The sequence below is a fragment of the Anolis carolinensis genome, chromosome 4, assembly GCF_035594765.1.
Source record: "Anolis carolinensis isolate JA03-04 chromosome 4, rAnoCar3.1.pri, whole genome shotgun sequence".
NCBI classification, from domain to species: domain Eukaryota; kingdom Metazoa; phylum Chordata; class Lepidosauria; order Squamata; family Dactyloidae; genus Anolis; species Anolis carolinensis.
This window is the reverse complement of record NC_085844.1, coordinates 209,976,381-210,120,559: the sequence shown is the minus strand read 5'-3', so window position 1 is coordinate 210,120,559 and position 144,179 is coordinate 209,976,381. Positions and strand designations below refer to the sequence as shown.

Here is a 144,179-nt window from a genome sequence, read left to right as displayed (position 1 = left end):
TTTGATACCCTTATTTATTAATGTTAGCTGAACTTCACCCACTTTTTTGCCAGACTTCCTATGATTTTTTCCATGTCTTATTTTTTTCTGTTATCATATTATACTATACCCCTCACCTAAGGTTATGCAATATTAACGATATTGTAGATAATTTATAATATACTTCCATGGGAATGCCTGCTCCAAAATATTGTTTATATATTTAATCTTTCACTTTCAGCCAGATTAACCAAAACAAGCAGTATCTTTATCAACCAACTAAAATGTACAAAACAATCTTTCAAAGCTCTGCTAGCTTATTTGTCAGGCAAAAGAAATTTTAAAATTATATGGGAGAAGAAAAGAAAAGTGGTGGTGTTGGAGTCACATGCCTACATTCTATATTACATGTTTCTGTTGTTGGTCTGGAGGGATCCATATAGGTGAAAGTTACCCACTCCTTCAGCAATCTTCAGCAAGGTTGGCATATTCCTATGATGATCCAATCCATCAGAGAGAAAGAGAGATGAGTTCAAATAGGTGCCCTTTTCCTTGTAGCAACTCAGGTTTGTATAACAAGGTTTATGATTGGGACAAAACGCTAGTTGAGATCAACATTTGATTGCAATGGGGCTTAAATTCAATTAAGTACACCCAGTATCCTGTATACATCTGGAACAAATACTACTTCCTTTGAGCAGACATATATAGTATTCTACAGCTGTTTGCATCTAATCTGTCTTATCTTTGTAGTTGGTAATGTTTCTGCACTGACATTGTAACATTTTTCTTTTTGCTACATTCTTTGTGTGTGTGTGTGTGTGTGTGTGTGTGTGTGTGTATATATATATATATATATATATATATATATATATAGAGAGAGAGAGAGAGAGAGAGAGAGAGAGAGAGAGAGAGAGGGGGGGGAGCATTTTGTTTTTCTCCTTGTCTTAATTATTGTTCTTGACATATGTTTGATATAGATCACTGGAAATTGATGCAAACATTTCTACATAGAGTAGAGCTACTGAAATCAGTGGGGTTTCATAGAGAAATAAGTCACACATATTTCATTTTCATTCTTACAAAGTATATCAGAACTTGTGATGAAAGTATAAATGGGAGATGGCAGGTAAAACATCTGGAAGGCACTAGATTGGGGAAGGGTAGGTTAGAATAAGAGATTTGGACTACTCAAAGAGTACCCTGTGAGCTGCATGGATCAGTACAATTTCAACTCTGGTTTTCTGGCTCAAATCTAGTCCTCAGTCATACACCATATTTTTTCCATCTGTTTAAATGAATATGAGATAAAGTGGTAGCAGCTGTTTAGTATGAACATGAAGAGTATTCATCTATTCTCATTATATATATTATTTGGTTTTAGTTACAACTGTGTTGTTATTTAAGTACTTCTTTAAGTATTTAACTGTGATCTTTCACATCACCTCTCCTCCCTGTGTATTGAAAACTAGGTCATTATTGTTAGTCTGCTAGAAGAAATGCTGCCTGAACTGCCAAGAAGGCATCCATTCTCTTCCATTTGACATGTAGAAGCCAACTGGGTTGAAAGCCAACTGACTTTTTTTCAACAGTGGTGATGGAACAGTATCCTCCACTATATCTCAGATCTGCAGGTATATAACAGAGCAAGCATTGTTGTGAATGAGTCTTCTGAGGCTGTGAGTGATAATGGTGGGATCAGGAGAGAAAGGAAGAACCCTCGTAGGGAGGGCTCGCTGGAAGATTTACACAGAAAGAGAATCAGGGAGATTGATGAGGAGTCTTCTGAGGAGGATTCATGTGGGGACTTGGGAGGGAATCTTGAGGTGGAAATGGATGCTGAGGGTGGTGACGGAGGAAGTTGGCATAGATTGGGCACGGGCTCTGGAGGATCTTGGGGAGGAATCTGGGTCCATGGATGCTGTAGATGCTGGAGAGGCTTGGGTATCTTCAAAATTCCAACTAAGATTCCGAAATATTCAAGAAGAAGCAAAGGAAAATATTAGAGCAATCATAACCAAAATGGTGGCTGAGTTACTACGGACGACGGAAGACCAAGCAGACCAAAATATCGACAGGGTATACAGAGTAACTACGAACTACTCCAAGAGAAACAAAGCGGATAGAGATGTGGTAGTCCATTTTGGACGAAAAAGAATTAGAGATGAAATCCTGAAAGAAAATAGCAAAACCCCAACCATATTTAAAGGGAAAAGGGTAGCAATACTCAAAGAATTCCCAACATCGACTTTGATAAAGAGGAGAAAATACTTCTTCTTAACGGAGGAGCTGAAAATATTGGGGATACGATTTAGATGGGAAAGAAGGGAGGGCATTATGGTCTCCTACAAAGAGAATAAATATTGGCTGACAACGGAAGAGAAGGCCAGGGACTTCCACAAAAAACTTAAAAGTGACATGGGAGAGAGTAAACCTAAAGAATGTAAGGATCCAAGAGACATAAAAAAAAAAGAGAGCGAGGTTCAACTGCCCGGAAGAAGAAGATATACAATCTGGAGAAGAGGAAGAAAACTGTGACAGAGAAGAGGAGGAAGAAGGAGTAGAAGAAGAAGAGGAAAACAAAGAAGATGGAAATTAGATTCTACTCTAATAATGTCAACGGACTAAATTCTCCACAGAAAAGAAAAAAATATTCAACGCCATAAGGAAGGGTAGATATGACATATCGGCACTACAAGAAACCCATATCTCCCAAAAACATATATCACATCTGACTCAAAAATCAATTGGACAAGAATATTTTTCTTCAGCTCCTGAGAAAAAGCGTGGAGTAGTAATATATGTAAACCCAAGACTTAACACAAGGTTAGCTTTCAAAGACGATGATGGAAGGATAGTGGGAATTATATTGCAATTCGATAATCGAAAGATCTTAATCTGTAACATTTACGCACCAAATGGACCCAAAAAAACTTTTGTGAAAAAACTGTCAGAATCAATTAGGAACCAGGAATATGATGAACTGATTATTATGGGAGACTTCAATGGAATAATGGATAAGAATTGGGATAAAACAGATAATGCGAAGAAAAGTAAAAATAAAACATCGGGACAATTACCAATTAACTTTATGAAACTATAAAGATCTAGACTTGAAGGATATATGGAGAATGAAACATAAAGAAGAGAAGGACTACACCTACTTCTCCAATAGACACGGAACATGGACAAGGATAGACTTGATCTGGGCTTCTAATACATTAACTACTAGTATTAATTACATCAAAATACTACCCAGAACCCATACAGACCATTGCCCATTGGAAATGACATTAAATCAAGGAAAAAAGATATGGAAATGGAGGTTAAATGACAACTTACTAAAGGAAGAAGGGGATATTAAAAAAAATAAGGAAATTTTGAAAGAATTCTTTGACTTCAATGAAACGCCAGAAATTGCAATCCAAACTATATGGGATACCTCCAAGGCGGTAATGAGGGGGTACTTCATTCAACAAAATTCAATCAGGAAAAAGAAGAGGGACTTGGATATTAAGAAAAACTTAGAAGAAATTAGCAAAATAGAAAACGGATTTAAAAAATCCCCCAATAATAAGAAGGCTCAACAAAGACTACAAGCGTTACATAGACAAAGAGAAAATCTAGAATCAGAGGAATTAGCAAAAAATTTGAAATTTATTAAACAATACCATTATGAGAACGCCAACAAACCGGGAAGATGGTTGGCTTCCAAAATAAGGAAGAAGAGACAAAAACAATATATCTCTTCATTACGAGTAGAGGACAAAGAATACTCGTCGGATCAAGAAATAATGGACCAATTCTACAAATTTTATAAAATTTTATACACAAAAGACCACATAGAAAAGGAGGAGATTGCCAAGTATCTAAGTAACCAGAAACTAGCCAAAATTTCAGAAAAACATAGAGAATATCTTAATAAGGAAATATCAAAAGAAGAACTGCATAAAGCAATCAAGAAACTAGACTCCTCAAAGGCTCCGGGACCCAATGGATACACTGCGGGTTACTATAAAACATTTGAACAAGAACTGTCACCATTACTTCTAAGAATAATGAATCACGCAATGCAAAATCAGACAATACCAAACTCGTGGAAGGAGGCTACAATAACATTAATTCATAAAGAAAAATCAGATCCTCAGGACATCAAAAATTATAGACCAATCTCGCTTTTAAACACAGACTACAAATTATTTACAAACATACTGGCGGAGAGATTGAAAACCTTTTTAACAGAATGGATAAAAGAAGACCAAGCCGGATTCCTTCCAAGGAGACAAATAAAGGATAATGTCAGAATAATATTAAATGCAATCGAATATTACGAAAGAAATAATCAAAAAGAATGTGCCTTCCTCGCGCTAGACGCGGAGAAGGCGTTTGATAATATTAATTGGGATTTCTTTATTATGTTGTTAAAAGAATTGGATATGGGACATCAATATATTACAGGAATAAAATCAATATACACTAAACAAGAAGCAAAGATTTATATAAACGGCCAAGAAACAAAACAAGGCAAGGCTGCCCACTCTCACCTTTATTATTCATACTCTCATTGGAAATGCTCCTAAATAACATAAGAGAGGACAAAGAATTAATTGGAATAAAAATAAGAAAAGAAGACTATAAAATAAGGGCATTCGCCGACGACATGATTTGTATAATCGAAAATCCACTAGAAAACATCCAAAAGTGGATTAAAAAAATCGAAGAATTTGGTAAAGTCTCGGGATTGAGAATTAACAAGAATAAAACAATTATAATGACTAAAAATATTCCAAGGAAAAGACAAGAAGAATTGGGAAAAATAACAGGAATAAAAGTCACTAATAAAATAAAATACTTAGGAATAGTCATTACACCCAAAAATGCGCAACTATTAAAGAATAACTATGAAGAAAAATGGAGGGAAATAAAAAAAGACATGGAATTGTGGAAACATCTAAATCTATCGTTACTCGGAAGAATATCAACGGTCAAAATGACCGTGCTAGCAAAAATCCTGTTCCTCTTTCAAACAATCCCTATAATAAGAAACTATCAAATATTTAAAAAATGGAACTCAGACATAACTAAATTTATCTGGACAGGGAAAAAAGCGAGAATAAAACTCCTCAACCTGATCGACGAAAAAAAGAGAGGAGGACTGGGACTACCAGACCTGACATCATACTATGAGGCTTGTGGCCTAACCTGGATCAAAGATTGGGCAAATTTAAACAAAATCAAAAGCTTAACCTTAGAAGGATTCGACCTAAGATATGGTTGGCATGCCTATATGTGGTACGATAAGAAAAAAGTGGAAAAGAATTTTGGAAATAACTTTATTAGATCGGCCCTTATCAAAATATGGGAAAATTATAAAGCAAGATTTTACCAGAAAACACCTCTTTGGATATCCCCAATAGAAGCGTCACAAAGAACAGAATTAAGATGGGAAGAATGGCCAACATATAAAGATGTCTTGAAAAAATAGAATGGGGAATTTATATTGAGAACTCAAGAAGAAATAAGAAATAGATTCCAAAAGGTCTCGTGGTTTCAATATAGACAGATTCAAGAGTATTACAACAGAGATAAAAAAAATGGGTTTGCAGAAAAAGATACCTTATGGGATAAAATCAGACTTAATGAGAGAAAAGAAATAACTAAAAACTACAAAATATTGTTACAATGGACTACAGAAACAGAACAAGTCAAGGACTGCATGATAAAATGGGCATCCTATGTGAGACATCCAATAAACATGGAAGAATGGGAGAAAATGTGGAACCACAAATTGAAATACACCAATTCATACGATCTCAAGGAAAATTGGTACAAAATGATGTACCAATGGTATATGACTACTCAAAAACTGGCAAAGTGCTATAAAAATGTAAAGGACAACTGCTGGAAATGTGAGAAACAGACAGGCACATTCTTCCATATGTGGTGGGGATGCAAATTGGCAAAAGATTATTGGAAAAAAATACATGAAGTGATACAAGAAATCATTAAAGTCAATATTCAACTAAGACCGGAATATTTTTTATTAGGAATGATTGATACGAATCTCAACAGAAATCAAGAGATTCTATTTAATTACTTTGTAACCGCAGCCAGAATAGTTTATGCAAAAAAATGGAAATCAACAGAAATACCAACTAAAGAAGAATGGATATTAAAAATCATGGACATAAAGAACATGGACACATTGACATATTATATGAAGACCCATCATGGCAAACCAATAAAAGAAACAGATTGGTCACTACTAACAACCTATAGAACAAGAAGAACTTTTTTCAAATCATAATGTCGGAGTGGACTTACAGTGATAACAAATACGAAATTTTTCGTTACCCCAAAGAAAAGACGAGAAGTACTGTGTTCCTTTTTTCTCTCTCTCTCTCCCAATCCCATGATCCCCTCCCTTTTCACTATCTTTCCTTTATTCATTATTGTTCTCACTCTTTTTATGTTAATAAAATCTTAATAAAAATTAAAAAAAAAAGAAGCAGATCCCACATGGTCTGCCTGGAGGAATGAGGGTAGTTTCACAGGTGTGGACAGAGTTGGGTGTGGGCAGGATGATCTTAATTCTGATGAGGAGTTTGAGACGCCTGATCCTAGGGCGTTGGCTGTTTGGAGCTCAGATTCTGATGAGGAACTTGGGACACCTGATCCTAGGGCATTGGAAGTTTGGATGCCCAAGGAAACCTAAATAAATTGGGGATGTTTGGTCACTATTCTTTGCGTGTGGCAAGGTGTTGCTGGGCGCCATTTGGTTTCCTGTATGTGATTCTGAAGACTGCTTTGGGACTTTGCAACAGATGTAAGTTTGATCCGGGTTATTCTTCAACGGAGGGCTGGAATTGTGTGGGTTTTCCTGGACTGCACTGTTATTACTATTTTGCATTAGCTGCTGTTCGCCTTCGTTGTCTTGGCTTTTTGTGCCATCCTGTGACGTGGACCTTCTTGTGACGACTTCACCCTTTGGACCTTGGACTGAACCTCGACTTGGCTTATCTCTTCGCTCCCAAACTCGGCTTGGCATCGCTCTCATCTCTGTGGCTATCTACTGTTGCTGACTACTGGCTTCGTTCCTGACCCTGATGCTGTTTCCTTGTCCCAACTTCGGACCGGCTTGACTACGTTACAATGCTCTGCTCCTTTAACTCCTGGCTCGGCTTTTGTCTCTGCAGCGGCTTGCCGCTAACTCCTCAGCATCTTCCAGTTTCGTTTGTTTTTGCCGCACACAGCAAAGAGCTTTTAGCCAGGTTTGGTTTTTGCTTCAGTTTGGAATCACTGTTGTACTCCTGGGTTTTGGGGAAGTTTTTGGGGCTTCGTAACTGTTTACCTTTGTTTGTTTTGCCACTTTAAGCCCGTTTTGAGCTTTTGGGCTGAGTTCAAGTACTTTAAGTTAAATCCGGATTATATCTCTGGTTAATCCGGATTATTTGCCAGTTCATGTTTTTTGGCGTTTTTTTTCTGTTTTGACTGCTTTATAACACTGAAGATTAAGTGTTTTAAGTCTCCAATAATTTACTGAACTGTTTTTGAGTTATTACTTAAATAAATTATATTTTGCTCTCAGTTGGTGTCTGACCTTTGACAAGCATAATATACATTGGTGGTGTCCAGTGACTCACCTTCAATCCTGAGTTACTACCAGCCAGTGCCATTACTTTAACGTCCATGATTCAATGGTATGGAATTCTGGGAATTGTATTTTTACAAGGTCTTTCATTTTCTCTGTCAAAGATTGCTGGTGCCTCTCCAAACTTTAGCTCCCAGGATTCAATAGCATTGAGCCATAGCAGATTAAGTGGCGCCACCCTAAGTTTTAAAATATGAAATTTGAAAATCTTGATAGCAGAGCTTATGGCACACTAAGGACTTTATCAGACATAGCTGAGGGAAATGGGATAACGCAGGAAAAAAATCTTCTTTGCATATAGAATTGTCTTTACGTGGGCTTTTATCTTTGAAGAAGACTGAGAATTTACTTACCCCCATCACACAGGATCGCCCCCTCCCGCCTCTAGCTCAGCCATCCATAGAGGAGACAAAATACATCATTCTTACGGTGGACACCCCTTCTCTGGGCTCCTCTTCTTTCCCTCCCAATCTCCTTACTCTCAATCGTGGAAGTCCAAATCCTACTAGGCACTCGAACTTACTGTAGTAGGTAGAAAAAAGGGAAAACAAAGTTTAAAAGCTAGCAGTAGTGCAATTTCAAAAGCCAAGATTACTATGAAGGAGAAATGACAAGAAAAACCAAGTGGTGACATCTTGAAATTGTAGAATTCCTAATGATTAAATTATTTTTTTAAAAAAAATACAATACCAGGCTCATGAAAAGTTGGAGGCTTGCTTATATGTGTTTAACGGCAAAGGGTCAGAGAGAAAAAGGTGATCCATGCAGCCCCAGTGAAAAACAAAGAAGTGTGAGTCAGCAAAAGGGGATGTGAACAAACAAACAAGAAATAAACCATCAACATGCTCTTGTAAGCTCCTGTATATAACTATCAGTGAGTTCAGCATTCAAAGGATGCTCTTGCCAACACTAAGGTGAATCAACCATATGGTTTTCTTGACAAGGGAAGTTTGACTTGCCCAAGATCACTCAGTGAGTTTGCATGGCTGAGTGGGGGTTTGAACCCTGTTCTCCAGGCTTCTAGTCCAACATTCAAGCCACTACACCATACTGGCACTTGTCTTTATGTATAACAGTACATATATGTGTGTGTATATAAGAACCTCTTAGATATAAAAACTCATTTCTAAGAAACTACTGAGGCTGGAAAATTTGAAGTTTTAGCTACCTAGCATGCAGACAGCAAGGGAAATAGCTTGACAAGTTCTGCTAACCACAAATGTTCGGAGACGGGAAATTAAGATCTTCACCAGCGTGAAGACAAACAGCAGAAGTTTTTATTCAGACTGTAGAAGGGACATTCACATGGCAACAAAGGCTCAAAGTGTGCAAGCATACCTAATATGGAAAAGGCAGGCATCTTTATATACATAGAATTTCATACATTAACATGGCTACCTGCTTGAAATTCCCTCCCAGCCTTCAGATTAGTCCATGCAAAAAGCCGGCCAGTGTTCTCCTGGCCTCTGATTGGTTCAGGGGTGGGATCTTGCTGGCTTTCCCTCTGATTAGTCAGGGAAGCAGTGATGTGGCCGGGATTCCCCACCCGGCGAGGCGGGGAAGTCCTGGGGCTTGCAATGCTGAGGCGAGGGAGGTCATGTCCGCCCTGTGGGACATGGTGATGTTAATCCAAAGATAATGAGATTTCAGAAAATTGAATGAATGGATTATGCGGGTTATCGAATCCAGGATTCAGGAACAATGGTGACTTATCAGACCCAAGTACTTTCCCAAGAGAGGGACAATGACAAAGTCCATTTTGTCAATAGGAGACCTGAGTGGATCATCTGTGCCTCCTCTTGGGTCATTGTCTCACAGATGGTGGTGATCTCCCAGAGGGAAGCTTCAGGTGACATGTTGGGGCCCTCCTGCTGTTTATCTTTGTCATCTTTATGGTTATTTGAAACTGGCCCTGTGTTGGGAAGACTCCTGTAATGAGACTGTTCAGAGGTTATTGAGTTTTACCTTCAAAGTTTGTATTTCATAAAACATATAAAATAAAGAGAAATGAATAGAAACAAATGGATAATGTGGCTTATTTCATACAGGGTTAGGAAAGGCTGGCTGGCGAGGGGAAGGGCTGATTGCCTTATTTTTGTTATATTGTCCAGGATATGCATGTACACAGATCCAAAGCAGGAAAAAAAATAAAAAGCAAATAATCATTGGCAGTGGAGCAAAGTGGAGGGAGAAGCAATGGAGTCTAGCGAGAAGGGAAGGTGGATATAATGTATTTCTGGTAGCGAGGCCGGTTGATACTCTGTGGCACTGGCTATGGTTGGCTTTCTTGAGCTCCACTTGTGCGCTGCTGTGAAGGGACCCTGGTAAACTAGCTGAGCCAACCAGGCCAGTAGTGTGGATTGCAAGGTTTTAGGAAAACTTGGGTTTTAGAAGTGCTTAGGCGCAACTGAGGAGATTCAGTAGGGCAAGGGCTGTGACAACTCACTGAGGCTCTCCACCCCCGGAAACTATAACTTCCGTGGATACTGAGTCTCCATTTTATATAGGGGGGATTATTGGTGTTTGACAACACTGCCAAGATCTACTGTTTTGTATTTTTCTCTTTGTTTATATCATGATCGGCATCCAATCATTCAGTGTGAGCTACGTTGTGAACTGAAACTAGTTTGAAGTTTCAAATGGATGTTTATTTTACACTTACCCTCCACCCTTTAAACCTAGGAGAGGGTCTCTTCTTTAATCAGGAAGTGTATCGGAAATATTTAAAACAGCCCAAAGAGACCAAAACATAGCAAAACTGCCTCCCACGCCCTAAGAGGTCATGGCAGGCATCTGGGGGCAAACATTTTTATTTTTATGTTGCAGGGCTATGCATTGTGACTTCAACCTTGTTTTTCCCTCCTCCTGCCATGCTTTCGCCCTGTGAATGTTAAAACAGGTTTTGTGCATATCTGACTGGTATTGCCACAACATGGACTTTTGAATCAATCAATACTTGAGGCCATGTTCTACTGAAAATATTTTGCTACACTAGCAAAACTAGAGAGTAGCTAACTGGACTGCCAGTTGAAACTTAATACATGCAATGGCAAAGCTTCTTTTACCATGTCCAAAGACAACAGTACAGGACAAGCTGTGTAGAAAATAACCAACAGCCTAAGCAAGTACAGCTCGGTGATTGGAGCTGCTGTGTTCCAGTGTCTTGCACTTGAGGCAGACACATTAATCTCCCCTAACTGTGCCATTGTGAATGCAGTTTTAAATTGATTTGCATGTATTATTTGCCTATTAGGGATAAACATTGGAGAAAAATGCTTCTGGGCCCCCAGATTAACCTGGAGCTTGTTTGCCAGGTGGGGTAGGGTGTGAGGTGTAAAGACATCAAGACTTTATTTATTTATTTATTTATTATTCCTACCCTGCCTTTTCTGTTTAAAAGGAGGCACAGGATCCTTCACACCAAGTAACTACAACAGACACAGAAAAGGAAGACATACTGACACTCTGATCCACCTGTCATGTGACTATGCTGCCAACGTTTCTTTCAGAAACAGTTTCCCATTAAAAATTTTGATATGAGGCCCCAATTGTACCTTTTAATATTTCAGGTGAAAATGGTCTAGATCAGGGATCCTCAAAAGTAAGGCCTGCGGGCCGAATGCAGCCCTCCAAGGACATTTACCCAGCCTCTGCCCTAAACCTGAGACTTAGTGTCATCCTAAGTCTGAAACAACTTGAAGGCAAACAACAACAATCCTAATTAATTTGACTATCCCATCAACCAAAAGCAGGCCCACATTTCCCATTGAAATACTGATAAGTTTATGGCTAAATTGATCATCATTTAAAATATTGTATTGTTCTTTCATTGTTTTTGCACTACAAATAAGATATGTGCAATGTGCATAGGAATTTGTTCATTTTTTTCGAACTATAGTCTCTCTCTCCCCCCCCCCCCCCCCCCCCAACAGTCTGAGGGACTGTGAAGTGATCCTCTGTTTAAAATATTTGAGGACCCCTGGTCTAGATCTTAGCTGTTCTTGATTCGTTTTACATTCCAAATTCTGCTGTCATGCAGATTGCATTGTCCACCCTTGAGGCTCTTTCACACTATTTGGGTATAGCATTATGATTCTACTTTCAGTGCCATAGCAATTTCCTATGGTGTTTCATGAGGCACTAGACCTGTCTGGCTGAGAATTCTAAATACTCTGTCCAGAATTCTATTGATGTTGTCATGACAGTTAAAGTGGAATCATAGTGATATAATTATAATTGAAAAGTACATTGATCCTGCAGTCATCCCTTGTGTACTGTGGATAGACAAGGACACCAAGGACTACTGAGGATTCAAGTTGTTGGCACCTGTGAGCAGCAGGCTGAAACCAGAGGAACACTGAGCAGTAGGGGTGCTGCAACTTGCTGGTCATCCATTGAAATGATTCAAGTATTTGATATGAAATTTTCTGATAAGTATTCTGAGTTCAGTGATTGAGAAATGAGTCTGGGTCCAATTTGCTCATTCAATTTGTTTCTAAATAAGCATCAAGAAACTATGCAGTTAGACAGCCAATCCAGATAGGCAGTAAATCCACAGTTTTCAAAATTAATATTCTGTGGCCTAAATCTAATTTTAATTCTAAACTATAACTTGTTAAATTAACGGGCTGCAAATTTGGAGACCAGGGTTCAAATCACCACTCAACCATGAAAGCCCACCATTGACTTTGGACAATTCACACTCTTCGCCTCTTAGAAGAAAGCAAAGGCAGAAATCTCTCTGAACAAATCTTGCCATGAAAATGTGTCTTAGGGTCATTTTATGTTGGAAATTAATTGAATTCACACAACAATAACACAGATGTTGAGTTAACAACCTGTTGATTCAGTGGATCTACTTAAGCTGCCCAGGAGCCATATGGAAATCAGCACAGTGCACAACAATGTAGGACCATGCATTGTTACACATCACAAAATGAGTCTGCAACAGATTTCGGTAGCAACTAACTACATGGAATAAAATTTGGATCCTGCAGCCATTTCATATGCTGCCATTATTCCCACTCCATCTTAGGCTCTACTCTTGCTATGGTACAACTTTGAATACATTCAGTTTTGAAACTACTTTTCCATTGACTTAACTATAGCAGTGCCCATTTCTTAGATTTAAGCAGTACAACATAGCTGGTTTTCTAATGCAGGATCCTAGTTACCATACATCTGCACTGGAATGAGAATGCCAAATCAACTCTAGGTGCTGAAATTATTTTACTGAGCTTCTGCCATCAAAATGTCATCCAAGATAACCATTCAAGTGAGATTTGCACAGATGGAAAACTGTTTCTCTGTTATATAACACAAGGAGACAGCTATGAGATGAAGGTCATTGACTAGTATTAAGGAATGGCCATTCTTTTCCAGAGAATTGGCTAAGTAATAGGCAACATAAAAAGTCTTCTGTTTCATGTCAAATATATTGGGGAAATGTGATGAACAAAATTAATTGAAAAATAAACCAGTGGTAGATGTGAAATACATTCTCATTTGGCTTGCTTGTCTAAAGTAAGAAAGAATATAATCAGAATCTATGGGGAAGGTTGAAGTCTAGGTTAATTTTACTATTGTCTTTGGCACAGCGTGTTAAAGCGCTGAGCTGCTGAACTTGTGGACCAAAAGGTTGCAGGTTCGAATTCGGGGAGCAGAGTGAGTGCTTGCTGTTAGCCCCAGCTTCTGCCAACTTAGCAGTTTGAAAACACGCAAATGTGAGTAGATCAATAGGTACCGCTCCGGCGGAAAGGTAACTGTGCTCCATGCAGTCATGCCGGCCACATGACCTTGGAGGTGTCTACGAACTATGCCGACTCTTCAGCTTAGAAATGGAGATGAGTACCAACCCCCAGAGTCGGACACGACTTAATGTCAGGGGAAAACCTTTACCTTGGTCCACACACAAAACTAATATTGCTAGCTATTCACTTTCTCCCTCAGTAGGAGTAAAGGTGGTATAACAGAACATGCTAATCTCCAAATTAAGAAAGTTGTTTGTAGAGTACATTCTTTACAACTAGAATTTCATAGATTTTCTGAAATGGAAAAAAAACACCAGACTTCAGACTCTGCCAGGCAACATAAGCAGAACTGATTTGGATGTATCAGTGGCCTCATGTGTTTTATGGCAGTTTTTTATGCTTCCTTTGGGTTCTCCACGAAATTAGAATCATATAATCACAGAAACACAGAGTTGGAAAGGGCCGCAAGGACCATCCAATCCAACCTATTGTCATGTAGGAATTATACAGCTGTCTCCAAAGTAGGCCAGTCTACCACCCTTTGAGGCAGTTTGTTCCATTATTGAACAGCCTCTTTGAGGGAAAACGTGGGGTATAAATAAACATAATCATAATAATAATAATAATAATAATAATAATAATAATAATAATAATAACAACAACAACAACAACAACAACAACAACAACTGCAGCAACTCTTACTGGCAAGATGTTCTTCCTAATGTTTAAGTGGAATCTATTTTCTTGAAATATGAATCTATTGGTTTGTGTTATAGTCTCTAGAATAGCGGAAAACAAGCTTACCCATCTTCTACATGACATCCCTTCAGATATTCCTTCTCAATCTTCTCGAAGCTATACATACCCCAGCTCTCTAAGGCTTTCCTCATAGGACTTGATTTCCTGACCTCTGACCATTCTGTTTGTCCTCCCTAGATACCTTCCACCTTGACAATATCTTTCTTAAACTGTGGTGCCCAGAACTGGTTCAATCCATTATCACTTTGCTGCTATTTGAACAGATACAAGGCAAAGAGATAGGGTACCTTCTGATATGCCCCATTTCATATGCAAACTGACAATGGAAACACACTTGTGCTGTTAGTCCATAGTCTTCCAGTTCATAGGAGTACAGAACAGGCTATGATACACATAGCTTTGTTCTCCAGGAAAGGGGGAAGGAACCCAAGGAGGCTCATGAGACAAAAGGAGGGTTGCCCTTCTGAGACAGTAGGGCTACCTCTGAACATAATGCTACTTTGCTACTACTTTTTGGAACTTCATTGCTGTAGCACATTTTGTGCCAAATATAATCTAAAGTATTAACGCATCTCTTACCGTAGATATAATGGTTTGTACCAAATTCTGCATATTTAATTTGCTTCACTACTTGTGGGAAAATATCTGGATTTCTTTAAGGTACGGAGCATATAAGGACTGGGCTCATTTGCAAACAGTTGCACTGTTGCTGATTCTGGAGTTCTGGAATGATTAGCCTTTAAAATTACCAACAGTGATTCTTGCAAGTATTTGAAATATTAACCCAATCTCATTCTTGCTTTTCATTAAAACTGGGTATCTCACCATCCAGAATTAAGTGTTGCAAAATGAATGTGTGCGGTAGGGAGGGGGAGATACTTCCTTAACATATTTTTAGAAATCAAGTCAAGCTGCCAGCAGCAAACTTACTAGATTTCTAATTCTTCCATTTATCAAAGATAACACATATGTGTGTGTTTTCTTTTCTTCCAGGCTGGAATTCATCTTGCAGAAGTTTGTTTGAATAGTACAAGGAATATTAAACTCATAAACAATGTGGTGCCATTAAGGGTTCTGCTGGCTTTATCTAAAGTTGTTAATTAACATGAACAATAGGGGTCCATTCTTTGGGTCTCCGAGTGTCAGATATTTTCCCAAAACAGAACGTAACCTTCAAAATAAACATAGGTACTGTTTCCGATAAATGAGGAGTAGGCTTAGGGGCATGCATCCATCTTCCACTTCTTGAGCAACCTATAATTTTTTTAAAAGATTCTGGAACAGACTCACAAAATATCCATACACCCATAAACACTGCAGAGATGGCTTATGCTAGTAGCCACAGAACAAACCAGTATATTCTGGGTCAGCAATGAAACACCCTGTAGATGACATAAACTGAACAGTTGAATTTGAATTGCAGTTACCTATGGTATGGGTGATAAATGTCTGATTGGTAAAATGTATAAACTTTTGTTAAAAATAGAGTTGAAAGAGAATAGGTCAGAGACGAGATGATAAAATAGGTACAAAAAATTAGGTAAAATATATAATTAGAACAATGGGGGGAAATGTGGTCAAGGGGAATAAACTTTACATCATGTTATGATCTTACAAGATGATATATTGTTGGTATTTGACTTGAGAAAAATTGGCCAAATGCACAGAGAGATTTCTAATGTATGATGGAAAAGATAATATCAGGTAGAAGCATACACCGTATGTGGTGTGCCTGTGAGAAATGTTATTACACAAGAAGTAAAGAGAAGGCTTAACCAAGGTGTTGTGGTGTACCTTCAAGTCGTGTTTCCTATTTATGGTGACTCTTAGGAAGACCTACCATGTTATTTTCTTGGCAAGATTTATTCTCATTGCCTTCCTCTGAGGAAATACAAAGTGTGACTTGCCCAAAGTATGATTGGCCCAAAGGTCTCCCAGTGGGTTCCCTGAGCAGAAATTTGAACACTTTTCTCTCAGAGCCCTAGTCCAGCAGTTAAATCATTGCACCATACTGGCTCTCAAGACCAAGGCCCCTTCTACACTGCCATATAAAATCCACATTATCTAATTTGAACTAGATTATATGGCAGTGTAGACTCATATAATGCAGTTCAAAGCAGATAATTTTGTTGTCTGTTGCTATGTGTTTCCAAGTGGAACCTGATATATGGTCACCTATTTTAGGGTTTTCTTGACCAATTTATTCAGAGGAGGTTTGCTACTGCCTTCCTCTACGGCTAAGAGAATGTGATTTCTGAAGTTTGCGTTGTGTGTTTTCATGACTGAATGGAGATTCAAACCCTGCTGTTCAGAGTCCTAGCCCAACTCTTAATCCATTAGATGTTCTGAACACTCTGAAAACTTCTGAATGTAGTTACTGAAACTCAGAAATTGACTGAGGTAGTTAGTTAGGGAGATTTCTCTAACTTCTGCCATGAAGCAAATTTGCATTCTTAGCAGCTTTATGCTTTGATCAAGTAAACAACCAGTCTATATAACTGAGGTATGGAGCTACTGAGAATATTTGACAATTGTGCAATGGAATTTCCAGGAGCTAGCAGGTTATGTGTTTTTTAAACTGTAAATTGTACAGGGAAAGGACTTTGTCCTTTTGGAGATCTAGGTTTCAAACCAATTAGCCAAATTGTGCTACTTTAAAATATAGCTATCAACCACCAGAATTAATTTAGGCTCAAATTCTCTTTTAGCTATATTAACATTTCTACTTTTCTACCAATGCCAGTAAGATGCTTGGTTAAAAGTATTTGCTCTGTAATCAAGATATGTTGCTGAAGATGAGGATTTATGCAAAAGGTTGTTAGGTTTTTTCATGAAGAGTACTCAAAAGTTCATTTACCTTTCCATTTTACCATGTTGATAAATTGCACAGAAAAACCACACTGACATGCATACATATTTAATGTATTTTTTTTCTAATGTCATTTACAAATGTTGTGCATCAGATGTCCTGTGCAATTCTGTTCATTTTTACTCAGAAGTGCACCCCATTGAATTCAGGCCCCCTCCACACAGCTGAATAAAATCCCACATTTTTTGCGTTGAACTGGAATATATGGCAGCATGGACTCAGATAAACCAGTTCAAAACAGATATTGTGGGATTTTCTGCCTTGATATTCTGGGTTATATGACTGTGTGGAAGGGCCCTCACTGAGGCTTAGAAGGTATCTTAATTAACTGATATTTCCCATATTGACTTGAAAGTCAATCTCACTGAATTCAGTGGACCTTATTCCCAAGTGTAGGGATGAGACATTCATTTGAATAAGTATTCAAATAATGCAGTTGCAATTGACCGCAGAGGTTTTTTCTGCTGAGAAAAAAAAACCAACTCCTATCCAAAACCAAATTCTCTCAGGACCACAAAGCAGAAGAAAAGTAGTTCTTAATCTATTTCTTTAAGTCCTCTGGAAGGCAGGAAGTGGTAAATGTGAAGCAAGAAAAATAGCATCTTTGCTAAGGGAATGCTCCAAGATAGAAAGCAAAGCAGTGATCTGGTTTAAAATATGTCCTCACACTGCACTACCTCACTCTGCTTTATCAGCAAGGAGAAAGAGATCAATAACAAATGGGACAAGTGGAGTGAACATCAAAACAGGACATATGCACATAGGTGAATGCAGATACGTCTAAACATGATGCCACAGTGTTCCTTGAGTCTTAACCATCAATTCAGGAAAGTTGCTAAGGTGAACATAAATTATATAGCTTCCAGTTATTGTTGAACTGTAACTATCAGCATTCTTTTGTCCTTGCTTTACGGACTAGTGTAGTACCTTACATTCTCCCTGTTAAAATTCATTTTGTCCCACTCTCCAGTCTGTTAACATGATTTTGAATTAGTTACGCCTTCTAATTTGGATTCATCTGCAAATTTAATAAACATGTCTTCTATTCCATCATCAAAGTAATTTATAAAAATGTTGAATAGCACTTTGCTCAGGACAGAACTCTGTAACACCCTACTAGTTATGTCTTTCCAGGATGAAAGGGGGGCATTAGTGAACACCATTTTGGTTCAGTTGGTTAACCAATTACAAATCCACCTAATAATAGCAATATTTTGCTCATATTACTTTTTTGTTTGCAAGAATATCATAGAGAAAATTGTTGAGGGCCTTGCTGAAATGAAGATATGCTACAACCACAGCATTCCCTTCAGCTACCAAGCTTGTAGGTCTATTAATAATAATAATAATAATAATAATAATAATAATAATAATAATAATAATAATAATAATAATAATAATAATAATATTCTGGCATGACTTGTTTCTGAGAAATCCATGTTGACTTTCTTTGATTAGTGGCATTCTTTTCTAAGTGTTTACAGACTGCTTAATGACCTGTTCTAGAATTTTTCTTTGTATTGATGTTAGGCTGACTGAATTGTTTGGGTCCTTGTATTTTCCCTTTTTTAATATGAGGAGAAAATTGGCCCTTCTCTAGTCTGCTGATACTTCTCTTCTTCCCCAGGAACTCAGTAATGCCAATGGTTCTGAAATTACGTCTCTCATTTTTTAAATATTCTTGGGTATAGTTTATCTGGCCCTGGAGATTTGAATTCATTTGGAGTAGCCAGGAATTCCTGTACTATCTCTTTATCTATTTTGTGCTGCATTTCCCCTACTACTTTATTTCCCAAAGGCTAAATGCGTTTTTTCTTTGGGAGAAGATCAAGCCAATGAAGGCGTTCAACCTTTTTTTGTTCCCTGTTGGCATTTTGGCATCTTCTCCACTATTTCCCTGCCACTTCCTAGGTCTTCGTTTGCTATGGACATGACCACGCCCCTCCCCCCCCTGTTTTTATTGTTTCTAACCACAGCAAGCCTGAGTCCATTCTGCACTTCAGTTTTTCTGACTCTCTCACTACACGTGTTGGCTATTTCTTTAAATCCCTCTTTTCCAATTCTTTTACATATAATCTTACCTCAGCTGAAATATCTCTAGACACACACTGAGCTAAGATTTAAAAGGAACAAATACAAGAAATTTAAAAGAGGGGGATATCATCCAAGAGGAATATCCCTTTATTTTGCACTAGCATTGTGTTGTCAGTGGGACATATCAATAAGAAAGTGTCCTGACTTAGATTTGTCCATCTTCATCAGTAGATGAAAAATCAAACTGAATCCATTCTTACAAACATATTGTGGGTGTTACAATGGAGTAAAGTGGATCATTTCTAAATTAACTACATTGCGTAAACAAGTAAAATTGAACAGTTATTTATCCCTTAATATCTTTGAACTAACACAGTTTGGTTCCTAGTCCTTGGTGTACAATCCTCTTGGCAATATCACTGTAATCCCACTAAATCTTTGCTAAGTAAACTCAGCCCATTACTAGCCTATCCCCACCCCCACCCAAAGTAATAGTTTTGTCCTTTTGGAAGAAGCATTAATTAGTTTGTTCCTATCTGCACTTTTCCTGCTGGGACAGCTTGCTGCTTTATTTGACAAAATGCAGCCATGTGGCTAAAAGAGTTATTAAAAGCATTAAAGCATTAACCTCCCATAACCCCATTTTTCACTTTTGTACACATCCATAAGTGTTTAATCGAACCGGAGTTAAACACAGAAAACTTGGAGAAGTCAACTTTATACATTCCCTTCAGTTTACACAAAACCAGCATGATAAGAAGCCAAAAGAATTAGAAAGACGACAGCACCATGAAACAACCACTCATCATTTCCTTTGCCTTCTTTATACCTATTAAAACATTCAAAAGCACTGCTTGGTGGGTGGAATAATTCCACAATATACACACTTCTTTTTGTGCAGATTTTATGTTATTTGCTGTGACTTATTGCAACCCTATGAATGAGAGATCTCCAAGTCATCAACTGCTCTTCTCAGGTTTTGCAAACTCAGCACTGAGGCTTCATTGATTAAATTGACATCCCTGTAGTGTGATCTTCCACTTTTTCTACTGCCTTCAACTTTACCAAGTAATGTCACCTTTTCCAAAGTACTACAACTTCAATGTAGTCATTTTCACTTATTGTGAGAGTTCAGGCATGATTTGATCTAAGAGGCATTTATTTGTCTTTTGAGCCATCAATGTTGTCCAATTGTTCTCCAGCACCACATTTCAAACGAGAAGCCCTGTAAATAGACTGTTGTTATGAAAGTACCATATTGTAGGCAATTTGGGTGGCTGTTCAAATCTAAAGGTCAAAAGGCTCAGTTGTCAAAATTATTTTTAAAAAATTAAAAATATTTTATAGCTGCAAACTCAGGATAGAGCAAGTTTTGATTAAAGGATTTCATCAGTCACACCAACTTAACAGGCCAAAAGGTTTGAGTCTGCATGCATATGCTCCAGCTCCGTTGAACAAAGTCAAATTAATGACCAAGGACATCAAATATCACTAACTGTACTTTCTCTTAGCAAATAAGTAACAGAGTATCCAGTTCCTGCAACAGAATGTCTGGTTCGTTTTTGGGTAGGTTTTTTCTCTTTCTTTTTAGAGGGTGTTTACTGTGAAAAGAACAAACATGAATACTAGATAAGATGGCATATTGACAAATCTCAACCTGGAATGCACTAAACATTATTTAAGTTGGTATTTAAATAGATAACCACTGGTCTGTAAGGTCAAGGACCAGCCCAGGCTTCATGCAATTACCCAGTCCAGTCATTCACAATATAGCTAGAAAGGCAGAGCTTGAACTTTGGGAGCTAGGGAAGGAATGCATTTGATTTGAGTTTTAAGATATCATATGCATGGTGTCCCATGATAGAAGTGAACATGCAACCAACCAGATATTGAACTCCAATTCCCAACACCCCCAACCAACACAGCATCTAGTCAAAGGTGACAGGAATACTTGAAGAACATCTAACAAGACAAATTCCCTTGATGTACTATAGGATTATGATTGAGGGCATACTCATTTTCTTTCAGGTGTGAAAGCATTATTATTCCATATAATCAATTTCACATGATTGTTGCAGGGAATCATGAGAAAGAAAATAAACCGATATGCCACTCTGGGGTCCATGGAAGAATCCTCAAACAAAAAATGAAATTTCCAAGTTCTACCAACTTCCTCTGCTTCCACTTGACCAACCAATTTCCCAATTTCTAATATGCTATTTCCTCTTTTATGGAGACCCAGCTAGGACCGCTCCAATGTAACAAGAAACGAACTGCTCTATAAGGAATTGTGAAAATAACCACGAAACTATAGTCAAATGGTATGTGCTTGTTTATTTCTTTGAGGGGAAAATATAAGCAATGAATTCCTTTAAAATGAAGAAAAATAAAAAAGACCCTCCAATTCATTTCTAAGTAATATTTGATTGTTTAGAAAAATGCATTTCTGGCCCTGGAAAATCATTCACCAAACACCAGCTATTTGTACACAATCTCTAACAGGCAGAGCACTGGAAAGATTTCAGGGCTATTTTTTGCAGGATACTTGCCATATCAATCGCTCAGATGCTGCCGCACATGTCAGCAGCACTGCTGTTTAGCGGGGTTTGTTTATAGACCCTTGTTTACAGAAATGTGTAATTTGCCAAATGTTGGTTTCTTGGCATTACTTATGATAGAAAAGCAACATACTTTACATCATCAAGCTTGCTCCTTCCACAAATAGCTCACATTAATATAAATACAGGAGTAGACAAGACATAAGTCCCCTTGTTAGGGAGTAAATAGGGGAAATTTCCCAGTATTTGCTAGGAAGAATCATTTAAAACTCTGTCTATAGAGTTCTATGTCACTGCAATGGAGTTTTATGTGCATCAATTTGAGAATAAATCCAACTGTGCTCAATGGACTTCCTTCCAGGTAAATATGAATAAAACCAGGCTGTACACTTTTTGCCCACAAGCCGTTAACTCCTAGGCAGTTCTGTTGAATTTTTAGTAGTTTATAGATCACAATTGTGCTGATTCAAAAGGGATCTGGTGCCTTACGGCACTGCTTCTTAAACTTTCCCACTTGCAATTCCTTTTGACCTGAGAATTCTTTACATGACCCCAGCTATATATGAGATAGGTATAAAAATCAAACATTTATTGAAAACAAAACAGCATTTGCAAGGCTTGCTAAACAGACTGATTTTTCTTTTTATGCAATTCAGTTGAAGCATCTTTTGCGGTCAAATGTAAACTGCTGTTGCTAACTAATTTATGTACATGTCTAAAATGGGCACTAGATGACATTCAGGAACCTTTTACTGTTGCCAAAAATGTTATGACCCCAACATTGAGCTAAAGGGGCCTCATTTGGAGTCAGGATCCAGTTGAAGAAGCAATGCCATAGGATATTCAGCACTTCAGGCACAACCCATCTTCCCCCAAGGTGCCATATGTTGTCCAGAACACATGTTGGGGCATGCTTTGTGGGGAAATGTTATAATCCAGTGGTTCTCAACGTGTGGGTCCCCAGGTGTTTTGGCATACAACTCCCAGAAATCCCAGCCAGTTTGCCAGCTGTTAGGATGTCCGGGAGTTGAAAGCCAAAACACCTGGGGGCCCACAGGTTGAGAAACATTGTAATCCAATGAGACTTAAAACTTTGGATCCTTTTGTACCAAAACTAGTACTTTGGTTATTTTAGGTAACATGGCTTATTGCTTGGAACTTATAGGGGAAAATGTTTTCTATGGGCCTTTCAACTTAAGGTATCAATCATTTATCTGTGTGTAAGCTGTAAATTGAGTTGGTTTCTCATCAGAAGTTCACATTCCATGTCTTAAAACTATCATCCTCATGAATTGGTTGTATAGCAGTTTGCATGGAAGCTTTGTGGCTTGAGGTGTGGCTCTATATGTAATCTTTCAATGTGGCTCAAGAATTAGTATGCACTGATAGAAAGTTCTGGCCTATTTTCCACTAGTTTATTGCCATAAAAGAGCTACCTGAATGTGGTTTCTAGTTATTTTATGGCTTATTGCATCAGCCTAAATCTATTCTTGTGTAGCCAGTGAACTTGTTTGGTTTGCGTTGCTTTCAGTGGCTTATGGGAGTGAAGAGGGGTTTCCCATTCTTAAATATTACTCTCATGCCTAACTCATTCCACAGATTTCAGCATCTGCTTTATTTATTAAAGGGACATTCAAACCAGTTTGAGTTTTTCTACTGCCTTTCTCCCAACTTCCGTGATGATGAATAATTTTGAATCCTAGGAATAAATCCTGTTGATCTCATTGGAGTTTTCTTCTCAGTGGGTTGCGTTCTCAGATATAATTTTCTGAGATAATAAAATGTATTATTTCTTGGCATAAGACCGATTCATTGTTTTCATTATCTTCTCACCCTTTCCCTGAAACAAAGTACTGTGTCAACATTTAGAAAGGATGCATTGCTTTTTTAAAGAAGGCAAGACAAGGGTCTCAGGCTTCAATAGGTCTCCAGAAAAATACAGAATGGAAACTACTCCCTTTTAACTTGTTATTAACCAAAGCCAACTTGAGGGAAAAAGACAACAGCCTTTTTGGTTAGATTCAACCATCTATACCACAGGATCAGTGAAACCTTTACTAGGAAATAAAACAAGATAAGTTAAATAAGTTCTGAAATAAGGCTGCAAACAAATACATAACCATTTTTATTCAGACAGGCTTTTAAAGGTTTTTAAGATCATGTCAGGCAATGCTGTAGTTTTAGCTATGAATATATTTTAATTGGTTTTAAGGGTTTTAACTGTTTTTAATATTGTTCATGTTTTTCTATTTTAATGTTCACATATTTTTAGGTTTTAAATTGTACTGTATTGGTTTCATTGTTTTAATGCCTTTTTAGAGAAAAAAATTGGGTATAAATAATGATGATGATTATTATTATTACCATATAGCTGGGAAGAAGAATCACCTAAGTCAGTGCAGTTTATTTCCAGTATATGATTGCATAGTTTGGGACTGGAGCTGCCAGTTATTGAGGTTGTATAGTGGAAGCTGGAGAGGGCTCTAGCATCTTTGTTGTGTGGAAACAGAAATTTCAGCTGGCGTTGGTTGTCCTGGATGCAGGACAAGAACTAGCTACTGTTAAAGATACTGAAGTCCACTCCAATGTCCAATATGGCAACTGAATGACCATCCCATATGTGTTTACTTAATTATTATTCAGCACTGCTCATCCTCAAAAAAAGCTGATATATGTTTGCAATATATGTTAACAATGCAATAAGGGGGCTTGATGCCCTAATTCTGCACAAGGGGAAGTAGCTGGAACAGCAGCAGTAGTTTGCAAGTTGTTGTGCACCTTCAAGACATTTCTGATTTACAGCAACCCTATCAGGGATTTCTTGGCAATATTTGTTTAGGAAGGGTCTGCCACTGCCTTCCTCTGAGACTGAGACCATGACTGGCCCAAGGGCGTCCCATCTACACTGCCATATGATCCAGTTTCTGCATCCAGATTATCAACTTTGAAATGGATTATATGAGTCTGGCAGTGTAGATGGGGCCTGGGTTTCCATATTTAAGCAGGAATTTGAATCCTGGTCTTCAGCGTTGCAAGGTTTCTCTGGAATTGACAGTTTGACACCACTTTAACTGTCACAGCTGGATGGACAAAGGACTTCATCTTTGCCTCTAATATCCTTCCCTCCAGTGAGCAGTCGGGCATTATTTCCTGGTGTATGGACTGGTTGGATCTTCTTGCACTCCATGGCACTCTCAGAATTTTCCTCCAAGTGTCTGGAGAAATTGGGGGGTAAAGATGGTCATCCAAAGCTAAGTGCATTGGTAGCTAAACCATTTATGTATGGTACTGAATATTTGCCTTTGCTTGTTGTAAGCCGCCCTGAGTCCCTATGGGGAGAAGGGCCGGGATATGAATAAAGTTTGTTATTGTTGTTGTTGTGATGGAAAAATGCAGTAGAAGTCTTCAATAGACACCAAAAAACAGTACCATCAGAACAACTAGTGCTTGGCTGAAAACGTGCCAGTTCAGTGGAAAATGTCTTGATGTACCCATCATCATGATAAAGCAGGTATGGGCAAACTTGGGCTCTCCAGGTGTTTTGGACTTCAACTCCCACCATTCCTAACAGCCTCATGCCCTTTCCTTTTCCCCCTCAGCCGCTTAAGTGGCTGAGGGGGAAAAAGGAAGGCCCCTGAGACTGTTAGGAATGGTGGGAGTTGAAGTCCAAAACACCTAGAGGGCCCAAGTTTGCCCATGCCTGATAAAGAAAATAAGAAGCAAAAGAAAACAGAAATAAACTTCTACAGCTGTGGAAACTATTGTCCTTTGTGGCCAACAAGAACTTTAAGAGGGAGCCAAGATTCTGGGCCTATTACCTGTGAAGAACCTTTATATATAATGGTACAGTAGAGTCTCACTTATCCAACATAAACAGGCTGGCAGAATGTTGGATAAGCGAATATGTTGGATAATAAGAAGGGATTAAGGAAAAGCCTATTAAACATCAAATTAGGTTATGATTTTACAAATTAAGTACCAAAACATCATGTTATACAACAAATTTGACAGAAAAAGTAGTTCAATACGCAGTAATGCTATGTAGTAATTACTGTATTTACTAATTTAGTACCAAAATATCACGATGTATTGAAAACATTGACTACAAAAATGCGCTGGATAATCCAGAACGTTGGATAAGTGAGACGCTACTGTAATTTCAGGACCTTGTTGAGATCTCGTGCCAGATCAGGAGACACTGGCCTGAAAAGTCACTTCGGGGGAGAAAAGGTTTCAAGCCCTCCCGAATTTTTCTTCTGGCTCCGTGCCTGCTAGAAGACCACGAATTAGAGAAACGCAGCCGCTGAGGCCTCCTTCCAAAGCAGGAAGTTCAGAGGGAAACGCACGAAGCGCACTTCCCCTTTGACTCAGGTGGAGCAGCTTCAGAACGGAAACGACGGCGGCCGGTGAGGGTCGGAGCGCGGTGCCTGTGACCCGGGCGCCCCCTAGCGAGCCTTCTGCCGGGCGAAGACCTTCCGATCAGGTACCCGGCGAGAGAGGAAGCGGGAAGCGGGGACTGGCTGACTGGCGGAGGTGAGCAATTCTTTGGGGGCTCCTCCTTGGGAATGGCCTCCGCGGACCGCGGCGTTTCTCTTCCCTTCTCCTCGCCCTCCCCTCCAGCAGAACGAGAGACAGGCTGCATTGGCACAGTAGGCAGGCAGGCCCTCCGCCCTATATCCCAGGCATTGGCAAACTTGGGCCCTCCTGGTGTTTTGGACTTCAACTCCCACAATTCCTAACAACCGGTAGGCAGTTAGGAATTGTGGGAGTTGAAGTCCAAAACACTAGTTTGCCCATGCCTGCAAGTTTGCCCATGCCTGCTATAGCCGGCAATTTAAAATATAACAATAATGAATGAATTAAGTAAGTCTCAACCTGTTGTCCTTGAATGGCAACCCAGTCCTGGTTTTGTGGGGCTGCCTCCTCTTTTCCTCTTGATCAGACCACACCTGGAATACTGAGTCCAATTCTGTGATGTGATTTTGATATTGAGTGTAATGTTTTGAATGTTTAATATGTATTAATTTTAAATTTAATTGGTTTTAAGTCTCTGTATTTTAAGGCATCTAATGGTTGCCATGAGCCCCGGTGGCGAAGTGTGTTAAAGCACTGAGCTGCTGAACTTGCAGACCGAAAGGTCCCAGGTTCAAACCCCGGGAGCGGCGGGAGTGGCCGCTGTTAGCTCCAGCTTCTGCCAACCTAGAAGTTCGAAAACATGCCAATGTGAGTAGATCAATAGATACTGTTCCGGCGGGAAGGTAACGGTGCTCCATGCAGTTGTGCCGGCCACATGACCTTGGAGGTGTCTACAGACAACGCTTAGAAATGGAGATGAGCACCAACTCCCAGAGTCAGACATGACTGGACTTAACGTCAGGGGAAACCTTTACCTTTACCTAATGGTTGCCATATGTAAGCTGCCTTGAGACCCCTTCGGGGTAGAGAAAGGCAGAGTCGAAAGAAGGTAAATAAATAAATTCTGGGCATCGCAGTTGACGGAAGATGTTGACAAGCTGGAATGTGTCCAGAGGAGGGCGACTCAAATGATTAAGGGTCTGGAGAACATGCCCTATGAGGAGCGGCTTAAAGAGCTGGGCATGTTTAGCCTGCAGAAGAGAAGGCTGAGAGGAGACATGATGAGGATAAAGATGTGAGGGGAAGTCAGAGGGAGGAGGGAGCAGGCTTGTTTTCTGCTGCCCTGGAGACTAGGACACAGAACAGTGGCTTCAAACTACAGGAAAGGAGATTCCACCTGAACATTAGCAAGAACTTCCTCACTGTGAGAGCTATTCAGCAGTGGAACTCTTTGCCCCAGAGTGTGGTGGAGGCTCCTTCTTTGGAGGCCTTTAAGCAGAAACTGGATGGCCATCTTTTGGGGGTGCTTTGAATGCAATTTTCCTGCTTCTTGGCAGGGGATTGGACTGGATGGCCCACGAGATCTTCCATCTCGATGATTTTTTAATTCTATTTCCTGTATTTCTTGTTGTTTAACTGCCACGAAGTCAACTTTGACGCCATGAATGAGAGGCCAACCAAGTCACCCTGTTTTTCAATAGGTCTGTCATTCTCAGGTCAGCCTTCGCTCTCCCGATTGAGTCTGTCCATCTGGAAGACCATCTTTCTCTTTGCCTTCTTGCTAAACCTCCTTTGTGGAGAGAAAAAGCGAGGTATAAATAAATGTAACAACAACAATAATGATAGGTTGCTGTGAATTTTTCTGACTGTATGGCCATGTTCCAGTAGCATTCTCTTCTGATGATTCGCCTGCATCTGTGGCCAACATTCTCAGGCCCCTTCCACACAACTATATATAGTCCCACATTATCTGCTTTGAATTGGGTTATATGGCAGTGTGAACTCCGGACCCTTCCACACAGCCATATAATACAGAATATCAAAGCAGAAAATCCACAATATCTGCTTTGAACTAGGTTATCTGAGTCCACACTGCCATATATCCCATTTCAAAGCAGATATTGTGAGATTTTCTTCAGCCATGTGGAAGGGGCCTCAGATAACCCAGTTCAAAGCAGATATTGTGGATTATCTGCCTGGATATCCTGGGTTATATGGCTGTGTGGAAGTGCCCTCAGAGGTTTGTTCTGAACAAACCTCTGAGGATGCTTAAAACAGATGCAGGCAAAATGTCAGGAGAGAATGCTACTGGAACACGGTCATGCAGCCCGAAAAATTCACAGCAACCCAGTGATTCTGGCCATGAAAGTCTTCAACAACACATTGAACAACAATAATAAATAAGGTTGGACTCTGAATCTCTTTGAAGCACCAGGAGCCCATGGAGAGATATTTCAAAGTTTCATATCCTGTCTCTCCAACAAGGGCCACATCTACACTCACTGCATTAGGCAGGGTAAAACCGGCATTGGATTTCAACATGGAGCTGATGACACATGGAGTCTTGGAAGCAGGTTGAGACCTGAAGTTGGCATTGACCCAGCTCCAGATTCCACAGTATCCGTGGCTTCATGGCCATGTATTGTTGTTGTTATTGACCTATTATTATTATTGAGTAGGAATTGGGGTTTGTGTTTCCCCACTTCTCCCTACTGCAGTGTGCATGTGTGACTCTCCAGAGCACTTGTCCTTTAATTCGTTTTCCCATTTGATATGGTTTACACTTCGGTGTCTTGATGCACATTACAGGCTCTATTTTGGCATGTCCTCTGACTTTGCTTATCCCAGTTTAAAGCCTGTTGTTTGTATTGCTGCACATGTTCACACTTCTCATCATTTAAGCATCACCTTTTCAAGTTGCCTCCGATCCACATTAAGAGATCAGTGTACATATGCCTGTAGTCCTGACAGCTCTGGCATGTTGACCTAATTCCCTCTTCTGCCAACCTTTCAGCTGTTCGATAATGGCCTGCACTATAGAGAAGATCCTCACAGATGTAAAGGCCCTGCTGGAAAGGCTGAAAGAGCATGACACCGCAGCGGATTCTCTCATTGACCAGTCCACCATGTTGCACAAGCGGATGGTGACTATGAAGGAAGTTGGCACAGCTCTTTCACACAAGGTGAGTGCAATTCAGCATTTTGGCATGGATTGGTGCATTGGTTCAATTTCTGTGAGTTCATATGAAAGGTTTTTGCTTTTGTTTTCTACAAGTACCAGGAAGATACAGCTGAGCTGAAGGACATGTCTAAATACAAACCTCACATTCTGCTGTCTCAGGAAAACACTCAGATTAGAGATCTGCAACAGGAAAACAGAGGTGAGTTTCTGTTATTGACAAATCTGGAAATCTTTGTGTGATGTGCAGAAGTTTAACTGACGGCTTCATTCCTGAACCTGATCTTTGTGATTATCCTGAGGGACAATGTTTGCAGGATCTAAACTCATCTCTAGAAGAATTATTTATTTATTTATTGCTTTGAGTCCCTATGCGGGACTCAAAACATATAAAAAGCAAAGACATCACAACATATAAAAAGCAAAGACGTCACATATTATGACAATAAACAATCCCATCTTAAACATATTTCAGTCTATTAAACCCATAAAACTGACCTCAAATATAATTAAAATCTAAACAAAAAACACAATTAAACACAGTTAAAACCTTTAATAAGGGTCATCAGAACAATGGACCTCATTTCTTCACAGGAATAAAGTACCACATGATAATAGAGATGAAAACAATCTACATTAGATAAAATTCACAAGAGCTAATCCACACTGTCTTGCCTATTACCATTTCTAGATGCTATCCTTCTGTATGTTTATATAGCTATACAAGACCATGATTTGTGTGGAAGCTTTGTGGCTTAGATTGTGAGGTTCTATTTAATACACTAAGTGTAAATTGTGAATAGGATTAGTAGAGACCAAATCAATTATAGTTACAGTTTTTTTGCTTATATTTCTGTTTAATTACACACCAGTACTGTACATATTACTGTACATAAAAGGAGTATTGGTGGCTTTTGGTGAGGCAAGAAAGTTAATGATAGACAGACAGATGTTATGATATGGACATGGGAAAAGCTGTAAACATACTTTCTACATAAGAATTGAGATTATTTTTGTGGAGTTGTTTCTTTTTATGCACAAACAATAGAACTGCCTATGGCTGAAACCAACGCCAGATAATAAGATGAATAATGCGTTACAGTAATGTTTCAAAAGAACTGTGAATGCTTAATAAATAATCAGAGTAATATTTTCAGTGCTTTCAAAATGCCCTGGTTTTTATATTTAGAGTATCTGCAGAAGAAGGTAGAAAAATGCATAGTTTAGCCTATGTTTGAAAAGAAATTGTGAAATGAAAGCTTAAGCAGGTTAATGTGTGGAGAAATTGCTCAAGCTTGATGCAGCTTTTTACAAATGGTTTTCCTCGTATTTCTCTGAATCAGAAAATATATTTATATTTATGACGTAAAATTCAATTTTTTTTCAGAACTGTGGATCTCTTTGGAGGAACACCAAGATGCTTTGGAACTTATTATGAGCAAATACAGGAAACGCATGCTACAGCTCATGATCAAAAGAAAAGATGTAGATTCCCAACCAGTTCTAAAAGTGCATCAAACCCAATCTGAAGTAAGAAATACGTTAAATTGTATTTTAGTGTTCTCCCTGTAAAAACAAATTCACTAGAAATGAAAATGATACTTGAGGGAGCAACTTGGGTATCACTGGTATATTCTGTTCCAGTAATGTTTCTTTCTGCTATTTTAATATTTATGTCTTTTCTGAAGTATATTGTTCCCATTAGTGCCTTTCTTCTCTAGAAGAAGCCTTTTCAACACATGCACAGTTTTCCTTTTAAATTAATTCATGTAAAGAAGATGATTGGGTATTCCCTGTAAACTGTAGTGGTTTTTTATTACTTCAATAGTGTAAATGTTGCGAGATGACAGCTGATGAATTAATTCATCATTATAGTGCTAATAAACATCCAAAAAAGATATTCAAAAGATTTCTTTTCCTGTTTCCTCTATGTTCTAGTAGAAATTACTATACAATTACTGCTATTAGATTGTAACCTGTGGTCCTTCCTTTCTCTTTCCAACTTTTGGAGATTGCAGTGCCTCCTGCCACATTCCAGTCCTTGTCTACCCCTTTTGCCTGTTTCATATCCATTTTGTGCTATTTTTCTACTTTGCATTTCTTAGTCTTCTTTAGTTAAAAGCTTTATTGAAATTAGTTGCGTTATCCCTATGTTCCCTTTCTTTGAAAATGGCAGTAACTTGATTGAGAGTGAACGTATGGTATTGATCTGCTGTCATGTGTTTTTCTTTTCATTATATTTCCCTTTGGAAATAACTTTGTTTTGAAATCTGTCTACAGGAAATTGAGAATCAGATAGATAGAATTTGTGAGATGGGAGAGGTGATGAGAAAAGCAGTTCGTGCGGACAATGACCAGTATTATAAAATACAAGAAAAGCTAGCACAGTTGGAGGTAAGATGATGAGCAACTGTGAAATATTGGGTATCAGAGAAGAATGCTTGTGCTGTGCATTTCTCTTTTTTATACTTCAAGCTTTAAATAAGGTTGTTGTTTTCTTTAAAGCTAATGTCTTGATGAAATTTTTCTACAGCCAATTTTTCTACAGCCAATTTTCTACAGTTGATGGGAGAGGAAGGCAAGGGGCTACTTTAGCATCAAAAAAGTAAAGGCTGCAGTAACATGATGCAACCCTGCACTAAAGTAATATGGGAAGTTTCAGCGCTGAAATCTGTTGGGTTGCTTGAGGCATTTGATTAACTAATATTGTGTAGCAATATTTATTTGTTAGTAAGGACAAAGTATTTGTTTTTACATTTGGTGAAAAAGACATGCTACAATAGTTGTTTCTGCCTTTGCTAATTTGTTTCAAATTGTTTCTTACTTTTACAGCTTGAAAATAAAGAGTTGCGAAAACTTCTGTCAATCAGTAAAGTGTCTGTTGAAGTAAGGCAAGAAGAGCTATCTGATGACACATCTCAAGCTAAAAAGCCATCGCCATTTGAACAGCTGATCTGACAAATTGGAATTGTACTGTAGAAAAGTGTGTGCTTATTTTTCATATTGTTCGTTTCCCTCATGTCTCCTTATGGGTATCATTCCATCCTTTTGCTGTATTGTACTGTATGCTTTGTTCATAGCTTTCAAGTGGCACCTTCTGCTGGCTAAAGTTGGTCATGTTTAATCATGCAAAGAAGTCTCTGTGTAGTCTTTTTCCTTAACAAATGCTTTGTTTAGATTATCCTTATTTTCAGAAATCTCAGTTTGACAAATCTATTGAATTATTTTTAACTTCTGCAGAGTAAAAAAAAATCAGAAAGAGCAATAGGAAAGTCTAAACACTCCTCTTTACTTGAAAGCCTGTTTATTTCATTGCAATTCATGTCCAAGGAAATGCTCTTACAACAGGTCTTTTTGTGCAAAGTGCAGCCGCTCCCATTTTTAATTTGGCTTAATTGGTGGTACAAGTGGTATTTTAGACATATTTGTTGCATCATTTCAATATAAACTATGAAATTATATGCTTCTTAATGCCACCAAATAATAGTTGTCTGCATGAGTATAATCTGGAACTCTGTGGTAGCCTTCCCCACCTGCTGGATTTAAAAGGAATTTTGACATCTCTGATCATTGTGTTTGGCACTAATAGAAGTTGCAGTCCAAATCATTTTGAGGGCATCAGATTAAGTAAGGCTGCACTGTATACACAAATATTATTCATATTGATTCAGTGCCTGCAGGCAGAGAATGTGTGAACATAAGCATGCCAAACCACTGTGCAGAACAGATTTTTGCACATCTTATACCCATCTGCTTTTTTACACATCTCCTCCTGCCTCCCTTGTTTATGGAAACATGTGAAACAGGGATTTTCAGCTTATATTCCTTGATTCAATAAAATAAGCCAATAAAAGCTACAGATTCCGAATGGCAGCCTGCCTCATTGAGTACCAGGAGTAAGAGCGAAAACAGATCTGCATTACAGTTTGTGGATCTTGCTTTTTGTTGAGGCCGTGCACTTCTCATGGGAAGAATAATGTCCCATGCTACTCTGACTACATATTATTGAAATTGCCCAGATAATAATTAAAATATCCATCTAAAAATAGTAGTCTGTGGAAATCAGTATAGTATTTTAACATACTGTCTTCATGAGAAATTAATGGTGAAAACAGCCCACTGTTTCAAGAAGTATTTCTGAACTTGGCAACTTTATAGAGCTTCAGCTTGGTGCTGCAGATAACACATTTGTGTTCTTCACTGGAGAAAACTGCTTCCATCCTGAATAATTTCTGAAAAGCATTTTCTAGACAGACTTGAAGAGTTGGAAGGAAAAATAAGCTATAAATGGTATAGAAATCAAGACAAGCACTATTTTTTATTTACAACCTTCTAAGGTGTCATGTGTTATCTTTTGTCTTGCATTTCTAGCTTTGCCTGCAGATTCACATATCTCTGTAATTGATTCATCCCCTAATTTTTTCACCACTGTGTTTATGAGTGTACAGATAAAAACAGTTTTATTTAGTCTGTGTAGTCATATGTTTGTGTAAATGTCTTCATCTCTTAGCAGGTTTCCTTCAGGATATTCTGGCCAAGATGTTATGGCCTGTAATAATTAGATATATGTTTATCTTCTAAAAGCCCTGCTTCAGAATGATAATTTTAAGTATTCCTGCTTGTAAGCAGGCAGGGTTTCAGAGTACGCTCTGCACGCTTTACAGGCATGGTCTGTAGCACTTGTTGTTATATGAGTGTTGACGTGAGGCACTGAAAGAACACAGTCACACAAGTCCTTTCACTGCTACCTTTGTGAAGGAGAGTTAGGGAAGGCTAGTCATACTTCTCACATTCTTCTTTTTGTGTTTTAAATCCTGCCTCAACTTTGAATCTGAGGATTTAAAACACCATAAAAGAGGATTGAGCTGAAAAAGCACTGCTGCTTTTGCATTATGCAGATATAGCTCAATCAGCAAGATGGATTTAGCTGCATACCATCACTTTGCAGTGTAATGCCTTAAATGTATGCCATCAGTGCCACCTTCAGAATCAACAAGCTCTTGTAATGAGCAACAACATGTGCTCAGTCTGTACATAGATCCTGGATTGTTTTATAAATGTCCTATAGGACCTTATGATATAAATGAAAGGCACCGAGGTGTTGCGGTGTTATTCATGCCTGTCAGCTTGCTCTGATCAGTGAATTTAAAAGTGTTCTCTTTACCTCTCAGGTTACTAAATATGTGTATTCACTCATTATTTTGTTGAAATAAATGTTTTGAAGCAATACAGTACTATATGTTGTGGCACTTTTATACTGAGGATTATTAATAGGTGCATTTAAATTTTAGCCGGAAAACTTTGTTTGCTGATTTGTAACAGATTATATTGAGTGAGAACATGCAATAAGTACCACATGCTGGAATTTCTATGTTGACTGTGATGGACAATCTGGTGAAACAGTGGCAATTATTTAAACATTTAAGTATTTTTGTTTAAATGCCTGTGTTTAACTTGGCAAAAGTATGTTATATTGTAGCCAGTCATTATCATACATTAAATGATAAAGAAAATAATTTGTTTATGATTATCAACATGTCCTTTTCTAACGTGTGATCAATATAATATTTCCATTTCTTTCTCTTCTACCTTAGTATCTGGAACATAAATTTAGATTATGGTTATATCAATGGATATTTCCCTGAAGTCCTACTGGTTTGATTCAGTCATGCTTTGTCTTAGAATCATAGAATAGTAGAGTTGGAAGAGACCTCATGGGCCATCCAGTCCAACCCCCTGCCAAGAAGCAGGAAATCGCATTCAAAGCACCCCCAACAGATGGCCATCCAGCCTCTGCTTAAAAGCCTCCAAGGAAGGAGCCTCCACCACAGCCCGGGGGAGAGAGTTCCACTGTCAAACAGCCCTCACTGTGAGGAAGTTCTTCCTGATGTTCAGGTGGAATCTCCTTTCCTGTAGTTTGAAGCCATTGTTCCACGTCCTAGTCTCCAGGGCAGCAGAAAACAAGCTTGCTCCCTCCTCCCTATGACTTCCCTTCACGTATTTGTACATGGCTATCATGTCTCCTCTCAGCCTTCTCTTCTGCAGGCTAAACATGCCAAGCTCTTTAAGCCGCTCCTCATAGGGCTTGTTCTCCAGACCTTTAATCATTTTAGTCGCCCTCCTCTGGACGCTTTCCAGCTTGTCAACATCTCCCTTCAACTGCGGTGCCCAGAATTGGACGCAGTATTCCAGGTGTGGTCTGACCAAGGCAGAATAGAGGGGGAGCATGACTTCCCTGGATCTAGATGCTATTCCCCTATTGATGCAGGCCAGAATCCCGTTGGCTTTTTTAGCTGCTGCATCACATTGTTGGCTCATGTTTAACTTGTTGTCCACGAGGACTCCAAGGTCTCATTCGCACACACTGCTGTCAAGCCAGGCGTCCCCCATTCTGTATCTTTGATTTCCATTTTTTCTGCCAAAATGAAGTATCTTGCATTTGTCCCTGTTGAACTTCATTTTGTTAGTTTCGGCCCATCTCTCTAGTCTGTCAAGATCGTTTTGAATTCTGCTCCTGTCTTCTGGAGTGTTAGCTATCCCTCCCAGTTTTGTGTCGTCTGCAAACTTGATGATCGTGCCTTCTAACCCTTTGTCTAAGTCGTTAATAAAGATGTTGAACAGAACCGGGCCCAGGACGGAGCCCTGCGGCACTCCACTTGTCACTTCTTTCCATGATGAAGATGACGCATTGGTGAGCACCCTTTGGGTTCGTTCGCTTAGCCAATTGCAGATCCACCTAACTGTAGTTTTGTCTAGCCCACATTTTACTAGTTTATTTGCCAGAAGGTCGTGGGGGACTTTGTCGAAGGCCTTACTGAAATCCAGGTACGCTACATCCACAGCATTCCCTGTATCGACCCAACTCGTAACTCTATCGAAAAAAGAGATCAGATTAGTCTGGCATGACTTGTTTTTGGTAAATCCGTGTTGACTATTAGCAATGACCGCATTTGTTTCTAAGTGTTCGCAGACCACTTCCTTGATGATCTTTTCCAGAATCTTGCCTGGTATCGATGTGAGGCTGACCGGACGGTAATTGTTTGGGTCGTTCTTTTTTCCCTTCTTGAAGATAGGGACCACATTCGCCCTCCTCCAATCTGCTGGGACTTCTCCCGTTCTCCAAGAACTCTCGAAGATAATTGCTAGTGGTTCTGAAATAACTTCCGCTAATTCCTTCAATACTCTTGGATGTAGCTGATCTGGCCCTGGGGACTTGAATTCGTTTAGAGTGGCCAGGTGTTCCTGGACAACTTGTTTCCCTATTTGGGGTTGGATTTCCCCTAATCTTTCATCCATTCCATGTTGCTGAGGTTGAAGATGGCTTTCTTTTTGTGAGAAGACCGAGGCAAAGAAGGCATTGAGCAGTTCTGCCTTTTCCCTGTCCCCTGTCGCCATCACCCCATCTTCTCCTTGTAGAGGCCCTATCGCCTCCTTTTTCTTCCTTTTTCTACCAACGTAAGCAAAAAAGCCTTTTTTGTTGTTTTTTATGTCCCTGGCAAGCCTGAGCTCATTTTGTGCTTTAGCCTTGCGAACCTTTTCACTACAGGTGTTGGCTATACGTTTGAATTCTTCTTTGGTGATTTCTCCCCTTTTCCACTTCTTGTGCATGTCACTTTTGAGCTTTAGCTCAGTTAGAAGTTCTTTGGACATCCATTCTGGCTTCTTTGCACTTGTCTTATTTTTCTTCTTTGTTGGCACTGTTTGCATTTGCGCCTTGAGTATTTCACTTTTGAAAAACTCCCATCCATCCTTAACTCCCTTGTTTTTTAATATTGCCGTCCATGGAATGCCGCTCAGTAATTCCTTCATTTTTTGGAAGTCAGCTCTCTTAAAGTCGAGGATGCGTGTTTGACTTGTCTTAGTTTCAGCATTCCTTTGTATTGCAAACTCCAGGAGCACATGGTCACTTGCCCCTAAGGATCCAACCACTTCAACTATGTTGATCAGGTCTTCCACATTTGTTAAGATTAGATCAAGAGTTGCTGATCCTCTTGTTGCCTCTTCTACCTTCTGGACCATAAAATTGTCTGCAAGGCAAGTGAGGAATTTGTTGGACTTTGTACTCTTGGCTGAGTTTGTTTTCCAGCAGATATCGGGATATGTGATGACCCATGGGCCTTGTAGTCCTGCTCAGGACATTGTAATTCCTGATGAAGAAGAAAACTTGGGTTTTTTACCTTCCCAGTCAGAACTGGATTCCTCTCAGCCAGATCTTTCCCAGGCAGATCTGGGAACCTTGCACCTGCAAGAAAGTTGTCTCCCAGAAGTATGTCAAACAAGCCCAGAGCCTACTTCTCCCGTGTTCTTGCGCCGGGAGTTTTGTAAACAACAGAGAAGTTTGGAATCAGCTTCGCGCAGGAGTGCGAGAATTGCAGCTAAGAATGTAGCCAATTAAGACTGCTTCTCGTGAGAATCTTTAAGGAGTCTAACATCTGGTCTCAGAGTTTAGCTTTCGTTTCTGATTCCCAGAGAACTGCTTCGGTGGGAAAGTTAGACTCTATATAGGTGTTTTACCCGCGTAGTAACTTCGCGGAGTCAATTCGTCAGCCTACGGAGCGAGTTGTGTCTGGACAGCGCGCTCCGATTCAAGCCTCGCTCCCGCTCAAGCCTTGCCCTGCTTTCCAGCCTTCGCCTTGCTTCCCAGCCTTGTTTACCTACGGACTTTGCCTTGTTGCCCAGGACCAATCCTTGCCTTGTTCCACGGATTTTACCAAGTTATTCCACGGACCTTGTTCTTGTTCCTAGCTACCTTGTTCCACGTTTAAGCCTTGTTTCAAGTATCAAGTTATTTCAAGTTATGGACTAAAGGACCTGGTCTATTCCCCTCACTTTGCCTGGCAAAGTGAGTGTTCGGTTATTGGATTACAACTTTGGACCATAATATTTCATATTGGACATTGCTTTTTTGGACTAATTTTGACCTTTCCTGAAAGGTCCGCTTCTGAACTAACTATTACATTTGTTTTTATTAATCTTATATATTTCCTTAATAAAGATATTAGATAGAATCTGGCCTCTGCGTATGGTTATTGGTGCTCTGTAGCCTGGGTCGTGACAGTTTGACTCCGCCACCCTAAGCACCAATTAACCTCGGCCAGAATGTCTACCGGAACCGTGCCCGGTGGGCAGCCACTGAGCTACACCATCAGCAAGGACGAAGTGGATCGCATCCGCGACAGACTCAACGCCCAGGATGGAGAAATAAAGGGTTTGCGGGAGCGCGGAATCCGCCTCCCGGCCATGGCGTTGCCAACCAAGTTTACTGGAGAAGCTTCCAAGGTTCATGTTTTCCGTCGCCAATGTCAAGCTTATCTAGAGGCCCGTGCTGCCGAGTTTCCCCAAGAAGACATCAAAGTGGCGTGGGTTTACAGTCTTCTAGACGGGCCAGCGGCCAACTGGGCGACGGCACTGTTCGACCAAGCCTCTCCACACCTAAGATCAGCGCAACACTTCTTGGACCACCTCAAGGAGACTTGGGGAATCGAGGACAATTTGGAGGCAGCCGGTCACAAACTCCGTCGCCTTTTCCAAGGAGACAGACCTATGTCTCAGTATATAGCCGAGTTCCGAGTGCTGGCCCACAACACCGGCTGGAACGATGTAGCCCTCAGAGGACAATTCCGGGAGGGTCTCAACATTGAAATGCTGGAAGAAATCTCCAAGGTGGATCCTCCCCAGACCCTCGAGGCACTCATTGATCAATGTTTACGGGCTGAAGTCATGATTGCCAACAGGAAACAGTGGATTCGAGGCCAGAGCGGTAGAGCCGGGGCAAAACCCCCCGCTCCCGCCAGCGTTCAGCCACGTCCAGTGTGGAGACCCCCACCACCAACCCCGTACCCCAGAGGAAGCGAGGAGGTGCCGATGCAGTTGGGCAACGTGCGTCCCAGACTAGATGCCGCCGAGAAGGCCCGTCGTCAACGCTTAAACCTCTGTTGGTACTGCGGGAACGGGGGCCACTTCGCCAGAGAGTGCCCAGCCAAAGGGAAGCCTGCCGCCCGTCTTGCGGCGGCGTCCTCCACGGAGACGAAGGCGTCTGAGCCGACTGGCACACAGCCGGCGGGGGAAGCCAACGACCGGGCGTAGAGAGGCTCGCCAACCCGGTCAAAAAATCCATTCAAGAGCCGCCTACTGGGGTCCTGTTCCTTCTCGTGGTCACCTTATGGTCAGCAAAAAGGGGACCCGTCATGATCCACGCCATGATAGACTCTGGAGCCACCAACAATTTCATTGATAGAGAGTATGCCGACTCTCTGGGATTACAATACCATGATTTCAAGAATGCCCGTGTGGTGCAAGCCATAGACGGCCGCCCCCTCAAGACGGGCCCCGTAAGTCAGTGGTCGGAACCCACCAGGATGTGGATAAGGGAACATATGGAAGAGATTTCCTTCTTTGTTACCGAGGTTCCCCATTTCCCTGTGATTTTGGGAATTCCATGGCTGACTCTCCACGACCCTAACATCTCCTGGTCCAACAGAGAACTGCAGTTTGCTTCACAGTACTGCCAAAACCATTGCCTTGTAGCCAAGGTCTGCCATGCCACAGACACCGAGCCCATCATCACCCTGCCCAAGAAGTACTCCGAGTATTGGGATGTATTCAATGAAAAAGAAGCCGAGAAATTACCCCCACATAGACCTTATGACTGTGCCATTGACCTGGTGGAGGGGGCCCCGATCCCGCGAGGGCATCTATACTCTCTGACTGAACCAGAGCAAGAAGCTCTCAGGGAATTTATAGAGACAAACCTTCGTAAGGGATTCATTAGACCCTCTCAATCCCCAGCCGCCTCCCCAGTGATGTTTGTGAAAAAGAAGTCAGGGGAACTACGCTTGGTGGTGGACTACAGAGCATTGAACAATATCACCAAGCGGAACAGCTATCCCCTGCCCTTAATCTCGGATCTACTGGATCGGCTTCGAGGAGCCAAGGTTTACACCAAACTGGATCTTCGGGGGGCTTACAACTTAGTTCGCATCAGAGAAGGGGACGAGTGGAAGACCGCCTTCCAGACCAAATTCGGATTATTCGAGTCCCGAGTTATGAATTTCGGATTATGCGGAGCTCCCGCAACGTTCCAGCATTTTGTCAATGACATTTTTCAGGACTATCTAGACAGGTTCTTGATAATCTACCTGGACGATTTTTTGGTGTTTTCTAGATCACAATCAGAACATGAGAACCACGTCAAAATGGTGTTACAACGATTGCGGGATCATGGACTTTATGCCAAGCTGGAAAAATGCGCTTTTGATCTACAAGAGGTAGATTTCCTTGGTTACCGCATCTCGCCTCTAGGGCTTTCCATGGATCCAGCCAAGGTTTCAGCAGTATTGGAATGGCGGGCGCCAACTAACAAGAAAGAGGTGCAGCGTTTCTTGGGGTTCGCGAACTATTACCGCAAGTTCATTCCAGATTTTGCCCGCTGGTCTGACCCCATCACTAGCTGCATCCGTGGAAAACAGCCTTTCCGCTGGACTGATCAAGCAGAGAAAGGGTTCCAGCAACTAAAGAAACTATTCACGTCCCAGCCAATTCTACAGCACCCAAATCCTGGAACCCCTTTTGTTGTGCAAGCGGACGCCTCTGATGTGGCAATTGGGGCTGTACTCCTACAACCGGTGGGAGATCACCTCCATCCCTGTGCCTTTTACTCTCGTCAACTAACCACACCAGAGAGGAATTACACCATTTGGGAAAAAGAACTACTGGCCATAAAGGCAGCCTTTGAAACTTGGAGACATTGGTTAGAAGGGGCCAAATTTCCCATTGAAGTCCACACTGATCATCGTAATCTAGAACATCTAAGAACTGCCCGCAAACTGAATCAGAGGCAGCAACGTTGGGCTTTATTCTTCGAACGTTTCAACTTCCAGATTCATTACGTGACCCCAGCCCAGACCAAGCAAGCAGACGCCCTGTCACGTAAACCGGAATACGCTGCAGGACGTAAGGAGACCTTTGAATCCCAACTATTACAACCCGAGAACTTTGCCACGCTCACAGTGGGGAACACCAAATCCATTTCCATTGGTTCAACTTCCTCTACTCCAGGACCCATCTGTGCTCAAGAAATCAGGGCTAGTCAGCAAGCAGATGCCTGGGCGCAGGACCAACTTCGCCAAGGTCTGCATTTTCCCTTTTCGCTTAAAGATGGGCTGCTTTGCTATAGAAATCATGTTTATATCCCACCCGGACCGGGCAGGGAAAAAGCGCTTCGTCTGTGTCATGACTGCAAACCAGCAGGACACTTCGGACTATTTAAAACCATGCATCTGATCCTAAGGGATTTTTGGTGGCCCAAGATCCGCAAGGATGTGGAAAAATATGTCAACACCTGCCCAGTATGTCAGCGCTCCAAGATAAGAAGGGAGAAGCCCTCAGGGCTTTTACACCCCCTTCCTACCCCATCTCGCCCATGGGAAATAATTTCTGCGGATTTCATCACTGACCTACCACCTTCCTGTGGATTCACCACGATCTTAGTGGTGGTGGACCTTTTCACCAAGTTAGCCCATTTCATTCCCTGCGAAGGCCTCCCCACGGCCAAGGAGACTGCGGATCTATTCCTTCAACATGTTTTCAGACTACATGGATTGCCCAAGAGTTTAGTCACTGACCGTGGATCTCAATTCACCTCTCGTTTTTGGAAGGCACTACAAAAACTATTGGGCATAGACTCTCGCTTATCTTCAACTCATCATCCCCAAACAGATGGGCAAACGGAGCGCACCAATGCCACTTTAGAGCAGTATCTTCGCTGTTATGTAAACTACCAACAGGACAATTGGGCTTCTCTGTTACCACTGTCAGAGTTTGCCTACAACAATGGAGTTCAAGCTTCTACAAAAGAAACGCCGTTCTTTGCAAACTACGGCTTCCATCCACGTTTCTTTCCCCCTGTCATTGAAACTTCAGAAGTTCCCGCAGCAGAGGATTGGCTGCAGGAACTCACAGCGGTGCAACAACTTTTGCTCCAGCAACTGGACCAAGCCAAGGAGGACTATAAACGCCACGCTGACAAACACCGCCAGCCGGGCCCCGAAATCAAGGTAGGAGATCGGGTTTTTCTGTCCACTCGCTTCCTGCCCTCCCACCGCCCTTGCCGGAAGTTAGATGCCCGTTTCATTGGCCCCTATCCAGTGGTGGCGCAATTAAACCCCGTGACTTTCAAACTCCAACTTCCGCGTTCAATGCGCATTCACCCAGTGTTTCACCGTTCCCTGCTCCTTCCGGCGGATGGTGTGCGTCCTGATACAGACCAACCGGCCCCCCCTCCTGTTTTGATGAATGGGGAGGAGGAGTTCGAGGTTGAGGACATTTTGGATTCTCGCTTTCATCGCCGCCGCCTACAATATCTCATTGACTGGGTGGGTTTTGGCCCTGAGGAACGCTCTTGGGAAGACGCCTCCACAGTCCATGCTCCTGATCTAACCCGCCGCTTTCATCAGACCTATCCCGCCAAGCCGCGACCTCGCGCCTCGGGGAGAGGGCCCCAGTTTGGGAGGGGCCTTGAGGAGGGGGATAGTGTGATGACCCATGGGCCTTGTAGTCCTGCTCAGGACATTGTAATTCCTGATGAAGAAGAAAACTTGGGTTTTTTACCTTCCCAGTCAGAACTGGATTCCTCTCAGCCAGATCTTTCCCAGGCAGATCTGGGAACCTTGCACCTGCAAGAAAGTTGTCTCCCAGAAGTATGTCAAACAAGCCCAGAGCCTACTTCTCCCGTGTTCTTGCGCCGGGAGTTTTGTAAACAACAGAGAAGTTTGGAATCAGCTTCGCGCAGGAGTGCGAGAATTGCAGCTAAGAATGTAGCCAATTAAGACTGCTTCTCGTGAGAATCTTTAAGGAGTCTAACATCTGGTCTCAGAGTTTAGCTTTCGTTTCTGATTCCCAGAGAACTGCTTCGGTGGGAAAGTTAGACTCTATATAGGTGTTTTACCCGCGTAGTAACTTCGCGGAGTCAATTCGTCAGCCTACGGAGCGAGTTGTGTCTGGACAGCGCGCTCCGATTCAAGCCTCGCTCCCGCTCAAGCCTTGCCCTGCTTTCCAGCCTTCGCCTTGCTTCCCAGCCTTGTTTACCTACGGACTTTGCCTTGTTGCCCAGGACCAATCCTTGCCTTGTTCCACGGATTTTACCAAGTTATTCCACGGACCTTGTTCTTGTTCCTAGCTACCTTGTTCCACGTTTAAGCCTTGTTTCAAGTATCAAGTTATTTCAAGTTATGGACTAAAGGACCTGGTCTATTCCCCTCACTTTGCCTGGCAAAGTGAGTGTTCGGTTATTGGATTACAACTTTGGACCATAATATTTCATATTGGACATTGCTTTTTTGGACTAATTTTGACCTTTCCTGAAAGGTCCGCTTCTGAACTAACTATTACATTTGTTTTTATTAATCTTATTGTGATGACCCATGGGCCTTGTAGTCCTGCTCAGGACATTGTAATCCCTGATGAAGAAGAAAACTTGGGTTTTTTACCTTCCCAGTCAGAACTGGAATCTTCTCAGCCAGATCTTTCCCAGGCAGATCTGGGAACCTTGCACCTGCAAGAAAGTTGTGTCCCAGAAGTATGTCAAACAAACCCAGAGCCCACATCTCCCGTGTTCTTGCGCCGTGAGTTTTGTAAACAACAGAGGGGTTTGGAAGCAGCTTCGCGCAGGAGTGCGAGGATAGCAGCTAAGAATGTAGCCAATTAAGACTGTTTTCCGTGAGAATCTTTAGGGAGTCAAACATCTGGTCCCAGAGTTTAGCTTTCGTTTCTGGTTCCCAGAGAACTGCTTTGGCGAGAAAGTTAGACTCTATATAGGTGTTTTACCCGCGTAGTAACTTCGCGGAGTCAATTCGTCAACCTCCGGAGCGAGTTGTGTCTGGACAGCGCGCTCCGTTTCAAGCCTCGCTCCTGCTCAAGCCTTGCCCTGCTTTCCAGCCTTCGCTCCTGTTTTGCCTTCGTTTACCTACGGACCTTGCTTGTTTCCCAGGACTAAACATTGCCTTGTATCACGGATTTTACCAAGTTTTTCCACGGACCTTGTTCTTGTTCCTTGTTACCTTGTTCCACGTTTTAAGCCTTGTTTCAAGTATCAAGTTATTTCCTAGCCTTGCTCAAGTTTATGGACTAAAGGACCTTGTCATCTCCCCTCACTTTGCCTGGCAAAGTGAGTGTTTCGGTTATTGGATTACAACTTTGGACCTTAATATTTCATAATGGACATCGCTTTTTTGGACTAATTTAGACCTTTCCTGAAAGGTCTGCTTTTGGACTATTTCATATACTTGCTTTTATTAACTTTATATATTCCTTCAATAAAGATATTAGTGAGATTCTGGCCTCTGTGTTTGGTTATTGGTGCCTTTGCAGCCTGGGTCCCGACAGTTTGACTCCGCCGCCCATAAGCACCAATTAACCAAGGCCAGAATGTCGACCGGAGCCGCGCCGGCTGGGCAGCCGCTCAGCTACACCATCAGCAAAGATGAAGTGGACCGCATCCGTGACAGACTCAACGCGCAGGATGGAGAAATAAAAGGATTGAGGGAGCGCGGAGTCCGCCTCCCGGCCATGGCGTTGCCAACTAAGTTTTCTGGAGAAGCTTCCAAGGTCCAAGTCTTCCGCCGCCAGTGCCAGGCTTACCTAGAGGCCCGTGCCGCCGAGTTTCCCCAAGAAGACATCAAGGTGGCGTGGGTTTACAGCCTTCTAGACGGACCAGCGGCCAGCTGGGCGACGGCCCTATTCGATCAAGCCTCTTCCCACCTAAGAACAGCGCAACGCTTCTTGGATCACCTTAAGGAGACCTGGGGAATCGAGGATAATTTGGAGGCAGCCGGCCATAAACTCCGGCGCCTCTTTCAAGGAGACAGACCCATGTCTCAGTACATAGCTGAGTTCCGAGTGCTGGCCCACAGCACCGGCTGGAACGATGTAGCCCTCAGGGGGCAATTTCGGGAGGGTCTCAACATTGAAATGCTGGAAGAAATCTCCAAGGTGGACCCTCCCCAATCCCTCGAAGCACTCATTGACCAATGTTTACGGGCTGAAGTCTTGATTGCCAACAGGAAACAATGGGTACGTGGTCAGAGCAGTAGAACTGGGGCAAAACCCCCCGCTCCCGCCAGCGTCCAGCCGCGTCCAGTGTGGAGACCCCCACCACCAACCCCATACCCCAGAGGGAGCGAGGAGGTGCCGATGCAGTTGGGCAACGTACGACCCAGGTTAGATGCCGCCGAGAAGGCCCGTCGCCAACGCTTAAATCTCTGCTGGTATTGCGGAAATGGGGGCCACTTCGCCAGGGAGTGTCCAGCCAAAGGGAAGCCCGCCGCCCGCCTTGCGGCGGCGTCCTCCACGGAGACGAAGGCGTCTGAGCCGGCTGGCACACAGCCGGCGGGGGAAGCCAACGACCGGGCGTAGAGAGGCTCGCCAACCCGGTCAGAAAACCCATTCAAGAGCCGCCAACCGGGGTCCTGTTCCTTCTAGTGGTCACCTTATGGTCAGCAAAAAGGGGACCCGTCATGATCCACGCCATGATAGACTCCGGAGCCACCAACAACTTCATTGACAGAGAGTATGCCGACTCTCTGGGATTACAATATCATGACTTCAAGAATGCCCGTGTGGTGCAAGCCATAGACGGCCGCCCCCTCAAGACGGGGCCCGTAAGCCAGTGGTCAGAACCCACCAGGATGTGGATAAGGGAACATATGGAAGAGATTTCTTTCTTTGTTACCGAGGTTCCCCATTTCCCTGTGATTTTGGGAATCCCGTGGCTGACTCTCCACGACCCAAACATCTCCTGGTCCAACAGAGAACTGCAGTTTGCTTCAAAATACTGCCAAAACCATTGCCTCGTAGCCAAGGTCTGCCATGCCACAGAGACCGAGCCCATCATCACCCTGCCCAAGAAGTACTCCGAGTATTGGGATGTATTCAATGAAAAAGAAGCCGAGAAATTACCCCCACATAGACCTTATGACTGTGCCATTGACTTAGTGGAGGGGGCCCCGATCCCGCGAGGGCACCTATACTCCCTGACTGAACCGGAGCAAGAAGCTCTCAGGGAATTCATAGAGACAAACCTTCGCAAGGGATTCATCAGACCCTCTCAATCCCCAGCCGCCTCCCCAGTAATGTTTGTGAAGAAGAAGTCAGGGGAATTACGCTTGGTGGTGGACTACAGAGCATTGAACAATATCACCAAGCGGAACAGTTATCCCCTGCCCTTAATCTCGGATCTACTGGACCGACTTCGAGGAGCCAAGGTCTACACCAAGCTGGATCTTCGAGGGGCTTATAATCTAGTTCGCATCAGAGAAGGGGACGAGTGGAAGACTGCCTTTCAGACTAAATTCGGATTATTCGAGTCCCGAGTTATGAATTTTGGATTATGCGGAGCTCCCGCAACGTTCCAGCATTTTGTCAATGACATTTTTCAGGACTATCTAGATAGGTTCTTGATAATCTACCTGGACGATTTTTTGGTGTTTTCTAGATCACAATCAGAACATGAGAACCACGTCAAAATGGTGTTACAACGATTGCGGGATCATGGACTTTATGCCAAGTTGGAAAAATGCGCTTTTGATCTACAAGAGGTAGATTTCCTTGGTTACCGTATCTCGCCTCTAGGGCTCTCCATGGATCCAGCCAAGGTTTCAGCAGTATTGGAATGGCGGGCGCCAACTAACAAGAAAGAGGTGCAGCGTTTCTTGGGGTTCGCGAACTATTACCGCAAGTTCATTCCAGATTTTGCCCGCTGGTCTGACCCAATCACTAGCTGCATCCGTGGAAAACAGCCCTTCCGCTGGACTGATCAAGCAGAGAAAGGGTTCCAGCAACTAAAGAAATTATTCACGTCCCAGCCAATTCTACAGCACCCAGATCCTGGAACCCCTTTTGTTGTGCAAGCGGACGCCTCTGATGTGGCAATTGGGGCTGTACTCTTACAACCGGTGGGAGACCACCTTCATCCCTGTGCCTTTTACTCCCGTCAACTAACCACACCAGAGAGAAATTACACCATTTGGGAAAAGGAACTACTGGCCATAAAGGCAGCCTTTGAAACTTGGAGACATTGGCTAGAAGGGGCCAAATTTCCCATTGAAGTCCACACTGATCATCGAAATCTAGAACATCTAAGAACTGCCCGCAAACTAAATCAGAGGCAGCAACGTTGGGCTTTGTTCTTTGAACGTTTTAACTTCCAGATTCATTATGTGACCCCAGCCCAAACCAAGCAAGCAGACGCCCTGTCACGTAAACCGGAATACGCTGCAGGACGCAAGGAGACCTTTGAATCCCAATTACTACAACCTGAGAACTTTGCCACGCTCACAGTGGGGAACACTAAATCCACTCCCATTGGTTCAACTTCCTCTACTCCAGGACCCATCTGTGCTCAAGAAATCAGGGCTAGTCAGCAAGCAGATGCCTGGGCGCAGGACCAACTTCGCCAAGGTCTGCATTTTCCCTTTTCGCTTAAAGATGGACTGCTATGCTATAGAAATCATGTTTATATCCCACCCGGACCGGGCAGGGAGAAAGCGCTTCGTCTGTGTCATGACTGCAAACCAGCAGGGCATTTCGGACTATTTAAAACCATGCATCTGATCCTAAGGGATTTTTGGTGGCCCAAGATCCGCAAAGATGTGGAAAAATATGTCAACACCTGCCCAGTATGCCAGCGCTCCAAGATAAGAAGGGAGAAGCCCTCAGGGCTTCTGCATCCCCTTCCTACCCCATCTCGGCCATGGGAAATAATTTCTGCGGATTTCATCACTGACCTACCACCTTCCTGTGGATTCACCACGATCCTAGTGGTGGTGGACCTTTTCACCAAGTTAGCCCATTTCATTCCCTGTGAAGGTCTTCCCACGGCCAAAGAAACTGCAGATCTATTCCTTCAACATGTTTTCAGACTACATGGATTGCCCAAGAGTTTAGTCACAGACCGTGGATCTCAATTCACCTCTCGTTTTTGGAAGGCACTACAAAAACTATTGGGCATAGACTCTCGCTTATCTTCAGCTCATCATCCCCAAACAGATGGGCAAACGGAGCGCACCAATGCCACTTTGGAGCAGTATCTTCGCTGTTATGTAAACTACCAACAGGACAATTGGGCTTCTCTGTTACCACTGTCAGAGTTTGCCTATAACAATGGAGTTCAAGCTTCTACAAAAGAAACGCCGTTCTTTGCAAACTACGGCTTCCATCCACGTTTCTTTCCCCCTGTCATTGAAACTTCAGAAGTTCCCGCAGCAGAGGATTGGCTGCAGGAACTCACAGCGGTACAACAACTTTTGCTCCAGCAACTAGACCAAGCCAAGGAGGACTATAAACGCCACGCTGACAAACATCGCCAGCCGGGCCCCGAAATCAAGGTAGGAGATCGGGTTTTTCTGTCCACTCGCTTTCTGCCCTCCCACCGCCCTTGCCGGAAGTTAGATGCCCGTTTCATTGGCCCCTATCCAGTGGTGGCGCAATTAAACCCCGTGACTTTCAAACTCCAACTTCCGCGTTCAATGCGCATTCACCCAGTGTTTCACCGTTCCCTGCTCCTTCCGGCGGATGGTGTGCGTCCTGATACAGACCAACCGGCCCCCCCTCCTGTTTTGATGAATGGGGAGGAGGAGTTCGAGGTTGAGGACATTTTGGATTCTCGCTTTCACCGCCGCCGCCTACAATATCTCATTGACTGGGTGGGTTTTGGCCCTGAGGAACGCTCTTGGGAAGACGCCTCCACAGTCCATGCTCCTGATCTAACCCGTCGCTTTCATCAGACCTATCCCGCCAAGCCGCGACCTCGCGCCTCGGGGAGAGGGCCCCAGTTTGGGAGGGGCCTTGAGGAGGGGGATAGTGTGATGACCCATGGGCCTTGTAGTCCTGCTCAGGACATTGTAATCCCTGATGAAGAAGAAAACTTGGGTTTTTTACCTTCCCAGTCAGAACTGGAATCTTCTCAGCCAGATCTTTCCCAGGCAGATCTGGGAACCTTGCACCTGCAAGAAAGTTGTGTCCCAGAAGTATGTCAAACAAACCCAGAGCCCACATCTCCCGTGTTCTTGCGCCGTGAGTTTTGTAAACAACAGAGGGGTTTGGAAGCAGCTTCGCGCAGGAGTGCGAGGATAGCAGCTAAGAATGTAGCCAATTAAGACTGTTTTCCGTGAGAATCTTTAGGGAGTCAAACATCTGGTCCCAGAGTTTAGCTTTCGTTTCTGGTTCCCAGAGAACTGCTTCGGCGAGAAAGTTAGACTCTATATAGGTGTTTTACCCGCGTAGTAACTTCGCGGAGTCAATTCGTCAACCTCCGGAGCGAGTTGTGTCTGGACAGCGCGCTCCGTTTCAAGCCTCGCTCCTGCTCAAGCCTTGCCCTGCTTTCCAGCCTTCGCTCCTGTTTTGCCTTCGTTTACCTACGGACCTTGCTTGTTTCCCAGGACTAAACATTGCCTTGTATCACGGATTTTACCAAGTTTTTCCACGGACCTTGTTCTTGTTCCTTGTTACCTTGTTCCACGTTTTAAGCCTTGTTTCAAGTATCAAGTTATTTCCTAGCCTTGCTCAAGTTTATGGACTAAAGGACCTTGTCATCTCCCCTCACTTTGCCTGGCAAAGTGAGTGTTTCGGTTATTGGATTACAACTTTGGACCTTAATATTTCATAATGGACATCGCTTTTTTGGACTAATTTAGACCTTTCCTGAAAGGTCTGCTTTTGGACTATTTCATATACTTGCTTTTATTAACTTTATATATTCCTTCAATAAAGATATTAGTGAGATTCTGGCCTCTGTGTTTGGTTATTGGTGCCTTTGCAGCCTGGGTCCTGACACTTATATATTTCCTTAATAAAGATATTAGATAGAATCTGGCCTCTGCGTATGGTTATTGGTGCTCTGTAGCCTGGGTCGTGACAGGATAATTGAAATCGCCCATGACTACTATATCTCTTCTTTGTGCCTGTTTGGTCAGCTGTTGACAGAAGGCTTCATCAAGTCCTTCATCCTGACTCGGAGGTCTGTAGTAGACACCCACGACAAGATCTTTTTGAGTCCCGGTTCCCTTGATTCTTATCCAGATGCTTTCAAGCTGGTTTCCCGGATTACAGTCTTGCATTTCTTCTGCAATGTAACTGGTTTTGACATATAAAGCTACTCCCCCTCCTCTCCCTTTTGTTCTATTTCTGTGAAAGAGGTTATAGCCCTCAATGGCTACATTCCAGTGATGGGAGTCATCCCACCAGGTTTCAGTGATGCCTATGACATCATATGCGTCGTGCTGTGCTAAGAGTTGGAGTTCGTCTTGCTTATTTCCCATGCTCTGAGCGTTGGTGTAAAGACATGTAAGCCCCTGTGACCTCCCCTTGAGCTGTTTATTTGTTTTCACTTTTTAAAACACAGTATAATTTTCTAATTAGAAAATATTCCATTGTTGTCCACTTTAGCTTTCTCGCCACAAGTATTACAGTGTTTATATGTATAATTTCTTATTTTACGCTATCTAGCTTCCCGTGATTTATGCTGCTCAAATTCCAGTTTCCTATATGTGTTATGCAGCTTTGGAATTTCATTTTGCGTCTGAGTACATAAATACCCGATTGTCTTTTTGCCTGGAGTCCAGTTGCATCATTAGCAACTGGACTCATACTTGACTTCTGCATTTTTACGTCGGAGTCTCATCCTCTGACACTATATCTTATTTCATTTTGGATTGCCTCATCATAGGGGCCTCCTGCACAATACCATCTTAACTAGGGTGCCACTGTCGCTGTCTCTGAGAGATTCTCTGCAAGTGTCACATTACCCCCTCTATTGCTACCCAGTAGCTGTCCTGGTATACCTGGACTGAAATCTTAAGAGACATTGCCAAAGCTTAGACTTCCCTCTTTTTATGTACTCAATAATTTCTACCTTATTATGTAGCTTCTGAAACCCCCTTCTCTGATCAGTTCTTCTAAGCAATATCCTGCTTTTTTCCTTCCATGAATCAAAGGCACGATTGCCTATGGTTTTCACAAACATAGTGCCCATAAATGGGACATTACTGTTCAATTATTGTCCCATGGTTGGACCAAAATAACAATTTAGTCTTGCATAATTTTTACACTATTAGATGCTGTGGCTGAAACCATAATTGCTTGTATTTATAAAAAGGAGCTTCTTTGGTCCCCTCTGGGTGATACGTTTCTCATTTCTAAGGTTTAAGAAATCTTACAATTTAGGGAGCATGAAAGCCATGAGCAGGAATTGAAACATGGCCCTTGGATGTACAGAAATAGTTTTGATATCTGGCTGGCAGGATTTGGATTCAAACTAATGTTTTGTTTACCAAAAGCACCATCTGAGTACCAATTAAATATATTGTGCCTTAAACTGTTCCCTTCCATATTTGTCACTGAAGCAATATGGAAGCAGACGGGATAAGTCACTATATATTTATATTACAGAGCTGTGGTGTTTTACTGATATTACAGCCTATTTCAAGACATCTCACAGATATAATAAAAATGATTGGTACTACACCTTTGCTTGAAACACTACCAAGTAATGTAATGTAAATCTATCACAGAGAATGGCTTTGGTATTACTTTAGATCTAATTAAGTTAATCATATACCACATTTTAGTGATACACGATGATTATTATAATTGGGTAGCAACCCAAATGCAATGTAACAGGCTAAACTAGTCAGACTTGCCTTCTTAATTTTATTTACCTGAGGGATTTTTACCCTGTTTAGTTCCCAAGGAAGCTTTTCTGTGTGCAAACACCAATTATTCTGTGATGTGGCAGTCTGCATATCTTGGAGCACAGATTTTTCTAGGAAAAAATAGTTTGATTCCAGATATTTACATAAAATTATAGCTGAAAATACATGCAAAAACTAGAGAATAAAATGTCAGAGCATAAGTTGGGTGTTGCATTTACATCAAATGCTAGCTGGAAATACATCTTCAACAGCAAAAACCAAAGACTAACATTCCAGAGCATAAGTTGGGGTGTTGAAGTGCAAGAAGACATGGATAACTTCAAGAAGAGTCAGGTTTGAACTGTTTACACTACTGGCTGAGAACTGTCTTGAGTCAGGGTATAGCTCAAATAAATAGTTGATACATGTTCTTTCTGTGGAGTAAAGATTCTGTTCATTCTTAAAAGCTCATTTTGATCTCCTCAGGTAGGAAGTGATTATTGTCCCATCAAAAAAAGTAAAAAGCTCCATTTTTAAAAAGTGAAAAACCCAGGAGTATAGTCTACTATTATGTGACAAGCAACACTTGCTGAAATTCCTCTTCTACACAACTGTTAAAGGTACAGGAGCCCCCTCCAGTTTTCACCCCAGCAACCCTACCTGCATGTATTGTGAAAATATCCACCTATTTGATCAAGGTATTATTTAAAAACATGCTTTCTCAAGAGTCAATAAGTGAAATGTTTCAAGTCTGTCTTTACTTTTTCTTTTCTTTTTGCCATGAAGAAATATGTGAGGAAACAAAGTTAATGAAGATAAAATATTGTGGAAAGTGAAAGAGAAATACATGTTGCTGAACTGGGAAAGCTGAAAACACTTTCGAGTGGCTCTAGGCTAAGGTTGGGTAGATTTTAAACCTGTGAGATCTAATTTGCCAGTTGCTCCAGACATAAAGAAAAGTCTCAGAAAGCCCCAGGTTTGTTTCTATACAACCCAATTTAATTTATGTTTGCACGTGTTTTCTCTATCCAAAATGGCATTAACATGAACTTTTCATTCCAACTCCTGGGGTCAGCTTAAATTAACCCAGTACTGTATTTCCTAGTGAAATTTGCCCACTAATAGCAAGAAATGGGTTAATTGGGGTAAGGGGGAGGCAAACTGTCAGCGGGATGTGCTTCAAGGTTGTTTGCCTCCCTTGTGTGATAGTCCTAGGAGATGATCAGAGGGAGGGAGAGGAGGAAGAACACAAGGTAAGGTAAACCCAAGATAAGGAGGAGTTTGAATGCAAAATCATAAAGATTCATGGTAAATCTCAATACCTCCAAAGACATTCTTATTTTTGAGTTAAGCCCTGTTTTTATTAATACAACCCAGAAATCCATGTACCAGATTCAGATGCAATATAGGTAGTTTGGTGTACAATAGCCGAAAATTAAGAAACAGGGTTTGTGTGAATGCATACACTCAGACTTAAGATATGATGATTGTTGGCTGAAGCAAGTTCAAAAGTCTTCTCACATAAAAACTATTCCTATCCACCATCCCCAGATGTTGGGGCCTGCTCTCATCAACCTGATTTCAAAACAGTCCATTTTGAGCAAACTAATTTCAGTGTGTGATTTTGGGCAATTCTAGTTTGACTCCAGCTTTAAAGGAGGTAGACAGAGCCCTGCCAGTGATTTAAGCAGCAATGTTAAAAGGCACAACATGCTCTCCAGGAAATGAGTGTTTTAGCAAAGATGGAAGCAGCAAACAGATCCCTACTCTGGAATTAGCACACTCCATGGCTTTTTCTGTGATTCTAGGGTGAGGAAACCCCCTTCAATTCAGTTCTAAGATAAATGCCTAATGGGTTTCTTAAGCAATGTTACCAGGTATATGGCTTAAGAAAAAGGCAGTAATGTCTTTCCCTAAATGCCACACATAGTCACACTGCCCTAATAGAGATGTTACAACCTGCTTGACCTGACAAATCACTCATTTGAGATGATCTGTCATTATGAGTATTGCCTCGACATTAGAAGTCTGACTTTAGATTAATTTCCTCACCTAGGAGTTATTGAAACTTAATGTTTGAGTGATAGTGCTCCTTGGAGCACTCCATACTGAATAGTCACAATTATTTAGGAACTATATTTCTGACACTTTTTCTAGAGGATGCTTATGAAATTCCAGTTTCAGCCTTTTCATTATTTCACAGAATAATTTATAGCTATACTAGTCTGGGGTGGAGGGTTATATAATTTGGACATCTTGACAACTATTTTACGCTTTCAATACATCTGTGTGTTTTGTTTAATTAGAATGAAATAAATTAGGATGTATTCCTTTATGCATAGACCCATAGGTCTTTCTTACTCTGGACCAGACAGTTGAACTGTCTAATCCAGTAGTTCTACCATGATGAATGGAAGTCTTCTAAAACATAAAGCAATTAACATAACAACACAGTAGCATTTATTATTTCATATGCATAATTACAACAGATTTGCCAGGTAGCTTGGTATTAGGCCCATGCTGCAGTCTGGAAGAAGCAGGTTAAAAGACAACAGTTTACCTAAGGCTAATTCATGTCTGGAGTGAGATTTGGGCTTGTTTGTTTCTAAATGCAGACCTCACCTAAAATAACACTGTTAATTCAAGTAGGATATTGACAAGCTAGAACATGTCCAGAGGAAGGCAACCAAATGATCAAAATTTGGAAGCCAAGCCCTGTGAGGAATGGCTAAGAGAGCTGGGTATGTTTAGCTTGGAGAAAGGAAGGCTAAAGGAGACGTGATCGCCATGTTTAATTTTTTCAAAGGATGTCTTAAGGAAGAGGGATCCAGCTTGTTTTCTTCTACTCTGGAGATTAGGACATGGAGCAATGGATTCAAATCACAGGAAATGAGATTCCACCTAAATCTTAGGAAGAAATTCCTGATGGTAAGAGCCGTTCAGCAGTGGAATATCCTGCTTCCTTTGAGCATGATGGAATCTCCTTCTCTGGAGGTTTTTAAGCAGAGGCTGGATGGCCATCTGTCAGGGTTGCTTTGATTGTGCTCTTCCTGCATGGCAGATTGGGGTTGGACTTGGTGACCCTTGTGGTCTCTTCCAACTTTATGATTCAATGACCTTGCTATATAACACTGGAAGCAGCTGCTGTTCTCAAACCTACAACAGTCTGAGCATCTCTTATCTGGCATTCTGAAATACAAAATACCTCAAAAGCCAAAAATATCCCCATAGGAAGCTAAGAGAATGACATATTTGCTTTTTGATGATTCAATGGACACAAACGTTGTTTCATGCACAAACGTATTAAAATTATTGTCCAAATTACCTTCAGGTTAAATGTATAAGGATGTATATAAAACAAAATGAATTTTGTATTTAGACTTGCTTCTCATCTCCCAAGGTATCTCATTCTGTAGATATATGCAAATGTAAGTATTACAAAAAATTCAAAATTCAAAATCTGAAATGTTTCTGGTCCCAAGCATTTCAGATAAGGGGTACCAAACCTATATATCTACAACTATTTCTGATTGTAGAAATTAAAGAAGATGCAGGGCTGAGTACTATTTCAATGCCAACAAAGGAAGAGAATTTTGAAGAACAACCCAAGCTAGAGAAGTGACTGAACGGTTCAGGTCCAGACCATCCAGTGCACTGCGGTCAGCAGAAGAGGCCCTCCTCTCAGTCCTACCTCGTCACAAGCTCAGTTGGTAGGAACGAGAGAGGGGGCCTTCTCCATGATCGCTCCCCATCTCTGGAACTCGCTCCTACCCTCCTCTCCTTTAAGAAATTTCTGAAAATGCACTTATGTACTTTAGTGTATGGAGAGGAGGAGTATGACAGTTTAAGCCATTGAAATGCTGGCTAACCCACTTGTATTTTATGGCTACTATGATACATCTTAAATGAACACCGGTGTTAGCCATTTTAATGTAATTGTATCTGAATTGCTTTTAGAATATATGTTGTCATGTTTTACTCATGTTTTAGTTTACTATGTCTTATTAGATTGTTTTTTGATTATTTTCATCTCAATGCTTAAATTTTTGTTGTAAATTTATTGTTGTTACTGTGCTTTATCTTGTATTATTTTGATGTATTTCTACTCATTTGAGGCATTGAATGTTTGCCTTTTTGTTTTGTGTCTAAACCTCCCTGAGTCCCTTTGGGGAGAGAGGGTGGTCTAGAAATAAAGTTTTATTATTGTTATATATTACTGAGTATACAAAACTATTACAGAAAAATAATGCTTCAAGCCAAAGTGAGGTTGCAAGTATATTTACGATTTATTTATTTTGTATCAAAAGCATTGAATAAATTAGTATAAAACTGATAATACTAATGGGGGTGAGCCCTGCTCACCTCTATCTCAAGTATGGCTGATGAGAACAAGAGAGGCCTTCTCCGTGACTGCCCCCACCTCCAGAACTAAAGAAATAAGGTGGCCCCCTCCCTCATCTCCTTCAAAAAAACAACTAAACACCTACTTCTGCTCATTATCATATGGAGAGGATTAATTAATCAGAGACAATTTCCAGATTCTGATTGAGAACTATGCTGTATCCAGGTTTTGTTAGTCTATGTCAGCCCATTTACCACCGTAGGCCACATAATCCAACCCACACAACCCTGTTGAACTTCAGTTGGCTGTTGTGAATTACTGTGAACGTTTATTTAGATTTTAGGTCACTATATAATTCTTGTCTGATTCTGTCTGACTATATTGGTTTTGGTTATTGATGTTATACACAATTCACTGATTTTAGGTTTAATTTGATGTTAGGTTTTTAACGCTGTATTCATATGTGGGGTCTTGCTGGGATTTTATGCCAATAATTATCTGTTTTTTGAAGGCATTGAATGTATGCCGTTATTTGTTGTAATCTGCCCTGAGTCCCTTCAGGGAGATAGGGCGGAATAGAAATAAATATTTATTATTATTATTAAAAATAGAAGGAGCACAAACGGATAGATATATTTTAACCAAAAATGGGCAATAGTGACTGCATTGTCTGTAGCCTCAAACAATTCTTCCTCTGTACATGAGGCAGGATATTGCGGACAAGCATACAGATGCAGAGTGGTCTGTTCTGCTTCACAGTCACACAAGGTGGAGGATTCTTTTAGGCAGTGCCATTTTGCCTGGATCTGCCCACTCCACTTCTGAGTCTGTTCAGAGACTTCCAAGTTGCCCATTCTTGGTTTGCCCCTGGAGGAAGACCCTTTGGGGGGGGGGGGATCCATTTGGGATTTCCTGGTTTAGCTGCCCAGAAGGATACTCTCACTGTTGCTTGGGGGAACATTAAGAGGAGTGGTGATCCTCACGAAGCTTTTCCTTGATTTGAGTCTACTGGGAGGAGGCTGATAGCTATGCAGTGGGTGGCTTTCACAGTGTTCAACCTTATTTCTCTCACAGTTGGCAGCAACTTCCCATCGCAAATGGAGGGGCATGCCAAATAGCTTATAGAACAGGCATGGGCAAACATTTTTGCATTGTGGGACAAGCCAGGAGGGACAGGCCGGGAGGGAGGGAGGCCAGGCACACGCTGGGTGGGAAAAGCCCAGGAAAGGACAAAGCCAGGAGAGGGCAAGGCTGGGCCATCCTCAGGTTGTCTTCCCGGCATAAGGAGGGGGCTGCTTGTCCCATCCTTATGCTGGGAGTGATACAGAGATCAATGATTTGGGGGGCTCGTTAGAAATGGGAGACCAGCACAAGATTCCAGAAGGAGGGTTGCACAACACCTGGTGAGCTTGTGAGAAGCAAATAAAGATCTTCCTATTTCCCAATAAAAGTCTCACCAAGTTTTTAAGCAAAGGCCACCGAGTTTATTCTGGTTCAGCTGGAGCAGGATGACAGTCGCAATAATCATAGAATCATAGAATAGTAGAGTTGGAAGAGACCTCATGGGCCATCCAGTCCAACCCCCTGCTAAGAAGCAGGAAATCGCATTCAAAGCACCCCCGACAGATGGCCATCCAGCCTCTGTTTAAAAGCCTCCAAAGAAGGAGCCTCTACCACGGCCCGGGGGAGAGAGTTCCACTGTCGAACAGCTCTCACAGTGAGGAAGTTCTTCCTGATGTTCAGGTGGAATCTCCTTTCCTATAGTTTGAAGCCATTGTTCCGTGTCCTAGTCTGAAGGGCCGCAGAAAACAAGCTTGCTCCCTCCTCCCTATGACTTCCCTTCACGTATTTGTACATGGCTATCATGTCTCCTCTCAGCCTTCTCTTCTGCAGGCTAAACATGCCCAGCTCTTTAAGCCTCTCCTCATAGGGCTTGTTCTCCAGACCCTTAATCATTTTAGTCGCCCTCCTCTGGACGCTTTCCAGCTTGTCAACATCTCCCTTCAACTGCAGTGCCCAAAATTGGACACAGTATTCCAGGTGTGGTCTGACCAAGGCAGAATAGAGGGTGAGCATGACTTCCCTGGATCTAGATGCTATACCCCTATTGATGCAGGCCAGAATCCCGTTGGCTTTTTTAGCTGCTGCATCACATTGTTGGCTCATGTTTAACTTGTTGTCCACGAGGACTCCAAGGTCTTTTTCGCACACACTGCTGTCAAGCCAGGCGTCCCCCATTTTGTATCTTTGCATTCCATTTTTTCTGCCGAAGTGAAGTATCTTGCATTTGTCCCTGTTGAACTTCATTTTGTTAGTTTCGGCCCATCTCTCTAGTCTGTCAAGATCGTTTTGAATTCTGCTCCTGTCTTCTGGAGTGTTAGCTATCCCTCCCAGTTTTGTGTCGTCTGCAAACTTGATGATCGTGCCTTCTAACCCTTCGTCTAAGTCGTTAATAAAGATGTTGAACAGAACCGGGCCCAGGACGGAGCCCGGTTCGTCTTGCATCAATAAGATGCAAGAAGAACTGGCATACCATTACACAAGAAAATCCACATTTTATGCTTTTTACATTTTGAATTTCCCACTCCCACCCACCCGATCAGCTCTGTGCTGATTGGTCAGGGGAATCCCTGACGTCAGAGGCTGGGAGGAACGGTCCGGGGGCTCGCACACCTTAGCCAATGGGAGCGTGAGACCCGCCTGTGACGTCTCTCCCCGGCTGGCCAATGGGGAAGATGGAGGCGTGGCAGCAGGAGAAACAAAGGCACACATATGTTGATGAAAGGATTAATGAATGACCCTATACTGAGTCTATTGTCCAGCGGTCTGGTGAGAGTCTCTGGGCCCTGCAAGCCGGACCTGTCCTACTGAGAGGAGGATTGGATGACAAGTCTCTTGAATGGGGATCTGACAGTCAGTTCCATTGTCCCAGAGTCGGCAGTATTGGTGGTCCTGATGAGATTAGGTGATTCATAATCCAGGACGGGGAAATGGCATTGTCTTGACAGCTGTGGTATACCTTGCCTTTCCGCAGAGGAGGTATGCCATTCATGTGAAATGATTAGAATGTCCAAAGGTTGCTCCATTTTTAAGTGGTCTGGCTTTGCCCTCCAAGGCTTAAGAAAGAGTCCATTGTGTTACTTCCAGATGATGATCATGATAAGTCCATTGAGTTGGGATGTGGGCCTTGGGGCAGGCTGGTGGCACCCAGGTCAGGATGGAATGCTGGCCAAGTTCACAACGGGGTCACTGTGCTTCATTTTATATGGGGGAAAGATATCATAAAATACAATAATAAAATATATATAAAAATTGATAGGCGATACATGTGGGACTCATAATGGGGGAGAAAAGGAGATCCAGCATCCCCATTGTGTTGGAAGACATACACAAGTTTCATCCATGGGGCTTTCAGGGTGCTTGGATCTCCCCTGTGTTTCCCATAGGGGACAAAGCAAGGGATCCTAAAAGTTCCCTGCAGCCCCCCCCCCCCCCAAAAAAAAAGTTCCCTGCAGCCCAGCAGGCAAGAGGCTTTTGGCATTCCCCTAGAACTGGAAGATGGCACAAGGGATACAAAAGGGTTCATGCAGCAGGGGGAAATGGAGTTGGTCCAGAGCAAATCTGTGAGACATGGATACGGGGGCCCTGTGGATTTCTGTATCCGCACTCTCTTGTTCCCAAGGCGGTCCTGAACTGCCTCGGCCAAACCAGTGGAAGTCCGTGGCTCAGAAAGGGGTTTATTGTCAGTTTTGGGGGTGCAAAAAGAGCTCTTTTGCAGGCTGGAAGTGAAAGCAGAAAGCGCATGCAATTTATTACTCTTGGTTAAAAAGTAGCAAAGGACAATGAAGCCTTGATTGAGAGCAGCTGCCTGCAGTTTTCAGCTACTGTAGCTGCTTTGAAGAGGGATTACAATGTTTCTGAGTCACTGAAGTTTATGTGGCATGGAAATACAGGGTTTTTATGAGTCTGTGGAACTCCTGGCAGTAATCAGCTGAGTGTCAAAGCAGTGTAAGTGCGGGGGTTTGTGTGCTCGACATCAGGAGGAAGGCAGGGCACGCAGCAACTGCCCCAATCGTGCTTACCCCCTCCTCCCCCGATCCTCAGGCTGTCCTCTTGGCATTATACTGGGAGGAGGGTGATAGATGGTGGCCGAGTGTGCTCCGGAGGGCTCTCAGCCACTGCGTACCTTCCTCGATCTGTTTTCTCGGCATAAGGATGAGGTCGCTCGCACCGTTCTTATGCTGAGAGGGCTCTCAGCTCTACGTGCCTTCCTCCCCCATCTTGTTGGCATGTGGACGCAGCAAACCATTGTGTTCTTATGCCAAGAGGACAGGGAAAATGAGGAGGGCCTGAGGTAAGCACCCAGGGGGCCGCATCTGGCCCCTGGGCCTTAGTTTGCCCATGCCTGTTATAAAGTCTATCAACAGGTGAAAGTTTGAGACATCCTGTGATTATAGATTTTTCATTCAATGCTGTATTCACTTGCTTCACATCACTTGTGCCAAACAGGGCAGCAAAGGGCCTTCCCTCTGGGTGTTTTGGACTTCAACTCCCACCATTCCTAACAGCCTCAGGCCCTTTTCTTTTCCCCCTCAGCAGTTTAAGCGGCTGGGGGGGGGGGGGGGAGGAAGGGGCCTAAGGCTTAGGAATGGTGGGAGTTGGAAGTCCAAAATACCTGGAGGGAAGGTCCAAGTTGGCCTATGCCTGGTGTAGATGCACCCCAGGTCAGGAATACCATGGCCAGGAAGCATCCCTTTCTGCTTCTTGATTTGTCAGGGTTTGTGGGCCTTTATCCTTTGCAGTAAAGTACCCCATGATCTGTAGAGCATTACTACATGAATTGCAAGAAGATCAAAGACCCTCCGTGGCGACATCACCTCAAGAAACACAACTCAGGTCACATTTCCTTCCACCTCTCTCTCTCTCACGCCTTTCTGGCCCAATCCGCTTTGCGCATGCGGTCTTACTCGACGGAAGCCTCACCGCGCTTTGCCCTCCCCTTAGGTAGTTGCCCAAGCTCTTTTGCGCATGCGTGTTGGCAGATTCGTCCTTCTCTCTCTCTCTCTCTTTCTCAACCCCTCCCCTCCTCCCCGGCCCCGTGAGTCTCGCGAGAAGCCGGGATTTATTCCTACGTGCTGTGCCGTGCTGCTCATGGCGGCGCTGGAGCGGGGGCGCTGAGCTGTTGGGGTAAGCGGGGCTGTCGGGGTAAAAGGGGGCGCCTTTGTTGGCTTTAAGGGGGCGCCAGAAGGGGCGGAGGCGCCTGTCACGGTAATCCCGGGCGCCAACGGTCCGGAGGGGTTAACCTCCCCCTCCCCTCCACCCGTGGTGGCACAAGAAGAGGAAGGGAGAAAGAGCAGAGAGGGCGCGGCAGGCTGAGCGGGTTGACTAGCTCCCTTTCGTCTCGCTTCAGCTGGGGAGAGAAAGCGCTAGTGGGCCCGAACTCTGATAGGACTACACTTCCCGGAGTGCACTGCGGGGCTTTGCCCATTGCTCTCTCCCCGCCCTTCGCGCGGGGGCTGATGGGGGATGAAGTTTGGGATGCCCTCCCGGCTGGGTGCCTGCAAGAGGCCTAGCCGCTTGGCCTGTTGGGGAATGGAGTTCCGGCTCCCAAGTAAAAGCGGTGCGGAGCGAGTGGTGTGAACTACCTCTCCCGGCATGCAGCGGGCCAGTGCAGGGAGGGGAAGAGGAGGTCAATCTTCCTTTGTGTGAGGGGGAGCGGACGCCATTTTCCTTTTTTTACTCACTCTCACCCCCCTCCCATCTTCAGCTTTGGCAGGGGGGCAGTGAGGGCCACGCCCCAGGCCCCTGTGAGAGGGAGCCGGCTGTAAGCACCTCCGGGCCCGAAGAAGGCCGGCGTCGTGGCTTCCCTGCACGGCGCGCCCGGGCTTCTGCATCCCCTTCCCTCCGATGCGGACCCCCACCCTGATTTCCCCTCAGTAGCAGGAGAGCCACCATCTTGCTGCCCAAAGACCATGTGCCGTGGCGCCTCGGCGCTTGACAGTGTGATGCTGCATTTTGCGGGGCGAAATGGCCACTCGGGGCCTAACCAATAGAGGCTGAGGAAGCGCCACCCCGGTCACTAGAAACCCTTCGATTTAACCTGACCATTGCACAGCCCGGTTGTAGCCTGAGGTGCTCAAAGCGTTACATTCGTCCTTTCCAATTGCAGAAGACATTCTTGAGACTGGTTACAAGTAAAACCTTTTTAAACAGGATTGTCTTTATAGATTCAACAGAATGGGCCAAAGGTTATATGTGGGTTTCAATATTTAGTAATGCCTTTAATTTTGTGTTGTCGAAAGCTTTCATGACCAGAATCACTGGGTTGCTGTGAGGTTTCTGGGCTGTATGGCCACGTTCCAGAAGCATTCCCTCCTGACGTTTCGCCCGCATCTATGGCAGGCATCCTCAGAGGTTGTGAGGTTGTTGGAAACTAGGCAAGTGAGGTTTATATATCTGTGGAATGTTCAGGGTGAGAGAAAGAACTCTTGTCTAGCAGGGAGCAGCCAGACTTTGAAGCTGCAAGGCATTTCAGTGCTAATCAAGGTGGCCAATTTATTTATTTATGACGTTCATACCCCACTTTTCTCAACCCCCGAGGGGACTCAAGGCAGCTTTACACATAGACAACTATTCAATGCCTTAAAACAACATACAATTAAAATAAATATTTTACAAAAGAATGCATTAAAACATTTAAAACAATACCTTCACTGCTAACTATGCTATCCACAATCGTAATCCAAGCCATTCCAATAGTCATTGCACATAATTCCATATGTATCTATTGCACAAGTTATCCAAAGGCTTGATCACAAGCCACGTTTTTACTCTCTTACAGAAGATCAGGAGGGAGGAGGCTGATCCAATTACAACATTCACACAGACAAGAGTTATTTCTCCCACTCTGGATATTCCACAGATATATAAAATCCACTTGCCCAGTTTCCAACAGACTTCACAACCTCTGAGGATATATGCCATAGATGTGAGCTAAACGTCAGGAGACAATGCTTCTGAAACATTGCCATACAGCCTGGAAAACTTACAGCAACCCAGCCTTTGTTTGTAATACCCCAGCATCCTATACAGCAGAGATACCCAAACTGTATTGCAACATGTTAGTGTGTCACACGAATGTAATGAAAAACCTCCTGAGTCTATGAAATAAGCAATAAATCGTATTTTTAAACATAAATCTCAATATAAACATGAGATATGTTAGGTCCCCATACAGTTCATTATTACAGTTTATGTGTGTATTTATATCTCTTGGTTTAACTTCTGGTTTGCAAGTAAAACTGAATTACTGTGCTGCAAAATTATGCACGTCTAGAACATGTGTCACCAACATGAAATGTTTGGAAAGCTCTGATAATGCTGTATAAATAGGAAATTACATTATATGTAAAATTCTCTATAATTTTTTTCAAATAGTTATTAAAACATCAGATGCCTATGTGACCTTTGGCCCACCCTGTGCAACTATCTGGGTACAGTCTGCTCACTAAAAATATTTTTAAACCATTGGTTGATGAGCTTTGTGTTTATCTGTGGTTTGGCCCATGCCCGTTTATAATTAATTTGCTTGTTTGTTCGTCTACTTCTGTATTTTACTCAAACATTATTCTAGTTTGGATTAAACTCGTGTTTTATCATGTATATTGGGACTTCCACTGAATTCGGTTGTTCTAAATTTTATCCACTAGAATATTTTTGTGTGATCTTTTGAATAACTATTCAGAGAAATTCCCAGTTCAGAGAAGTTGGACATACCAAAAATAAATACCAGATTATTTCTATTGCCAGCTCCACTTTTATATTGTGTTGATTATGTATTGTTATCTCTGGCTATTAATTACCTTATATCTCCTGATAGTAATTGCCTATGTCATTCAACTAATTTTAGGATGCTAGTCTATATTCAAATTAATTTGATAAAAACCTTTAATAGGTATCTATATAAATACCATGTTATTGTTCATGGATCTTGTCAATGCCTCAGTTCTTTATGTAGCTACCATTTATTAAACCAGCTCTTCAGATATGTACAAAATTATGATACATGAAGCAGAACAAACTGAAAAACACTTTAAGTCATTAGGGGAAAATTACAACCGAACATTCTCCTTACTGTGTTTGACTTGAGCTAATCCTTTGTGAATCCATGTGTTGAGACTGCTGCATTGAAAGCTCAGCAGCTGCACTGGGTGTTTACTGTTGGGAGAAGTATTTATAGCAGCTGAGATGAAAAGTAAAGAATTTAGACCACAGGCGTACACAGAACTGATTTTATTGAAAATATGCCTAAGGCTCTTTCACAACCACATGATTCTATCATCTTATATAGGAAATGCTTGCATATAAACTGATTTATGCTGCCACAATGCTTAATATTTCTTTTATTTGTGTGCCTCTGTTTCTAAGCATATATACATATTTAATGGAATGGCCACTGGTTCCAAGCAATCCAATATTCCAAGCAATATTTTCAGTAAATTGAGTTACTTATCTTTAACTAAATTTGATTAATTTTGTAATTAAAAGCTGATACATTCTTTTCTTACAGATATGCTTAAACAGTCTCTTGTTGTATATTCCTATCCATCCTAATCTTACTGGCTTGTTTTCATGACAGAAAGATTCATTTTTGCTTAATGAAGTTGCTTGAGCTTTTTATGAGTTTTAACTGTACCACTAGTACTTACTCAGTGGTACAGGAAAGTACTTCTTGGTGAGAGATGTTGCGATTCTCTAAAACAGTGGTTCTCAACCTGTGGGCCTCCAGATGTTTTGGCCTTCAACTTCCAAAAATCCTAACAGCTGGTAAACTGGCTGGGATTTCTGGGAGTTGTAGACCAAAATACCTGGGGACCCATAGGTTGAGAACCACTGCACTAAAGTATAAAGTAGGCCAAGAAAAATAAAATAAATTTGGAAACAAATGTTCCAAAACTAGTGTACAGTGGTATTCTCCCTCCCTAGTATTTTGTAGTGTTTGATTCTGGGCATACCTATTTCCATAACAGATCCCTAAGTAACTCCTTTATGTCTCAGCTGTTGCTCAACATCATCCATTCTGCATTCCATGACCAGTGAAAGTTGGGTGTTGGGAAAATTCCATCTGGAGTCAGGTTCATCTGTTCTTCTTGAGCATCAGATACAGGAAAAGGAAACAGACACCCTCTTGCTCCTAAAAGGAGGCATAAATGAAATGCTGTTGAAGCAATACCCAAAGCAGGATTACAAAATTTCCATGTTTTAAGAGGAGGGATGGGCTCTTTGGAAAACCACATTTTATATTTTTCCCTGGCCATAAAATTGTTTGATGACTATCAGAATCCTTCAAGGGATGTGAGTGGTCATTTCAGACTACCATCTCTGGCTTGTTTCAGGCCAAGGGAAGACTTCAAAAAAACAAAAACTAAGAAAGAACGTCTAGTTTTGAAGGAAGGACCAGGGCAAACCCATTGGAAGCCAAAATGGCTATTTAAAGCCTTTGGAGTCTTCTGTATACATGATTATTCAGTTTTAGGATCCCCCAAAATAGGACTATAATCACAATGGCCTTGGACCCATATTTTGGCATGCTGATGCCCTGAAATAATGTTAGTAGCATATGGAAGATATTGTTCATTTTTGGTGCACAGGATTTGGAAACAAGTTTAAACATATAAGTTAAAAGTAACAGTAAATCTTTTTGCTGCATTTACCTGAAATAGTAGAATTAGAAACAAATGGAAACAATTGATATACTTGCATATTTTTACTCCTTAAAAATTGGCTCTGGACATTACTCTCTTGACCCATAGGAACTTCAGGGATTGACTTGAAGAAGCCACTTATATCCAGTTTTCAGTCTTCTGTATAATTAAGCTTTTTATTAATGTTTTGTAATGGCTTGGCGTATTGCTGCTTGTCAACTATTACATTGTAGCTTGTCAATATTAATACAGTAATGTGTAATTATAGAGAAACTCATTCTAGACAGGATTAGATGCTCAAAATAGGATTTTGTGTGTGGTTATTCTAGTCAAGTGGTTCTCAACCTGTGGGTCCTTAGATGTTTTGGGCTTCAACTCTCAGAAATCCTAACAGCTGGTAAATTGCCTGGGATTTCTGAGAATTGTAGGCCAAAACACTTGGGGACTCACAGATTGAGAACCACTGTTCTAGTCCCTGCCAAGGTTTCTTGAATCCACAGCACAGGTTTAAATATCAATTGGACACATATACATGAACCAAATCTATGCTTAAAATTATTGATGGTCACTAAGATGTCTTGTTATTTAACTTAGTTTTATAACTTATCTAAGATTTTGGTTTGTGTGGTTACTGGGCTTTATTTATTTCAGTGTTCTAATTACATTTCATAGTTTCATAGAATAGAATAATAGAGTTAGAAGATACCACACAGGTCATCTAGTCCAACCCCATACCTTGCAGGAAAAGCACAATGAAAGCACCATTTGCAATAAATGAAAAAGTTTGTTGAACAGCTGAAAGCTTTTAAAAAAACATTACTAAGATCTTGAGTACTAGTAAAATACTTTTTTGTTTTGAGGAGCAATTACATTTGTAAAGTGCACAGACTACGTAAAACTTCTAGCATAACAGGCTTGTTCTTTGTCTTTTTCTCTCCAGTATGAAGTGTAACAGAACAGAATTTACCACCTGAAACTGCTGCTTCAAGTTCAGATCAGGAAAGGAACATACCACATCGTAACTACAAAATAAGACCAAAGAAGAGTAAACTTTACACTGAAGACACAACACTTGATCTGAAACAAGAAGTTTGTGCCTACTCAACAGCTTCAAAAGAGCACGTCCCAACGCTGCTAGTAGTCTTTGTTTTCTTCCGTGCTGTGCTGAAACAATCCAGTGCAGCACGAGTTATTCTTTATTAGCTTGATAGATCACTTGTCTCTTGCTATCTCTTTTTTTAACAATAGCAATCTTCAAACTTTGGAACGTGTGCTGAAACGAAGAATCGGCGAATACTACTGAAAGTGCAATATTAGAATATCACTGCGAGGTTGGTGCATGTACTCGATTATACAATAATAGATACTACATACTGCTTTTCTTTAAATTCGACATACTGTTTTTCTCTAAATCTTTGCCTATATTGGTCAGACTATCAAAGCTTAGTATCAGGCTATGGCACTTGTTCTTAAATGATTCAGATTCTTTAGTATTTCTACTTTATTATATATGCTGATCTAGCCATTGAATGCAGTCTTGGAAGTATAGTTATTTCATTAAGCTTTCTGCTATTTTCTAATTTCTCACTTTTGAAATCAATTTATTCTAATGCTATAAATCTGGATCTCAAACTTTCTCCATATCCTTCTCCCAATTACTGGTATCGGTCAGTGAGTCTCCATTTCATAAGCTGATAGGTTTTAATGTAATTATCAACTATACGAATAGCTGAATTAATAGTTGACATGAGTTCAGTTAGCAGTCACCTTCTGCTCTCCATTTCAGAACCCCTGTGAAATAAAATAAATATATTAAATGCTTCCTTAACTAGCACACCAATCCCCTTTTGTCTAATATGTTAGGAGGCTGCCAGAATGGTACCTTTTTTATGGACACTGGATAAGTAGCAGATATACATTGACAAGGTTGTCTTGTTTGATTTTGTTACATGCAGCATTATAAAATTAAGTTGAAACAGGCGTAAAAATATGGCAAGCACCTGGAAAGAATTTGTTGAATTTTCCATGCCGTCTTCTCCCCCTACTGCATACGTTAGTGCCAACCTGGGCAATGCATCTCCAGTCGGACTGAATTTATCACCTTATGGCCAATCAGTAAGTTCTTTTGCCATACTAGCAATATTCTTAAGGGTAAAGCCAAACTAGTTCAGATGGTATGATGCAGCAACCTCCTTGGAGAAGAAAAGTGTGGCCAATTTGTAGAGTACTAGAAAAAATAAATGCCCACTCATTTTGGGACCTCTGTGGCATGCTTTAGTCTTGCCAGAGTATAGTGGGCAGACTAAAATATTCTTAAGATGACAGTTTCAGTTTGAAATCATTTCACATTCACCCCTCATTCCCAATCATTCTTTCCATTGGTCATTGTACCAGGCCTTGCTCCTGTTCTAAGGAAATAGGTTACGTCTCCAGCTGTTGAAGAATAAAACATACCCAGTTGGATTAAAGAAAAATCTGTAGAAATGTCAAGCAGATAAAAGTTTGTATTCTCTCACTACTGAAAGCAACAGATTCAAGTTTTGAGACTTGTGTTGAAAATACCCAGAGTACACACCTGCCAAACATTCTTGTGTACGAGATATCCACCTCCAACTAGAGCATAGTGAATATTCATGTGTCCTCCAAGAAGCAAGATTGGCAAATGACCCCTTCAGTGTACACCCTTTTTGTTTAAGCCATTGTCTCTGAAATTAAAGACTACTTTGGTTCTCATGTTTGGTGTGCCTAATGGAACAGAAGATGTTGTCAAAAAACTTCTTATTACTAAATAATGAAACAGGATAATTGCCCAAACATTAAAGCATTTGTGTCCATTTTCCAAATTTTCTAAACATGATGAGAACTTTATATGTAGTCCAGGGAAAGAATATAGTTTAGAGTTACTTCTGAAAGCCTGTGGAAATCATGCACAGTTGATGGGCTAGATGAAGTTATAGTCTGACTCAGAATTGCAACTGTATATACCTACATCAAGGATAATTGATAAGACTTCTTGTTCATGGCCCTGAAAATTGCTCAAAATATGCCTTAGCTTTGGAATATTTTTTTCCTGCATGACAGCCCTTAAAATTTGAAACAAACTTTCTGAATATAATTATGGTGTGTCATATTCAGTAGAGTGGAAGCCATATATGAGTGCTATAGCATTTTCACTGGGGTTCACCTCTGTGCAATATTTGCTTTTTATATATCCAGTAAGTCATGGGAATCTTGCTTTAATTTGTTACTGTGATGATGCTACCTCAAGACCATAGGCTAAAATACGCATTTCTAAAATTTACATGCTATACTATGTCCTCCAAATCATAGAAGCATATCAAGCCTTAGTGTTATGAAAGATATTACAAAACTCAAGATTTAACTTGTAGACTCACTATATTTTTGGAGGCTTTGCTGACACATATCAGAAGTATAAATATTTCAGATTTTTACTCAAAGTCTAGTTATGAAACTATGTAACAAGAAGCAGTATTTTGTCTTGTTGAAGAGCTACGCAAATCTAAAGTTCTTCTGTCCCTTTGAAATAGAAAAAAAGAATTGTTTCATGAGCATATTATTTACAGCAGTGCAGGAACATACATAAAATAATAGTTATTTATTTATTTATTTATTTGGGACATTTCTATATCACCTTTCTCCAAGGACTCAAGGCGGTTTACAACCATAGTTAAAACATATCAATATAAAATAACCCATTAAAATAATCCCAAGTCGGTCCATATCGGATGTAAAATTATCAGAATTAATTAAAACAGTCTAAAATACCCAGGGAGGCAAAATGTGATTATAAAGTTTAGGTCATAGGCTTCTATCACCATTAGTTAAAAGCTATTCCAGTCCATTACTTTTATAATTTTTTCTTCCAATGACACTTCTCCCCTGTGATTACATTTGCACAAGAACTAGTCAGGTTCCACTGGTATTCAGAACATTGTTAGAGAGGAATGCTTAATTTAGGAATAGTGCTTGCTTATACTATTTGAAGTGTAATCATATTTTAAAAATTAAGAAAAAGAAGCTTGGGTCAACTGCTTTTGACTTCCAGCTAAATCTCTTGAGACATGGAATTTGATAGTTATTTGGATGTATTTAAAGATGTGCTAATGATTGACTAGTTATACTGTGTACTATGTTATCACAGCTGTATGAGATGGAGAACCATTATACTGTGTCATCAGATCCTCTCCCCCCTCCTGCAGCTCCCCCTCCTTCTCATCCTTTACCTTTCTCTTCATCTTCTACTTCATCCGGGTCTAAAAAACAGAAGAGGACCCCTCTTTATCAAAGATCTGTAAGTCAGGGCAGCACTTGACACACTTGTCATCTTAGCATGGGGGTCCTTAGAGTTAATTAACTCTTTTCTGTATATGTTCTCACTTCTAACTTACTGGTATTAAATCTCAACAGGTCAAAGGATAAAATTCTTCCTGAACCAGCTGGGAATCTTGCTGAGTTCTTTAATTGTGCTTTCCTGTATCTGTTTCAGAAACTTGATGAAAGTCTGATTTTGTGTGTATGTTATGTGTGTAACAAATTTTCAATTTCATATTTTTCATTCTGAGATGTTGGCTGAATTTATAGTTGCCTGCTACCTATGACCAAGCTGACCTGTTTATTCTTTCATCTACATAGCCATGTGAATGTTAATTTAAAATTCTGTTTCTAATAGAAAACAACTTGTAACAAGCAAGCATAAAAAGTTGCAAGCTCCATTACCACATGCATTATTTTCTTTGTAGGGAATTGTTGAATTTTATGTTACTATGAGTAGTGGTATGTTTGTGTTTGTGGTCTTTGTGTTTTAGTGGAAGAGTTTGCTGGTGGAGGGCTTTCTGTTCTTTGTTTTGTACAAGATGAGAAATACCTCAAACTCCCTCCCATATATTTTATTTTATAGCCCAACTTAGTGCCTGTTATGTAAAAAAGGTCAAAGCATTTAGTGTTTATTTCAGTCTGTTCCTATATGTGCTTACGCAGAAACCCCATTGAGTTTAGTGTATGGGTGCAGGTATAGTGTAACTTTAGCATCTTCAGAAGATGCATGTGTGCTTTGTAACAAGCAGTGTTTTTGAATAGTGGGTCAGAAGTTTATTCCGTCTGATAATCAGGTGTACATCACTGCCAGTGTAATCTGAGTAAGTGATGAAAGTCATAAAAAGCTTGGTGTTACATGGTGATTATTCAAAGCTGGAGTTAGTTGGAACATTTGCACACTCCAGAGATTGTTGAAGTTGCAGAAATTTTAATTTGCTTTCTTAAACAGATACACAGGAAACTGCAGGATGTGTAAAACATAATCTTGAAATGCATGATTTTGGTACTGCTGTGCCTTGAACTTTTTGACTTGCACGATACATTACTGATTCTTGTAACATTATTAAGTTGTAGTACTAACTTCTCATCAGAATTAATTTATCAAGGTAGTCAAATTAAGTGTTTATTAAGTGTGTTATCTGTTTTGACAAATGTCATAAAAATGTTACAGAGAACGTAATAGGCCAAGCTTAGTAGATCACGTTAATGGACTATTTATAAATGGAAAAAAGATCACTTATACTAAAAGGAGTATAGAATCAATGATGAAACATGACAAAACATTAAAACACACACTAGTTAAGTTTAAAGACAGAGTAAAAACTATGGAAACTGAGTACAGAAATTATTTTGAGATTAGATTTGTTAGCAATAATTTGGCTTTACTGTCTTGATGAGCCTGTGTTGACAGAGTCAGGTTACACTAACAGATAATTACAGCATCAAATAATATTCAGTATCAAATTTGGAAGTTCACCACTTTGTGTAGTTATAACAGGTTATATGGGGTATAGCACTGAGGGATGTCAACTAGTGAGTGTTGTGCAGAATACTTCAACTGCTAAAAGCTTACCAGTATGGCTAGTAGGCTTCATCTAATATTTACACAGTTTTATTAAGCAAAATACCAAGGTGAAAGGGATTAATCTTGGAGGAGTTCACGAATTTCCTTTTGATTTCAGATGAGCTTTGATCCAAACCTTCTCCATAACAATGGACACAACGGGTACCCCAATGGTACTTCTGCAGGACTGCGTGAAACTGGGGTTATTGAAAAACTGCTGACCTCCTATGGATTCATTCAGTGTTCAGAACGGCAAGCTAGACTGTTCTTCCACTGTTCACAGTATAATGGCAACCTACAGGAGCTTAAAGTAGGAGGTAATTAATCAACTGGTGAAACATTCTGGCTTTGTAAATGAAGACTTTCTGTTGCTTGATGAGGCCTAGCTACTTACTCAGCTACTAACAGCTAAGGCAATAGCTATGAATAGTTAAGAAAAGTTAGATTTGTGCAAATACGTTTAATTGGTAAGCTTACCTTAAATTTTGGTATGTCATTGAAGTATCTGGTAGAAAATGGGAATTCATACCGGTAGTGGGTTTTGAGGAATTCTAAGTGTCCCTGAGGGCTTATCAGGGTAATTCGGAATACAAAAAATTGTTCACTACCAATTTTCCACAGCACAGTGATTATAAGTGGTTCTCTTCTACGTTGTTGGATTCATTGTTGAGGTTTGTTTTCTCACGATAGCAGAGTCTAATTCCACCTCATGTGCCCGCATGGGGTGACTATGACTAAATAAAACATGATCTCTTTATGTATGGATTCAGTATTCACAATTTCACTTACCCACACTCCCAAAAATGCCCCACCCCCAGTGCAATTCTATGGTAAGCTTCTGGCCCAAGTATAGTCAAATATATGGTTCATTATTTTCCACGGGATTGTAGAACATATCCCCCACGAATACAGGGGTTGTACTGTTTGATCAAGTGTGCAAGTTTTCCCCCTGAAAAGTGAGTCCAAAAAGTTTTCCTGAAGTTACAAAGCTTGAAAACTACATAATAAAAGGATAAAATATGAATATTTCCTGAAATGTTGACCTTGCCTGAGTTTATAAAGTGTGTCCAGTAGAATATATTCTTCTTTCAGATTGCTAATGTAAAGCTGCTTTGCTTTCCATATGTGTTTATATTTTATTTATCATCAGAAATTACCTTGAGAAATCTTTACCCTAAGTTATGTAGTATGTGTATTTTTAAAATTAACTAATTTGCTTTACAGATGATGTTGAATTTGAAGTATCTTCTGACCGGCGAACTGGAAAACCAATTGCTATTAAATTGGTGAAGATAAAAACAGAAACATTACCTGAAGAGCGAATAAATGGACAAGTTAGTGGCTGTGCTTAGTTTTAACTTGCATGCCATTTGCATCTGCTGTGGTCAAAGAGACAAGGGCAGAGTTGAGTGTAGCATGCCTCTCCTTAGTTGCATAGAATTTTTTTTCTCAAATTTCATTTTTCCCCCCTTGGTTTTGACAAGCACGTAAAAATGAGAGTTTTACCTAACAAAGAACAATTCTTACATTTGGCAGAAGAACTGTGAGACATAAGCTTTGCAGCATGGCATACTGTTGTGGGTTACTTGTAAAGTGCATCCCTTATATTATAGAAGATAACTTACAGTCTGATGCGTAATGCTGCCTCTGGAAATAATTAGCAATGGATTTTTTTTTGACTGGTAGGTTGTGTGTGCTGTTCCTCACAACTTAGAGAGTAAGTCTCCAGCTGCCCCGGGTCAGAGTCCAACAGGGAGTGTATGCTACGAACGTAATGGGGTAAAACTTACGTATTTACTTAAACTTTTTGACTGATCCTCCAATATGATTTAAACTAAAATGCTTGTCAGAGTAGACAGTTAAAGCTTGCTTTGAAAAGTTAAACATACATTGCTAATAATATTAATCAACAGAAATAGAAACACATCTGACTTCATGTGTTGACTATAATTTTGAAATATTTTCACCATTTCATGTTTAAAAAATGAAGCTAATTAAAATATTAAAGGAGAAGTTTTAAGTCCTGATGTCTCTGTTGTGATATTTTTAGTTATGAAACTCTTAAGGATAACATAACAAATATTCTGGTCACTTCCCGAATTGTAAATATCAGGATTTTAATCTAACTAGGATATAATATGCCCGTGCTGCAGTTTCTTGTTTTACGAAGGCCAGCAAAATATTTATACTACCAAATTGTAATTTACAGGAAGTGTTCTACTTAACTTATACCCCTGAAGATGTTGAAGGAAACGTTCAGCTGGAAACTGGAGATAAAATAAATTTTATTATTGATACAAATAAACAGTAAGTTGACATCTTACAATATGCTAAATCGATATTAACTGAAATATCAAAGCTGTTACTGTTTTGTGTTGAACATGTTTTAGCAAACTCTCAGTCCTCAATCCATTTATGAAGATGCTGTACTTTGAAACTTTATCAGTTGTGCTTTATCAACTTTAAGAGCTGTTTCAAAGTACAGCATCTTCAGAATGGGGGGTCGGTGGAACTATAATGTTTTTAAGTTAAAAGTAAACTAGTGGTCCTGCTTCCTTTGTAAAATTGACCATGTTATAAGAAAGGGGAGATTTAAGTGTTCTCTGTGACTGGCTCTGTAATCTTCTGATGTTGTTAGGTACTGAATTTTTTTCACCTTAAGCCATCTTTGTCTACTTTTCCCCCAGTACTGGTGCTGTAAGTGCTCGTAACATTATGCTTTTGAAAAAGAAACAAGCTCGGTGTCAAGGAGTAGTTTGTGCCATGAAAGTAAGTAACAATTCTCTTCTTTACATTTGCTTTTGAAATTAAGAACCAGAGCTTGTTATTTGTTCTATATCTTCTTATATTAGGATCAAATAGCATGTCCTGAGGCCAAGATGAACCATCTTTGGTTAAAATCAAGCCTACTGGGATTTCCCACTTAGCCCCATGGCACCATTGGTGGTGTTTTTCCAGTGTTTGTAAAGGTTTTTTGTTTTGTTTTTGCATTTATGTATGTCTTAATTTACTGGCCATAAAAGCCTCAAGTGAAGTTCTCTGGAACTCTAGGGCAGGCCTGCACCACCTCCAGGTGTTATGGATTTCAGCCCCCAGAATGACTGACTATTGGACAAGCTGGCTAGAGGTTCTGGGAATTGATGTCCCAAACACTTGGAGGGCCACAGGTTGTGCAAGCCTGATCTAGAGGGTTGGATTGGACGGCCCTTGTGGTCTCTCTTACCTCTGTTTCTGTGATCTTTGTTATAAACCAGGGGTGAGCAACTGGTGAGGTTAGGAAGGACGCATTGCCTTGCATGTGGGATTTTGGATGGATTTCCAGTGAAAGGATACAGCAATCAAATTCTTAAATGTAAAATTATTAACATATGGGGCAATTTTACAATTTTTTTACCATATATAATGGCTTAAGAACTCAGAAAGATATTAAAATTGCCCTCATGGCCTCTAGGGACTTTGGGGAACCTTTTAGTTAGTTTTGTGTGTGTGTGTGTGTGTGTGTGTCATGTCAGAAGCGAATTGAGGCAAGTTGTTTCTGGTGTGAGGGAATCGGCTGTCTTCCAAGATGTTGCATAGGGGACTCCCAGATGTGATACCATCCTGCAGTGGCCTCTCATGTCCTTACATGAGAAGCTAGAGCTGACAGATGGGAGCTCACTCTGTCTCACAGATTAGAATCACCAACTTTTAGGTCAGCAGTTCAGCTTGCACAAGGGTTTAACCCATTGTGCCACCGCACCAAAAACAAAACAACTTAAAGGTGCTTCACAGTTAGCCCTATTGAACTTAGATGTTATCTTGCAAACACCATGCATTGAATATCTTTCACGTATGTCTTGTACTCTGTCTTTCTCTGTCTCATACACATGTTCCATATGTTTTATGTGTCTTCAGGTTACCTTATGAATTTCATAGGGTTTTCTTAGGCAAGGAATCCTCAGAGGTTTTGACAGTTTCTGTCTCTGAAATGTAGCCTACAGTGGCTGATATTCATTGGCAGCCTCCTATCCGAGTGCTAACCAAAGCTTGCCATGCTTAACTTCTAAGAGGCCTTTGGAATATTTAGACTTTTCACATGTTCTATACATGTAGATGTTTCTAAAGTCTTTTACCCATCAAAGACATTTTGTTTCAGTTAGGAACCATTGGGATGGACTTATGTCAAGGCACTTTCTCTTTGCTGAACATTTGTGTTCTTCTTTTAGGAAGCCTTTGGATTCATTGAACGGGGTGATGTTGTAAAAGAGATATTCTTTCACTATAGTGAATTTAAAGGTGACCTAGAAGCCTTACAGCCTGGAGATGATGTGGAGTTCACAATCAAAGACAGAAATGTAAGAGTATATTTCATGAATAAAATTTCAGTTATAAGTACATAATATAAGAGAATTACATATCTTAATTGAATATTTCTGTGCATCCAAGTTATTACTGGTCATTATACTTCACAGAAACTGTCAACTTTTGTTTTGTTAACTATTATTTTGTTTCATTTACTGTTTTGTCCTTAGGGTAAAGAAGTTGCAACTGATGTAAGACTTTTGCCTCAAGGAACTGTTATTTTTGAAGATATCAGCATTGAACATTTTGAGGGAACAGTAACCAAAGTAATTCCGAAAGTACCCAACAAAAATCAGGTAAAAATGTCTTCCTAAACCTTCAGGGATTCTCTTTTATGTGGTTCTGTGATTATGAATATTATTTTTTCGGGCATTATGACCTAAGTAGAGGGGAATATTGGGGAAAGCAATAATGGAGAATAGGTCAGATCAGGATTCAGATTTAATGGGAAACTAAGTTGAAATGGTAATGAATTTTATTTGAAAAAAAAATGGTAATCTATCTGAATTGTCTTTCATGCTTTGACCAGAATGACCCACTGCCTGGCCGTATAAAAGTTGACTTTGTTATTCCAAAAGAACTTCCATTTGGAGATAAAGATACAAAATCAAAGGTTACGCTCTTGGAAGGTGACCATGTTAGATTCAACATCTCAACAGATAGGCGTGACAAATTGGAACGAGCCACTAATATTGAAGTTCTTCCCAATACTTTCCAATTTACTAGCGAGGCTAGAGAAATGGTAAGTGATGAAGTGGTCTATATGTAAGTGACATGGTGGAAAGTCTCATGTAATATTGTACAGTCATGTAGTTTTTGCATTTCTAGGACTATACATGCCAGATTTTTGTAATGAGTGTTCGTAAGTGTATAAATGTATTTATTTCATAAATGAAATAAATAAATAATAAATAAATATACTTTGAATATGAAACATTTTTGTTACTGTTTCCAGACATTTGATACTATTCCTCTCCTTCCACCTTGTTTTTTCTCTCAAAATCAGCGGTCATGCTGTGCCCATTGAGCATCCTCAGGAGGGTTAAGCAAGCAATCCACAACAATTGGAATATTCCTTTGAACCAAAACAAGGCTAGAGATTTGAATTCCAAATCAATTTAAATCAGATCTACTCTTCCCTTCAGTTTTTCTTTCCTCTCTTGTTAGCTAGTCAAGATTCTTTCTCGCTATCTCACACTTTAAAATTAAAGTACATTAGTTGGGCATTCGAATGGTGTTGAGAGGGGAGCTCTTAAAAAAATGCAGTTCCAGATGGAAATGGGGAAATTCTTTGCACCCCATCAGAGAAAAGCCCAGTGCTACTGGACAGTGAAACTAATATCAAAATTAGTTTCAAGCCCACATGCTACAAAACATGGTGTTAGAAGACTCGGAGAAGAGTTTTTTTTAAAAAAAAAAAGGTTGAGAACATTTTAAAAGAAGGTAATAGACTTACCAAAATTGTCTCACCAGATGCTAGGCAGAATCAGAAGGGCAGAAACTAACTCAGTCACTTAGAAAAGACTGTTTTAATTTAAATAGAAATCTTGATACACAGGGTTTTTTCTTTTTTAAATAGGAGTGGGTGTATCCTGGACACCTTATGTCCAGTTAAATTAAAACGTGATTCCAGTTAGAGTAGTTGATTTCTATAGGCTGCTGTGATTTCCATTCCTGGTGATACTTTAAAGTAACTTCTCTGTGTGGAACAGAATCTTTACCATTTCCTCCTCCAGTCATTCTAATCTATTATGCCTCCCAACTGATTGTCAGTTTCTTTCTCCAACAACATCCTTTGACAACAAGTTATTTGTTCTGACAGATGGTTTTAAACTCTACTTCTCGCGGTTTTTAAAACTCATTAGACCTTGGTTGTTATTATCCTGTTTCCCCTAAAATAAGACATCTCCAGAAAATAAGACCTAGTAAAGGTTTTGCTGAATTGCTAAATATAAGGCCTCCCCTGAAAGTAAGACCTAGCAAAGTTTTTGTTTGGAAGCATGCCCGCCAAACAGAACACCAGAGCATGCAGGATCGGTAAATGTACGTACCATAGAGTGTTGTACATGGAAATAATGGTAGGAACAAGAAATTCTTGTTTGTCTGGTTATGCTGGTTTGTGATGACAACTACTATACAGTATATAATGAATGTTCGTTTTTTTTGTTCAACAATAAATGTGAATTCTTCTTCATGGAAAAATAAGACATCCCCTGAAAATAAGACCTAGAGCATCTTTGGGAGCAAAAATTAATATAAGACACTGTCTTATTTTCGTGGAAACACGGTAGTAATATAATCTATTATAATAGTAAAATTTAATAATACATGTCTATCTCACAGTTTAAATCAGATGTGCGTTCCATTGGTTTAAAAGTTGATCAATTATAGGATATGATTGAGTCCTGTGTGAATTTCAGAAACGATCATAGGGGTAAGGAAACTAGAAATGGTCTGAAAAGGTCTGATTTTCTTCTGTAAGAATAGTTTGGGGGATTGATTTAGATTTACATAGCCTGTTTTTAAAGTGAGCTTAAAATAGAAAAATATTCCTTTGTTTATAAATTAAATTTTACCTTGTGAAAAATGCCTTGCGTTTTAAAATCTGAAATAATTATTAAATGAGTTGTTTCACCTAAGCTTCAGGGTTTCCTGCAAACAGTGATTTTTTTCAAAAAAGCAACAACAGTTTCTCAATGTTGTTATATTGTTTTAAAATTCCTAAGTTTCAAAAATTAGTTGCCATGGTGGTGGGGGACTTCTTTTGGGAAACATGCGTTCAGAGCCATATTACTTCATTTTTTGTGTCTTCATATGTTCTGTTAAGGCTTAACAGAGCAGGTCTGAGAATGAATTTTGTAAAGAAGTCTTGGTCCAAGAGAATTTTAGCCTTACCTTTCCTTTTTTTTTTTTTTTTTTGTAGCCAAGTAGGCACAAGCATCTACCATATGTATGTGGATAGGTAGGATAGGAGGATGTTAAAGATCCACACAAGTACCTTTGAAGATTGAAGAGTGAGGATGGGTTGTTTTGTTTTTTTAGATTCTTAGGGGACAGTTATACTTTCCTACTCCATTAGTAGGTGATGTTAACTTCCCAATTTTGCATACTTCCATACTCCTTTTCCTACTTCCATATTACAGGGATAGCACACTTTTGAGGCTGGAAGAGAAGAGTAAAAATATGTACCTTAGACAGAGTTGGTTTAGAGTTATGTTTCAGATGTAGCTTGATTTCCTATGCCTTTATTGTACTAATGAACCTTTGTGACTACAATTTTTTTCTAAGGATTTACAAAAACTTCAGTGGAGATATTATGCTTCACCTACAGCATGATTAGTGCTCTTTCTTTAGCCACTTTAGTTAAAACTGTATCTTAAAGTGATGACTGCATGTTGTATCCATAGGGTGTGATTGCCGCAATGAGAGATGGCTTTGGTTTCATTAAATGTGTTGATAGAGATGCCCGCATGTTCTTCCACTTCAGTGAAATTCTAGATGGCAACCAGCTCCACATTTCAGATGAAGTAGAATTTACCGTGGTCCCTGTGAGTAAAATTTTATTTTTTGGAATTTTTGGCTATCAACTCTTTTATTGTTTAAGTAAACAATTGTGATGCCTTTCCTTTTAAGGATATGTTGTCTGCTCAAAGAAATCATGCTATCAGGATTAAGAAACTTCCAAAGGGCACTGTTTCATTCCACACTCAATCAGATCATCGTTTTGTGGGCACTATAGAAAAGGAAGCCACTTCTGCCAAATCCACTAGCCCAAATAAAGGCAAAGAAAAGGTAATGCAGTTCTGTTTTCCATATCTCTGCAGAATAAATTGTTGAAAACGTTACCAAAGGAACAACATATATCTATATTATATGAAGACTACTTCACCTTAAATGCATAAAAGCAAAGATAAATAGCAGTTTGTATTTCACCTTGCCCTCCAAGAAACCCCACCAAAATCTAGGTCTGCCACTAAAAGCAGACTGAGCTCTATGACAATTGTATGCTGGGACTCACAATCATATTTCAGTTACACCGAAATACTGGTCTTAATATATAAAGCACAGTAAAACTAACCTGCATATGAGTGCATTATCAGGATGTGCAGATGAGGGTTAATGACAAGCTCCAAGTTAAGCTATAGAGGCTTCCCAAAGGATTTCTGTTATGATGTGCTGCTTGATTAGAGATGTACTTGATTTCACTTTGTTGTGAAGTTTCATGATGACTTTGACCTATCTACATAAATCCATCATTTTCATAATGAAACCCTTCCTTTTGGGATGTGTGCTTCCTGGATCTTTGCTAGCTCTTCCTAACAGGTGGAATAGTGGAAGGTCAAACTATGATGTAGCTTCTTAACAAACATGTTACTAGTTAATAAGGCACGTTTGTGGCAGGAAGATTTGTGTAAGGTAAGTCATTCCTAGTTGATTTGCCCAGTGAAATGAAGAAAATTGCCAGTGATGCAAATGTGTGCAGTTTGCTTGATTTATACAGTTAAGCTGGAGATATTTTAGCTATGAAAATCAACATATTAAGTAGAAAGATCTAGCATTTATTTGTTTGAAATTGCCACTATAGTGTTATATTTTCTTAGAAATAAGATATAAAGTAAGACATGTGAAAATTGGTCAGTTCCTTCAACTGTATCATGATTTAGTATATTTCATCACACAATCGTTGCTATCGCACAACTAGGAGCCCCTCTTTTGGGGGTCCTAGTTAATAGTCTCACCCCTGCCCATGTGCCCACCCCTCGGAGCACCCTCCCCCCCCCCCCCCGGGTATCTCCGAGGGGCAGGCGCAAGAGCTAGGAGGCTTGCCTTAGCTACCGCCAGGGAAGCTTCTTAGCTCTGGCTGCAAGGTGCATAGGTGAGCGAGTCCTATGGGGTTTCCTTTGGCTGCTGGCAGCCAGAGGAAACCCCATCAACTCTAAGCATGCATGGGTGAGGGAAGCCTCACTCACTGGCACCCAACCATCCCCACTCCAAGTTGGGGACGGGGTTGCAACTATTATGTGATGAAATACGTATCTTATTTTTTGCCACTAAATATATGAAGCTGGTATCAATTAGATAGGTTGTCAATTGAAATGCATGTCAAGTAGGTAAATAGTTAATTTTCCTTTGTTTTTAGGAAGCTGAAGAGGGAATAATAGCTTATGAAGATTGTGGGGAGAAGCTGACCATCCCCTACCAAGCTAAAGATGTAGAAGGATCTACTTCACCTCAAATAGGAGATAAGGCAATGCCATTATATAGAATTATTCCTTTTTTGTATCTTACTTTACAGTAACATTGCAATGTCAAGTCTTCCATTAATCTCTATCTCTACTTAGCTTAATAATTTTTCATCATGTTTATATTAGTGTTGTGCTTTTTTATGGAATTGCTGTTCATTTTGTGTCGTTTCATTCAGTTTGTCTCATTCTGTATTTGTTTCCGCTAATGAAAATGCGGCGCCTATGTGAACAGAATTTTTGTCTGGCTTACGAAAAAATGAAAATTTTCAGACCATTGGTTTCAATGGGAGGGCTTCTGTGGCTCACCCCCCTTCTGAGGTTCACCCCCCCCCTCAGATTTTGGGCTAGAGGAGTGAAAATCGCCACACGCGGGGAAGGCATTTTGACCCCTTTAGCCTACCAACTTTTAAAACGTTTGGGTCTTCCCCAGAGTACTATTCTTAGTAATAATATTATTATTCACACCCATTAGCACACATCAGCTGTCATGGGGAAGCAACCCTCTCTCACACTCAGCTTAGGGTCCCAGGATAACTATTGTTATTAATATTAATATTATTATTAACACCCATTAGTCCACATCAGATATAATGGGAACGCACTCCTCTCCCAGACTCAGCATAGGGTCCCAGAATAACTATTGTTATTAATATTAATATTAACTCCCATTAGTCCACATCAGATGTAATGGGGATGCACTCCTTTCCCAGATTCAGCTTAGGGTCCCAGAATAACTATTGTTATTAATATTAACACCCATTGGTACACATCAGAAAATGGGAAAGCAACCCTCTCATAGTTATGGGGCTGAAACGAAAACAACTGTGCAGCTTTCATTTTCATGTCCCATTTCGTTTCCTATGAAAATGTCATCATTTGTTTGTGTAGATGAACGGTCGAAATGAAACGATAGCACGAAGAAAACATTTTCGTACACATCTCTAGTTTATATATGTGTTTAACAACCATGTATATTGAGAATGATGCTTATATTAGGGCTTTTGTAGCAGCTGGAATTGCTGCCTATGGAACTTGGCCAAAATGCTATTATCTGTTTTGAAAATTGTCCACCATCGGATTTTGATGGTAGAAGAGGTTAGATTTCAACAGAGTGTTATTTAGTTAGAGGTGAGAAAGGCAAGACAGTTAGCTTCCATTAGCTGCCACCTTATAAGTTTTTAATGGCATAATAATGGTGATGCTTGTTTTATTACCTTTCCTTACCTTTTATCACCTTGTATTTTGTGTTCTTAATTTGATTATTATAACTGAATGTTATGTTGATATTGTTTGTTACTTATATTGATTTTAACTGTCATACTTGTTTTTGTTTTGGGCTTGGCACAATTTTAGCTGCCCCGAGTTCCTTCGGGGAGATGGTGGAGGGATAGAAAAATAAAGTATTATTATAATAATAAGAGGTTTTTGACCATGTGAGAACTGAGTGCTTAGGTAAAGAAACATATAGATGAAATCTGTTACAGAGTGCTATCACCTATGAGCAGTAGGGCAAGTAACATGTCAAATTAAGATAGTTCCAAAGTTGCATGTGTTTTCTCAAAATTCTTTTAAAATACGCTCAGTTATTATAACAAATATATACTTTTCATGCAGGTTGAATTTACAGTCTGTGAAGTTAAAAGAACTGGGTTGCAAACAGCTACATCTGTCAGAATGCTTGGTAGAAACTACACTTCAAAAAGACTTTTAGGATATGTTGCAACTCTAAAGGATAACTTCGGATTTATTGAAACAGCTAATCACGATAAGGAGATCTTCTTCCATTACAGGCAAGTAGCTGCAGTAACATCTATACATTGCACTAGAAATGTAGGCTGACTTGAAACACCTTCTGCATGGTTAATATAGCAGCTCAGTTATTTGGGATACTTCCAGTGGTTGCTGGTAGTGGTCTAAAAACTCTTGATGCACTGCAGGAAAATCTATATTGTTTTAACACCATGAGAAAAGATCAACTCTTGAGGGCTGGGGACAGGATTCTGAGGCAGATTTATTTATTATTTATTTATTTACAACACTTATCTGCCTTTCTCAACCCTGAAGGGGACTAAAGGTGGCTTTACACAAAGACAACTGTTTGATGCTTTAAAAAACAATGTATAATAAAATAAACATTTAAAATGGAATTATAAAATACAATCAAAACATAAAACAATACCTTCACAGTTAATCATGTGGTCCACAAATGTAGACCGGGCCATTCCAATAGTCATTGCACGTCATTCCATATCTTTCTATTGCACCACTTGTTCAAAGGCTTGGTCATGAAGCCATGTTTTCACTTGCTTACGGAAAGTCAAGAGGAAGGGGACTGATCTAATGGACCATTTTCTCCCTCACTAAAGTCTTTTCACACTAGACATTTACAGTACTGTGATTCCACTTTTAACTGGACCTTATATTCTATGGAATCCTGAAAATCGTAATTTAGAGGAGGGGTTTTAAGAAATCTCAGCCAGACACTTTTATGACATAGAACCCAAGATTACAGTGGGTGCATACATGGCAGTTAGAATCCTAGTGCTTGTTGTGGTGGTGTGAAAGTGTCCCTAGTTTGACACATGGATGAGCTGAATGCACAGTTGAAGTGGATATCCAGCTTTATATGGGATTTGTAGAATGTGGTTACTTCTTCCAAAATTTGTTTAGGATTGTTTGCTGCAATAAGCACTTAATTTAAATGGTTTCTTCATGTATATGGTTTTAGAAGTAGACATTCCTGATTCTTTATTTCCTGTTTCTGATGCCATCGATGGACTGGTGTCCAGATCCTCAGATGCAGTGACTGCTTCTATGCACACAGAGGCAAATAAGAATCTGTGTACTTCCTGCTGTGGAAGAGATGAGACCGTCCTCAGTTGGAGCATCTACAAAATAAAATAAAATTTTGAGTTTCCCACCTATCTGTCCTAGAAAATAGAATCTTGGTTTTCTATACAACAGAAATTCTTATTAGATTGGTTGGTATTAGAGCTGTATGTTGTAGAGCTTTAAAGAATTGATTTCTGAAGTCCAGATAATTCTTGGTACAGATAACTTCAATTTGCAACTGCACTAGTACTATCGGATACTAAATTATTGCTCAGGTGTACAACTCACAAGCAACACGTGTATAGCAAGTGTTAACATTTCAGAATCAGATTAAAAAGGGATGAATTTTTTCAACAAAACAGGTATTTTGTTCTGCCATTGTTCTTAAAACGTGTTTTATTTACATAGACTTCAGCAATAGTTAAATGTGAATGCTATCTGAGTAAACACGTTAGCATCACTTCTATATATGTATAGTGGGGGGGGGAAGTATTTAGTCAGTATTTGCAAATTCGTGAAAAATCAGACAATGTGATTTTCTGGATGTGTTTTCTCATGTTGTCTCTCATAGTTGAGGTCTACCTATGATGTCAATTACAGGCCTCTCATCTTTTTAAGTGGGAGAACTTGTACAATTGGTATCTGACTAAATACCATTTTCCCCACTGTAGAGCAGAGGCCAGCCTTATAAATTATTTATGTGAAACAGTTGCTAATGCTGTTTGTCATATGAACAGTAATGTGTGGGAAGAATTGTCCTAGAATGTCTGTTTTGCAGCTTTATTGAGGAGGGTATAGTATGAATGTGGCATGCGGCTTTTTCATGTGTTTGTTTTGATGCTAATACTTTGTACTCTGCTTGGAAATGAAATTACATCACTATTATTCTTGCATTTGTATTAGAATGGATTTTTGTTAAAACGAAGATGGCATCATTATTATTCATATTAGTTACTTGATCCATTTATTCATTCTCAGTGTTTTTCTGTAACTTTGCAGCGAATTCTGCGGTGATATCGATAGCTTGGAACTTGGAGACATGGTTGAATACAGCTTATCAAAAGGCAAAGGAAACAAAGTCAGTGCAGAGAAGGTGAACAAAACACATGCAGGTGAGGACCTATCAAGTTTCTTTTCCTAGAGTTTGGTATACTTGATAGTAACAGTTATGAGTCTGGCTGTCTGTGACTTAATTTGAGCTGCATTATGTACTAGCAAAGCTGATAAATCATGGAGGATCACTTCATAGCAGTTGTCATTTCTGGGGTGAGACTGTTTTTCTTTTATTATATCAAATTCTTTTGAGGCTGTCGTATGTTACTAGTAGTGTAGGGTTAAACCCTTGTTCCAATAGGACTGCTAACCAACAGGTCGGCGGTTCGAATCCGGGAGAGTACTTGAGCTCCCTCTGTTAGCTCAAGCTCCCCTTGCAATGACATGAGAGAAACTTCTCACAAGGATGGTAAAACATCAAACATCTGGGCGTCCCCTGGGCAACGTCCTTCCAGACGGCCAATTCTCTCACACCAGAAGTGACTTGCAGTTTCTCAAGTCGTTCCTGACATGGAAAAAATCTGACTTACGGTGATCCTAAGTCAAGAACCTTTCATTGGGTTTTCTTTGCAAGATTTACTCAAAGGGTTTTGCTTTTGCTTTCCTCTGAGGCTGAAAAAAATGTAACTTGCCCAAGGTCACCCAATGGATTTCTTTGGCCAAATGCAGATTATAACCTTGGTTTCCAGAGTAGTAGTCCAGTGCTCAAGCCACTATATGGCTCTTGGGAGTGTACTTAGATTCAAAACTACTCTGTAACATCCATGTAATGAACATCTAGGTGTTAGATGTTTCTTGAGGGACTAACCCTCCCTCTTCTGAGTTTTGCGACCATTTATACATTACATTTCTAAGAGCAGAAAGCATAAGTAAGCTTATCAACAAAAGGTCTGCACATGTCTTGTAACATGATAGAATTGTAAGGGGTCCCAAGGACCACTCAGTCTACCCCCATGCCATGCAAGAATACACAATTACAGCATTCTTGAAAGATGCCCATACACTTCTCCTTAAAGACATTCAAAGAGAGTCCACCACCTTAAAAGGCAGTCTTTTTCATTATCAAACGGCTTTTAAAATAAGCTTCCTAATTTCTAAGTGGAATCTCTTGTCATTTTAATCCATTGGTTTGTGTTCTTGTCTGTGTCTATATGATGTCCATCCAGACATTTAAAAATAATTATCATGTCATCTCTCATTCTTTTCTAAGCAAAACATATCCAACTCCCTTTTTGAACTGGACAATATTCCAGGTCTGACCAAAGTAGAATACTTGCACTAAAAATAGTGACATAAATTAGAGTATTCATGAACTTCTCTGTGTCTACATGAATGCACTCAATTCTATGCCTTTGCAGTGCTTTCCATTTGTATTATTCTGTGAACCATATTGCTATTGGTCCACAGTTTTGAGTTCAGATGCCATAGGAAACTTGAGAAGAGGGATTTGATTTAATGTTCATTACCATATGAAAGAGAGTTGTAGGAGGCAGCATGCAAGCCCAAGGCTTGTAGGACCTGATGCTCATAGTTTTATTTGTATTTCATATATATGTTTTTGTTTGTTATACCCTTTAATTAAAACAACAAACTTACCTCCTTAAATTTTCAACCAGCAAAAAATTTATTTCCTGTTGCATCTGAAATTAGCATTAGATACCTGAATGTGCTGATTTCACTCCAGTTAAGGGAGATGCATAAGGAAATATTACTGTTAATGTGGGTATATGATCATAGATAACATTGGGTTTCCAGCCCTGCACTAGACTGGGAAGAACATGGCATATATGAACAGTTTTGTAGCCAGTGAATATTGGGGAAATCTTCAGATTGGTAGGAGCTAATTTGCTCAAGTCGACCTTTACAAACCTGGGATAAATTCAGATTCGTTAAAGTTTCCAGTGGTTCTCTAGTTTTATCATCTATAATTAGATATTAAGCACAAGGAATCTAAAATAAGTTTTGCAGTCTGGATGTCAGATTTTAAAATTTAAAAATTATAAATGTGTATTCTGCTTTTGAATATGCATAGTATATATAACTGAATAGATAATGGGCAGCAAACAGATCAAATGGTAGCCCCTGGCTGTTTGGTTTGAACCTTTCCAGCTCTCCTGCATTTTTTAAAAAACAGCCTCTTCACTGTAAATCTTTCTGATTTCCATCTTTTTTATAACTGTCCTCCCTAAATGCTGTAAGACCTAATCCTTTATAGGCTAAAGAATCCTAAGACAAAGTCAGAGTGTAAGAAGAGTTAATGCTATCTATGAGATGGACAGAAAGAGAATTGTAAATACAAATTTAAGATTTTAATTGGAACAAACTGCAGAGTTACATCATAGTATTTGTAATTAGTTGGAAATAGAGAGATTGTACTATGTGGTTCAGTTACTGAGCTTCTAGAAATGATTGAAGTACCTGCTATTTTAGAATAAAAAAATCTTTCAGACATTAATTTTTACATCCAGGGAGAACTAGATGTGTATTATTAGGTGATATATTAATTTGAGTTCAATTGTGCTCACTTTTGGAGGAAGGAAAGTGCTATTTAAGAAGGAAAATGCTAGTGTCGATCCTCTTAGACAAATTGCTTTTTCTGTTGAAGGTAAAGTCTGAAGTGCAACCATGTTGCAAATTTGGAGCTACACAATGGATTCCAATTTTTCTTCTTAATCAGTTATTATGAAGCATAAGGAGGGACAGCATCCTCAGTTCTCAGAAAACATAGTCCCAAATTTTCATAAGGCGTCAGACTTTAAAATGACTATCTGGATTATTTATATTTTTTGGGTGTAATTCAGTTTTGTCAATCGGCTATGCTTGAAGTGTTATACAATCCGATACCTGATCCCCAAGAGTTTCCATGAAAATTTGTAATTTCTTGTTCTGTAGTGAATGGCATCACGGATGAAGCTGATCCAACTGTTTACACGGGTAAAGTAATTCGCCCTCTCAGGAGTGTAGATCCAACCCAGACTGAGTACCAGGGAATGATTGAAGTAATGGAAGATGGTGAGTTGTATGTCTTGTAGTTTTAACAATAGAATGTTCAACCTCACTGTGTTGTTGTCTGGTTTATAGCAGTGCTGCTCAAAGTTGTGATTCCTCTACTATTACCAAGAAAGATGGGTTATAGCCAATGAGCAAAAATGTGATCCCAGTCCCTTGGCATTTAGCCAGTCCTCATCCTCAATGTCAGAAAATCTAATAAGTACCCTCTCTATGTAGAAATTCAAGCTGAAATCACACTTGCCTATAGTCAGGGTTTTTTTTTCATTTTTGTGGGGGTTGGGGCACAGGACTTTTGCAGATGTGCAAAAACTGAATATCTGTAAGACCTCCCAAACAGTATTTAATACACTAAATTTAATACCACCTCCACAGCTGCCCTATGACATTTTAAATAAGGACTTACAAGCCTCGCTTCACAAGCCAGTCTGTCACTGGAGGCACCTTACCCATCATGAAAAGGTGCTTGGTGCCATCCCGGACTTCCACTCAGCCGTTACTGCTCTCTCCAGCCAGGTACTAGCAGAAGAGATAGTTGCTGGGACACAAGCAAATGAATAATCAAATTGGCCAATTTGACCCATTAATGTAGAGGAATTATAGTAGTTTGTTGAAAATGAATCAATGTGGTTTGATTATTGCAAAAGCTGTTATGTTGGGATCTCCTGACAGTACCTCTTTGCTATTTGTTTCGCTCTAGGAGAAATGAAAGGTGAAGTCTATCCTTTCGGAATAGTTGGCATGGCAAACAAAGGAGACTGTCTGCAAAAAGGAGAGACCGTAAAATTCCAGCTTTGTATTCTTGGTCAGAATGCTCAAACGATGGCTTGCAACATTACACCTTTCCGCAGGGCTACAGTTGAATGTGTGAAAGATCAGGTCAGTGGATGTTTACTTGATATTGCAATTGTATCTCCATCATATGTAAAAAATGCATTAGTAGCTTAAAGCTCATATTGTTTAATTGAAACTTGATTCTTGAAAGTCTGATCTGGTGTAATTCTTACTAGATCCCTTAGAGTCAAGAAAAATTCAAAATTGTCAGGGAGCAAACGTTCTTAGCCAATGTGCAAATCTATTTTGGATAAAAGGGGAGATCAGATAGTGGTGAGTCTAGAGTTATTTATTTATTTATTTACAACACTTCTACCCCGCCTTTCTCACCTGAGGGGACTTATTGGTCCACTCATCTTGTATTTAGAACAAATTGCAGTTCTGGAGTTGATGGTCTCTAGATGTAAGGGGAGAGCATTCTGAATTTTGGGATGCAACATGCAAATAAAACTATTTTTATAAGAAATTACATAGTTACATAGAATTAAAGTTTCTAAAATTAAAATGCATATTCTTCCACAAGGTTGATGAATCTTTGGAATAGCCAAAGGCAAAAACATCTCATTCCAAAGGTTCCCTCGCAGTAAGCCATAAACATTGTTTTTCAGAATTACAAAAAGCATAGAAGACATAATTGTAAGGAAAGTAACTTTAGGGTCTGCAGTACACACACTCCCCCCCCGCCAAAGCTTTAGACTACTGCTGCCACTGCCATCCGTGCCCTGCCTCTACCACTACTCTCTACTTGCTCCTTAACTCTCCCTTCCTTTCTTTTCTCGTATCTCCCTCCAAAACAGAAAGAATAATCTCCATCACTCTCTCACTTCTTAAATCTCCTTTCCTCTATTTTTCCCCAAAATGAAGGGAACTCTTTTCATCCCATTCTTGCTCCCTCCAAAGGGGGAGAAAGAAAGGGGAGGAGGAGGAGGAGGAGGAGAAAGAAAGAGAAGGAATTCATGAAGTGTAGCATAGTGGTTTGAACCTCAGGCTGTGGCTTTCAACCCGAGATCAGGCATGTTCAGGGGTGGTATGGCCAGAGGCGCTTTGAAACCACTTGATGCCTTTAAGCAAGTCACACTAAATCTCAGAGGAAGAAAAAATTATTTGAATAAATCTTAACAAGACAACTGATAGGGTTGCCTTAGGGTCACCCTAACTCTGAAACAACTTGAAAGGCACACAACAACAAACTATAGTCGTCATCATTGCCCCCCCCCCCCAAACAGTCTGAGGGACCATGAATTGGCCCTCTGCTTAAAAAGTTTGAGGACCCCTGCCTTAAAGGAAAATAGTCTTAACAGGTACACTTTTTTTCTAGGATGTTGAACTTCCATTGTGCAAATGGAAGCCTAGCTAAGTTTCATAGGCTACTGTTTGATTTATATACAAGTAAATTATCTGAGCTTGTGGCTTTCATTTGGATGTTAAATAAAAGATTTGTTGTACTTAATACTATTTTCTTTGATTTCATTGATGAGAAGGGAAAGACCTGATCCAAAGTATTTATGTTGAGCAAGAGCTAAGCTATTTCCCAGAACATGAGGTGTATAAATCTGTGAGTTTTGCTGTCTGGAAAAGTTTTAAGACTACATTTTTGCTGATCAGTAATAGCTAACATTTCCTTTTCAGTTTGGTTTCATAAACTATGAAGTAGGTGATAGCAAAAAGCTCTTTTTTCATGTGAAAGAAGTTCAGGATGGTGTGGAACTGCAGGCTGGTGATGAAGTAGAATTTTCTGTCATCCTCAATCAACGCACAGGAAAATGCAGTGCCTGTAATGTGTGGCGTGTTAGGTAAGGAACTAGTACTACTTTGTCACATTGGTGCTTGTTTTTAATAGGGAAAGTAAACAATCCAGATCAGATTCCTTCCTAGGGAAATGTCAGGTATCCTTGTGCTGCCTTAACACTGGAATGTGGTTAAATACCACTGTTTAACAGATGAATGGAAAGTTATTAGAAACAATTTGAGCACTTCTGATTCTAGTGATCATCTGAAAGCCTGTCGTTCTTAGTGATATTATAACAGTAAGGTAAATTAATATTTAATAATGTTAGCATATAGTTCTTAATGCCAGGAAGATTCTCACTTTGGAGAATTGTTGTATTGAACATGCCTATTCCCTGATGAGGGCCTTAAAAGGTAATAGGACAAAATATCTTGAATTGTTTAGATCACCTTAATAATAAACATCTATATCTTTCAATTGTGGTTCAGTTGGATATTGCCTGATTTTTGCATCACAGTTATTGTCCATATGACCGTTTTTAAAGAAATCTACAATTTTATTCACCACTTTTATTTCTATTAGGAATTTTGTCATAAAATCAACCTGCAAATGATCTTTGTCATGATAGAATTCCTTGATAGAATTACATTTTAGCAGCAATTCTTAGAATGCATGAGGAAAAGATATTAAACTCATTAAAGTTGGATCTACAATTCTATGAAATACTTGTCATACACATCTCAGTGAACTGCTTTCTATTAACAGTGAAGGTGCTAAGGCCGTAGCTGCTCCACGTCCTGATAGACTTGTTAATCGCTTAAAGAGCATTAATTTGGATGATGCCAGTGCTCCTCGTCTAACTGTCCTTCGTCAGCCAAGGGGACCGGATAATTCAAAGGTATGTTATAGGACATTTGCGCTCAGAGGTAAAAGCAAGAAGTCACCTTAATGATTGAACAAACTAGTAAACTAATTGATCCTTAACAATAAGCTTTAAGGCAGTAGTTCCCAACCTGTGGTCCATGGAACACCAGTGGTTCCTAAGAACTACAATATGGTCCGCAGCCTCACCGTTACTTCACCGTTGCAACGAGAGTGACTGGTCTCTTGAAATCCTCTTATAGTGCCGAAGCAACAGGGATGTTGGGAGGGGACAAGCCTGACTGCTGCTTCTCATCTTCCCTCCCCATGAGTGGAGCTATTCCATGTGGCGCTTGGAAGTGGGGGCGCCTTGGTGTTTTAGTTTTTAGACCTGTTCCTGGGGTTATTTGGGGTGCTGATTCAGAAAATTGCATTGGGTAGACTACATCAGTGCTAGACTATTAAATATAGTTTTCTGTGGGCAAGCAGATGGCGACTAATGGATGGCATATGTTCTGTATCAGAAACTAGAACTGATGTGGTCTATCCAATACAATTTTCTGAATCAGCACCCCAAATAATGAAACAGAATCTAAAGTTGACCAAAAATTGATTTGTAACCTTTTTGGTACTAATGTTGGAGAGTGGTCCCTGGTCAAAATAGTCCCTGGTTAAGTGGTCTCTGGTCAAAAAAAGGTTGGGAACCACTGCTTTAAGGGAATGCCAGATACATTAGAAATTCAAATTTAAGAGCAATTATATCCTTAAAAATTGTGAGTAGGATTTCTTTGACTGCATATGTGAATTGTATAACAAGTGTAAACGAGAAAGCAGAACCTAGCATTAGTTAGTAATATGGCAAACTGCAAAGTGCTTCATGCTTCCACAAAATATAAAGTAGGTAGTGGGGGATGCAACAGAAGATGTCTGTGCTCAAATGTGGTTGCAGCTAAGAATGAAAGCCAAAATCCTTTTGAGGGGAGGATGTTTCAAAGAAGGATTGAAGGAAGAGAAAAAAATACTGATTGCTGAGGGCGAACATTCCTTTATACGAAAAATTGGAATGTTTGGGAAGCACCAATTGTTAAAGGTTCTTACCAAGCTTGTTGTTGTTTCTGCAATGTTATTTGCTTTTTGTAGAGAATTCAGACCACTTGGGTGTCTGATCATTGCATTAGTATTCTACAGTGCTTTTTCAGACCTTTGTAAAATGTGTTTTGTTTTTATCATGAGACTGAAATTTTGTCAGTACTAGCTATCCATTATGGAGAAGCTAAGAGCTGTGCAATACATTTTTGGAGCTTGTTTGCATCCAGTAAAAAAAATGCTATTGAATGTTGATGAAATTAATGAAAAACCCCTTGTCTATGAGAACAAGCACTGATCAATTTAGCAAAACTGTGGAAGGGCAGTTATTAATAAGTAATCACTTAGCTGAGATCAACAGAAAACAGTATACAGCAAAGGGTCTGCAAACAAGAATAGCTGTGTGGATTATTTTAAATGAAAAGGACTTAGGATGCAAAAGCAACCCATGTTTAGAAGTGTCAGGAAAAAGTCTGCTATGATTTTTAACAAGAACGTCAGTAATGAAATCACCAAACTTTGGACACATTTTGTTGAGGCCTGAGAATATTGTTGAAGGAAAAGAATTATTATGAGATGTGTAAAAAAAGAGTTCCTGTAAATTTGGAAGAAAAGAGGAAAGAAATAAGTACAGTGGCTGGCAATTACTACTGAGGCTGAGCCAAGGGAAGGTTATTAGCAATTTTGAATATGTATGAAAAGATGCATATGAGGCAAGATTAAAGCAGGATAGTTGATAAAATACAAAATAGGATCAAGGATGTATGAGACAGCATTAGATGTGTATAAATGATTGTGAAGGCCAAGAACATTAATTAACATTGACTCAGTGGCAAGACACTCTTCATTTTTCATCTCTTTTTCACCATTTCTAGTTCCATTTTAAACTTACGAAATTGTTCTTTCATTGCAGGGATTTGGTGCAGAGAGAAAGATTCGTCAAGCGGGTGTGATTGACTAACTGGTCTCAAAGCAAATAACTACGTAGGAGCAAATGGTGGGGGTCTGGTGAAGGGTACTGAATATCCCCATATTCACCCCTTCCAAATTCTAAGGAGCTATTACACCCGTTTTAACACCTTCCTCATGTTATGTTTAAAAATAAATTTATGAAACAGTTTTAAAATATGCACAGTTGCATCCTGGAGAACGTAAGGTGGCGCCTTATAGTATCACGTTTTAGAAGCTTTTTGAATGGTGCATTTAACGCAACTGGTAACTGCAAGTCTATTTTGCCTCTTTAAGTGAACATTATAGACAGTTCTACTCTGGTAGACCTTATGAAATTCTGCACTGAAAAGATTATATATATATAATATACATATATTTTCCTTAATTCACTTCTGCCAAGGTATTACTATGCCTTAGCTCTCAGTTGCTTTACCCTCCCCAGTATGTGGGAGGTTCACTTCCTGTTCATTCTCCTCCAGTTTTGAGGACCATATAAGGATGGATATACCCTTTACGAAGAATCCTGTATGAACACTCAAACCAGTTCCTTAAGTTGATGGCCAAATGTTAAAATGTTTTTTATGTCTCATTTAAACTCAAGTCCATATAGCAAGCAAAGTTTATCTCCTAGATCTCACTGAAACTATCTTCCAGAGTAGACTTATAGTTTTTGTAATTATCTGCAATTAGCATGCACAGTGCAGAATTTCATGAGGATAAGGTGTGCCATCAGTGTGATAACTTAAAGATATTTAAAACAATGCACAAATTTGCTGCTGCTTAGAACACTGCAGCTTCTAAACCCAGTTTATTTTACTGATTAAAAAATTTAAAAAGTTGTGCCTGAAGTGAATACATTTTTTTTCTTTTTGCAGCCAGCACCCAGTGTACTGTAAAAGAATACTTAGGCTTTCCATAGCTGTATTGAGACTTTCATCAAGGTGAAATAGTTGATGTCTGTGTGCTTTTTTTCTCTCTCCCTCCAGGCCCCTTCTCCTCCCCTCCCCTCCCTCAGCCACACTTTATCAAGCAAGCAAACTGAATGATTGGTCTAAGTATTACTTTAACCAAAAAAGATCAGGAGTTATTTTCTTTGAATAGAGGGCAGTACTGTGTTTTTTTCCCATGTTACCTCTATTCTCAATTTAGGGTTTTCTTCTCTGGGAGATGCATTATCTTTGTAAAACAAACATTGCTTTCTCCAATTTTTCTGTTAATGGCGAAGAATGGAAATAGAATAAAGTTTTACTGATTTTGAAAAAGTGGCTCAATATTGTAACTCCTTCATTAAGCAATCCGTATATACATCACTTTGCATTGAACAGATTTTCACAGGAAACCAGAGTTCAAATGTTCTGTCTTGGAAACCAATGTATGGCCTCGGAAAATCGCATTCTTCTAACCTGAGAAGAAGGTAGTGGCAACCCCCTTCTAAAGGAATCTTGATGAGAAATCCCCAAGATAGGAACATATTAAGGTCACCATGAATCAGAAATGACCTGAAGGCGAACACATGTATATACCAAATCGTCCTCAAAAAGTCAGATTTCATCCCCATGAATATGAAATTCTATAATAGAAGGATTTTTACCCATTAATAGAGATAACAGTAGTGTAGACCACATGCCCTTGGTGGACATAACCATCCAAAACCTGGACATGAAATCATGACATGAAACACATGGACACACTGCCGATGAAGTAAATAGGCTTTACTCTTGCCATCTGGGAAAGGGGATTGATCCCTGTACACATACATTCACCAACTCACATCCAACAAACTATGTAATCTCTAGGAAATACCTAGGTTCTTCACGTGATTTTGTGATATGCTTCTGCTGGAAGTTATAGTTTCCCTGGAGGACCTAGAGAGACTCTCTAGAAATGTTTTACATCATCCAAGTTACTTTATGGTAACTTACTGGGGAAGTCATTCATTCCAATAGAATTTGTTATTAACAATTTCCTGTTTCCACGGTATGTTCAGAAATGTATCCCCCATGGCAATCGAGGTCATACTATACTGCAAAATGTATATAAAATATCCAGAAAGGACCCTTGTTACTTTTCCACACAGGTTAAACATTTGTTTTAATTTTGTTTTTTCTTGTGTCCTTTCAAATCATTTTTGATTTATGGTGACGCTAAAACAAAACTATTATGGGATTTTCTTAACAAGATTTCTTCAGGGGGGATTTACTTTTGCCTTCCTGTGAGGCTTAAAGAGTGCAAGCTACAAAGGTCACCCAGTGGGCTTCTGTGCCTGGAGACCAGGATTTGAATCCCTACTTAAAAATTGCAGTCTGAAACTCGAGCACTACATATGCTGATTCTTTTACTACTTCTTAATTGAAATTTGGTAGGCCTCTGAAGTTGTTTGGGGCCTGATGTAAGTGCTTGAACTATTAGTTGGCAGTTATTGATTTACCAGTCATGCCAGTCATAGGGTCTGTACGTATGTACTTTCAACCCTTCTGTTGAGATAGAAGTAAATGTACCAATTTTTCCCACTAGTTCTGCCCTTGACAGCTTTGAGATATTTTCTCCCTGCAGTCTGGTCAGGGATAAAGCATTTACAAAAACTACTTGGGGAATGTGTTACAGAGGAATCTCAGTAAGATTGCAGTAGTCCACTGTCAATTTCAACAAAAATCAGTAAATGTATTCCAGTAATATATTTGCTGTCAAGTCCACTTTCACTTATAGTGATTCTGTGAACGAGATATACCCCAAGATCTCCAGTCACCAACAGCTTTGTTCAGGTCCTGCAAACTTAGAATTGTGGAATCTTTTACTGAATTACCTTAATCCATCTGTAATGAGGTCTCTTCCACTCCCCCTCCCTGAAAGTTCAGTCATTTTGGCTTGTAGTGGAAGCCCAGGTTTGATATGCTCCAGGACAATGTTTCTAATCTAGGGGGCTGTAATCCCACTTGAAAAGTGCCAGAAACTGATGTCATATTCATATCCATTGGCTACAATTATTTTCCTCCTCAAAACCATAGACTGGCAATAGTCATCAGACCCAACTATTTGAGTAGCACTGTTGTGTTCTTAACTCCCATGATGGGGACTTCTGTTTCTACAATCCATTTTTTTTTGTTACTGTAGGTCCATGGTATTCACAGAACTGCTTTAGTACCCCATTTCAAATGATCTGATTCCCTTCCTTTCAGTTTTCTTCTGTCCACTTTCAGAACTACACAGATATGGAGTGTTGCTTTTACATTTTCTAAGCAGCATAGGCACACATTGTAGGAGTTGTGTTGATTCCAATAGAGGGAAATGCACAAAAGAAAAGTTCTAAAGAATCACAGCTAGAGTAAACCTCAAAGACCGTCTTATCCTTTCACGCATGGGGATGTGGAGAAGGGGAACTTGTGAGAATATGGGGCAAGAGCTAAAGTGTGGGAAGGGGAAAAGTTCCCCATCTGAAAGGCAATGCTCTCTAGAGAGGTGAGAAAACACTTCAGCCCTCTGAACTACATATATCTACTATTGAATCTTCCATCCTAACAGAGGAAAAATGACAACATATTAAATAAAATTCCAGAATGTATACGTTTTGGAGGTTGCCATCTTACATAACAGGCTAGGGACTTTTGCGGGCTGGGAGAAGCATCTGTAAGTAACCATTACCACCCTTTCAATTCATTCATGGGCAGTTTGTGGTTGCAAAGATACACGAATTTTAAATCGGGTAAATCTTTTTGAAATACTGTAGCTTCAGCCATTAGTTATCAAAGTAGACTTATTCTGGACTGGATAACTAGTTCAGTTAGGTCAGTACTGTGCCAGGCAGCGACTGTCCAAGGTCTCTGGAAAGTGTGGCAATTTCAGGTAAGGATGTTTAAATCCAGTCCTATAGGTTTCACTGTTAACCTATAAAAGCTATGCAGCTCTCTTTGATGGAGCATGGATGGGAAAAGTTTAGCTTTCCTAAATGTTGTAACTATTTTGGAGTTACTCCAAGAAGCCCCAAACAGCTTGGTTGATGGTAAAAGAAGGCATTACAGAATTATAAGCAAAACATGTAAACCAGGTTTGCAATTGTTTTTCAAAATGTGTCCTGGAACATCTTACATAAAATTGATGGAATTAATAATAAAATGAATAATGATGAAATCACAATCACATTTATTCCTAGAGCCCTAGAGTCGGAAGAGACCACAAGGGCCATCAGCCCAACCCCAATCTGCCATTCGCGAAAACAAAACCAAAGCACTCCCACCCGGCTTCTGCTTTAACGTCTCCAGAGAAGACTCCAGCATATTCCACAGCCAAATTTCTGTACAAAAGCAATAGCTTATTAGAGGGACTCAGCGAATGCCTTGGTGGATAAGGCATTCCTAATGTCTAGGAATGTTCCTGCCATTTGAATCCATTGCTCCGTCTCCTAGTCTACAGAGCAGTAGAAAACAAGCCTATCACATCCTCAGTGTGATATGTATGCTCAATATAAATGTATTTATATTCAAATGATTACTGTACAATGTGTTGTCGAAGGTTTTCATGGCCGGAATCACTGAGTTTTCCAGGATGTATGGCCATGTTACAGAAGCATTCTCTCCTGATGTTTCGGCCACATCTATGGCAGGCATCCTCAAAGGTTGTGAAAAAGATAAAGGTAAAGGTTTCCCCCTGAGATTAAGTCCAGTCGTGTCCGATTCTGGGGTTTGGTGCTCACCTCCATTTCTAAGCCAAAGAGCTGGCATCCGTAGACACCTCCAAGGTCATGTGGCCAGCATGACTACATGGAGCGCCCTTACCTCCGCGCCAGAGCGGTACCTATTGATCTACTCACATTTGCATGTTTTCGAACTGCTAGGTTGGCAGGTGCTGGGGCTAACAGCGGGCACTCACTCCGCTCCCCGGATTCAAACCTGCGACCTTTAGGTCCGCAAGTTCAGCAGGTCAGCGCTTTAACATGCAGCGCCAATGGGGGCTCAAAGGTAATGAGGTTTGAGGGTTGTTGCATGTTTTCCAGGCTGTATGGCCATGTTCAAGAAGTATTCTCTCCTGACGTTTCGCCCACATCTATGGCAGGCATCCTCCGAGGTCGTGTATGGAGAAACTAAGCAAGGAAGGCTTATATATCTGTGGAAGTTCCTGGGTGGGGGGAAGAACTCTTGTTTGTTGGAGGCCAGTGTGAATGTTGTAATTAATCACCTTTGTTAGCATTAAATCTTCCCTCCACCCAGGAACTTCCACAGATATATAAACCTTCCTTGCTTAGTTTATCCATACCTTACAACCTCTGAGGATGTGGGCGAAACGTCAGGAGAGAATACTTCTGGAACATGGCCATACAGCCCGGAAAACATACAACGACCCTGTGATCCCGACAATGAAAGCCTTCGACAACACGTTGTGAGGTCTATTGGAAACTAGTCAAGTGGGGTTTATATATCTGTGGAATAATGTCCAGGGTGGGGAAAAGAACTCTTTGTCTGTTTGAGGCAAGTGTGAATGTTGCAACTGGCCGCCTTGATTACAGTGAATAGCCTTGCAGCTGCAAACCTGGCTGCTTCCGGCGTGAAGGGAAGTTTTTCTTGGGAGGTGATTACCTGGCCCTGATATTTAAGCGCGTCCTTTAAAACCACACGAACCTCTACTTCCCCTTGTGACAAAAAGGGGGAGGGGCAGCTTCCAGGGTACTCTCAGGAAAGGCAGCGCCATCTTCCCTCTCCCGGTAGGCTTCAGCGCTCAACACTTCCGGCGCCCGGTGATGACGTTGCGCTACGGCAAGTCGGAAGGGCCGACCCTTGGAAGGGCGTTCCGAGCCCGCGGAGCCTGTCTGAGAGGTGAGAGAGAGGCGCTTCAGAGCGGACAGTGTAGAGCAGGCTTGGGCAGACTTGGGCCTTCCCTCCAGGTGTTTTGGACTTCAACTCCCACCATTCCTAACAGCCTCAGGCCCTTTCTTTTTCCCTCGCAGCCGCTTAAGCGGAATGGTGGGAGTTGAAGTCCAAAACACCTGGAGGGAAGGCCCAAGTTGGCCCATGCCTGTTCTAGCACCAAGTTTTTCAGCAGAGGCTAGATGGTCATCTGTCAGGAGTGCTTTGATTCTGTGTTTCGGCATGGCAGAATGAGGTTGGACTGGATGGCTTTTGTAGTCCCGTCCAACTTTGAGCCTAAGTCTTGGTAACTGTACTGCCCAGATCCCATCAGACCTAAGCAAGGTCAGCCCTGTCTACTGCTTGGGTGGGGAACTGCCTAGGAATAGCAGGAACTGTCCGCTGTAGTTCAGAGGAAGGAACTGGCCAACCCCCCCCCCCCCCCCAAAAAAAAAAAAAAGAAATCCCGTAAAGTTCATGGGGTCGCTCTAAGGCCCCTTCTACACTGCCATATCATTCAGATTATCAAAGTAGATGATCCACATTATCTGCTTTGAACTGGATTATATGAGTCTACGCATATAATCCAGTTCAGAGCAAATAATTTGGATTTTAATAGGCAGTGTAGAATGGGCCTCAGGTGACAGATGACTCTAAGGCCTGGATGCGCACACACACACATTGGTTGCAGTGAAATACTAGAAATAATAATAATAATAATAATAACTTTATTTTTATACCCCCGCTTCCATCTCCCCGAAGGGACTGGGGCGGCTTACATATGTTAGACAGAAAGTCCAATAGACATAAAAGCAAAGAATCCATTAAAACAAAACCACCACTAAAATAAAATAAGAACATCGTAAAATACAACAATCCATATAAACACAATTAAACATAAGAGAAAAAACAGCAGCATTGAGACTCTATCAGACTGTGTTCAACAAAAACCAATGACCATAATTACAGAAATGAGTGTGACCAGGCTATAAAAGGGTCGGGCAAAACAGCATATCATAGGGCCGGGGAAATGAATGAGATGCAGTGAACAGAGTACTATCTGGTGACCTAGGGACTGGGCATTTATAATTAGGGACTAATCGCTCTCAGATGCTTGCTGGAACATCCAGGTTTTCAGATCCCTGTGGAAGGAGAACAGTGTGGGGGTTTGACTAATCTCCCTGGGGATTACCCATGACTTTCCCAATAAATGCCAAATGCTGTGATTATCCCTTACATACTGAAAGTTTTTTATGAGTTAAAGTGAGGCTATGCTTAAAGTGGAGACCAAGCATAGTGTAGCATAGGCATGGGCAAACTTCGGCCCTCCAGTCGTTTTGGACTTCAACTCACACAATTCCTAAAAGCTGATAGGCTGTTAGGAATTGTGGGAGTTGAGGTCCAAAACACCAGAGGGCTGAAGTTTGCCCATGCCTGGTGTAGCAGCTTGAGCGTTGGACTATGGCCCCTTCTGCACTGTCCTATATCCCAGGATCTGATCCCAGATTATCTGCTTATCCCAGATTATCTGGCAGCGGAGACTCATATAATTTAGTTCAAAGCAGATAACCTGGGATCAGATCCTGGGATGAAGGATAGTGTAGAAGGGCCCTATGACTCCAGAAACCAGGGCTCGAATCCCTGCTCACTCATGGAAACCTATTGAGTGGCAAGTCAGACTATCTCAGCCTCAGAAGAAGGTAAAGGCAAACCCGTCAGTACAAATTTTGCCAAAAAACGCTGTGAGTTCACTATTATTGTGTGCTTTCAAGTCACTTCCAGTTCATGACAACCTTAAGGCAAACTTGTGAGTTTTTTCTTGGCTAGATTTGTTCAGAGAGGGTTTGCCTTTCCCTTCTGAGGCTAATAGTATATGACTTGCCTAAAGTCACCCAGTGAGTTTCAATAATGAAGCAGGGATTGGTTCCCAGAATACTAGTCCAATGCTCAAATTGCTACACCACAACATCGCTCACAGGTTCATCTTAGGGTCACCATAAGTTGGAAATTACCTGAAGGTATATAACACCAACAAAAACAATGCCTGATGTTTACCTCCTTTTAGGAGAAAGGATTTTTTCCCCTGTAAAACAAAAAAAAAAGCACTGGTTGCTCATGTGTTCTAGGTTCTAATCATTGCCAAAATTGGTTGAACTGTGTCACTCTTCTGTCATGCGCTGGGCCTGTAACTGATTGTCTTTTTTATAGGACGTATACTTTATGCCCAGCGGGAAGCCAGGGCGCCTAAAGAAAGGTTATTGAGGATTTCCCTGAAAGGATGGCCTTTTGAGTCTTTAATGAAATAACAAAGTCTTTATTGATGAACAAATAATAAATCTTCAAGGAGTCAAATAGCACTTCAAGGTTTCCTTAATAAACTGTTGGCCCTTTGAGTCTTGTCCCCAAGGGACAGGTGATTGGCTTCGAATAACTGTGAAAGCCCTCTTATAACTTCTCCCAGGCTGTCTATCAATATGGGCTTAGCTGATGTGGGACCCACTGCCGACTCCAAATGCGTCTGGGTATCGAGTGGACCTACCAGCCAAGGCTTGCAGATGTTTCAGCTGGGGTTTCATGGATCTGTGATGCTGCTCTCTCTTTGAGTCTTTAGAAACTTAGGGCTGTTTCCCTCAGGAGCTGTGAGGCTGAGAGACTGTAAGCTCTCAGCCAGAGCTTTTGGGACTTTTCCCCTGGACTTTCTGTTTCTGCACAGTCACACACTCTCATCTTAACCTCCCTCCCTCACATGATTATTGTGAGGACGTGTTGAGGAGGAATGCTTCAACATTAATGGAGTTATTTTTGGGTTATAATATCTTACCGTTGCAATCATCCTATGAAATGCTTTGGATTGGTACAATGTCTTCAAAGTCACCCATTCACTTTTGTGGCTGAGTAGACTTGAACCAAAGTTTCCTTTTCAAGAGCTTTTTTGGCAAGAGGAATGAGTATTAATTAAATAGTCTATGAACATACTTTCAGCATAGAATTCATACCTAAGTGTGTTTACTCAAGAGTATATATATTTTTCATCTTGGTGGTTTGAATATGATTCCAACTTTAGTCTGGCAGCATCATTATTGTACAGTTGAAAAAAAATAGGTCCCTAATTATTTCCTGTGAACTTTTAGATTTTGCTTAGTCTTGTTTTATTTTTTTATTTTGTTTTGATACTCTTGCTTCTGCTAATGTGTCATTCTGTCAGCAGGTCCCTGTGGAGGGCCATGACTGAGTACAAGCTTGTGGTGGTGGGTGCTGGTGGTGTTGGAAAAAGTGCCTTGACCATCCAGCTTATCCAGAATCACTTTGTTGATGAATACGATCCCACTATAGAGGTGAGTTTATAATGGAGTTTATGTTCTCAATACCATATTGGTCATACCTATATTTATGGGAGGGAGAGAGACTATGCTTCCACAAATGCATACCTGCACAACTTGTGGCCCTCCAGCTGTTTTGGCTTCCAACTCCCAGAAGCCCTAGCCAGCTTGTCCAATGGCCAGAAATTCTGAGAGTTAGAGGCCAAAATAGCTGGAGGGCCACAGGTTGTGCAGGCCTGCACTAGTGCTAATGGATGAGTGGTTTTTGCAGTGTCTGATGATAGAGGCCCAGAAACTTTGAACAAGAAATCATTAGCAAAGCAATAAGATAATGATCAAATCTCTGAAGGGTTTGTAGCATGGAAAACATCAAGAGTGTCTTGCAAAATTAATTTAAAAAACTAATCTAAAGAGTTCCAATCTCATATTTGTTCTTTCCAACACTTAGTCTCTGGTCTCTGTGTGTATGTGTGTTTCTGAACAGAATGAGGAACATAAGTCATATGACAGCAAAAGTGTTAATGTGGGATTTGTGTATTGGTAGTGTTTAAATGCAATTTGTGTCTTGCATGTATTGCATACTGATTGCATCACCCAGAGTGTGCTATAGTCTGGAAAGAATTGCTGAGAAGCTGTGATGACCTTGATGTGTGGCTGGAGCTGGGGAGTGTCCAGACACAAGTGTGTATGCATTACTGATTGCATCAGTTTAGTTCTGTTCTGTTCTGTCTGCCTAAAGTGAGAGTCCTGTGTCCATTGTCTGCAAGTCTGTTTGTCTTGTACAGTAAAACTTTGTATATAGTTTTACCAACGTCTCTGGGTGTCTCTTCGTTTTGCGTTCCACTGACTCCATCTACTGCTGCGCTGAAATTACTCTTGACAAAAAGGAATAAGCAATCTATATATATAAAAGAGTAATGGCATCACGGCGACCCACAAAACAACTAAACTACAAGCCCCCCAACCTCGAAATTTGACAACACAAGCCATCATCCACGCCTCTAGGTTGATACAACAAAAAGCAAAGAAAAATAAAGTCCTAATTAGAGGGAGAGAAATAATGGTTTTTATCCAATTGCTGCCACTTAGAAGGCTCTAAGCTCTGCCCACTTGGTCTCCTAGCAACCCACTCAGCCCAGTGTTAATAAAAGAATAAAAATAAAATAAATACAAATAATACAATAAAAATAATTAAAAACACTAAAAAAATACAATAAAATACTATAACAAAATAACTAAAAATAATACAACAAAATAATAAAATATAATAAATAAAAAAGATAAGTTACAATAAAATTAATTAAAAAATACAAATAACGTCAAATAAAAATTCCACAACAACTTTTAACCAATAGCACCACCACTTTGCCACAGCAACGCGTGGCCGGGCACATACTAAACTGATGTTGAAGCTTTGGGTGAATTTTATCAGTGTAAGTGGGTAAGGCTGTATACCTAAGTCAGCTGTGGGAGGAAACATAATTGAATTTGTGGAATCAGCATGACATGATAAAGTTTTTCTTTAAGATAATGTAGAGGAATTATTCAGTCATATAACATAGGTGAGATCTCTCTGACAAACTATATCCTATACTTGGAGCAGCCAAATTCAGGATAGTGTTTGTCAGGAAGAGAGTGGCTGTTTTCCTCTCCCAAGGCTGCTAAGTAAGGCAGAGCAGCCACTGTCTCTTTCGCAAACTTGCTTGCTTTGAGTTTGGAAGGGGGTTTGCCAGGGGCATCTCAGCTCTTCTGCCTTTCCAAAATCACTGGTCAAGGCAGAGCAGCTACTGTCTGTCTAACAAATTATCAGAGACACAGTGGCTGCTCTGCCTTGCCCAGCCCACAATTTTGAGAGAGGCAGAATAGCAGCTGTCTCCCTGACAAACGGTGTCCCAACTAGGATGTTCTGAGTTTGGGTTGCTGTTTATCAGGAAGATGTTGCACACAGATAGCAGACTTGGACCAAGGTGGGATGCAGCAAATCCGTGAATAATCAAATCTGTGAATTCCTCACTATGAGAGCTGTTCGACAGTGGAACTCTCTCCCCCGGGCCGTGGTGGAGGCTCCTTCTTTGGAGGCTTTTAAGCAGAGGCTGGATGGTCATCTGTCGGGGGTGCTTTGAGTGCAATTTCCTGCTTCTTAGCAGGGGGTTGGACTGGATGGCCCATGAGGTCTCTTCCAACTCTACTATTCTATGATTCTATGATTCTATGAACATGGAGAAAGTAAAGTCAGAACAGACGATGCTGTGGGATGAAAACAGCAGTGCTTAACAGTGAGGCATCTTGCGCTGTGTTTTGTACCTCTTGTTGCCACTTCCAGACCTACTGCTAGACTGCTAAATGTGGGGAGTATGGCAGTAACAGTAGCTATAAAAGCTGCCTCTTCCCCACCTGTCTTTGTGCTTAAAGCAATGTATGATGTTTTTGTAGCTGCTATGTAGCAATTTAAAAATAAAAACTCCTGTTTATTCTGTACAGTGGTAGCAGTGTACGATCTTTCATATAGTTCCTTCCCACATAAAGTTGCCTGTTCCTGTATTAAAGAATGAGGAGTAGAAATTTGCAGAACTGTCAGACAGACCACTCAATTATCAGAGACCTGATTTCTGTAATCTTATCATAAATCTTCTCTTGTTATGCTGTTGAAAACCATGAAATACTCAAAATGGAAACTGGGATCCGTACCAATTCAAAATTTGTTGAAGATTATTCATCATACAACAATATGCCTATTCGTTCACAAAACACATTTGGACCATTGTATGTCCTAATTCTTTGACAATGGGAGCTTTGTTTACATTGTGCTTTGGTTGATATGCCTGGACTCCCAAGTGATTTTTCTCATTGTTTGAGAAATCAGCATATTGAAATGCGCTATAAGAAGTAATTGGAGGATTGATTTTGAATCTGCTCTTGATTTCGCACAGGACTCTTATCGTAAGCAGGTAGTGATTGATGGAGAGACTTGTTTGCTGGACATCCTGGATACAGCAGGACAGGAGGAATATAGTGCCATGAGAGACCAATATATGAGAACTGGTGAAGGTTTTCTGTGCGTGTTTGCCATTAACAACAGCAAATCCTTTGCAGATATAAATCTTTATAGGTAAGCTGACAGGACAATGTTGATTAAAGCATACTAGGATTGAACCGTTTGCCATGCCTTCTTAATTACATTTAGCAATTACTAGTAACTACCAGAACATCTTTTTCAATGTGTGTTTAGTTATAAATTGATCAAAGGTTTACATAAAATAATCAATGTAATATTATTAGAATAACTTTGACTCCCTCCAGTTTATGGCATTGCTTTGGGATAGTATCTTCTCCTTTTTCTCAGGACTATAGGTCACTTCACTATCCCAAGATAGAAGAGCTGGGGCAGCGGTCGTGTCAGTTGCTATTGAATGGTGACAATTCAGATTTTCTCAGGCTTAACCACAGAGATTGTGTTCTCTCCACCTTCCCATTCTTTTCTCCAGAGAGCAGATAAAGAGGGTAAAAGATTCTGAAGATGTACCGATGGTGTTAGTGGGAAACAAATGTGACTTGCCAACACGAACAGTAGATACCAAACAGGCTCATGAAGTAGCCAAGAGTTATGGGATTCCCTTCATTGAGACATCTGCCAAAACAAGACAGGTAAGTAAGTTCTTGTACTCCTGCTTCAGTCATAAGAGATTTGCCAGTACTGCTATAGTACACAGACAAATCTGATTGTGAAGTGCATAGAGTAATGGAGCCTGTTTCTGGGAACACCATCCTGCTTAAGTTTGTCATTTGTAGGAATTGTGGACCACTTACCACTTCAGTTGGTGCCTGGTGCTATTTGCAGACCTGTGTTTTGCTAGTGTTTTTTTCTTAGTGGATTTCAAAAAAGTGAAATTAATTTAGGGCATTGATTGTATCCATGAAATCTTGTGCCATACACTTATTTCTCTTAGATTCAAAGGTGCTATAACATTCCTTGGTATGCATAGTACTGTATATGCTAGAGGTGCATAGTCCCATGTCTTGTAGAATCAAGGGAACCAGACTTGGGAATGAACATCACTGAAAATTTGACATGGGATTTTTCCAGAGATCTGAAAAAAGGACAAGTTTACAAGGAAATGTATACTCAGGAAAGCATGACCTGAATGTGTTTCCTGTTCAGGGTGTTGAAGATGCCTTTTACACACTGGTGAGGGAGATCCGTCAATATCGGATGAAAAGACTCAACAGCAGTGAAGATGGGAATCAAGGCTGCATGGGGCTGTCATGCCGTGTGATGTGATTAGGTGAGCTGAGACTTGTTAACCTACATTTGGCAAAGATGAGATGTTTGGAGAGTAAATTTCATACTGTCAAGGTTAGGTTCATAATTGCCTGGAGTACATGTTTTGTAAAGTATGCATAAGTGGCTAGTGAAAGCAGTAGGCTGTCCAAAAAAAAAAAGTTGAGTGCCTTGTGGGGATGTGAGGTTTCATGGTTTTATCTTGCTAGATGATGAGACACTAAGTAAGTTTCCGTAGTGCTCAGATTTTAAAAGGGATTGGTAGAAACCTTTAAAATTTCCTCCCATGGTAGGCAGAGGATATTGCTTCAAGGTACTGCAGGCTATTGAAAACAATGTAATAGAAGACAGATCTCTGCAACTTGTCTAATTTGTTTTACCTGAATAGAGGACTTTTAATAGTAGCATGGCTTTAATCAGATATGGACAAAGTATGGCTATGGTATCCATGAGGCCCTAAATTCCATCTTTCTGGACTCTGAAGACCCCTACTACTCCCTTAAAGATCATCCTTTAAAAAAAAAAGATTTTTGGGCACATGATGCAAAAACTCCATCCACAAGTACCACAGAACCCTATACTATCCTAAATACCTCAGTTTTTCTCTGTAGCATCTCTCAAAATGGTGATGGGAAGTGATGCAACATCACTTCCATCTACTATTTTGAGAGGGATTGCAGATCAAGGTGGAGGTACTAACAGGTAGACTAGATGAGCTGGGAAGCAGCCAGGGAGTGGGTGGGGGCTTAACTCATAGTCCCATTTGCAGGAACCAATCCCTTCCCTAAAGGGGAAATATTCTTCTTGTATTATGTTGGGACATTCGTAGTCATTCTTTGCTAATATTAAGGAGCATGTAGCCAAGTGGAACTAATAGGACATATTTATTTATTTCAGATGCCAGAAAAACCTGTCCAAAGTGCAGCTAGAGTTTGAACCTGAATTCCAATGTGTTGCATTTCATGATCATGCTTGGCCAGTATCCTGGTGCCTGTTGACCAGTGCTATTTTTTTTTCCTGTCAGCACCAAAAGAGAATGTCTATGAACATCTACCTCTTTTCCCAGCTGAGCAAGCAAAGAAAATTGCATTTGTTGTGTGATGGGATTTCCCCCGCTTTTTTCCTCTGGTAGGTTTAACTGGAGGACCTGATCATGTGAAACTGTTGAAGCCAAATACTATGAAAGCATCTCTCTATTTTTTAAAAAGAAAAGTTGGAGCAAATTATAACTGAACTCTGTGGAAGTCTACTACTTAGTAATGCCTGGTAATGTTGTGCCTGGCTTCCTAGACAACATTACCAAAGAGGGACATACTTACTACACTCCTTTACACTGTGTATCTAAAATGTTCTTATAGCACATCAACTTACTGCACCTACTATGGCCTTTTGAACCCTTGCGATTTTTTTTAATAGCAAAGGGAATGATGATCCTTGATAACCAAGTGCCTACGTTTTGTCCTACTTTGGCAGGTTGCAAGGATGTGTGGGGTCTCAGCAAGCCCATATTGAATAGATGCCTCAGATGATTGTTCTGTCTAACATAGTACTGTCTACTCCTGATAAGCAGTGGTTCTGCTGACTGATCCCTCTTAACAGGACTTGTCCGAGATTTCATATGGGACTTCCTGCATGCAGACTCTTTGCAACTGAGTTATCCCTCACATCCACTTGTGGGTTATGCAGAGGACTTCAGTTCACCACTGATTGAAATGCACTTTGATCTCTAACACACTGTGTGGGGAGAATGGCAATCAATTGCTCCACTCCAGTGTTAAATACATTCCATTTAGCTTTTTTACTGTGCTTGAAGCCTTTGGTGTGTCCCAAGGCCAGTTAACAGCTGTGGATGCTACATGTACCAACAGTTCTGATGCCAAACATGAAATATGGCTCTATGAGGGCCTAATAGGGAAGAGGGAGTTGTCCCAGCTATCTATGCACTTCTGTTTTGTTTTTTAATTAAATGTTGCTATTCATCTTTGTCAGGCATATCCTCTCTTTTTTTAACCTGTGAAAAACATTATGATGTGGAAGAACACTTGATTGTCATTATATACACTGAATGCTCTCTCCAGGTAACTGCTGTGCAGTTAATCTAAGAGCAAAGAGCTAGAGCAAAACAGAATGGTAGAAACATGCAGTAGGTTTGATGTTCAAAACAATCTGATATTGCTTGAAGGAAGGAAGTGAATGTCTTTTGTACATACAGCCACATAGAACTTCCATCTAGATCCTTCATTATGCTGAGTTTCTCCTAGACCATGATTCTGTTCCTGAATGAAGATGGCCTGTGGGATTTCCTTACACTATTACAGGAAATAGTTGATTGAATAGAAGAGCACCGTTTATCTGAAATACTTAAAAGCGGTCCTAATTCTTACTTGTGTATACCACTGTCTTATGAGTGGCATGCATTATCTAATGGCTAGCATGTGTGAAGTGCCTCTATTAAAAAGGTACCAATGGAGTTTGTGTTAGATCATATGAAAGCACCATTTGTGGATGATTGTTTTTCTTCTCATTCCCTTCTGTTCTTTCTTTTCCCTCTCTCCCCTGTAAGCTCTCTTAATGTTACTGCATTTATAAACTTACTGAACTCAAGTCAGATTGCAGTAGAAATGGCGTCCAATGTTGTAAGTTCTTTACCAGTATATTTCTTTCATTGCCATTTTACTGCACATGTGCCAAGACAAAAGAGAAACCACTATGTAACCACCTAAGAAAAGGGATGGCAGAGCATACTCTGTAAAGTACCTGTGCTCTTACCTCATAAATGTTGCCTGCTGGTTTTAAGCAGCATTGGATGAAGTCATGCAGTATGGGGAGAACTGTTAATGTGCCTTACTTCTAGTTAAACTATTAAAGATCAAATCCAAGTCTTAAGACAACACATAACTCTCATTGGTAATAAACTGCTAGGAGCTGAAGAACAACGTGATGTCTCTGTGTTTGTTATTAGCTCCTTATTTTGTGTTATACTCCACTCAAGACACCAACAGAAGTTCAGGTTTTCTCTATTGACATGACTTCGTTCATTAAGAGTTGGATGGCAAATAGAAATATAGCAAATACACTATAGTAATCATTGTGTATCTGCCTGGCATGCCGCTGTTCAAGCGAGAGAATAACTACCCAAGGAACTGTAGTACGGGGTTGAATGAAAAGTAATGCCTCCACCTTCGTAACTCCTCAAAATATGTCAGTACTGGTATGTGGCAGGTACTGGCTTGTTCAGTAAACTCTCCTTTACAGTTCCATTTGGTGGGAAGCCTTAGCATTGAACAGTTGTGTTGTTAAAGTGCAAAGTATGGAACCCTGTGCAGATGGTCAGTCAATGCAACTTAAGCAATGTGCAGTCATTGAATTCTTGACAGCAGATGGTGTCACCTCAAAGGAGATTCATCAGAGAATGCAAGCTGGTTATGGTGATTGTGTTGATGTGAGTACTGTGCGTCATTGGGAGAGTAAGTTTAAAGATGTTGAGGTGGGAACATCTGACTTGCGTGACAAACAAAGAGTTGGATCTCCTGTAACAGCAACCACCGGATTTCACAAGCAAAAGGTTGACAGATTGATTCAGGACTATCGTCGTATCACTCAGAGAGAAATTTCAAGTATAATCGGCATTTCACAAGAACGTGTGGGTCACACATTGCTTGGCTATTGGAAGATCTGTGCATGATGGGTACTCTGAGACGCTGGTTGCGGAAACGGAGTGTCGACTTCTTCTGTGACGGCTTCAGAAAACTTGTGGAGGCATTGCTTTTCATTCAAAAGCCTTAGACGCTCCCTTTGCTGTAGCATCTGCAGTGTGAAGGTTGTGATTGCAGAAGCTGGGAGATTAAGTGTCATGTTTGGCTGTCTTTTCTGCATGTTAGCAAATGAAAATGCATCTGAGAAGGACACATTAATGTATTAGCCAATTTTACACCTGTTACATAGTCTGAATCTAGTTGCTATGGATGATACTCTTCTACCATATCCTAGTTCAAGGCAGTTGGTAGGATGAAAGTGATCAAGGTTAACTGGCTTTCATACTCTAATGCAGCAATAAAACTAACCATCAAAACAATGGCACCTCAAAGTCCTTGGTGTAGCTTTGAAGACAATGTAAAGACAGGGTGTAACATATGACACATTTTCCTCGTACTGGGATCTCTTGTATTCAGTTCTCTTTTGGATGCAGAGGGTGCTGAAGTGGCTAGCCTTAGCTAGAGGCGATGAGTGCGTAGGCATAATACTCCAGAGATGTTTCTTCATGTATTAAAGAAAAAAAATTGCCATTGAGCGATGCAAACCTGCATTGTCAAATGCTCATGGATTGTTACTGGAGTCTATGAATAATCCTGGCCAGAGCAAAAGGATTTGAAACTATCAGGAATAATAGGCCATGTTGATGTAGGAGAGAAAGAAAGCTAGATCTGGTTGAAAGCATTTGGTCTTGAAACATATATTCATTCTCTGAAAGCAAGGAATACATGCTTTCTCCTTCAGAAATTCCTTTGTCCCTATGAAAATTTAATTTAAAAAATCATAGAGGAGCAAATTGAATATTCTAGGTTCTAGTTTAGGCTACCAATTGAAAGCAGCTGGAAGTATCTTGCTGTGTAATGAATTTGAGTTTGGGGGTGTTTCAGTGTTATAAAAATGTTCACTTGTGTTCTTAATTTTGTGTTTATATATAAGGCTCCATACTTTTACTACTTCTTTTGGCATTGGCCTGCAAAAACACAATGGACCTATGCTAATGACACCTTCCTCTGTTCTTATGCACCGAAGCACAATTTGCTTGTATCTGTGAGCAGATTGCAAGATGTTGTGTCTGGCTGTGTCTGTATATTGGTGCCAGATAGCTGAGCTGGAGTTCTTTATGTTCTGGAATTTAGTCATCTTTTCCCATTTCTTTTTATTTGGATAGCAGATAAGATGACTTGCTTGGGTAATACTCTGACTCACAGTTACTGATGGTACCATTGTATTGCTTTTGTTAACTATCAAGCTAATTTCCAAGTCCTCTATAATTGAATATGGCACTTAATATTGTCAGAGCATCATCACTGGACTCATGTCAGTTCCATTGTAATGTAATAGTTATAACTATGTTTTGACAATGGTTTTTTTTTTCTTGGAATACATATGTATGATTATTTTGTATCTCTGTATGTGTGTGTGTGTGTACTGAATAACTGAGCAGCAAATAGTATTGTTAAGAATTTATTCCACCTCATGTTCTAGAATGTGATAGTGTATGCATGAGTCTTATTTGCCCCTTAATTTCCTAATATTAGCTAGTTAACATAAAATGCTGTTAGGCTTTAATTTTTGGTGAAATATACTGTGCCTTGTCTAGTTGCATGAGCTTTTAATTCCTAGGTTCTCTTGTCATATTTTTGACATTTTCTGTGATTTACTATTTTCTACATGCCTGACACAGGGGTCATAAGGATAAAGGCACTGAGGAATAGTTCTGTAAAATAAACGGAAGTATTAAAGCAAAATGGGTTTTCCTGAAAGCATCGATATATTTATCCTTGTTGAAGATACTTAGTAGTAGTGTAAAAAAAAGAAGCAGAAAAGAGTGATGTATGAAATATTATGTTGGCTTTCTAAGGAGAAAGGTACAAAAATAAAAACATAACAAATGTGAAGTGCAATAAACCCTTGATGCATAGGATTGTCAGAAGTATGTGTGTGGACAAAAAGTTATACCTTTTGCAGCCGGGATATACAGGCGGTTAACACTTGTATGAGGGGTCAAAATGCAAACGGCTTTGCCCAATGTTTACACCGGTTGGTGGCTTTCAGTGTCATGCAGGGGAAACTCAATCGCCTAGTTATTTGATACAGCCAAGTGTGAATTAAACAAGAGCCGTTGCTTCAAAGTTTCAGAGTCCATTTCTGATGGTACAACAACTACTCTGCGTATTTGGAATATTTGTAAATGTGTGTTAACATGGGATCTAACCTGATCATTTCTCAAATATCAGTTCTGAATATGTTTGTTTTAATGAATTAAGTCTGAATGCCATTCATATCTGCAAAACAGTATTTTAATGTAACTCAAAGTCAAATTTTATTTATTACTAGCTTATTTATTACGAACCTGACGATGCCCAGGTTATTTGAAAAAGGCATTATTTGTCTTTAAATGTTACGTATTCTCAGTGTGGAGTGGGTGAACTACAGTTCCCAGTATTCAAAGTTGGCCATTTTGGGTCTGTGTACCAAGTGTGGCCCAGATCTGTCGTTGGCTGGTCATTGCCTGGCTGAAGTGCTCTCTGGATGGAGGTGAACTACTACAAATCCTAGATTCCCAGGCCAGTTGTCCCGAAACATCTGTCAGTATCCACAGCAGGCAATGTTCAGTCTGTGTGCCAAGTTTGGCCCAGATCCGTCATTGGCTGGGTTCAGTGGTCTTTGGATGCAGGTGAACTACAACTCCCAAAAGCAAGGCCCATTCCCACAAACCCCTGCAGTATGTTCAGTTGGTCATGAGGCTTCTCAATGCAAATTTTGGTCCTGGTCCATTGTCGGTGGGGGTCACTGTTTCTCTGGATGCAGGTGAACTTTTCCCCAAACTTGACCAATATGTTGTATTGGTTATGGGGGCTCTTTGTGCCAAGTTTGATCCTGGTCCATCATTGGTGGGGTTCGTTTGCAGGTGAACTATAAATTCCAGTACCTATTACTCCCAAATGTGCAGGCCAAATCCCCTCCAAACCCACCAGTATTCAAATTTGAGCATATCGGGTATGCATGGCAAGTTTGGTCCAGACCCATCATTATTTGGGTTCATAGCGTTCTGGGGGTAGGTGAACTACAACTCCTCTAAATTCCCCAGTAGGAGTCACAATGCTCTGACTTGATGCAGGGTAAATTACAACTTCAATCCCCCAAACTCCTGCAGTAGTTTAGTTGTTGCTCAGTTCTGCTCTGTTTGTTATGCAGACAGATTTGAAAGGGAAGGGCAGTAGGCGGGATCATGCAAATTCCACATCAACGAAGAACCCTGGGATGCCTGCCTGTGGTGGAAAAAGCCAAATCTAGGATGAAATGGTCCCCAAATGAAAGCATTCATTGGGTGGTGGGCTGTAGTGTTTGGGGAGGACATTGGCAGGGGTTGGGCTACATCTTCATGGAGCTCACTGTAACCGAAATGTCAGTGGACAGGAGTGAGTTGCTGGCTTCTCAGCACTGGGAACTGTAGCCTGTTTGTGGAGGCCAGATGCTGTCTGTGTGAGCAGACACCCATGCCACATACACACATATGGATTTTCACTTTTATTATGGAATATAGATAGATATAGATATAGAGATAGATAGATGTAGATAGATAGATATAGAATAGATATAGATAAGATATATAGAGATAGATAGATTTTTGCATCTTAACTTTCATAAGACTAAATATCTTAAGACATAATATGGTTCCTTATTTTCTCAATTTTATCCTCACAACAGCCTGGCAAGGTAAGTTGAGCCAAGGGGTAATGATTAGGTCACAAAGTGAACTTCATGGGAATATTTGAATCTCACCAAGCTTTGAAATTTGGACTATCCTAGAATAATGCTATGTCACCCAGTACCTTCATCTAAGTCTACAATCTATGTTTCTGCATTGTTGTCGTTGTTTATTTGCATAATGCTTTACAAGCTAAAAGCATAAAATCTAAAAAAACACACATATGGGGCAGGAGAAGCAAATGTAAATAATAACTTGCTATTGTATACTTGTCTCTTCTGGAGAGGAAATTCCAGTGTTTGTTTGTTTCATTTACATGCCACTTTTCTAACAGGAGGGGGCCATCCTAGTCTCCTGTGAAAGGGGAGTTTCAGAGAGTGAGAGAAGCTGCTGAAAAAGATCTCCCTTGTGTCTTTAGCAAGTGAGCCTGCGATCTTAAAATTGTATCAGGTTCATATAAAGCAAAACTGTATTTCAGATAGTCTGGACCTAAACTGCGTAGCCATGCCTGTTAATAAACCAATAATCAGTAAACCTTTTTAACAAGGGAGTGTTCTGCCCCAGTCAGCATTCTGGCTGCAGCATTTTGGCTCCGCTAACATTTACAAACAATTCCCAAAGTATAGAACATTACAATAGTTCAAACAGGATGCAATCATGGCATGTGTCACCATAGCCATATCTCAAAGACATAGCTGTGATAGTCTGGATCAGGACGCGAAGAGATGTTGTATTTTGGATCTAACAGGGAAACAAGGTTGTAGCATAAGCTTTCGTAGACTTCATCAGATGCAGCCAGATCCAGTATCTCTAGGAACAGGCACAGCCGATGCACTAGTTTTAGCTGTGCAAATGTACACTCTTGGCCACTGCCAAAACATGGGCATCCAGGCTCTGAGCTGAGTCTAGAAAATATACAAGCTGGGAGCCTTGGATTTCAGAGGGAGTGCATCCCTATCAGCAGAGACTGCATCCCTGTTTTCCTATCTGCCTTTCAGCTGACCAGGGCATCTCGTCTTGTGTAGATTATGTTTTAATATTTTCTTATCCAGCCCATGACCAAGAACAGACATTGGTTCAAAACAGAGACAGTTTCCTTGGAACCAGATGAAAAGAGAGGAGTTGAGTGTCAATAGTATTTTGATAACATTGAATCCCAAACCTTTAGGTGACAGCATGGGAGACAAAACTAGGCCATGAGGGACCCCACAGGCCAATAATCAGGACATCGAACAGAAGTCCCTTCTGAATTTGCCTCTCCAGGATGGACTGGAACCAGTGCATAGAATCAATTATGGATATGGCCAATAGGATCAGATACTGCTGAGAGGTCCAGGAGAAACAACAGGGACACTCCCTCATCCAGTTCCCTGTGCAGGTCATCCACCAAGGCAACTATAGCTGTACCCATCCCAAACCATGCCTGATTATAGGGATAATACAAAGTGCCTGGCGACAGCTAATCTACAAAAAAATGATGTATACCATGTGTAATTACCTCTTAGCAGGCCCGTAGCCAGGATTTTGATTCAGGGGGTGCTGAAATTTTGCTTTGGGGGTGGGGGCTGAAACTGGGTGGGCAGAAGACCTACCCTAGCAAACCTTTTGTATCGTTATCCCAATACCCCCATGCATATGGGATACATTGAGCATGGTGATCAGATCATGATATAAATACACATAACAGTTTAAATACTAAATGTAAGGCCTTCTCGCAGACCACTCTGAGAATTTCGGCTACATGCCTGCCTCTTAGAGAATATCTTTAACTTCTAAGTCATTTAGTGCAACCTTCCTGATGCAGAAAATCTGAAATAGGTGACATTTAGCAGCAAACTTCCAGCAAAGAAGAACCCCCCATCCTCCACATGATTGGTTGAATAGTTGTTACCGTCAAGGGGCTTCTTCTGATGTTGAGCTGATGCTGCCCTTTGGTGATTTCCAGCCTTAACATACCCTGTTCCAATCCTGTCAGCATGAGACTTTCCATTCTTCAAACCATCTGTGTTGCCATTTCAGCTACAATTGCTGTCCTTAAAGTGGAGCAGGACACAGTAGTCCAGACAAGATCTGAATGGCGCAGCAAGACAAAGTGAAATGTTTGAGTCATGATTGTGGTTTTGTTAACCACTAGCCCTTGTTGTATTGCAACTGTATTGCAGTGCTGACTCATGTTCAGTATGAGATTGACTTCGATCTCAAAATCTTTGTTGCGTATATAGTACTTCTTATCTATGTAAATGTCTTCGATATCATATCTCTTCATTTTAATCTTTTTCAGCCCTCTAAATAGCAAGGAGGAAGCATTGTGTTTGAATGGAAAACTAGGTCAGGATATAGCAAAGGTGTTTTGTTACTGGTCTTCTATTACACAAATTAATGTGAAAAGTCATCCTTGAACCACCTTTTTTCAAACAAAAAACAAAAAACCACACAACCTACAACTCATTACTCTCAGTGGTGAAGTTTGCCCCTTGCAACCTGCAGTCTCTTTACCAGAGTTCTACAAGAAGCATTTCCATACATGTCTCTGAATGAAGGTTGTCCTCAGTCGCCTTCTTGTTTCCAGCCAAGAACGTGCGCCTTGTGTGAATAGCTCTGACCAAGCGGAAGTCCCTTGTTTGCTCTGTTGCCAGCAGTTTCGGCCGGAATTTCTTCTCAGTCAAAGAGCCAACAGCATCAGGATGCAACTCATGAAATGAGCAGGAGCCTATAGTTGCAAGGTAAGAAAAGATATGACATCTGCTGTTACAGATTTGTGATTCTGTATTTTCATGGAAAGCTAACATATAGACAAGGATCCGCGTGGATTACTTCTTCTGTTTAAAAAACAAAATATGATTTTGGAAAATGTTCTTAATCCAAGAAGTGAGCCAAAAAGCCTCAGAAAGTTCTATCAGCTCTTAGCCACACATTCTCTGCTCACCACGTTTCTGCTGACCCTACTCTTAGGGACCTTGTTGGCTAATTTGACCTTTTGGATAAAAGAGGGCACAAGGGCTCCAAAGACAAGTAACTGTCATAAAATCTGAAGGTCAGCCTTGGTTTCAATTGCAAGTTTAATACCAGTGACATTCAATACAGAAAGATTAGAAGCAAATGTAGCTTTTATACATAGCTGTAGTGTGCTAAGGGTCCCAAGTATTCAAAGGAGGGAATGCTAATGTTAATAAAACACACTTCTAGCCTGGAAGAGCATGATGAGCTTGGCTGCAGAACCTGGATAAATTAATAAGATATATTTTATTGCCTGGACGCTATCTGTTTTCAGGACTATACATCAGAAGTCAAAAAACATTGTAAGAAATTCAGACAAATTGAGTGAAGGGTCCTCATTTTTTGCTTCTAGCATAATTACCTGCACCGTTCACAGGATTTTGGAGAAACCAGATTGCAATGTCTTCCATGTTTTACAGTATCCTGTTTCCTCAATGTGTAGTTAACAAAGAATTGGACACCAAGTTGAGATAATTATATTGTAGGTGTCTTTGGGCAGGGTCTTTTGTTTCATGTGCAGTGCCTATCAGGTTCGGTTGAGTAACAAAATATCAACTATAGTACATTATATGTGGTGAAATCTTCTTTCCTATTAAATATCAGATAATACTTTATTAATAAGTAAAGAATCTACCTCTTATATTTGGTTTATGTTACTGCAATGCATGATTTCTATTTGCCATGTGTATCTTTGCTCTAAGGGAGTACAGTCTTCACCACTGTTCTGGCTCAATACAAGAAAGTACTGTTGGGATTTCCTTTTTTTGACTAGAATTCCCAGACTCGCTCAGGCAATAAAAAGCCATTTGCAATAGAATGTTACAAAAAATAACCTTTTAAAATGAATGCTAGAAGGGCTGATTTGGGAGGGATTCCATGCAGAATGGACCTGATCCAATGTGACACAAATTCAGGGTAACACATTCATTGACAAGGAGAGCTGTGTTAATCTGAGCACCATCCAAGAAACAAAGAGAGCTGCCAGTAGCTGCTGCCAAGTCAAGAACACCCAGGACTAGACACAATCCTGGCAACGCTGTCTCATTTGTGGGCGGACAAATGCCCCCCCCCCTCTCTCAACCCTAGCCTACAGCTTCACCTGTTACAACTTTGCCTGGCTGCTGCTTTAAATAGTCTCTTGCTTATCACTCCACTCCTTTTAAAGAAGGGGAGTAGGGTTACATGAACACAGATAAATAGTAAAATGTGTGTTGGCTGGCTCTGTAGCTTCACTCTCCCACTTGCCTGCTCTACAGTCAGTTTCTCAGGACTCTTCTGAGGGTGGTAGGAAAAATGCCACAAGTGAAAATGCCAGGTAGGTCTGTGCCACCACCGCAAAGTAATATCAGACTGATCTGGAGCCCTGAATATCCAGGCCCCCATCCTATTTATAACGAATCAGGACGTGGTAGCCAAATCTGGAGAAATAACTTCACAAGACAGCTCTTTATGGGTTTTTTGAGGTGGTAGAGAACCAAAAAGCAGTGCTGAGCAAGAAAAAGAGAACTTACATAATGGGCTGGCCAGACTGCTAGCTTTCCTAAATTAACTATCTGGGAAGAGTGTTAGCGAGGTGTCTGTTTTGCCATAGATGGGAAACACATGGAGTGGAACTCAGATCTGCAGAACTGCTCCCACCCTAATGTTAAACATGCATAAATCATAAAAAGTGTGCAGACACATCCCCAGACTTTGGTGTTTGCCAGATATGGGTATATTGATGGGATATTAACTTTTAATAGCTTCTTCAGATACGATTTGTGGCCAGGGAATTGCTATTTGGCTAGACTATTCAGTCATGCACAAAGGCTATTTCTGAAGGGGATGAGAAATGCCCTTTTTCCATTTCCAAAAGTCCTGAATAATTTTTCCAGAAAGATTACAGTGTTCCCTCACTACGCAGTTCGCTTTTTGCAGATTCGCTGTTTTGCGGTTTTTCAATAAGCTCTAAAAGAATATTATAAATCATAAAAAATTACAATTTACAGCCTAAGAAAGGGAGGAAGGAGAAGCCGAAGGGAGAGAAAAGGAGCCCAAGCAGCAACGGGAAGAGAAGGAGGCGATTTATCAACACATGATTGGTTGATAAAGACTTAAAATAGTGTAAAACTATTAAAATAATGTAAAAATATATGTGTCCCTACTTTGCGGATTTTAACTTATTGCAGGTGGTCTTGGAACCTAACCCCCGCAATAAGTGAGGGAACACTGTATATGCCAATGATAGAATAGTAGTGTGTGGTAAAGCATCTGGAAGAAGGTTTTTGAATTACATGCACTTTTTTGGTGCAAAAATGACAGCAATAATAAAAAGCTGCCTACATATTAAGAATAAATATCCAATCTGTCTATTTCCATTTATTTTTATGCTGACACAGTTATATTTTCTACTACACACCGCACCAATAAATAATATTTTACTGAATTTGCTAATTTTCTCTTTAATAATAATAATAATAATAATAAGTTTATTTATATCCCGCCTCCATCTCCCCCGAAGGGGACTCGGGGCGGCTTACAGCAAAATCAGATACAAAACAATGATAAAATAAAATATGAAACATCAAAGAACAATAATAAAAACCAAGAATAATATATACACAGCAGCCGAAAAAACACAACGCAGTATTAAAACATCGAATTAAAAACAACGAGGTTGCAATAGCAGATAAGCAAGGTGCAGTATCTTAAAAATTATTGCTAAAGCATTCACCTCCTGGTATAAAGGCACATTCAGTACTGAATAATAAAGAAATATGTATAGATCGTTAAATATTTATCTGCCATATGAATAGGTATTCTGCCATTCATTTAGTTTTTTTCATAATTTTCAAGAGAATGTTTGTAGTAATATCTTTGTTATTGCTTTGATGTGGATGTTGGATTTGTTTTTGGCTTGGGTGGCTTTGATTGTTTTGTTTTTTGTTAGCACCTTATGACATTGAATATTTGCCGCTGCCTGTTGTAAACTGCCCTGAGTCCCACAGGGAGATAGAGTGGGAGATAATAAAGTTGTAGTATTATTATTATTATTATTATTATTATTATTATTATTATTATTATTATTATTACTATTACTATTACAGTATTATTATTACAGTATTATGGTTGCAATAGTTTGCCCCGATTAAGGCAGTCAGTTAATATTAGCTACAACTCAGTTCTAGTGTACACTTTTATAAACTCTTTTTAAAAGGCGAAATCTGGAAAGTTTTGTTGCTGTAGTCTTTCTAATATGCAAAGGTTTGTTTCCTTTTTATTTTTAAAAAGCTTATAATGCAAAGCAAAGTTACACTGTAAGGTTCTCAGTTACGTGCCATGATGTTTTAAAACCACAGCAATATGGAATAAAGAGGTAAACAAGCAAGCAAGACATGAGATCAGATGAATCTGAGGACAGAATCACACATAAATTGTCAGTGAAGAATGAAAAGCTTAAAAGAGCCTCTATTTTCGGATGGTAAAGGGGCCAATTCAGTCCATCAACTGGAGATAATTATAGAGAGAAATTACTTACGTTAAACGTTATGCAGACTATTTGTATTGTCATTGTCACAGACACAGCCAAAATCTGCTCTACAATACTGTTGAAACATTCTACTTCAAATCTGGGACACAACTGGCATAGTATCTAAATATTTCACAATTATGCAAATTATTCAGATTTACATTCTAATTAAACAAATTATACAGATTATTTGTTTGATTTACTACCGCTAATGTTTCAACCTTCATACCATGTGGTGGCTGAAGAGAGGCCAAGAGCCACAGGCCTCTATCACCATTTTCCATGTATTCATAGATATATAAAAATAAAAACCATACAGATCAAAAAGAACTATTGCTTGTGGAAATCCCATGACATTTGACTGAAAAATTAAAAGGACTATATATCAAGAACTCTGGGGAAGGGGTTCCAAACAAGGTTTTGAAATGTTTCTCAGCTGTCTAAACATTTATCTAATGTAACTGGGCAAATACGACTTCATTACTCTGTGTAAATACAGACAACAGGTAAGCTCTTTATCAAGTATTTCACTTTGTGTTCTGATGACATTTTCTGTTTATTTTAATCTCAAACAGTGGAAAAGAAACGTGAGTATTTCTAGGCCTTTCTTGTGCCATCTGCTACTTTGTCAAGCAGTTGATAATGAGGTATCCACTACTAGACAAATGATCAGAGCAACCCAGAGATTGCCAATTTCTCAACAGCTTTTTCAAAGAGGATAAAAGCTTGCATGGGGCATGGCAGAAAGATCCTATAATGGGCCAGCATGTTAGGTGGCATCTATCTTCACAAGCTTGGGAGAAATCTTCCAAGACTTCTTGGTAATGCATCAAGGTGGCTTTTTTGTGGAAATTGTCTTGAATTTCCAAAGCAGGAGTGGAATGAAGACTAAAGCACCAACTATGTACAAATATCCAACAAATGTCCTGTTGTCTGGCAGTGTTTTCCTCTATCCCCATTGCTCGAAATTGGGCCATATATTGAGTTGCCCAAGAAGCATATCAACAAGGTAGGAAGCTACCTTTGGGTTGCTGTTAGATGGGGAAGTAAAGTATATGAGTGGCCCATCTAAATTCCTCCCAATGTCTACGTATCAGAATAAATTTAGGAAGCTCCTGGGAAGTGTGTTATTTGCTTATCTAGAAGTTTCTTTGAAGCTGAGATTGTCTTCTTTTCCCTTCCACACAGCTATTCTTGACTTTTCCTCATAAGAAAAATTGAGCCATTTTGGCCCTTCAGATAGTTTGGGCTTCAACTCCAGTGTACTAAACTGTTGGTTGCTGGTTTGGTTTGATAAGAGTTGTTGCCAAAAACCCCTGGAGAGCCAAAAATCCTCTAATTTTCCCTTAAAACTCCACAATGGCTACTTTATAGAGTGCATAATTAATCAATTCCAAGTCACTTGTTGGAGTTGGATCAGATACCACTGGCAGCTTTATTCAGTTGTGCCACTAAGCATAAAAGCTAGATTCCAACTCTAACAAAATCCTGAATTTCTGAAACCTTAACCAATGGGTAGCAGCCTGTATGGTGCCTTGGTAAAAAAAAGAACAATGGTGAATGGTTTAACTTTCTGGTGATAGGTTTGTTTTGATCCTGGACTCATGCATCTGACTTTGAGCTTCTGATGGGTTATTGCACAAGAGTGATACTGGACACTGGCAAAGGTTGCCTGGCCGAGAAATGGCTATCTTTCTTAGTTGCCTGGCAATTGATGGGTATAAGATGAGCATGGATTATTTTGTACAGTAGTTATTGTGTGCAAAAGATGTTGGTGCTGAGGGATCTGGGTTACTTCTCTTCCTTATGGAACTTAGACATAAATTTGTGGATGCTTTGAAAAAGTAGTGTGTTGCTATGCCGAGCTCAGAGCAAGATACCTTCAAATCTGGGTGAGTCTGAAGTCCATTCCGAGTTCTTTCCCCCTTATGCGCTGTTTGTCTGAGATGTGGCGTTGCATGCATCTGTCATTAGCATGAGCTCACGTTTTCTCATTCCATTGTCATTACATCTTGTGCCTATCCTGTGTCTTCCATATGCATCTCTCTGCTGCATTATATTACTGTCTTGTTTTCCTTCATGTCAGCTATGAAAATTGTTCTCCAGACAGAAGGTACTCCATCACCTCTATCATAATCATCATAGCAATAGCTGTAGCATTACATAAAATGATTCAGAGGATTTTTGTAATTCCTTTTCAACCCTCGAAGGCACCTAAATTCCCAGTTCTATGCATGCTTATTTAGGAATGAGTCCTACAGAATTTAGTGGAGATTTTCTCATGGATATGCATGCATAAGATCAAATTATCAATCTGTAAATATCCCATTCCAGAAACTGCTTTGATATCATCTGAGCAGAAGAATTTGTCCCACTACCATAGCCTGAAATGTTATGGAGTTGCCTTATTTTTAAAAGTCACAAGCCACTCTTTGGAAGTCTGATTCCATAACTATCTTTGAGCGTTCCAAAGGCTGAACATTTGGTTCTCTGAGGAGAAACAAATGTGATCTTTGCACTTTTCTCCATAACATTTTCACCACAAACCAAGTGGATTTATTTCATGGCAGAACTATGCTATCTGACACTAAAACACTAATGTCCAGAGAAGGGGTTAAGACAACTGTGAGGAATTGTACAGGTAATATAATTTTTTTCTGAGTAATCTTTCACCATCTTGTAGCCTAACCAACTATAGCATTGGTAGTTAGGTCCTATCTATGACCCCTTTCAGACTGCACACATTCTGCCATGTACATTATTGGGTGGAAAAGTGAAACCCATTGATGCCATGTACATTATTGGGTGGAAAGGTGAAACCCATCAATCTCAGTTTAATTGTCCTTACCATTGTTCTTATAACATAAGCTGTGTTTCAGAAAGACAGGCACAGACATTTTCAGGGCATGAAGAAATAGGCTTTCAAAATCTAGAAGAGGATATGATGTGATCATCCAAATACAGTAGTGTTGAACTGGAATTCCCAGCATTCTTCATCATTGTATATGTTGATCAGAGCTGCTGGGAGTTGCAGATCAGTAATACCCGGAGGTCCACACAATTGGAAACCTCATCTAGAGCAAGGAATACATATCTAAAAGATGCTTGCCACTTTTCATTTCCATTATCCATCTATTGAGTCATCCATCCATCTTTTGTTTGTCTTGTGTACTCCATCTCTTCTAATTTGAAGTAAATTATATAATGTCTAAAATCCTGGGGATCAAGTGCCAATCAAAATAGGTTCTTTTGAGGTATGTGATGAATCAATGACACGGCTCATTATATGCAAGCCTCATATTTTTATAGGCCTGTTGCCACACTCTCCCCTAGTTAAGTTTTCTCTTGAAGTTTAGTGCAGGTGAGTGTCCAGTTCATAGCATATGTGATCACTTATTTAGCCCTTCCAATTCTGTAATATGCTCAAAGACCACAAGAGCCTATACTCTGGGTGCATAAAAGCTGACATATTGAGTCATACATACAACCCAACCTTCCAGAATGATAATAAGACTGGACTGGTGATATACTCCCTTCTTCCAACAGAAACGGATGAAGCCATGCGCTCCTTTGCAGAGAAGGTCTTTGCTTCAGAGGTCAGAGAGGAAGGCCACCAGGAAATCTCTCCCTTTGATGCAGAAGAGATCTGCCCTATCTCAGACAAAGAAAATAAAGAGCACATGATCCAGGAGGAGACTGAAGGTGATGCTGGAAAACGGTGAGAACCATTACCTGATCCAATTTGGAATTATGTCAGTATATAACACTGGGAATGTTGTAGAAGGATGTATTCAATGCCTATTTATGAATACCAGGCAATTTCTAAACACCGGAAGGCACCCACACAGGTGTTAAATAGTTGGAGGATGTGGGTTGCCTAGACAGTAGCCTTAAATTGATTAACTGAAATCATAGTTTTTCATCGTCTTTTTTAAAAATGTGATCAAACACCTTTGCACATTTATATAATCACATTTCTATTATTTGTCCATGAAGGAATGGCACTAGTAGAATATTACTTTGTGGAAACAGGGATGGAAAAATCCCCATGTAATTACTGAAATGAGGTACCATCATCTTTGGAAACTATTGCTTGAATCTATCATTTCCAAAACTTTTCACATTTGTTATAGTATCCGTGCACAGCACTGTGGTACCTATTTCTCTGCAGAATGATTGATCCTTAACCCTCTCTCAAAATTGGTGTGCTTTGCTTCCATGTGGAAGTGGTTTTGAATACATAATGCAAAGTTCATGAAGAAGCCTCAGCATAATGCAGTTAAATGCTAGAAGTTAAAGGTAATCAAGTTCTAGAAATAATTCTGAATAAATGGTGCTATACAGATCCCATCTAGCAAAGCGTGCACCAAATGTGAAATTTTGTGACTTCCCTCTTTTTCTCATCCATTTTAGGAAGAAGAGGCTCTTGAGACTAAAAACCATTGCATTGGTTGTTCCTCTTATAGGAAAGTCTTCAACCAAATTGTCTACCTTGGATGAGGTTATGTCTACCAATACTTCATACCAAACCGTGCCCAAATTTCAACGTGTGCAGATTACAGGAGATTATGCTGCTGGGGTCAGTAATTAGAGATGTCACCATCTTCGGCCAGTTATTATCCTATCATGTTTTCCTTCTAACTAGAGACTTCCTAGATGATTCTAACATGGTACTCCTGCTAGTGACTTTTTAGTGAAAACAATGAAATGTCTTATTTGTGTTTGTAAGTGTCTAGATATGCTTCCATACAGGAGGCATGAAGTAGAGACATTTTTGGCCGAAACACACGACTTTTAAGATGTTAAAAAAGTAAAGTATGGGATGGATGTTTCCTTTCAAGGTCAAATGAAATGACAATTCAGCCCTGTATGCCTATACGTTGGCTACCCTACAGTAGAATGGCTATGTTGTTGTTACTGGATACTGTCAAGCTTTTCTGATTTATGGTGATCCTAAGGTGGAAATACATGAGGTTTTCTCAGCAAGATTGTCTTTGCCTTCTTCTAAGGCTGAAAAGGAGTGACAGCCCAAGGTCACCTGGTGAGTTTCCATGGCTGAGTATGCGTTCAAACCCTGTCTCCAGCACTCAAACCACTATATCATGTTGGCTCTTTTAAAGCCCTAAATAATGATACTGTTCAGTGAATGTGAGAGAAAATCTTCAGCCCACATTCTAAGCATCCTACCAGAGGTTCACAAAATGACATACTAAGAGGGAAGAATTTAGAAAACTTACTTTTTGAACACTTCTCAAAATCCCACAGCCAGCTGTGGGTTTCTAGGAGCTATAGTCCAAAAATTGACTCTTTCAATCTTTGATATCTAACAAGTCGTGTCATTTGTTACTGATTATGTAACAGTTAATATCTTTTTGGCGCCTGTTATACTTATTTAGCTGCCTATGCATGGCCGATCATGTTAGAAATGATGTGCTCTCTACCTTGAACAAAATATTGCAAATGTTGGAAACTATGATTTCTCTTTTTATGATGAAACATGTGCACAGAGAGCATTGCCTTGAGAAACGGTGATATGTACTAACTCTGCAAAACAAACAAAATGTCAAAAGCATATAAAATAGGCACAAAACCTGAACGTGTAAATAAAACCATGGGCACCAAGATTTCAACTTCCATGGCACATATGGGAGAGAGAAGAAGTTTATAATCTCTCCTATGACATACCCAAGTTGCTTAACCAATGGTTAACTGGGGCTCCACTTTCACTGACTTAACCTAAGCCCTTTAGAGAAATAAATCAAATCTTATGACGGATTTGCTGGATTAAGGGGTATTGATGAAACCGAAGCAGGATCGTTCTGGTGCTCAAAATAGTTCCAACAGTTGGGTCCTCCTGTCATGGCCCCCTGATCAACTTTCATTGCCAACCTCAGGCCATGAGACATCGGTAGAAACATCAGCGCAAGTATATACTCTGTCCCTCACTTGAATTATCTTGCTTCCTCGTGCCCTCAGACATATTACAGGTAACACCTGGGACATGCATGGTGAAATACAGCAGAATGTAGTGAAAATGGCCAACGCTATTAATGAGGTAGAATACACAGGCCAGAGCAATTTGCTTTTTCTTGAGTCTAATGGGGAGAGCAAGATTCCACCCAAACTCTCCTCCCACAGCCTGAATTAATTGAATGGCAAGCACACCGGAACACTTCTCTGCTTCTGCCTCTTGAACACAGTTTTCAGCAATTGAAATCAATCTGGAAGAAAGATGGAAGTGAGAGGAGGAAAAAGAAACTTGGGAATATTAAAGGCAGCTGAAAAGTGGGATGACAGAGAAGTGATCAGGCTTGTGTACTGTCGAATTGCAAAGTGTTGAGCCTGGAACTTGTAAAATGTTCTTTTGTTTGGACTGCAACTCCCAGTAGCAGAGCCACTGGTCCTGCTGGTTGAGGGGTTTGGGGAGCTGTCATTTTTAAAACAAAACTTTTCAAAGTCCTGTTTTTTTTTTCATTTTTCTTTTTCTTTTCTTTTAAAGTGCAGCAAAATTCCCATGCATGGCAGATCCACACTGTCCTTTATGAGTACTGTACATTGCTCAAGATGTTGCATCAGCCCAGGGCAATTGTGAACAAGAAAATAATAGATGGCAGCCAAAAGTCACCCTCCCTGCTTCTGCTCATGTTGATGGTGGTGGGAAAGTTGGATGTTGGATAGATTACAGTATAGTTTTAGGACGGAGTTCCTAATGTCTGCTAGCATTGGTTCTCCTTTATCCTCATAGCTGTTGCTATTCCTCCACTTCCCCAAATGAGGTCAGACAGGGTATTAATGTGCATAAGGATCTAACATTACCCTGCAATGGTTTTCAGTATATAGATTTTTGATTTTTGAATTCATGTGTCTTTATTCTCACCCTCTCAGCTCTGTGGAGCTAATAATTCTATCAAATTCCTCTACAGGTGACAGTGGAGGACTTTGAAATAGTCTGCAGTGGCCTATACCGTGCCCTATGCATACGAGAGAAGTATATGCAGAAGTCCTTCCAGCGTTTCCCCAAGACACCCTCCCAGTTCCTGCGCACTATTGAGAATGAGACATGGAAACCCAATGATGATCTGTGGCCAGGTAACCATAAACACAGGCCGTGCAAACCGAACATAATGGCAACAGTGGGTGAAAAATGGCTTTGGACATCCAGCTTGTCCCAAATATAAGTGCTTGCCCAGTAGAATGCTAGGCATTTGTGATGAACTAGATACCACTGTATGTAGGGAATTATCTGCTACTTCATTAAGAACATGCCTGGGAAGAACTGAGGATGGAGGACACATTGGAGCCAGTCACAGTGAGAAGGTGTTTGTCCTAAAGCTAGACTCAGGCATAGTGGAGGACAACTTAGCAAATGGAGTTGTAGAGATGAAGTTGGAGATCTATGATCAGATCTCATCCCTTTGTATATATTTCTAACAGTTTCTCAGAGAAGTAGATTGTTATTCTCTTGGACAAACAAGTGTAATAAAAGCCTATTGTAAACCCTAAACTCCTTGCCTTGTCTGTACCCTGGGTGTTTTTTTGTTGATTGCAGTGTTTAACCCAGCTGTGAAACATGGTGAAGATCCTTTCCGGTCTGACAATCTCCCTGAGAATTTGGGCTACCACGTGCAAATGAAGGATGGTGTGGTGTACATCTATGCTGATAAAGCAGCCGCTGCCAGGGGTGAGCCCAAGGACCTGCCCTATCCTAACCTGGAGGTCTTCATTGATGACATGAACTTCCTGCTGGCCCTTATAGCTCAGGGGCCCGTGTAAGTGTCCTAGAGAGCCTCACCTGTGGCATGGCCCATCCATACAGAAATGGCCTATCCACATAGAAACTTGGCTGGCTTAAGAGATTTTGATGCCTCAAGCAGAAAATCCAAAGAGCATTCACTCTTCAATGTTTTAAAAACCATGAAACATATGCTGCATTAGCAGTCATATCCACCCAGCATAAAACTGAAGCAAAAGTTAAGCTATCCCAGGGCAATATGTATATATCCCAACTACAAAGAGTTGTATTGTTTCTGGTCACCCTGGAATCTGACCTATATTCAGCTGCCATATGATAGCAGCAACCATAATACTGGTTGACAGATGTCCATTGCATTTGCAGGCACTGTTGCTGGTAGTGAAGTATTTCTTATTCTGTATGAGACTTATGAGAATTATGTAATTTCTCTTAATTTTATAGTAAAACTTATGCACACCGACGCCTTAAATTCCTTTCCTCCAAGTTCTGTGTGCACGAGATGCTGAATGAGATGGAAGAATTGAAAGAGCTGAAGAAGAACCCCCATCGGGACTTCTATAATTGTCGGAAGGTAAGGCATCAGTAGTAAGCATTAATCCTGAGATTAAAATGCATAGTGATGTCTTGTCATCTTGAGAACTAGAAGAGAACATGTCCTGTTACAAGTCTCTGTGGACAGGAGAATAGCAGCAAAAAGAAGAACCATAGACTAGAGGGTGAATGAGCAACATGCATGCAGCCTCATGCCCAATACCCTGTTTCCCCTAAAATAAGACATCCCCAGAAAATAAGACCTAGTAGAGGTTTTGCTGAATTGCTAAATATAAGGCCTCCCCCGAAAGTAAGACCTAGCAAAGTTTTTGTTTGGAAGCATGCACGCCAAATAGAACAACAGAGCATGCAGGATTGGTAAATGTATGTACTGTAAAGTGTTGTACATGGAAATATTGGTAGTAACAAGAAATTCTTGATAGGATTCACAGTTTGTCTGGTTATGCTGGTTTATGATGACAACTACTGTACAGTATATAAAATATGTTCATTTTTTTGTTCAACAATAAATGTGAATTCTTCTTCATGGAAAAATAAGACATCCCCTGAAAATAAGACCTAGAGCATCTTTGGGAGCAAAAATTAATATAAGACACTGTCTTATTTTCGGGGAAACACGGTAGCACCTTAAGCACAGTGTGACTGAGCTGAATATTTCCATTCTGCATCTGGCAAAAATGCCCAACTGGATTTATATGGAAACTTATACATAAGACACCAATGGCCATGATTTTTAAAGAAAATGTATCTGATGCAACCACCTAATGATGAACAAGGGAGACATTAACACACTGAGCCCAGTGTGGCTTATGCCATTAAGTATTTCAAAAATTAGGTAAAGTGCCTCGCTACTTCAGATATCCCACATATATCCCTCAGTGACTTCATGTATAAACTGCCTCCATCCTTTCCATCCCTCACATAATTTCAAATCCATTACAATACATGATTCTCTAAAGATTTTTACAGTGATTTAAAACTCAAAATTCAACATCAGAATCTTCTGCAGTATAAATCTTGTCATGGGTTGTTGGGGAGGGAGCTGTTTGGAGTAATCACTGCCTTCTCCAACAGGTCGACACGCACATCCATGCTGCCGCTTGCATGAACCAGAAGCACCTGCTGCGATTCATTAAGAAGTCATTCCGGGTTGATACTGAAAGGGTGGTGTACAAATCCAAGGACCGGTCATTAACACTGAAGCAGCTCTTTGAACACCTCAAACTGGACCCCTATGACCTGACAGTGGACTCACTTGATGTTCATGCAGTGAGTATCATTTTTTCTTCTTCTCATGCTTTCTCTTTTTGTTGGAAGTGTATAGTTATTCTGCCAGTCTCTGTATTCAACCAATCTTCTTTTCTGTGTGTACATCATCATTATAATTATGCTTCTTCCTAACACAGGGCCGCCAGACCTTCCAGCGCTTTGACAAGTTCAATGCCAAGTATAACCCTGTGGGAGCCAGTGAGCTACGTGATCTCTATCTGAAGACTGAAAATGCCATCAATGGTGAATATTTTGCTACCATCATCAAGGTTAGACAATATGGTATGCAAGAGTTTGTGTCTGTGTGGCTGGTATTTGAGGGCAAGGTCAGTTTCTGGAGGGAGACTATGCATGCACATGTTATTCCCTTCCCCTTTGTTTTCTCCTAGGAGGTTGGCTCAGACCTGGAAGATGCCAAATACCAGTATGCAGAGCCACGATTGTCCATCTATGGGCGTTCGCCAGAAGAGTGGCCCAAATTAGCCAAATGGTTCAATGAACACCGCGTTTATTCACCCAACATGAAATGGATGATCCAGGTGCCCAGAATCTAGTAAGTATCACAGGAAGAGTGGAGATGGCACTTACAAATAGCATATTAAAATACTTGGTCTAGTTAGCTGTTGTGAATTTCAGTAGCTTGTTATTGAGATTCTGTGATAAGTTCAACAAGTTCACAAAGCAGTTTACAAGTAATTAAAATATACAAACAGTGTATATATGGGTGACATTGGTGTGTTACACATCTTCTTGGTGGATTGTTTTGTCACACTCAGTTGTGATCAAGAAACATTAAATTACTGTTATATTACTAACAACAACATGATTAAATCCTACCTTCCCTATCTCCCTACTATACATGACAACAATTAACAAAAATGCTGGAAAAAAGAAGCAGACATGATTATGCAAATGAAGAAATAAAGTTGTGTGAGTTAGTTATAGCTCTGACCCATGAGCAGATTGGCGTTCAATCTCAGAATCCCCCAGCCAACATGGCCATTAGCAGGGGGATTCTAGGAGTTGTAATCTAAAAGATAACTTTCCCAAACTCTAGAAATACTGAAAAGTGATTACTTGAGACAGACAGGGTGGTTTCTATATAGTTTCTTTCATTTCTCATTGAAATAGCCTCATCTGGGAACATAATGGAAGAAAAGCTGGAAGATTGAGTAGCAAAAATACAAAAGTAATTACAGACTCATAGCTATAGAACTTCACCATTTGCAACAATCACACAACATGTTTTGGAAATAAGCAAGCCCAGACATTTTGATTAAACTTGCAAAGGGGCTGTGAGCCCTTATAAGGGCTTACAGCTATCAAACTCCTAGCCTTACATGGATTTCACTATGTAATACGGTAGCACCTACAAGATGTTTTGTAAGTTTCCTTTGCATTGCTTTCCCAGACCCAGGGAGCATGCGCCACTGGCAGCTAAGCGCAGCTCCTGAAAGTGTTCTCTTTTGCCCACCGGTTGTCCATTCGCTCACCAATTGCCCTGTTGCTTGTCACATTACCATATCTGCTGGCTCACAAAAGCTCTCCCAACACCCAAGTATTACTAATTTCCTTCTTCTTTGGTTCTTCCTCTTCAGACTTGCCCCAGTGAAGTCTTTAGTAGACTGAAGAGGGAGCATTAGGAGCCTGGCTTATATATATATACCGCCATCTCCAACCAGAAGTAGACCGTCACCTAGTTCCATCTGGTGCCAGCCACCAGTCAGTTATGCTACCTGAAATTCTGCTTTCCATTTTGTAGTCTATTTGATTTCTACATTGGTCATCAGGCGATGTCCATATATGCACTCTACTTACATTTTCTTTCTTCCAATTGTTTTATATTGTTGATGCGAAAGCTGTGCTGACACAGTTTTGTTTCTTTTGCTTCCTTTCCTCAGTGATGTGTTCAGGAAGCAGAACTTTCTGCCTCATTTTGGGCAGATGCTGGAGAACATTTTTGTCCCAGTGTTTCAGGCAACAGTCAACCCACAGGACAATAAAGATCTGAGTGTTTTTCTACGTCATGTGAGTATTGCTGCTATAGAGACAGTGAGGCAGATGACCCAAGCCTGAAGTTAATGTTAAAAAACAGGATAAAGCCTTTGAAAATGAACTAGGACAGCAACAGAAAGTCAATCAGGCTCAATGTGAGTGCACAGCAGCAGCATCTAGATCTGATCTGGCCAATGGGGAAAAGCCATAATTTTGCTGTTGCTGCTGTTGTTACATAATTAAAAATAGACGCCTTCAATAACCAGCTGTCAGCAACACTGAGATTTATCAATATATCTCAATCTACCTTATGCTTACCTGTGTTGTATAAGTAGATTCCAGCCTCAGCATTCAGCCATAATTTTAACTTAAAGCTTAGGTTATGGAAGTAAAGAACTCCTTAGGTTTGGATTGTTGTTTGGTGAGGATCTGGAATCAGAATTTCACAGATCAGCTGTACAATTTTTGCAGATTACTGGTTTTGACAGCGTAGATGATGAATCCAAACACAGTGGGCACATGTTTTGTACCAAGAGCCCCAAGCCCGATGAGTGGAGCCATGAGAAGAATCCATCCTACACGTATTATCTGTATTACATGTATGCTAACATCATGGTGCTCAATAACCTTCGACGGTAAGTCTCTGTTTGGGCTGTGGCATTGCTTTGTGATACTCTTAATATTCTAAGCTTTGGTTAGAAATATCTCTCCTATGTCTATGGAGTCTGACCAGACCTTCCAGTAACCCCAACAAGAGCATCTTCAATTTCTAGAACTTGTTTGTTTGATCCCTTTCCCCTGTTAATCTGAGCCCTTGGAGGCATCTTTCGAGGTTTTGCTAGATTAATAGCATTGCCTGGCAGAAGAAATGATTTGAAATAATAAGGTCAATGCTCACCCTTCTGATATTTTTATGTTTTCCACCATTTGGGTTGTTATACACTAGACATGTCCACGTAAGGGTCTGTCTGCACTGTAGAATTAATGCAGTTTGACAACACTTTAGCTGTCATGGCTCTAAATATCCATTTCCAGAAACTATTTTATCTTTTTAAAGAATGTTACTGGGATTTAGCATGCCTAGTGGTTCGGAATGATGGTAGAAGTTGTACTATAAAATATCTGGAAGGTACCAGTTTGCCTACTTTTAATGTAAACTCACACTCGATGTTTATTGGTTTAAATACAGTCTTGAAATCCTTCTATATGTCTTGTTGTTCTACTGTTAATGCCACTTTAAAATGAAAGTAGGGTGCTTCCAGACCAGACTTTTTGTCCTGCAGTCCTTCTGCATCATTCATGGAATTGTGTTGGCATCACCCGCCACTTACAAACTGTCTATATTTCCCCATTTGGACTAGCTGAACAGTGCCTTTTTATTGGTACTGCTAAAAGTCCTTAGTCTTGAAGTACCCACAAATCTAGTAAAGTCTCATCTGCACAAACCTCAAAGGTGCAACTAAGCATTCTCCTTTTTATTTTGGTGAATCCCTTGTAAATATAGTCAAGGTTCTATGAAACCCAGCATGATACCAGCATATTGGGTCTCTGCAAAGAAGCATCCTTCTGGGATACACAAGAGTAAATACTAAAGACAGTCTTGTCACTTTCAGGGAACGTGGCATGAACACCTTCCTCTTTCGTCCTCATTGTGGAGAAGCAGGTGCTATCACCCACCTGATGGCTGCCTTCATGACTGCAGATAACATCTCTCATGGATTGAACCTGAAGAAGGTGAGCTGCAGCACACATATTGTACATGTTCCTTAGATGACCATGGCTTCCTTTTCTGTTCGATGTTCATGGTCCACTGGAGACCTTGCATAGAGAAGCTTAATGCTTCACCACAGCCCCAAAGAAAATAAGTCCTAAATACTTAAACCATCTTCTGAGGTTGTAAATAATGAACCATCCAGTCCTTTTACATCCCAAATGATGGGAGAACTTGACATAGCCTCTTCCATGGAGAATTTGTGTTTCCTTAGGGTTAAGATCCCACTATGGATGTTTGAATGGGGATGTAGCTGGGAAGGTCAGTCCTTTGTACCTTCAGGCGATGCAGAGCAATGACTAATGAATGGTTCAAGCCAAATTGCTGAACTCTGAGAATATTCTCTGGAAAGTATTAGAGGTTGTTCTGCCTGGACCTAATTCTTTCTGTTTCCCTTTGCAGACTCCTGTGTTACAGTATCTGTACTTCCTAGCCCAGATTCCCATTGCCATGTCCCCACTCAGCAACAACAGTCTCTTCCTTGAATATGCCAAGAACCCACTTCTCGATTTCCATCAGAAGGGACTGATGGTGTCACTTTCCACTGATGATCCAATGCAATTCCACTACACCAAGGTAAGAAGTTGGATGTTTTCCCCAGGGTAGATATTTGCTCTGAAACATGTAAGGGAAGTTGGCACAGGGGTTGTTGCAGCTTTTGCAATTGTCTTATTATTGTGCTTCACTTTGATTTCATTCCCTAGGAACCTCTCATGGAAGAGTATGCCATTGCTGCCCAGGTCTTCAAACTTAGCACCTGTGACATGTGTGAGATCGCACGTAATAGTGTCCTCCAAAGCGGTCTTTCTCATGAGGTACGATGTCCACCTAGAAATAACTTTAATGAGTCATTAATGGGGATACAGTATCTTTGAAAGTTTTTAGAAACTAGAGCTAGTAGAAAATAGAGCAGCTAAATTTGTATTTGGTGAACAATCTAAAATGAATCCAAAGTGCTGGCTTTGACCTACAAAGCCCTAAAACAGTTTGGGCTAAGATTTCTGAAAACTATCTCCTTCTGTATGAGTTTACCTGTATCTTGCAAATTTCAACAGAGATCCCACTGCAAGTCCCACTATCCTGAGAGTTTTGATGGGCAGGTGAGAGAGGACATTTTGTGTAAAACCAGACTTAAATATAAATGGTACTCCCAAAGAACTCAGTCTGGCTCCATTCTTTCTGCGTTTCCAACAGGCCGCCACAAGTGTATTATTTGGTCAGACCTTTGGTGGAGGTGGTTGTTGTTGTTATTATTATTATTTGTTTTTTAAAGATTTGTTTACAGTACATCCACATATTATGTCAGCTCACTGAACATGGTTTCAGTTATAAACAAAGAGCTTTGAATACCATAGAATTCCATTGGAAGACTTACAAATGTCTAGAGAAGTATTCTCTCAAGGTCTCCAGCATGATTCTATGGTCAACTTCTGCTGAAGTTTTGCCAGAATTTAACCACAGGATTGTGTTCGGAGAGCTAGAGAGGGCCCTTATCTAGCCAATACCATCTATAGTTCCTCCAATGGCATACTTCAGGCGGAAGCCCAAAACATCGTTCATATTCATATTACATAATAAAAGTAGGGTTCCAGATTATATGAGAAAATTGTATTATACGAATTGATCCCTCACATAATGCACAAGGCTAGTGTTTATTCTAATTTGTATTCATCATTTTGGAGAGCACTGTTTAGCAGAAAGGTAATGTATAAACACAATGAATAAAATTAATTGTTTAACTGTTTGACTACCTGGTATTGGGCTAAGTGGCTGGGGATGTGCCAAGGGTTTGAGGGCAAGAGATTGGAGAGGAATGAAGGAGGGGGAGGAACTATGGGATGCTCCTTTTCTTAACTTGTGGAGTCAAAGTGGCAAAAGGGATGAAAGTGATGCATTGTCTTGCTTCTGCAGGAAAAGCTCCATATGTTGGGAAAGACTTACCAAGAGGAGGGGCCACAGGGGAATGACATCCGCAAGACTAACGTGGCTCAGATCCGCATGGCCTACCGCTACGAGACGTGGTGCTATGAGCTCAACCTTATCGCCGAAGGGCTGAAAACCACTGAATAGGAAGCTCAGTGCAGCAGCTTATTATGTCAGAGAAGGTCTCAAAATGAAGAAATAACCATGCTGTTCAAGTTGGGACAATTAAAGGAGTGGGGAAAACTGGGGTTAGAGTCCTACATGGTTTCCTCCAGAAAATATACATCTGTTGAAAAGAAAAATTGTGTGTGTGGTGTGTTTAATAAGGTGTTTGTTCTTCTCTCTTCTTCAAGCAGAGGTTTATCTAGGTAAAAGTTCCTAGCTCATCTCTTCTTGTGAATCTAGTAGAGATGCTCATCTGAAAAAGAACCTAAAAACCTTGTTCCTGTCGTGCATGACTTGTTTTTTTTTAATGCTTTTGTAACAACTAATCTTCAATTATATGCAGGCCTCTATATTTTCCCAGAATGGTGGATTCTTTATATCCTTTAGGCAAGAAATTTAGGAGGAAGGGGGCATCTACTCTGTTGAATTAATGCAATTTGACACCATTTTAATTGCCATGGAGAAATGCTATGGGGGAGGGGGTTGCAATTTTACAAAGTCTTCAAGTTTCTCTACCAAATTGTGCTGCTGCCCCGCTAAACTACAACTCCCACAATTCCATAGTATTGAGCCATGGTAATGTAATTGGTGTCAGGCTGCGCTGTAGATGTACCCAGAATGAATTTGTAGATTTTTCCTTTGAAGAGATGGGTTAGAGATCATCTGTACAGGCAAACGTGTGCTATTGACTCAGCAAGGGGAATTGGAAAGGAGAGAAGCTGATATTCACTCTTCCCAATAGGCCCAAGCAAAAGCAAACTGCTGCACTCCCCTAGCTTGTCAGTTTTTCCTCATTAATAACATTTGCCATCTTTATCACACTCCAGTGTTGCTTGTTCAGGAGTGTCATTTTTTTATTTGCGATATGTTGGAGTGTATAGGATGTATAATGACAAGACACCCCCCCCCCCCCATGGCTTCCCCAGGGTCCTCAGGGTGTACTGAAGAAAAATGTCGTTCCTGTGCATCCAGCTGTAGGAACAAAGCTGGATGCTTCTCTGCCAGCCCCAACCCCGCTTTCCATTGGCCAGTAAATAGCTGTGGAACAGGTTGCAGCAGAAACAAGTTGGGTTCTGGTTGGGGAGACTGTGACTTTCAATGGACCTGCAGCTATGTAAAATACCAGCCAGGATCTATTGAGATGTAAATGTATAGTGAGCACTATGTATTGCTATTTCATATTTTTTTCAGGTCAGGAGCGACTTGAGAAACTGCAAGTCGCTTCTGGTGTGAGAGAATTGGCAGTCTGCAAGGACGTTGCCCACAGAATGTTTTACTATCCTTGTGGGCAGCTGCTCTCATGTCCCCACATGGGGAGCTGAGCTGACAGAGGGAGCTCACTCGCTCTCCCCAGATTTGAACCGCCGACATGTTGGTCAGCAGTCCTGTCAGCACAAGGGTTTAACCCATTATGCAACTGGGGGCTATTTCAGTTCCAAGTTGAAAATGAAAGATGCAGTATAGTGCAATATGAGTTTTTTCTGCCTGCAAGTATGTAGAGTATTATATTGTGTCATACATTTTCATGCCTTAGAATATGCTGCACTGCTGGTCTGAAGTGTAATCCTTCATTCTTACTCACTCACCTAGTCTCTTTTTCTCTCACACACATACACACAAAGGTCCAAATCCTATTGTTAGTTCTGATGGGAGTAACACCATTGAATAATATGATACCTATGTGTTGATTCACTATTCAACAATTGATTGAATAGACCCTACTCTAGTTAGCATTAATAATCATAAATTAGGCCATGGGATATCTTTACTCCAGGTTTTTTTATCAGTTTCATAGCAGTTTAACTGTCATGCTTCTGTCCTAAAAAAAACCCTGGATCTTGGCAAGGTACTCTGAATTTTCTTTTGGGAAGTGCTAACCCACTTCCCTGAACAACAGTTCCTAAAATACTCAAAAGATGGAGATATTGAAGACTCTGAATGTGATTTCCTGCTTCTTAGCGGGGGGTTGGACTGGATGGCCCATGAGGTCTCTTCCAACTCTACTATTCTATGATTCTATGATTAAATTAGTTTAATTTTGCAGAACAGACAGACAAAGTACCTGAGTTATAGTTGAATCAGTTACAGTTATAGTACAATTTATATACCTTGAGTGCTTGTCTGCATTACAGGATTCTGCTTTTGACATTTCATGGTCTATACAGCCTGTCATTTACCATTTCATCTCTATAGCCATCTTCCAACTGAGGATAATGCTCCATACCTCTGCTGAAGCATAGTGGTAGATTGCACCGTAATAAACATTTCAGTTTCTACATGCCTGTTATTTTTACTGGAACACCTACCATGCTTCATTAGAGGCAGCTGATATTTAATAATTACACAGTGACACCTATCGGCTGTTCCAGCAATTACTTACATGGGAGAGATTGCCTAAGTTTGTAGGTTTGATAAAAGTTATAAAATCATAAAGTTGGAAGAGACCACCAGGGCTATCCAGTCCAACCTCTTACCATGCAGAAATACATAATGAAAGCACTCTTGGCAGATGGCCACCAAGTCCCTCATTAAAAAACCCCCACCACCTTGCAAAGCAGCGTATTCTACTGTCGAAAAGTTCTTGCCATCAGGAAGTACAGTAGAGTCTCCCTTATCCAACATAAACGGGCTGGCAGAACGTTTGATAAGCGAATATGTTGGATAATAAGGAGGGATTAAGGAAAAGCCTATTAAACATCAAATTAGGTTAGGATTTTACAAATTAAGCAACAAAACATCATGTTATACAACAAATTTGACAGAAAAAGTAGTTCAATATGCAGTAATGCTATGTAGTAATTACTGTATTTACGAAAAACACTCCTGCGTCATCTGATGGGTTCTGTTATACATAATTTCCTATCTGTATTACAAGAAATGGGGGTGGGCTGTGTAGGGCAACGTCTTTAAACATGGCTATCATGTCCCTTCTAAATATTCTCTTCTCCAGCCTAAATATTCCTGGTTCCCTAAATTGTGTCTCATAGGGCTTGACTTCCAGATCTTTCACAATTATTGTTGCCTTCCTTTGGACACATTGCTGACTATCAATATCCTTCTTGAAATGTGATGCCCAGCACTGGATACAGTATTCCAGGTGAGGTCTAACAAAGTAGAATAGATTGGTACTATTGCTCCCTTTGATCTAAACACCCTATTTAACCAGTAAAGTCTAGAATGGCATTGGCTTTCTTAGCTGCTGCATCACACTGTTGACTCATGTTCAGCTTGTGGTCTACTAAGACTCCTAGATCCCTTCCACATGTGCTGCTTAAGCCAAAATTGCTTTGAAGAACAGCATAAACCATTTGCATTCTGTTTGAGCCATCTGCCTTGGGTCTTACTAGAGTGTTGGTTTGTTTTTCTTGGTTATATGTTGGAAATCCAAAGCAGGTCTTTGTTTAATTGTAGAAAGCTCATTATGACCCAGCTACAGAAATACAAGTGCACAGATATAGGATCCTTGTGAGCCACAGGTTCACCACAAATATTCTACTGTGCTGAAGACATGATATCACATTCCTTATTTATTTCTACAAGTTGTTTTGGCTGGCACTGCAATAGATGTAATCTTAGGAAGGAAAAACACAACAGAAATAGGAAGCTCTGCTTTGACTAATAACGATGAACATCATATTGACCTGTAGTTGCACATCCCAGTGACACTTTACTGTATGCATGGTTCTTATGGAACTTTTTAACATAAAAGGCATGCCAAAACCAATATAGAAAAGGCAAAATTAGCGAAGTACTGGGGCATTTGCGTCAAATTCTCGGGGCATCTCGGAGACTAAACCAGCTTATTGCATTTCTCTGTAGGTAAAAATTATTTTCATCTGATAAAAAGTAATTAATGGCATGGGTGGTTGCTATAGCTTGAGAAAGTGTTTAGACTACAGTTTCCAGAATCCACCAGCCAGTGTGTCTGAAAAATAACTTTCCCAAATACTGGCTGTTGCCCAAGATAAACCCAATTATTTTTACTGCATTAAATAACCACTTCCCTTGCATAATCTAAGCAGGTCAGAAAGGAGAATAGGTTCCTCCTAGGTCTGGAGTTGCAGGCCTGCCTTTGTGACTCACAGTTTTGCACAACATCTTTAGGATGTAGCCATAGCCAGAGAAGTGCAACCCAGCTAGCCATGCAATTTGCATTAATCTGTGACATCTCACACCCTCTCTCTAAATGGTTATCTTCCTTCCACAATGTCTTTGTGTTATGAGTTTGCAGCCATTTACTACTAATTAGTTTCCCCATTTGCTGACTTGAGCAATGGATGAAAGTACGCTTTTTATCCTGGCGGCTTCTAATGTGATAATTTTAAACAGCTTGAGAGGTCTCCGCTATTCTCACTGCTACACATCCAAGGGAGGGGTGCCAGGTCCACATTGGGTACCAGAGCACTGTACCACCCAAAAATGAGTGTACCGTGAGTGAGTCCATAGGATGTGTCACCTGTGGGCGTGAGCAACAAAACTGCAATCTGTATTTGCCAGTGAAAGGGTCATTTAGCAACTCCTGCTTTGGCAACAAATGGGTAATGACCACCTTGTGTTATCTCTCATGGATATGCTGTTGTCGCTTAAGTGCCTCTTGAATGAAATGGTGGCCTATGGATCAATCTAAATTGACCATTTCATGAAGACAGAAGATAGCTTCAAATTGCAGTAGCCAGCCAACAAACTCCCACAAAAGCACATGGAAACAAAGCCATTAATGAACATTAGTGTTTTTTTATCACCATCCTCAAACTGTTTCCAGGATTTCCTATGGAATCATCTGCACAGCAAAACCACTTTCCTCAAAACCAGTTTGGAATGGCATTGAATGATGAGGATAAGTGATCTCGGGCCCTTTCCACACAGCTGTATAAAATCCACATTGAACTGGATTATATGAAAGTGTGGTCTCAGATAATCCAGTTTAAAGAAGATTTTGTGGATTGTGTGCCTTGATATTCTGGGTTATGGCAGTGTGGAAGGGCTCTTAGGTGCCATGGGATCCTTACATATTTTTCTGAGGGCCCTTCGACACAGCCAGATATCAAGGCAGATAATCCACAGTATCTGCTTTGAACTAGGTTATCTGAGTCCACACTTTCATATAATCCAGTTCAATGTGGATTTTATACAGCTGTGTGGAAAGGGCCCGAGATTGCCCCAGCTCAGTGGTTCTCAACCTGTGAGTCCCCAGGTGTTTTGGCCTACAACTCCCAGAAATCTCAGCCAGTTTACCAGCTGTTGAGATTTCTGGGAGTAGAAGGCCAAAACATCTGGGGGGACACAAGTTGAGAATCACTGCCCTAGCTGAAAAGTCCAGAGGGTTTTGTTTTTTTTAAAGGTTGTGATGTTATTTGCCCAAGGACTTTCTCATTTCCTCTATATGTATCTATCACTGCACAACATTAGTAAAATTGTGGTCCTGAACCTTTAGAAAAACCATCCATCTGTGAAATCTGTAAGCATGTTGTGAGATTTGTCAGTAAACAATCTGAGTGTAGATCTACTCTTGGAAAAATTTGGTTTGTTTCACAGCATAGTAACTAGGAAACTGTGTTTTGTTCTATTGAAATGTTTCATGTTGGGTGAACAAAAGCACATCGGCACACTTGCAACTATGGGTGCATTTACATTGAATAATTAATGCAGTTTGACTCTACTTTAACTGCCATGGCTCAATGCTATGGAAGCACGGGAGCTGTAGCTTTACAAGGTCTCCTGCCTTCTCTGCCAAGGAGTGCTGGTGCCTCACCAAACTACAAATCACAAGGTTCTATACCATTGAACCATGAGATTTAACTGGGGTCAAACTGCATTTATTTTAAATTGTAAGTACACAATCAGACCCATATATCAAGCACAACTTTTATATAGTCTTGACTCGTAAGTTTTCTTGATGTAGATAGTTCACTCCTTTCAAGTATTTGTCACCAAGTTCATGGAAATCAGAGTGAATACTCTCTATATATGAAAGAATAGGGCAGAAGAAGACAGTCCATAATGGGATCTCCAAGACCTATTTCTCTTTGCTTGTGTCTACATTGCCATATAATGCAGTTAAACGGTGTTATATGGCAGTATAGATTTAGCCATAGACTACTCTTTCCCTCACCGTCACAATTTTAGCTAAACCATATAGCTTTCTAAAGCTAATACAGATTGAGAATCCCTCATCTGAAATTCCTGAGAACCAGAAGTGTATTTAGGTTTTTCTCCCCTCCAGATTCAAGTGTAAACATGAAATTCTTTAATATATACACAAAGGTTGTTTTATGCCAAACATTATCAATCATTTTGTGCATGTGAATACAAAACTGTACATCATTGATCTGTGAAGTTTGAAATTCTAGTAGTCACTCATGTATGTAAATAGATACTAATTACTTATTGTCCTGCTGTAATGCTTGCTAAGGTAATGCATCAACATGTGGTGCTTTCGAAACCTGTTTAGAAACTGGAGCGGGTCCAAGATGTCGCCATCAGACTGCTGACTGGGGCTGGATTATAGGGAAGATGCGACTCCTGTGTTGAAACAGCTTCACTGGCTTCTGGTCTGCTTCCTGGCGCAATTAAAAGTGCTGGTGATGAACTCTAAAGCCCTTTAAGGCTTGGGTCCTGTCTAAGGCCCCTTCCACACACTGAACTGGGTTATATGGCAGTGTGGACTCAGATAACCTAGTTCAAAGCAGATATTGTGGATTATCTGTCTTGATATTCTGGGTTATATGTCTGTGTGGAAGGGTGCTGAGAGACCATTAGAGGCATCCTTCAGTTAACAAATTAATGTATTCCTGGGAAGCAGAATATTTGGTAGCCATGGAAGAAACTACATAAGGAAATTGGGTTGCTGTGAGTTTTCCGGGCTGTATGGTCATGTTCCAGAAGCATTCTCTCCTGATGTTTCGCCCACATCTATGGAAACTAGGCAAGTGAGGTTTATATATCTGTGGAAGGTCCAGAGTGTTGGAGGCAAGTGTGAATGTTGCAATTAATCACCTTGATTAGCATTGACAAGCCTTGCAGCTTCAAATCCTGGCTTTGAGACGTGGGTGAAACGTCAGGAGAGAATGTGGGCTAGGCAAAACTACGGTTAGGTGGATCTATAATTGGTTAAGCGAACGAACCCAAAGGGTGTTCTTCTTCATCTTGGAAAAAAGTGATGAGTGGAGTGCCACAGGGTTCCGTCCTGGGCCCGGTTCTCTCGCCATGGAAGGAGGTGAAAGGTCAGGAGAGAGTGCTGCAGATTGGAGAAGCTCACAGCAACCTCATGTTATATTCTATTATATATACTGTATATCCACTTAATGACTAGACCTCCCAACGTCTGGCCACGGAAGGAAGCGAAACATCAGGAGAGAGTGCTGCTGCTGATTTGACCTATTGGCCATATACAGCCCGTGAAAACTCACAACAACCTCCTATTATATTCAATTATAATTATATATATATATATATATATATATCCCAATTAATGACTAGATCTCCCAACCTCTGGCCATGGAAGGAGGCGAAACGTCAGGAGAGAGTGCTGCTGCTGACTGGCCATATTGGCCATACACAGCCCGGGAAAACTCACAGCAACCTCCTATTATATTCATATATATATATATACCCCAATGACTAGACCTCCCAACCTCTGGCCACG

General features: G+C 40.5%; 4 protein-coding genes and 1 long non-coding RNA gene across 18 annotated transcripts; 4 read left to right on the top strand and 1 right to left on the bottom strand.

Moving 5' to 3' along the window:
* Positions 1 to 25,977: 25,977 nt before the first annotated feature.
* Positions 25,978 to 34,650, top strand: sike1 (suppressor of IKBKE 1). The gene is made up of 6 exons (XM_008109864.3): positions 25,978 to 26,133; positions 28,970 to 29,138; positions 29,231 to 29,336; positions 30,522 to 30,664; positions 31,415 to 31,528; positions 31,967 to 34,650. The coding sequence occupies exons 2-6, from the start codon at positions 28,980 to 28,982 to the stop codon at positions 32,090 to 32,092; spliced, it is 648 nt and encodes a 215-aa protein (XP_008108071.2). The 5' UTR covers positions 25,978 to 26,133; positions 28,970 to 28,979; the 3' UTR covers positions 32,093 to 34,650.
* Positions 34,651 to 61,190: 26,540 nt separating this feature from the next.
* On the top strand, positions 61,191 to 94,968 carry csde1 (cold shock domain containing E1). 8 transcript variants are annotated; one of them, XM_008109862.3, is made up of 22 exons: positions 61,191 to 61,345; positions 66,803 to 67,193; positions 67,818 to 67,977; positions 70,025 to 70,174; positions 71,880 to 72,078; positions 72,986 to 73,095; positions 73,448 to 73,540; positions 73,971 to 74,068; positions 74,449 to 74,530; positions 75,967 to 76,095; positions 76,273 to 76,398; positions 76,632 to 76,844; positions 79,510 to 79,650; positions 79,736 to 79,894; positions 81,243 to 81,350; positions 82,963 to 83,138; positions 85,180 to 85,292; positions 88,126 to 88,245; positions 88,943 to 89,121; positions 90,706 to 90,869; positions 91,571 to 91,703; positions 93,666 to 94,968. In XM_008109862.3, the coding sequence occupies exons 3-22, from the start codon at positions 67,852 to 67,854 to the stop codon at positions 93,711 to 93,713; spliced, it is 2,667 nt and encodes an 888-aa protein (XP_008108069.1). In that variant the 5' UTR covers positions 61,191 to 61,345; positions 66,803 to 67,193; positions 67,818 to 67,851; the 3' UTR covers positions 93,714 to 94,968. The 8 variants fall into 8 exon arrangements, with proteins under 8 accessions (XP_008108069.1, XP_016848843.1, XP_016848840.1 ...); XM_062978675.1 differs by lacking the exon at positions 61,191 to 61,345 and adding an exon at positions 62,270 to 62,290; XM_016993354.2 differs by lacking the exon at positions 67,818 to 67,977 and having other exon boundaries at positions 70,083 to 70,174.
* Positions 83,345 to 99,422, bottom strand: LOC103278742 (uncharacterized). Of its 2 annotated transcripts, none has more exons than XR_506290.2 (2): positions 99,271 to 99,422; positions 83,345 to 84,236 (listed from the first exon to the last, which is right to left on the bottom strand). It is a non-coding gene; the product is annotated as an uncharacterized LOC103278742 (long non-coding RNA). The 2 variants fall into 2 exon arrangements; XR_010005529.1 differs by having other exon boundaries at positions 99,313 to 99,421.
* nras (NRAS proto-oncogene, GTPase) lies at positions 99,407 to 117,015 on the top strand. Of its 3 annotated transcripts, none has more exons than XM_062978678.1 (6): positions 99,407 to 99,507; positions 102,746 to 102,872; positions 105,788 to 105,966; positions 106,343 to 106,502; positions 107,017 to 107,140; positions 116,883 to 117,015. In XM_062978678.1, the coding sequence occupies exons 2-5, from the start codon at positions 102,762 to 102,764 to the stop codon at positions 107,134 to 107,136; spliced, it is 570 nt and encodes a 189-aa protein (XP_062834748.1). In that variant the 5' UTR covers positions 99,407 to 99,507; positions 102,746 to 102,761; the 3' UTR covers positions 107,137 to 107,140; positions 116,883 to 117,015. The 3 variants fall into 3 exon arrangements, with proteins under 3 accessions (XP_062834748.1, XP_003220530.2, XP_008108070.2); XM_003220482.4 differs by lacking the exon at positions 116,883 to 117,015 and adding an exon at positions 108,034 to 110,072; XM_008109863.3 differs by lacking the exon at positions 116,883 to 117,015 and adding an exon at positions 108,034 to 110,072 and having other exon boundaries at positions 102,743 to 102,872.
* Positions 117,016 to 117,232: 217 nt separating this feature from the next.
* Positions 117,233 to 136,671, top strand: ampd1 (adenosine monophosphate deaminase 1). Of its 4 annotated transcripts, XM_008109861.3 has the most exons (16): positions 118,391 to 118,913; positions 121,682 to 121,693; positions 124,653 to 124,824; positions 125,520 to 125,685; positions 128,030 to 128,195; positions 128,656 to 128,875; positions 129,301 to 129,430; positions 130,486 to 130,680; positions 130,818 to 130,949; positions 131,070 to 131,233; positions 132,582 to 132,708; positions 133,147 to 133,310; positions 134,289 to 134,409; positions 134,849 to 135,022; positions 135,151 to 135,261; positions 136,358 to 136,671. In XM_008109861.3, exons 1-16 carry the CDS (start codon positions 118,892 to 118,894, stop codon positions 136,514 to 136,516), a joined length of 2,235 nt encoding a protein of 744 aa, XP_008108068.1. In that variant the 5' UTR covers positions 118,391 to 118,891; the 3' UTR covers positions 136,517 to 136,671. The 4 variants fall into 4 exon arrangements, with proteins under 4 accessions (XP_062834747.1, XP_008108068.1, XP_003220550.1 ...); XM_062978677.1 differs by lacking the exons at positions 118,391 to 118,913; positions 121,682 to 121,693 and adding an exon at positions 117,233 to 117,324; XM_003220502.4 differs by lacking the exon at positions 121,682 to 121,693 and having other exon boundaries at positions 118,398 to 118,913.
* The last annotated feature ends 7,508 nt before the right edge of the window (positions 136,672 to 144,179 follow it).

Coding starts and splice junctions, on each gene's coding strand:
- nras (XM_062978678.1), top strand. CDS start 102,762: ATGACTGAGTACAAGCTTGTGGTGGTGGGTGCTGGTGGTGTTGGAAAA. Junction 102,873..105,787: donor AATACGATCCCACTATAGAG/GTGAGTTTATAA, acceptor GATTTCGCACAG/GACTCTTATCGTAAGCAGGT. Junction 105,967..106,342: donor GCAGATATAAATCTTTATAG/GTAAGCTGACAG, acceptor TCTTTTCTCCAG/AGAGCAGATAAAGAGGGTAA.
- csde1 (XM_008109862.3), top strand. CDS start 67,852: ATGGCAAGCACCTGGAAAGAATTTGTTGAATTTTCCATGCCGTCTTCT. Junction 76,399..76,631: donor AAGTACCCAACAAAAATCAG/GTAAAAATGTCT, acceptor TGCTTTGACCAG/AATGACCCACTGCCTGGCCG. Junction 81,351..82,962: donor CACCTCAAATAGGAGATAAG/GCAATGCCATTA, acceptor CTTTTCATGCAG/GTTGAATTTACAGTCTGTGA.
- ampd1 (XM_062978676.1), top strand. CDS start 124,526: ATGCTCAAAGACCACAAGAGCCTATACTCTGGGTGCATAAAAGCTGAC. Junction 130,681..130,817: donor ACTCACTTGATGTTCATGCA/GTGAGTATCATT, acceptor TTCCTAACACAG/GGCCGCCAGACCTTCCAGCG. Junction 133,311..134,288: donor GTGCTCAATAACCTTCGACG/GTAAGTCTCTGT, acceptor TGTCACTTTCAG/GGAACGTGGCATGAACACCT.
- sike1 (XM_008109864.3), top strand. CDS start 28,980: ATGGCCTGCACTATAGAGAAGATCCTCACAGATGTAAAGGCCCTGCTG. Junction 30,665..31,414: donor TGCATCAAACCCAATCTGAA/GTAAGAAATACG, acceptor ATCTGTCTACAG/GAAATTGAGAATCAGATAGA. Junction 31,529..31,966: donor AAAAGCTAGCACAGTTGGAG/GTAAGATGATGA, acceptor TTACTTTTACAG/CTTGAAAATAAAGAGTTGCG.